This window comes from Mytilus trossulus, chromosome 3, assembly GCF_036588685.1.
Source record: "Mytilus trossulus isolate FHL-02 chromosome 3, PNRI_Mtr1.1.1.hap1, whole genome shotgun sequence".
NCBI classification, from domain to species: domain Eukaryota; kingdom Metazoa; phylum Mollusca; class Bivalvia; order Mytilida; family Mytilidae; genus Mytilus; species Mytilus trossulus.
In genome coordinates, this window is record NC_086375.1 from 20,544,578 (window position 1) to 20,688,756 (window position 144,179).

The 144,179-nt window shown below is 33.4% G+C and overlaps 1 protein-coding gene across 3 annotated transcripts; it reads left to right on the forward strand.

Moving 5' to 3' along the window:
- Positions 1-27,496: 27,496 nt before the first annotated feature.
- Positions 27,497-95,448, forward strand: LOC134710344 (TNF receptor-associated factor 3-like). 3 transcript variants are annotated; one of them, XM_063570686.1, is made up of 12 exons: positions 27,497-27,565; positions 43,541-43,752; positions 55,997-56,087; positions 64,756-65,047; positions 68,384-68,488; positions 69,531-69,692; positions 70,337-70,417; positions 73,398-73,472; positions 78,450-78,569; positions 81,721-81,834; positions 82,416-82,626; positions 86,438-95,448. In XM_063570686.1, exons 4-12 carry the CDS (start codon positions 64,781-64,783, stop codon positions 87,010-87,012), a joined length of 1,710 nt encoding a protein of 569 aa, XP_063426756.1. In that variant the 5' UTR covers positions 27,497-27,565; positions 43,541-43,752; positions 55,997-56,087; positions 64,756-64,780; the 3' UTR covers positions 87,013-95,448. The 3 variants fall into 3 exon arrangements, with proteins under 3 accessions (XP_063426756.1, XP_063426758.1, XP_063426757.1); XM_063570688.1 differs by lacking the exon at positions 81,721-81,834; XM_063570687.1 differs by lacking the exon at positions 43,541-43,752 and having other exon boundaries at positions 27,507-27,565.
- The last annotated feature ends 48,731 nt before the right edge of the window (positions 95,449-144,179 follow it).

The following is a 144,179-nucleotide window of genomic DNA, read 5'->3' on the forward strand; positions in this document are numbered from 1 at the left end:
AAATGCTAAAAGTATCATTGATACCTGTATCTAACGTTCATTTCAAGTATTTTGTTGAAGAAATAACGTGGAAAGAGCTTCTTCGCTCAGTAGTTCTATGTTAACGTACACGGATTTTACGTATCCGTTTATGGTCCATGTTTTACCATTGTCAAGTCAACATCCGGTTTTGAAAAATGTGATTTTCAACACGAAAATAAAGTTCTAGACAACTTCATTTTGCACAAATAAAGAGTCTAATGCAGATATGAGCACGCTGATGTGCACACTTTGAATGATGCAATGCCAATTTTAACAGTTTATGTCAGAACATCAAATTCATATCAAAGTAAAGTTTAATATCGATTTTAATTTAATGTCAATCATTGGGATGGCCATCTGATTACCATAATTGCCTTTTGTGATCTTGTCTTAGGCATTAAAATTTCGGATCAGATATAAAATGTCCGGCTGGCTCAGAAAAATTTTGGAAGCCCTGCTATAAGCAATAGGCCTAGTATATTCGGTGTATGGAAGGACTGTTAGGTGTACATGACCAACTGGCAGGTGTCATCTGACCTTGACCTCATTTCATGGTTCAGTGGTTATAGTTAAGTTTTTGTGTTTTGGTCTAATTTTCTTATACTATATGCAATAGGTCTACTATAATTGGTGTATGGAATGATTGTAAGGTGTACATGTCTAGCTGACAGGTGTCATCTGACCTTGACCTCATTTTCATGGTTCAGTGGTCAAAGTTAAGTTTTTTAGTTTTGGTCTATTTTTCTAATACTTTATGCATTAGGTCAACTATATTTGGTGTAAGGAAATATTTTATGATCTATATGTTAGTTACGCAGGTTTTATTTGACCTTGACCTCATTTTCACGGTCCATTGCTAAGTTTTTAGTGTTTGTGTTTTGGTCTGTTTTTCTTTATTTATAAGCAATAAGTCAACTATATTTGTTATTTGTTGTATTGAAGAATTGTTAGCTGTACATGTCTGCCTGGCATGGTTCATCTGACCCTGACCTCACTTTCATGGTTCATTGATCAATTTTTCATTTTCTTGGTTAATGTTGAGTTTATGTGACAGTTGTAATAAAGCTTTGTATTTAGGTCTATCAAGATACTATCAAGGATTAGTAAAGAAGGCGAGACATTTCAGTGTGTGCACTCTTGAATACAAATGCAAACATTTTTATGGGTTCGTATAATGCTATGATGTCAGCGTCTTCTGCATCTGACGACACATTTGGTTACAGGACAATAACTTTAGTCTAAGTGAATGGATCTCTATGAAATTTTTTAAGAAAGATTAATGCCACAAAAAATAAGGTTGATGTTAGGGATGATGGCCGCAACAGTTTGGGAATTGGGGGTCTGAGTAAGGTCTACATGTCTGTCAGGTGGAGTTCACCTGACGGTGACGTCATTTCATGGATCAGTGATCAAGGTGAAAATTATGTAGTCAAGTCAGTTTCTCGGATACTAAAAGCAGTAGGCCAACTATACTTGGTGTATGGAATGAGTGTTATATGTTAATGTCCAATTGGTAGATGTAATCTGAACTTTGCCTCAATTTTATGGTTCATTGGGCAAAGTTTAATTTTTTTCGAGCCTGCGACTTTTGTCGCAGAAAGCTCAACATAGGGATAGTGATCCGGCGGCTATGGGGGCGGTGTTAGCTAACTTCTTAAAAGCTTTATGTTTTAGAAGGTGGGAGACCTGGATGCTTCATTCTTTGTATATGGATGCCTCATGATACGAAATTTCCGTCAGTCACATGTCCAATGTCCTTGACCTCATTTTCAAGGTTCAGTGACTACTTGAAAAAAAGTTAAGATTTTTTGTAATGTTAAATTCTCTGTTATTTTAAGTAATAGGATAACTATATTTGGTATGTGCCTACCTTGCAAGGTCCTAATGCCTGTCAGACAGTTTTCGCTTGACCTCAACCTCATTTCATGGATCAGTGAACAAGGTTAAGTTTTGGTGGTCAAGTCCATATCTCAGATACTATAAGCAATAGATCTATTATATTTGATGTATGGAAGGACTGTAAGGTGTACATGTCCAACTGGCAGGTGTCATTTGACCTTGACCTCATTTTCATGGTTCAGTGGTTATAGTTATGTTTTGGTCTGTTTTTCTTATACTGTATGCAATAGGTCAACTATATTTGGTGTATGGAATGATTGTAAGGTGTACATGTCTGTCTGGCAGGTGTCATTTATCCTTGACCTCATTTTCATGGTTCATTGGTCGATGTTAAGTTTTTGTGTTTTGGTCTGTTTTCTAATACTATAAGCAATAAGGTCAACTATATTTGGTGTATGGAATGATTGTAAGGTGAACATGTCTGTCATGGCAGGTGTCATTTATCCTTGACCTCATTTTTATGGTTCATTGGTCAATTAGTACTGCAACTGACATCGAAAAAGACGCTTAGTTAACGAGTTTAATAGTCCGGAATAACACACGGCTGCAAATTGTTTTAAATGATAGAATACTATCTTTATTTTAATTTCGATCGGGTCGTAAAAGGTTTCTATGGTCACATTTTTGTATTTTATCCCTTTAATGGGGTACCCCTCAATTTACGGTTTTGGGTTGTAATCTTAAAATCCAAAAATATATTTTTTTGGTAACGGTTCCCGCTTTTTTCGTAAATATTTTCTATGCACATATCATCAAGGATCATCGGAATGATGAAGACATAAATATAATACCATCTCCAAGTAAAACTTTCAAACTTAGATAGAAATTTAACGCGTTTTTCTTTGAAAACGAGAAAACATATGATTCAAAAACAGTGTGACGAAAGGCTATGGGACGACTATGCATTAAAAAGGGCGAAGTCAGTAGTTACTGTCACCTTTCTTATTTGAACCCTAAACAACGAAACATTGGAATTAAAAGGTACAGTTACAATTTCTTTATCTGTTTTAATACTTACCTTAAACTTCATTATATTAATAAGTTACATTTTATTAAAGTTACAGTGAGGTTAATCATTTGATAACATGCATTATTTCAGACTACATTCTACTTTCCAATTCAAGTAGTTATGCATATCGCGGACTATTTCATAAACTGACAAATGAGTTAACTTGTATGAAGAATCTTCAGCGTGAGATGTAATAACAATATAAATGGTATTTGTATGGTCATCGAGTTCGGGTACCGTAATATCTTCCTTGAGATAAGATATTACCGTTTCATTACTTGACATCCCTTGTTACTATGATATGCTCAACATGACACAGTCCAATAAAGGTAGACTCATCCAGGGTTGATACACCCTCGTTACTAGACAACATTGGATAATGGTATTGTCCAAAAGTAGTATATCCCAATCATCCAGGGGTATATAAACAGCCGTCGGCAGTCAGTCAGGGTCGGCCGAGCCGACCGTGCGAGGGCTGAAAAGCCGGCATTCAAGGTCGTTAAACACTTCCATATATATAGTCAGGGTCGGTATTACGATCAGATCACAAGTATAAGTGATTAGATAAATACCTGCTTATAGTTTCAAACATTGGATGCACTGCTCTAGTCTTTCCAATAACTGAAACTTAGCAGAAGTATTACCTTAAGCTATAAGTGAGCCGTATCGAGAGAAACGAAAGAGCTAGAGAGCTAAGAGAGCTTCGTTGGTTAAGATATAGCGGAAAGAGCAACAGTATTGTGAGCCAGTTGAGCTACAGCGCTAGTGAGTATGTTGAGCTAAGAGCTACAGAGCTAGTGAGCAAGTAGATATTGCTATATAATTGAGTCAGTGATATATATATATTGAGTCAGTTGCTATATAATTGAGACATATAGGGTCAGTAAGCCAGTTGGGCTGAAAAGTAATTGAGCTGGAGGAGCCTAATGAGCAGAGAGAGTTAGACAGATATTATAAATAAGAAGAATATATATATACAAGTCTCAGATCTCGAGAATCAACTCGGGTACGGAACACAGACACGTTACAACAGTATTTGACATTTGAAAGGACAAAATATCTTATTCCGATACTGCATGCAAGTTCCTAACTATTTTGTAAAAATAAAAACATCATTTGTAACTTTTTTAAATACGGAAATTTCCTATCCGTCAATCAGCTCCACCATTTATATTTTCCTTCACAATCAATTTGATAGTTTCGATGTGATTATGTAGATTGAGTAGGAAAAGTAATTTATTTTTGAGTGATTTGAATATATATGGTAGTTCTTTTGTGTATTTTCTGTAAATAAGTTATATTTTTGTTAATAAAATTTTGACTTTTTATAAAAGTTAACCAAATCCTTCGGATAAGAGGTTTTCCGGATAATGACTAGTTGATTTTGTGTGAAAATACATTGTATGTCAATGTTTAACCTCAGAGCAATTAACGTGCATGCAAGTGGTCGGGGGAAAAGTACTATTGAAGTTTCGCAGAGATTTGGAGTGTGGCAAGGTGATGCTAAAACCAACTTCTCTTGATATTCTGCTTTCCTTGGGCGAATCATCAGTGATGTTATGAGACTTGCACCAGAAGGCAAAATTGGTGCGTCTTTAAATAAGATTGATTGATTGATTGTTAGTTGCTTAACATCTAGTGTCAAATATGTCATGCATGTTCAGGACGAGAACAAGTTAACAATAAAAACAATAGGTAGGTTTTGTCATAATAGAGGCCATTCGGGATGATGGTCGGGAAAATTTAGACTGCTGCCACTAGAAAATGATGGTATATTGGATTGGGACAGAAATTTTCGATTGCAACAGGCCACCTACGGACCCCTCAAAGAGTTGTTACAAGGGTTTTTAACGTGCAAAGAACGTGGCACTCCCTTAACACGAGGTATCGAATGTAACGTCTCCATTCAGACCGGACGTGACTGCGAACTTGATACAAACAGGTTGTCGTTTGTTTATGTGTTACATATCTGTTTTTTGTTCATTTTTTTACATAAATAAGGCCGTTAGTTTTTCGTTTGAATTGTTTTACATTGTCTTTTTGGGACCTTTTATAGCTGACTATGCGGTATGGGATTTGCTCATTGTTGGAGGCCGTACGGAGACCTATAGTTGTTAATGTTTGTGTCATTTTGGTCTTTTGTGGATAGTTGTCTCATTGGCAATCATACCACATCCTCTTTTTTATATTGATACATCTCGCACAGCCAAACGGACGCCCCACTTCGTTTTACTGCCGGTCGGGAGAAGACCAAGTGACCATATTTCGTTTCCCAAGTCACCCTTTGGGAACTTTAAATTAGAAACAACAGAAATCTATATATGTGATCAAAATGGTCGACATGTATTCTCACAACCTGACACTTTTATACGATCTCGGGCTCAGTTTCTTCCATGTAGTTTTGATATGAAAAGTTGTTTTTTGTGTAATAGAAAAACCTTTAAAAAAACCCAAAAAAACTACAAACAACTGAGTCCTCTAAACGTGTTGACAGTCTTTTTAAGTTGTGCTTATTAATGTGAGTAATCATTTATCCAGACACAGTGGGGCCAAGGGATATGAAATATCGAGTTTAGCTCTGAACTCAATATAGGGGATGTCATATCTGCTGCAGGAAAATTGAAGTCTATGTTGACTTTTAGAATTACAACAAGGTGTGTCTTAAATATAAAGGATGTTAAATTCTCTCTTATTTTAAGTAATAGGATAACTATATTTGGTATGTGCCTACCTTGCAAGGTCCTAATGCCCGTCAATGTCAGACAGTTTTCACTTGACCTCAACCTCATTTCATGGATCAGTGAACAAGGTTAAGATTTGGTGGTCAAGTCTATATCTCAGATACTATAAGCAATAGGTATAGTATATTTGATGTATGGAAGGACTGTAAGGTGAACATGTCCAACTGGCAGGTGTCTTGACCTTGACCTCATTTTAATGGTTCAGTGGTTATAGTTAAGTTTTGGTGTTTTGGTCTGTTTTTCTTATACTGTATGTAATAGGTCAACTATATTTGGTGTATGGAATGATTGTAAGGTGTACATGTCTGTCTGGCAGGTGTCATTTATCCTTGATCTCATTTTCATGGTTCATTGGTCGATGTTAAGTTTTTGTGTTTTGGTCTGTTTTCTAATACTATAAACAATAAGGTCAACTATATTTGGTGTATGGAATGATTGTAAGGTGAACATGTCTGTCATGGCAGGTGTCATTTATCCTTGACCTCATTTTTATGGTTCATTGGTCAATTAGTACTGCAACTGACATCGAAAAAGACGCTTAGTTAACGAGTTTAATAGTCCGGAATAACACACGGCTGCAAATTGTTTTAAATGATAGAATACTATCTTTATTTTAATTTCGATCGGGTCGTAAAAGGTTTCTATGGTCACATTTTTGTATTTTATCCCTTTAATGGGGTACCCCTCAATTTACGGTTTTGGGTTGTAATCTTAAAATCCAAAAATATATTTTTTTGGTAACGGTTCCCGCTTTTTTCGTAAATATTTTCTATGCACATATCATCAAGGATCATCGGAATGATGAAGACATAAATATAATACCATCTCCAAGTAAAACTTTCAAACTTAGATAGAAATTTAACGCGTTTTTCTTTGAAAACGAGAAAACATATGATTCAAAAACAGTGTGACGAAAGGCTATGGGACGACTATGCATTAAAAAGGGCGAAGTCAGTAGTTACTGTCACCTTTCTTATTTGAACCCTAAACAACGAAACATTGGAATTAAAAGGTACAGTTACAATTTCTTTATCTGTTTTAATACTTACCTTAAACTTCATTATATTAATAAGTTACATTTTATTAAAGTTACAGTGAGGTTAATCATTTGATAACATGCATTATTTCAGACTACATTCTACTTTCCAATTCAAGTAGTTATGCATATCGCGGACTATTTCATAAACTGACAAATGAGTTAACTTGTATGAAGAATCTTCAGCGTGAGATGTAATAACAATATAAATGGTATTTGTATGGTCATCGAGTTCGGGTACCGTAATATCTTCCTTGAGATAAGATATTACCGTTTCATTACTTGACATCCCTTGTTACTATGATATGCTCAACATGACACAGTCCAATAAAGGTAGACTCATCCAGGGTTGATACACCCTCGTTACTAGACAACATTGGATAATGGTATTGTCCAAAAGTAGTATATCCCAATCATCCAGGGGTATATAAACAGCCGTCGGCAGTCAGTCAGGGTCGGCCGAGCCGACCGTGCGAGGGCTGAAAAGCCGGCATTCAAGGTCGTTAAACACTTCCATATATATAGTCAGGGTCGGTATTACGATCAGATCACAAGTATAAGTGATTAGATAAATACCTGCTTATAGTTTCAAACATTGGATGCACTGCTCTAGTCTTTCCAATAACTGAAACTTAGCAGAAGTATTACCTTAAGCTATAAGTGAGCTGTATCGAGAGAAACGAAAGAGCTCGAGAGCTAAGAGAGCTTCGTTGGTTAAGATATAGCGGAAAGAGCAACAGTATTGTGAGCCAGTTGAGCTACAGCGCTAGTGAGTATGTTGAGCTAAGAGCTACAGAGCTAGTGAGCAAGTAGATCTTGCTATATAATTGAGTCAGTGATATATATATATATATTGAGTCAGTTGCTTGGTAAAATTGGCATTGCATTGTATAATTTTTTATCCTTCCCTTAACCCTTTAACATTCAAGGATTTTTACCTTTTCTTCCCGAATAAAGGATATCTGTTTTCAATCAATTGCACATTTCGATAAAAAGCTCACTCAAAGGACAAGTTAGGGGAAGACCATTTGATATTCTGGGGGGGGGGGGGGGGCAGGAGGATTTGTTTTTGATCGGTTATTTATTTTTGTAACCTGAGAGGACATATTATTCATTTTCTGCACTATTGAAGCAAGATTTTTCATTTTCATTAAAGCAAGGGACTGATTATACATTTTCACAACAATATTTATGATATTCGAAAACATACAATTTTTTAGATATTTGTTAGTTATGAATAATACATGTATAGTCAAGTCATAATTGTACCATTTAATCAGAAAAGATCATTATCCCCTGCAGAAATTTTAAGATTCAAGACTTCATTCATAACCATGATAACCTCAGACACATACTTGCATGTGTACAAGAGGACATTCGACAATATAATATACAAACATTTTAAGATAATACAAAGCGATACAGGACGAACGAAACACCAATACATAGTAATAATAATATTATAAAAGACAATTTTATAATTAGATTATATATATAAGTATTTTATAATTTTCTTCACCAAATAATGAATCATAATATGTTCCCATACATACATAATATTAAAGTTGAACAAGTTTGACCTAGCCTCATTGAAAAGAATTGTCAAACATACTTTGCCGAGCTGAGTGAGGCAAAAAATTTTTTGAAGGGTTTTGGAACCGCTGAAGGCACAAGAAGCTTTAGACCTGCTGAGTTATTCATTTTCAATACATTGCAAGTCAGGTTATTTATTTTCAAACTACCACAGAACAAACCATTTATTTTTGTGATTATCAAGGCTGAGTTATTTATTTTCAAAATCAATTTATTTTTGTGATTATCAAGGCTGAGTTATTTATTTCCAAAATCCTCCTGTCCCCCCCCCCCCCCCCAGAATATCAAATGGTCGTCCCCTTAGACTCATCTGATAGATAATTGACCAAGGTTTAAGGAAAATAATTCTTACGTTGGTCACGTGATATCTCTCAAAAGTCACGTGACATGCTGAATCAAAGTGACAAAAATGTACAATTCAAGCGGAAAAGCGGTTTTACAGACATTTAGTGACAAAAACAGAACATAGTTTTAGTGTTAAATTAATGCATGAAGACTTTCGGAAACGTTATCGGTGAAAACTTTATACAGAAAGATGCAAAACCTGTCTGATTGGTAGAAATATCAAGACTCGAAACACCGAAAAATAGTGGATTTTTTGAGAATTTTTGTCATAGTCAAATAAATGGCCCAAGTTTATGTTAAAGATGTACTATTCATAACTGCTTACACAATGAGCCTTTAGGAAAAAAAAAACTTTGGAAAATTTATGAAATTTAAGCATATAAGTCACCTTCTCTGTAAGACTAGAAATTAATTTTTGGAGAACATAATCCAACTTTCTTTTTCTTAAGAAGCTAGTTTTTGAAAATTATTATTTTTTCAAGCAAATTTGTAAGAAAGTTATTCAGAAATGTTCGTTTTTTGTCGAGCCTTCGACTTTAGTCGAAAAAGCGAGACTAAGCGATCCAACATTCCGTCGGCGTCGTCGGCGGCGTCAACAAATATTCACTCTGTGGTTAAAGTTTTTGAAAATTTAATAACTTTCTTAAACTATACTGGATTTCTACCAAACTTGGACAGAAGCTTGTTTGTGATCATAAGATAGTATCCAGAAGTAAATTTTGTAAAAATAAAATTCCATTTTTTCTGTATTTTATTTATAAATGGACTTAGTTTTTCTGCGGGGAAACATTACATTTACTCTGTGGTTAAAGTTTTTAAAATTTAAATATCTTTCTTAAACTATACTGGAGTTCTACCAAACTTGGACAGAAGCTTGTTTATGATCATAAGATAGTATCCAGAAGTAAAGTTCGCAAAAATAAAATTCCATGTTTTCTGTTTTTTACTTATAAATGGACTTACTTTTTCTGCGGGGAAACATTACATTTACGCTGTGGTTAAAGTTTTTAAAATTTTAATAACTTTCTTTAACTATCCTGGGTTTGTACCAAACTTGGACAGAAGCTTGTTTATGATCATAAGATAGTATCCAGAAGTAAATTTTGTAAAAAAATTAATTCATTTTTTCCATATTATACTTTTAAATGGACTTAGTTTTTCTGCCAGGAAACAACAACTATTTTAAATTTGTACCAAACTTGGACAGAAGCTTGTTTATGATCAAAAGCTAGTATCTAGAAAGGAAATTTTGTTAATATTTGGTACCTGTGTATCTATTTTACTTATAAATGGACTTAGTTTTTCTTCCAGTTAACATTACATACAGTCTGCAGTTAAAGTTTTTAAACATTTATTCGATTCATAAACTATCCTGAAATTTTTACCAAACTTAGACAGAAGCTTCTTACAATCAAAAGATAGTATCAAGAGGAATATTTTTATTGATTGTTTTCCTCATTTTTGTTGAGCCTGGGAGTTACAGCAAAAGTAGGCGAGACACTGGGTTCCGCGGAACCCTTACAAATTTTTTCGTCTATATGTCACTATTTCTATCCCTTAGCGATACGATATCCAACACCCTCATAACCAGACACTAAAGAAACAAAGATGTGTTATTGATATTCCGACTTGGCTAACAATTTTTTACACATTTTAGATGTTCTCATCTCTTTTGCTATAAAAACTGACAAAACAAAACATGAAAATTCCTTGTAATTTGAGTTTTGTTTCAGTGTTGATACTCTATGAATCAGTTTTTTTGTATGTGTATGGGTTTTACTTACAGTTTTGATAGTATTCTTGTAAATGATCACGATACAGTTATCAAAATTGTCATTTTAAAACAAAAAACAGCAACAATTTGTCTTGTGACATTTTGTGAAAATATTCTATTTCAAAATAAAAATAAAACAGTTTTCCCCAAAAAAAATCTTGTCAATATAGGGCTAATTGACATAATGCATTGCATTTTGTTGATTTCAGACACCAAAAATCAAGTTGATGGTATACTGATCTTCAATTTGAGCCCACAACCACATATGTACGTCAAAAATTGTCAACGATACCAAACTTCATGCAAACTACTCCGCCACAAATTTAGCTTATCGGTCAGATTGACCGATAGGAACGTTAAAGGGTTAAAAGATGAATGAGATAACTTTTTTACCAGGATTATCCCACTAAAAAAAATTTCATGAACCAAACTGACTATGTTTTAAACTCAATTGTTTTCAAACTTCGCATTCGCCTCGGTGGCTATAGTATATTTTGTGTTATAACTGCTCTGTCCAGACTTTGCAAATACACGATATGTATTTATCTATAACTAATTACTAATTTCCACAAAATACACAACCTTTAAGATGCAAAATTAAAAACACTGTTTCAGCGCTTGAATTTAGTTTTTTTCAAAGATAGAAAAAATATTGAAATAATTTGATAAACTGGTGTTTTATAGTTTAGAAAATAATTATGTAATATACTATAGTGAAACACTATACACAATATGAAAGTTTATGGATGTGAAAAGGTCAAGGCCACTTCTTCTTTTGCTATGTCTTAAATGGTAAAAAATCAGAAGGTTCCAAATCAACCGCATTTCGTAATGGCAGCTCTTCATACAAATAGTCAAATTTGTCGTTTTAACATCGTTTTTTGCATATGCTTATAATAGAATCGTTTTTGTAGCATTCTATTGAATAAATTTTCAAAATATTTCACCTTTTTGTCCTTGTGGTTGAAAAAATGATATTTTTAGGTCTGACCTTTGACCTCAATTTCACAAAATTGTGACCACTCTCGATTTTTACGATACGATACGATATCCAACACCCTCATAACCTCATTGTACACACGTTTTCCTCTTTCCATCGATATATAAATTAGGTGTGTGTTCTTCTGGACCATTTTTAAAAAGTTTAAAAAAATGATCTCTGGTTGCAGTACTAAATGTTAAGTTTTTGTGTTTTGGTCTGTTCTTCTAATACTATAAGCAATAGGTCAAATATATTTGGTGTATGAAATGATTGTAAGGTGTACATGTCTGTCTGGAAAATGTCATTTGTCATTGACCTCATTTTCATGGTTCATTGGTCAATGTTAAGTGTTTGTGTTTTGGTCTGTTCTTCTAATACTAAAAGCAATAAGGTCAACTATATTTGGTGTATGGAATGATTGTAAGGTGTACACGTTTGCTGGCTTGGTTTATCTGACCAGGACCTCATTTTCATGGATCATTGATAATTTTAAGTTTATGTGATACTTGTAGTAAAACTTTTATCTTTAGGACTATCAACATAAAATCAATCATGGTTAGTAAAACAGGCGAGACATTTCAGCGTGTGCACTCTTGTTGTAGTTTGGTCTATTTCTCTGATTCTATTACAATAAGGCCACTATGTGTATGGAATGATAGTTAGGTGTTCATGTCCGACTTTCAGGTTTCATCCGACATTGACCTCATTTTCATTGTTCATTAGTAAATGAAAATATTTTTTGGTTTGATTGGTTTCTCGTATACTACAAGTGATAGGACTACTATATTTGATGAATACAATGCTAGTTAGGTAAACATAACTGTCTGGTATGTTTCATCTGACCGTGACTTGATTGATTTAGTTTATCCTATGTAGTACTATAAAACCTACATAATACATACTTTCAACATGAATTCAATCATGTAAAACATGCAGGACATTTCAGCGTATTCACTCTTGTTTGTTTCTAATCTGTTCACAATGTTTGAGCTCTCCACCTGTTTTTGCTTTAATCTGTCTCATTACTGATTTCACCTAATCGATTGATGTATGGCTGGCATCAGTCACCCAACCTCTTTGTAGAACATGACATGCGTTGTTGCTTCCTTCGGTCTTATAGAGGTTTCAGATTTGATAGATGTACCCTGCTCCTCGAGATCTGTATTCTTGTCTTAAATCTAGCAGCACGTTTTTTGAATTCCTTATATAATTTCAATATCTTTAGAAGTGTGTGGATCCTAAGATATATAATAATATAATATGCTATTTTTGTTTTACTATTTAGACATTCTTCTGATAAAACATAGGGACTACACCTTGCTTTACTGGTTATTTCATTGACATGGCTGCTCCATTTTCGGTATTCGGAGAAGTATTATTATATATTCGTTACAAAAATACGCCAGTGTTTGTGATGTCCTATGCAGTCGTTAACATAAGATGTATATATGTTGTAAAGATTTAGTTATTCGTGCGTTTTTCTGTGCTGAGTGTTCTTGCGTTTGTTTATGCTGTATAATTCCTGTCATGTATGCGATATTTATCAACATTGTCATATTAGCGGATGGATTAGCTAGCTATAAAACCAGGTCCAACCCACCATTGTTTTCTTAAAATGTTCTGTATCAAGTCATTATAGGCAGAATATGGCAATTGTTCGTTTCTATATGAATGTTGCATTGGCGATTGTTTCTGTTGCACTTTAGTGTTTCTGTTGTTCCGTTGCATGTTTTCCTCTAAAAATTGAAGTGATTTCGTCGGTTTTAGTTTGTAACCAAAATTTGTTTTCTCTCAATCGATATATGACTTTTGAACAGCGGTATACTACTGTGGCTCTTATGTTAAGTCCAAAGTATCATATGGTTAACACTTGTTCCAAAACATGATTGTTGTTGATAAAAAGCTCACTTGGTCCGTTTAAATTTGACCAGGTGAGATTAAATTGACAACACGACTTGACTTCAATTTCAGCAGACTGGTTGAATTGAAAGATAAAATAAGAAAAAAACTGAAAAACTCAATATACAAGATCAACTGTGATAAATATTCTTCCTTAAAGCCTCGGTCACACTTACTGGATAGCTCGAACGGACGCCTATTACGGATATTTTTTTTCAATCCATGCATGTCCGTTAGACGTCCGTTCTTATCCATTAGACGTCCGTCCATATCCGTTACATGTCCGTTAAGGGCATACGATACAGTTACAGGGGAGGTAATGACGTTGCTAACGTAATTTGTTATTTTCGCGACGTCAAACTGTGACATACCGGGAAAAGATGCATTTTCGACTGATTTTTATCATTCAAACTGATTTAATTTGAAAATGAGTTCATGGACCCCTATTTTTTAAAACAGCAATTTGTTTCAATTTGTTTCATTTTGAAGGGAGATTATGTGACCTAAATTTTATAAAACTGTAAATAGAGGATTTTTTTTAATTTTGATAAACATGCAGCAAAAAATGACGTTTTTTCCTCAATTCATGAACATTTAATAAATAAGAACTATTTCTGAATAAAAAATGCATGATTTTTAGGATACATATAAAATAATAAAATAAACAAATTACCGATTATTTAACAAAAAACAATTTGTGTTTATCTTTTGTAACAAAAAAGTTATGTCTTTCTTTCGAAAAAGAAATTACGGCCACAAATCTGAATTTTGAGCAAATATACAAAATTTCGACCTCATTTTACTCAAAAAGTAGAAGGTATATTTTTTATTACATATTTGATTTAATCAGGTAAAAAATAGCCTACATGCAAATTTTCACGACTTGTAAATACAGGATCAAAACTGTATCAGTGTTGGTATTGGTGTTTGAAAAATCGTATGCCATTAAGCGTACGTTTGATCCGTCGACGTCCGTTCTGTCCGGTGTTGAGGATGTTGAAAAATTTGAACGGACGATCAACGGATAAAATGTCCGTTGGACATCCGTTAGGCGTCCGTTTTGTACACACGGTACTCGTCCGCTTCGTTTCCGTTTTGTATCCGTTACGTGTCCGTTATGCATCCGTTGGAGGTCTGGCAGATAAATTCACCAACGGACTTCTAACGGACGTCTAACGGATAAAACGGATGTTGAACAAATGTAAAACGGACTTCTACCGAACGTATAACGGATAAAACGGATCTGAAACGGATAAATACCAATTGAAAATTTCTCGTCAGAAATGCCAATTAGATTTCTTAATGTTCATGAATTCTTATTATTCATAATCGATCTTAGAATAAGGGCAAATCTTCACAATCAAGCAGCTGTTATCCAAGTCAGACACAGCCCTTTAGCAGCATTTTGAAGAACAAACCAAAACCAGTTACACAGAACATTTTCAATATTAATGCAATTTACATGTATTATTATTGTAGCCTTTAATTTTTTCGTATATCTTGTTTATCCGTTTTATTCGGTATGCGTCCGTTAGGTGTCCGTTGTATGCGGTACTCGTCCGTTGGATGTACGTTCGACATCCGTTCTGTCCGGTACGTATCCGTTTCTCGTCCGTTGCATATCCGTTGTATGATGCATTCGTTAGGCGTCTGTTTTAGATGGTCGGTACATCAACGGACTCCAAACGGATAACAATTATGTCAACGGACAACTTTTGTTTTCATCCGTTAGGCGTCCGTTCGTCTTATCCGGTAAGGTGTGACCGAGGCTTTATGTTCTCACATTCCAAACTCAGCTATTCGAGATACCCGAGTACGGATCATGATAACATGTATTGGAATCTTTTTGACAAAACTTCGTTCCGCGATGTCTATTAAATAAGATATTACCAACCATGTTTAATATAAGCAAAGATGATCAGGAAAGCTATTATATATCATCCGCAAGAGATGCAGTCAAGTAGTACTTTATATAAAACAAAATATATAGGTATCCCGAGAAAATGTTATACAAAACCACACTCGTCAATTGCATGAATTGGCACAAACGACAACTGCTACACTCGTAATTGATGATGCCAATATTTTTAACACAATTTTCAGAAATAACTTGGAGGAAAATAAGGAATGGTTGGAACAAAACAATTTAGTGGTGGTTATTGATCGGTAATTCCGATATGGTATCGATCTCATAAAAAGAATTTTGTTTCAAATTAAAATGTCATGCTTTCTTAAACATAACGAGAAGCAAATTTCGGTTGAAGACGGTACTACAACACGTCTGGTAACAAAGGTCCGCTGGGTAAGAGAGACCGTCAATGGCAGAATCAAGCAAGCAGTGGCGACTGCTTGATAAAGTATTACCCAATTCCCTAATAAACCGTATGCTGACTAATATTCAAAATTTGTCAGTGCAATTTGTAATAAATTTAGACCACCACTGAATGCTGGTAATGAGACTGAAGATCTTCTCTTTTGTACAAAGATGGTTACCATGTCAAAGAAGAAAAATGAACTCATGAAACTGATATCAAACAAAAACTTACATTCCAGAAGTGGTAGGTGACAAAAATAGATGGGAACTATGCAGTTGAAGATTTCCCGAAACTATCAGATATCAGGGATATAACGCTCCGAGAATACATACTGAGGAACATTTAGATAATAACACATACTATGAAGTCATGTATCATGGATATCAACTCATGAGTGTTACAATTGCTAGCCGACATACAAGCAACAAATAGCAAAATCTATGGATTACATATGATGATTGCTGTATAATGCTTAATTGGTACTGTACTTGCAAGGCCGGTGCTCGAATTGTTGGTACTTGTAGACATATTTCCTCAGTGATATGTTTTTTCACGACATAAAAGTTGGAGGAAATCAAGCAAATCAATGAAGTGATGCTAATCAGCCGGAAGTAATGGGTGCCGATAGCGACAAAGAACCAGAGGATTAAAAATTGAACATTTGTATTTCACTGAACAATTACTTAAAATAAACTCATCATAGATACCAGGATTACATTTTGTATTTACCCAAGACGCGCGTTTCGTCTAGAAAAGTCCTACCAGTGACGCTCGAATCCAAAAAAGTAAAAAGGCCAATTAAAGTACGTAATTGAATAGCAGTGTAATCTATTCCTAATAATAATCTTTATTCTCATAAACCATAAGGTACAACGGTACAGAGATATACATACATTTATCACATACTTTGTACTGATATGTACGTTTTTGCATGGATAATAATAGCCGGAAGTCAAGGATGGTTATCAACCCTCGGGGCCGATATCGATATCAGCCCTCGAAATCCATATCAAGCCCCCCTGTTTAACTTCCGGTAAACTGTCAATATAAGGCTACTTTTAAACAAGTTGAACATAATGAAAAGAAATTTAGAAAGTTACAAATGTGCTGTAGAAGAATTTGTAATGTAACACTTAAAAGTCGTTTAATATTTGCAATTCTTAGAATTAATTATTGTTAATTTATTTCTGAAACTTTTCACAAAACGTTGTTAACCTACTGTGATAAAAAAAATATTTTTTTTTAACTCAACAGCACAGTGATACATTTATTTTTTGTTTTCGTTAAATATCTTTTTGATTTTTTATAAACATAATTTGGTGTAAGCTATTGGTTTTCTCCTGCTTGAAAATATGTGATAAATAGATTATAACATGTCATTTTCCATATGGTCCATGGTATCAGCCCACGACCCATATCAAGCCCTCGGGCTAAAGCCCTCTGGCTTGATATGGGAGTCTAGGGCTGATACCAGGGCCATATGGAAAATGCCATGTAATAATCTATAAATAGCAATGAATGTATTCCTGAGGAAAGCCTTAGTTTTTGAAAAAATCAAAAGTTTGGTAATCAGTTAATTTATAATTAGTTATCAAAGGTACCAGGATTATAATTTAGTACGCCAGACGCGCGTTTTACAGGGTGCCAAATAGAACTCTTGTGGTTTTGCACTCGAAATTGAATTTTGTCGGACAAAAGTGACTTTTGATCAACAAAAATGAGTTCAGTTTAACAAAATTTGTAGCACACTGCAAATTTAAGATTTTGTCATACAAAATTATCTTCCAGTGGACAAAAGTCACTTGTCATGACAAAATTCATTTTGTTATACAGACTTGACTTTTATTACTTATTTGAAAATTGGGCGACAAAAGTCAATTTTGAATGCAAATTAGTTTAGTTTGGATTCTGTGAAATAATGTGCATACATAATTGACTTTTGTGATTTTTGTCTCACAAAAGTCAATTTTGTCTCACAAAAGTCGTCACAATATTGACTTTTAGGAGATAAATTTGAATTTTGTCTCACATAATTGATTTTTGTCTCACATAATTAATTTTTGTCTCTCAAAAGTCAATTTTGTCTCACAAAAGTCAATTTTGTCTTACAAAAGTCAATATTGTCTCAGTCACAAAAGTCAATTTAGTCTCACAAAGTTGAATCTTGTCTCACAAAATTGACTTTTGTGTTTTAATTTTCATATAAGTTAACAAAAGTCAATTGTGTATGCAAATAAGTTTATATTTGCATAATTTTTGACAAAATTGACTTTTGATATGACAAAAATGAATTTTATCTACAAAAATGAATTTTATCTACAAAAATAAATTTTATCTACAAAAATGATTTTTTTCGTCACAAAATTGAGGTTCTCATAAAACAAGTCTGTATCACATAGTTTTGTAAGACAAAAATGATTTTGTAATGACAGAATTGAATTTTGTACAAAACAACAAGAGTCCCATTCAGCGCCCCGTACGTTTCGTCTACATAAGACTCATCAGTGACGCACATATAAAACCATTTATAAAGCAAAACAATTACAAAGTTGAAGAGCATCGAGGATCCAAAATTCCAAAACGTAGTGCCAAATACGGCTAAAGTAATCTATGCCTGGGATAAGAAAATCCTTAGTTTTTCGAAAAATTCAAAGTTTTTAAAATGCCCACATTATTGATATTCACGTCAACATCGAAATGTTGACTACTGGGCTTGTGATCCCCTAGGGGACGAAACGTCGGAAGGATAGTTCGTGTCAACACAGAAGTGCTGGCTACGGTGCTGATGATACCCTCAGTGAATTAAAACTCCACCAGCAGTGGCATCGACCCAGTGGTTGTAAATAAACTCATCAAAGATACCAGGATTTATTTTTTTACAAACGCCAGACGCGCGTTTCGTCTACAAAAGGCTCATCGGTGACGCTCGAATCCAAAAAATGTAAAAGGCCAAATAAAGAACGAAGTTGAAGAGCATTGAGTACCAAAAATTCAATATGTATATAGGTCATATGGTATCATTAAGAAATGATTCATGGCAGCCGTAGATTTGTTTTCATTTAAGAATTGAATGCTTCTTTTTGAAACTTCAATGGGGTGAAAAAGCGTTGACCGAAGTACATTTCAAAATATGCACACGGTCAACGCTTTTACAACCCTATGAATTTGCAAAAAAGGAGCATTCCATTCTTATGATTACATGTTCTAATCTTCATTTTTTAGAGCATTATTCTTTAATCGTTTAACCCCATCCAAACCCTAACTGTAAATCTAAGTGTTTAAATAAATAGAACACTGCTTGAACGCTTTTTTGCTTTTTTTGTAACTTTTTGAACGTATACTGCAAGTATACATAAATAACAACAGACTACTAGCAGTAAACTCACATGCCAGCTCCGGCATAATCCTTACCGTTAAGGGTTTAGTATCATACCATCGTAACATATATGAGAACGTAACCCGTGTCACTGTTGTTCACTCTTAACTTCTCATAGCTCTATCATTGACGAGTTAATATTCTCAAAAACTAATAAAAAATAAATATTAAATTTTATAAGACTTTTACAAATTGCTTATAATTATACATGTAAAAGATTCATAAAAAGAAAAACGGGGGTCCATCGGCACATTTTTTTAAGGCATTCATTTGGTTAAAACCAGACGGGATTTCGAAAATCTGACAAAAATTCAAAACATGACAAGCAAACATCCTTACGTTCGATTTCTCGGCTAGGCGGATTTAACAGCAAATAGACGCTCTACTAATAAGGAATAATTTTAAGGTATTTTTCCATCTCTAATTGTTTTCATTATGTTATAAATTTCAAGCGTCCAAAGCGAGTATCTTGGTTAAAGAGGATCGTAGACAAGGAAGACAGAATATTTGAAAGGCTTAGGTGTATGAGGGCCTGGACAGCGTATTGGGAGCATGGGAGAGAGGGGCAGGAATAAGGAGAGAGGGGAGAGAAGGGGCGGGAGGAAGGAGAAAAAGGGCAGGAGAAAGGATATAAAAGGAGACAAAAAAGTGTATTAAAATTATTAAAATTTAGCAGGAAAACAATTATTTCATAAATGAATGAATCAATAGATTCAAGAAAGTGGTTGTAAAAAGTAAAACAACACTGACAAAAAACATAAACAACTCCGACGAAATCCTAAAACAGAAAATCCTTAATCTAACTATAAAATCAAACAAATGGATAACAACTGTTATATTCTGAATTGGTTCAGGTAGGCATTTTCTTATGCAGAAAATGGTGGAATGGACCTGGTTTTATGGTTAGCTAAACCTCTCACTTGTATGACAGTCGCCGAAAATTGCGCGTAGTAACGAAAAAATATTCCGAACCTTTTCACTAATTCATTACGATCTCTTATATATGGAGAAAGAATAAAAAAAACTAACAATTTCCAGGCTTTTATTGTGAGCCCGTGCATGTATAGCGACACATGACGTCACCATCCTTTTTTTTTAGATAAATTGCTTCAAAGTTGACCGATTTGCATAGAATTTGGCAGAAAAAGGATGACATTACTTAATATAGAGTAACGTTGTTTTTTTTATTTCCCCTGTCTAGTTTCGTAAATTTTCTATTATTTCTAACTGATTTAGTTTTATTTCAAACTAACAAGATGGAGTCTGAGATTCAGCTTTTAAAATTTCATTGGGGGAACAGTGATTTTCAAGTACAATTTGAATTGATTGATTTGAGGTTGCAAAACGTCCGGTGGCAAATATTTCAGGCATGTTCAGGAGCAGGATTTTTGTGTCTAAAAAAACCCACACGTTTCTAGATCTAATGCAGCCATAAAAAAAGGTTACAAAAAACATCCCATCAGTTGTAAAAGTGAACGATAAAATAATACATGTTTTTAATGTAGTATATTCTCTATATGATGTATAAACGTTTGGGTAGTGTGCATAGTTGCAGACAAACCTTGCAAACTGTATTAAATGGAAGTTCAATTTACATTCTGTCTTTCGTGAAAAGGATAATAAAAAAAATCTGAGAACATACATGCATCATCTATAGGTAAAACACCTTTCCACCTTGAAATTGTACCGTACCAATTATAGTTTTCGTTGGTTTGGCATGCAGTACCTAAATTTTATATAATTTATTGGAAAAAACAGATTTTTGCACGGGATTAAAGAAAACAAAGGTTTTTACAGGAAAAAACAAAGACAGAAAATCCTATTTATGAGTCATAGGCAGTATACATGTTTTAATACTGGTTCAATAGAAATAAAGGGATATGGTAGACAAGTAGCCAACAGTGGCGGATCCAGAAATTTTCATAAGTGGGGGCCCATTGACTGCCTCAGAAGGGCCCCGCTCCAGTCACACTTCAGTGATTCACCATATAAGCAACAATATAAGCGGTCCCCCTGCCCCCCCCCCCCTAAATCCGCCTCTGGTCAATTAATGAGACGAGTTGAACTCTTAATCCAGGTTTCACAATGTGTTAAAAGTAAACAATTATTGTAGGTCAAACTGAGTACGGCATTCACAAGTGGGACCCGAAATGAAAAAATAAATTATCGAATCTTTTTTTGAATACTTTTTTTGTGTCTATATGATGCAACCTTAGCCTACCAATTACGCTATTTTTGTGAAGCTGAACTTTTTGTGAAAGATTTTTAAAACTTATCACGATTTTTTTTAAAAGGATGGTGAATTAGGGATGTCCCTGTCAGAATCGGCTGAAAATGTTCTATTTTCCTTTGTTCAGACATTGTCTGTATTCACCTCAAAAGCTAAAAAAAACTTTAAACATACTTATAAAGAAAAGTTAGTTACGATACTGTTGTCAGTTCACTAAAGATTGCTTATTTTGGCTTTAATATTGATTCACTTGGACAGGGTTCTTCTCATATATTTTATGATGGTATACTACTAAACCCCTAACGGTAGGGATTGTGCTTAATATTCATATGATGAAGACGACATCATTAATTAGTTTAATTCAAGTCTCGAGCTCGCATGTCAGTACGTAACTGCTAGAAGTCTGTATTAATTCATGCATCATTGTCAATTTGTTTATTTTCTTTTGTGACCTATTCTGACATCAGACTCGAACTTCTCTTTAACTCAGTTTTACTGTGCGTAGTGTTGTGCGTTTGTTTTTTCTACATTGATCAGGGATATAGGTGTAGATTAAGATCTCAAAAACATGTTTAACTAGCCGCATTTTTGCGCATATCTCAAGTCAGGAGCATCTGCATGGCCTTTGTTAGTCTTGTATGATTTTTAATTTTACTCTTTTTCTTGGGAGATATTGAGGTCCCCGTAATAAAATCATCATAAGGACCATAACTTATATATAACATAAACTTCGACAATTGGACCATATGTCTTTGATGACGAAAGATGTGAACAGCAGTCATCACTAGAAACCTCTCAATAAATGTCAATAAAAATTCTAGCTTTGGATCCATCCAATCAATTTATAATAGAAATTTAATGGGGCAGAAAACGGCTTCAAAAATGTTCAACACTTACTCTTTATTTATATACAAGCCTCACATCAAGAACTATTAAATAAGTGCATTTTACACTTATCTTATGTTTAAAGCAAAAAAAGGTCATAAAAAAGAATTCAGTCCGTACGCTCGGCAACGAAATTTATTATACGTACCACTATAAATAATCCCCTGTATGCCAAAACATAAAGAATGGCATCGGATACAAAATTCGAAGCATAAATTTAAGCCAAACAATTCCACTTTCTGTATGCATTTGGATTGTGGACTCTTTGACACATTTCATGTTTCAAATTCTTTTCTTTTTTTCTATATTTTGAATTTGACTTTCAAATTGTTACTTAAAACATGATGTTTTCATAAGAGAAATTCAAGTGTCAGGAGCCGCATATCCAACTATAGCAGTCATCACGTGACTTTGGTGACGTCACACATCACTTGTATCAAGCCCAAGTAAAATGTATAGAAATGCATAGGGGCTTTCTTCAATCGATGAAATACATAGACAATAATAGTGCATTGACTTGACATATCAACGATATAAGGGTTTGAGGCTTAGAAACGGGAAAATGCGAGGCTGTGCTGTCCTCGGCGAGGACTTTAAAATTTATAATTTAACTATCGAGATTGGATAAATCCGATAATTCACGTGTAACTATGTAAGAATCTGTTTCTCTAATGATAAAAAATACATTTTCTTTTTTTGTGAACCGAAAATCCGCTTCGAGCACCTTTCACATTGCACGAAGTTGTCAATTTCATTAACACCTGTTATAGCATATTTTGATTCATTCATGTTAGCTTAACAGGTCACAACCCTTAAAATCATCCAATGATCTTCTAAGATCACCGGCAACCACACGTTGATTAAATTTTTTTATACAATGGGTTCGGAAAGGGATAAATTTCCATAGAATTAGAGAAATATAGATTCTTACATTGATACCAGTGGATTATCGGATTTATCCAATCGAGATAGTTAAATTATCAATTTTAAAGTTCGACGAGTACTTTAAAATTGATAATTTAAGTATCGAGATTGGATAAATCCGATAATCCACGAGTAACTATGTAAGAATCTGTTTCTCTAATGATTAAAAAGACATTTTCTTTTTTTGTTTACCGAAAATCCCCTTCGAGTGCCTTTCACATTGCACGAAGTTGTCAATTTCATTAACACCTGTTATCATATTTTGGTTCATCCAGTCAGCCAAAAAGGTCATGACCCTTAAAATCATCCAATGATCTTCTGAGATCACCAGCAACCACACGTTGATTAAATTTTTTTATACAATGGGTTCGAAAAGGGATAAATTTCCATAGAATTAGAGAAAAAGTAATTCCTCATATATTTAGAAATATAAATATGCCTTTTGTTAAAGTTTAAATTTTGATCTTCTCCCTTCCAAATGCTTTTGAAAATTTGTCTTGTTGCCTAGATAGTTCACACTGTTAAATCATACAACTACGATAAATATTGGATTTTCTGTCGTGTTTAACATTTAAATTGCGATTTAAACAAAACAGATGGAATAATTGTGGGTCTGTGTGCTTTTTATTATATTCATAAATAATTGAAATATCGTATATGGAATAGTTTAATTTTCTATTATGTCCCTTCCAAATTGATTTGAAAATAAGCTATTTTCAGAAAATCTGGTATTATTTTCCAAAATGGCGACCACTTTGACAGCGTGGGGCGACATGGTAAAAATATAATTTGCAAGATTTTTACAATGAAAATCAAATCACTGTTGGATGCTCGCGTTTTTAATCATTGTCTTACCTTAAAACAGCATATAATCGAACATCGGTTCCTATTTGATAAAGCTAAAACATGCTGTTATAAGTAAGTAAATTATTTATTATAGTGACATCAGAGACATATAATACAAGAGATTGTATTATATGTCTCTGGTGACATGTGTAAATTATGTACAGATTATAAACATATAATATATGATAAATAGTAATACACCCGGCCCAATGGACCTATAAGTCACCTCAAATAAAGTAAAACAATTATTAAACAATTATATCACGTTATATTTAGAAAATTTTGAAAAAATGGCGACCAAAAAATTTTCAAACGTAGAGGATGTTCGACACTTATTTTGTCCATGCACATAATTCTAATTCTAATTTCACTGTTTATATTGCAATTAAATATGACACTTTATTGTCACGATGATAATAGCCGTGTACATATCTAGATTAAGGAGATACTAATTAAGTCATAACATTAACGTGATCAAAGAAAACAAACATGGCACCTATAATCACGATGTAAGTTTTGACAATACCTATGCAGGTTAGTGTTGTCCTATTATAAAATCAATTCATTGCGATATTATTTTATATTTACAAAAGAAGACCTCGACTGGATATAAACCAAGGTGAAATAAATATATTTTTCAATTTTCTGTAAATCATTCATCAGGTAACCAGTAAATTTTACATAATCCCTGAGACTACTATAACACAGTAGTAGTGTTATAGTAGTCTCAGATAATCCTAATTGGACCAGTAACATTCAGAGTTATCGAACGTTATTATGACCGTAATAGTTGCATATTGAGTGATCAGAATGCAGGAGTGTGCACCATTTATCCCAAAATTTCTTGGGCCCTTTAGCGGCCCAGAACCCCTGCCAAATATCCGTCTAAACGAGGCGGGATGAGTCGCTTCGTGACCCGTAATATTTCTTGCCGTAGCATTATAAATTTGAGTGCTACGCCTTTAAATTTTATACTTAAATTAATCGGGAAACGGCGTGCATCAGAGCCTCGCCGGATATTAAAGCTTGGGGCACACATTCACGATTTTTACTGCCGTCCTTAACAGGACTATTTCCGATTAAAATTTGTCAAATATCGAAAATATGGGAGGTTGCATTGGAATGTCCCTCCTAAATGGGAATTTGTAGGCGTCTGATCACGTTGCAGGCATATTGCACCCTATCTGTCTATTAATGTATCTCTTTTAAGCTCATCTTCTCCTGAACAACTTGGTGGATATTGAAGAAATATTTACACGAGAAAGTTCTAAATGATAGAGGGGAGATACTCGTTACTTTAATAGTATGGCATTACTAATCTTCTGAGCGAAACTATTCCTGAATATTTATTGATTTTAATGAAATGCATGTCGAAAAAGATATTAAGGGAGAGAGAAAAGAAGGGAAGGAGCAGGGAGAAGCAGGGCGGGAGAAGGGAGAAGAGGGGCGGGAACAGGGAGAAACCGGCTACCCCCGTGTCCAGCCCTTCATGTAAAGAAACCGTAGAGCTACATACGTTTTTTTGTCATTGAAGAGACAAATCAAGTGGGAACATTTATGAGATTAATTCAGGGCACAAAGTAATTTAGTAAAAGTTTTAAAAAAAATTTGAGACAATAAGTTGATGCAACGTTTTAAATGAGCTTCCTCCCTTGTGATTTTTTTCGGGTTCGAATAGATAGTTAACCAGGCAAATTGAAACATACTTATGTGGTTTCAACGCAGATTTATCATCATTTTTATCAAATACATATATGTATTATATGCTCGATTATAGATCTCATGGTCTCTGTAAATGATGTTTCACCGTCGTCAAGTGTCGTGTTTCTTCATTCCCTTTCCCACTTCAAGGCCGTAACTAGGCATCTTATTTTAGTGAGCCAAAATAATTGAGCCGAGCGAAGCGAGGCGAAATTTTTTTTTTGAGAGTATGAAATGAATGGTGCAAAATCCTGCATTCTAGGCATTTTAAGAGAGTTTGATAATGTTTTGAATTTGGACACTTTTTATATAAGTTTTTCATATTTTAAGACTTTTACTGACACCAAATTTTTAACAACTTTATTAAAATTTACAAGTAAGATAAACATCCAAATATCACTGATTTGAGTCTTCTGCCAGAACATATAACAAACATCGATTCAGAAGAGTTTGCCAAATTTTTCAATGGCCGGTTCAGTCAAATCGTTTCATAATTTGTTCTGCTGGTATCCTTATCGCGATCATCAGAACATGGAGCATGGTAAGACCGCACAATCCTCGCCACTCATGCATGCTCTTTTCCAAGTTATCTGCCGTTTCAGGGCAGTCTGTGTTTCTAAAGGTAGCACGTTAGTATCATCAACACATTATGTCTTCTTACAATTCCTTCTCCATCAGTAATTCGGTAGCAGCATCGGAAGTAACAGTTTTGTTTGCAAAAGGGAATTAAGCTTTTCTGTAAGCACCATCATACAGTCGCAGTTACAAAATATTAAACTCGCTTTTATGCTGACAAAGGGTAAACAAACTAGGGATAGAATGAGATAAGATACATGTAAATGATTTTATCAATAGAGTAAGTATATATGATACAGGGGAATTGGAATGGATTATTGAAGTTTACATGTAGGCCCGTAATTTCAAATTATTCTGGAAATAGTTGGTGGTATTTTAGTTCCAGAATCTATAAATTTAGGGGTTAGGGTGTCCGATTCCGAAACTCCGAATATAAAGAAACGAAATTCTGTAGTCCCGAATAAGTAAAGACAAAATTCTGTGTTAAAGGTTCTACCATTTCTCAATAATATCAATTGGAATGTGGGATATTTATTTAATTTCTAAGTTTAAAATAATATGGATGAAAATTAATCCATGCATGTTTCATATTATTTATATTTTATTGATCTGTAAAGAGAAGGATTAAAGTTTGTGAAATGAATACGGCAGACAGAACTGCCCACTTGCGATGCCCAGTACTTGATTTGTCAAAAGTTGGTGAAACAGAGAAATGAATACGCAGACAGGACTGCTACTTTCCGAAAATCAGTACTTGATTTGTCAGTCTACTTATCGTTTTGAATCGTTCCAGTGAAGTTATATGCAGTACTCAGACTCTGTTAAAAAAATAGTTTACTAGAATTATTCCTTCTTTACCTTCAATGTCGCTTTTCCTTTTTCTGCATGAGCCTGTTTTAAACTAGAGATCCATGATGATTATCGTTACTAGGCTAATGATATCGAGAAACATCACCCGTTGAGATGCCGAGTTACATCCAAGAAGAAGAGTTTAAAAGGAATGATTACAAGTTATAGAAAATCAAATAAATGTTGAGACAACAACAATTGATTATTATATTTATATATATTATGCATAAAAAAATTATCAGTGTCGAAATTTTAGTGAGGCAATTGCCTCACTTGCCTCAAGGGTAGTTACGGCCTTGCACTTTTTTCAGTAATATTCATGGTGTTTACTAGTATATAATATAATGCATGCTGACATTGTCCGTTTTGCTTTCATCAAATAAAATAAGAGTAAACTAATTCTATTATTAAGCTACGCGTGATGATTACACAGATCTATAAATACAACAAATACGAAAATTCCCGTCGGCTATTTATAGATTTTTAGAATTGGCTGAGATTTTTACAGGAAACGAAAGTGCTGAAGAATTTATTCACAATTCACAATTTCCATTTACGGTATAGGTTAGTACTTTCCCGTTATGTTTCGGGTAGAAGATAAAATAGAAGGGTGTATTTTATTGTATATGTGCATGATTTTTCAACTTTACTTGTTTATAGTTTTTAAATAAAGTCCACAAATTATACATGATCAAACATGACAGCTGGTCTATATATATACGATCCGCTTAATACAGGTGACTCTGTATTGCAAAAATTACATCCATGATGGTCAAGCAATACAATCAAACAATGAAATACAATGTAATACAATGAAATACAATGTAATACAATGAAATACAATGTAATACAATGAAATACAAAATAATATATAAAATACAATACTATATATATATAGTATATAGAATAATAGAACATTGGAGAAGCCAAAAAAACAGACGTCGATTAGATAGGCGCAAAATTGGCCGTGGATTTGGAAGGATAAATAATTTAACTGTGACGTCAGATTTGGACGTCGATTTGAGGAATGGACGTCGATTAGAGACCGGACGTCGATCTGAGTCTTACATATATGTTGTGTTTTATTATCAAATACAACTTACATTTTGATATCAAGGATGAACACGAATGCGTCCACTTTTGTTTTACACGAAAACCGTCTAAAACTTAAAGTCATAAGAAACGATCGAGTGACCGGTGAAAAATAATGTTCTTCCAATTCTTAAACCAATGCATACAAACATCATAAACTTAGTCTTCTGTGCTCGAATTTATCATTTTTTTCGTGTAAATTTCGTATTATCGTCAATTTTTTATTCAATCGGTCAGTGTTGTGAAAATATGGCAGGTAATTACAGTTCGTGTTTTGAAGCCGAAGTTTAACGATTGTCACCTGTTTGTCAACAATTGACGAAAAATAAACAAAAAAACATGGAAATTGAGCACGTGTTTAACATGTAAATTCAGATAATAGTTTATTTTAAGGACATCCATGCGTATTGTGGTCACCGGATTTTTACGAGATGGGTCACACTGAGGTCACCTTGCATACGGAAAATATATCGGGGGAATTGCTTGCTGGAAGGAAGCAATTCAAATTAAGTAAACTTCTTCTAAATATGAATAAATTAAAGAATTTTCTTCAGAAAAAAGTATATGTACATAAGTTTTACAATGAAAACTATCCATTGAGTTATAAAAAACATATGCATTATTTTTTTTTGATTTGAGGTTTCTTATGACTTTAACTAAAACGATCCTCAAAGTATTTATCGTTACCGTCATTTTTTGGGAAAATTTAACGTGATTCGTTAACACCTGTCGAATTTTTAAGGGTCTAAGGGGAAGTGTACATATATATAGGAAGATGTGGTGTGAGTGCCAATGAGACAACTCTCCATCCAAATAACAATTTAAAAAAGTAAACCATTTAAATGACGAAATTAGTATGGCGTTCATTATCACTGAACTAGTATATATTTGTTTAGGGGCCAGCTGAAGGACGCCTCCGGGTGCGGGAATTTCTCGCTGCATTGAAGACCTGTTGGTGACCTTCTGCTGTTGTTTTTTATTTGGTCGGGTTGTTGTCTCTTTGACACATTCCCCATTTCCATTCTCAATTTCATTATAGGTCAATTTTAAATACTTAATGATGTTTTCCGGTACAAGATCCTCACGGTTCCTCTTCACCAGACTCATATGATTGATTATTAAGGTCTTTCCTTTTTCAAAAGGGAAAGACCTTACTGTATTTCTTCTGTTTATTATTATTCTTCCGTTAAACTTTGACAAATTTAGCCGCGTTAACCGTAAAATGTGTCGCTTTCATATTCACACTTTGTATCGGTGTCATGAATACCTATCCAGAACTCACCCTGTGAGTCGAAATATTTTGTCGGTTCGGGGTAATCCCTCCGAAACCCAAAAACCTTGTTATCGTTCCAACACCGTAACCGTAATACGTAGAAAAAAATCGAAGGGTGAAATTTGTTCAGGACCAGACCCTGGTTCTTCGTTACATTTGGATCGGAAAGATTCAACGACTCATTGGTAGGGTTATGCCCCTATGAAAATTAACCGGTGTCGGTTGGCCCCCAAAACTCAGAAACCGTAAGTCGTAGAAACCTGGGATCTTCACCAATCATAATCAATTCATGTATCTTTGAAAAATACCTCAAGGTCAAATTTGTATGTTGACCTTGACCTTTGAACTAACACCTTGTTATGGGATAATTTCGGAAACCATTATACTTACAGAAGTTTTAAATAGTGGAAAATGTTTGGGTCATTATGGCGCAACTTTGTTACATTTTGACCAAAGAGATTTGACCTTTCTATAAGGGGCATAACCCCTGTTTTAGGTTTCTGAAAAGACAAAATCAGCTTTTACTGTATAACCAAAGGTCCTAGACCCTTGGGGTCTTCAGTAATGGCATTGGGGACTAATGACCTTGACAAAGGTCAAAAGGTCACAGGTCAAGGTCATGTCCCAGATAGCGAATTTAGTGTTTTTAACCTTATATAAAGGATTTTTAGTGTGTTTTCGAGCTTTTTAAGGTTGACCTTGACCCATTCAATACATTCTACGTCTGTTAGAACATGTATTTTACATTACAAAAGGAAAGACCTCTCAATTGTTCAAGAACAATTGACAGTTTAATTTTCTCTATTATTTCTGTTGCTGCTTACATGTTATCGTAATGTACCAAAAATTACCTTTAAGGGGGCTGGCTCCTGGGTATAAATGATTTTTTTTCCTAATATAGGATTTCGCTATATTTTTTCATAAATGAACTTTATCAAATACTTAAAAGAAAAATGAAATAAAAAAATGGGATCACCGTTCATTTAAGCTAAAATGGCTATTGGTACTTTACGGAACGGAACGGAACGGAACGGAACGGAACAGAATTTCATTTAAGGTATCCAAAGGGGGCATTTATCAAAATTTCGAAAAATCTTTAAAACAAAACAAACTTTAAAATTTCTGTGTTTTACGGTTTTCCATATACAAATAACACAAATGTATACTTAATCTCATCTTCACAGGTGAAATGTGTAATAATGTATAACATCGGGAACTATTCTGTAGATGAATATGTCGGATTGTCCTGATAAATTATCATGAAATTAACGCATTTGCAAGTCATGCATTATGATATCTAGACTGACCTCACGTCGTCCTTTCCGACGATGATTAGAAACATTGGTTCTGATTTAAACTTTTTAAATTTATTATTCCGTTCCGTTCCGTTCCGCAAAGTACCAATTGCTCTGAGGAATTGGTATTTAACGGAATCGAACGGAAACAGACATCTTTAATGTAATTAAAGCAGTATGATAAAAAAAATTGTCTGACACCTCTTTTTGCATGAGTGGTATGTGTTTTAGATAGCATTTTCGACTTGATCAATAATAAAATATTTAACACAAAGGCAGGTTACACAAAAAGTCTTTCTCCTTCCATCGGTAATTATATTTTTTAAAAGAGGCCTTCCACCTCTCGTTCCGACGATGATTAGAAACAGTAATCAAGTTGAATCTGATTTAAACTTTTTAATTTATTATTCCGTTCCGTTCCGTTCCGTAAAGTACCAATTGCTCTGAGGAATTGGTATTTAACGGAATCGAACGGAACCAGACATTTATAATGTAATAAAAGCAGTATGATAAAAAAAATGTGTCTGAAACCCCTTTTTGCAGAAGAAATAAGTATTTTAGATAGCATTCCCGACCAGATAAATAATTAAGAATTTAACACAAAGGCCGGATAGACAAAAAGTCTTACTTCTTCCATTGGTAATTATATTTTTTAAAAGAGGCCTTCCACCTCTCGTTCCGACGAGGATTAGAAACAGTGATCAAGTTGAATCTGATTTAAACTTTTTAATTTATTATTCCGTTCCGTTCCGTTCCGTAAAGTACCAATTGCTCTGAGGAATTGGTATTTAACGGAATCGAACGGAACCAGACATTTATAATGTAATAAAAGCAGTATGATAAAAAAAATGTGTCTGAAACCCCTTTTTGGAGAAGAAATAAGTGTTTTAGATAGCATTCCCGACCAGATAAATAATTAAGAATTTAACACAAAGGCTGGATAGACAAAAAGTCTTACTTCTTCCATTGGTAATTATATTTTTTAAAAGAGGCCTTCCACCTCTCGTTCCGACGAGGATTAGAAACAGTGATCAAGTTGAATCTGATTTAAACTTTTTAATTTATTATTCCGTTCCGTTCCGTTCCGTAAAGTACCAATTGCTCTGAGGAATTGGTATTTAACGGAATCGAACGGAAACAGACATCTACAAATGTAATAAAATCAGTATGATAAAAAAAGGCTGACACTTCTTTTTTTGAATGAGTGGTTATTGTTTTAGATAGCATTCTCGACCTGATCATTAATAAATAATTTAAAACAAATGCAGGTTACCCAAAATCCATCCATTCCTTATTATATTTTAAAATTTTCGGGAAAAAAATGATGAAATGGGCAAAAAAAAGTTGTCGATAATTATTAAAGTTCGGAATGAGTTGCTACATTTGTATGTCTAAAGTAATGTTGATCCTCTTGGAATTCATTTGAATGTAAGTTTTAAATTGTGCTAATGAATATCATGCATGTGTATTTAAGTTAAAAAAAAATGAAAAAAAATGTCTTGAATAAAAACAAAGCTCTCGTCAATTATACCCGGCGTCATTACAGTGGTTACAAATGAAAATATCAAAATCAACCTTTTATTAAATTAGAAGTCCTCAACTTTGACAATATACAGTGCGAATGACATAAGCTTTTGATGTAGAAATACAAGTGTACTTAAACTATGACAGTGTCAATTTTTTAATTACTGTAACGGTTATTGGGTTCGGGATTGTGTACTTGTTTTTATGTTGTTCGTTCTATAAATAAAGTTTGAGTACTGCAGACGTCTTTTTGTCACAGCCAAGCTTTTTGTAGATCTCTGCTATTTGTGGTGCCAAATAGGACCCACGTTGCTTGAGAAATGTTTCAGGCATCACACTGGTGTCAAAAGTGTCGACTATTGTGAATTTATTCGACTGAGAAGTTTGGAAATTCATCGGAAAGTTGCCAGTTTGGGAAACCACGTGAGTCGACGATTGGGCGATCCAGAAGCGGATCCCCGTCAATCACAACCCAAACATAATTATTCCGGTGAGATCGTATGATTTTTATACTTTAAATACTGAAAATTGTTTTAATTTTACAAAAAATTTAGCTGACGAAAATTTGCTTTTGAAAAAAAATAATTCCGGTGGCTCCGACCTAGTCACCAAATTACCGGACATACAAAAATATTTTTATTTTTATTTTTTTTTTTTTTTAGTCAAGATTTGCATTTTGTATCATAATAATTTGCATATTTTTAGACTTTCATGTTATACGTGGTTTTTAAGTATTACAGATCGAATTTAGAAAATAAAGGACTTATGAGTGAAACTGTTCTACACAACTATCTCAGGTCTATTCCACTCGTCATCACACAACAGACAAAATATTAATTTTCACCTGCTAAAAGAATATGGGCACAAAAGTGGTTTAGAAGATTACCACTTGACATATGCCAAGAGTATTGGTAAGATAGGGAATCATTTTCAGTACACGTCGATCCACAGGATTGAAAATTACAATCTTTTATAAATTGCAATTTAATAATAAACATGAATGACGATACAGTAGTAGAGACGGGTTCTGATCGAAAAGTCGGCGAAGATTCCCCGCCAAATGGTGATCAGTTGGGCATAAAAATGCTTAACGTGTTAGAAAGAATGGGGAACGACATGGGAACCTTGGCTGACACCATGACATATGTTTAGAAAACAGGATGAGGTTTCTGCCAATACAATGTAGCTACTCTACCAACAAAGTAGAAGTATAGAAGAATTGAACAATACGTTTTTGCAGAACCGGGAGACATCGTTATCCGACATTAAGAGCACAGGAACTAATACTTCCGGTTACACAGTTGACGATTTTTCTGGGTCTTCTATTTGTCCAAAGTATGGATTATATGATGGAAATAATGAACACCTAGACCCTAAGTTATGCGAAAACAAACAAGTTGACAGTTTTCAGGTTGGCCAAGAGAACAGTCACAGACAATCTCTGTTCGGTCAAGATAGCAAGCCGAAATCGGATTTACAGTTCGGTCGTGGGAACAGTCCCAGACCACCTTCATTTAGTTTAGATAATCAACCAATATGATATTTGCAGTTCGTCGAGGAACAGTCCCAGGCCATCGTCCCAGAATACAGATGATGACAAGGAAGTTTGCAGTTTGGTCGCGGGAACAGTCCCAGACCAAATGCAAATTCACACACACCATTGTCATCAACACAAAGGGATACAACAACACAGAATTTAGATGATGACAGACAGAACGGGAGTTTGCAGTTTGGTCGCGGGTACAGTCCCAGACCAAATGCTAATTCACACACACCATTTTCATCAACACCAAGGGATACCACAACACTCCCCCCTTTTAAACCGTTGTTAAGCACTATAGAAAGATGGGAGTCTAGGTCGAGTTCTATGAACACAAATAATAGACAAGATTTGATAAGAAACATACAACCTTCGTTTTCTAGTGATATTGAAGCTATGCACAGTAGTAACAATACACAACAGACAAGACAAAAAGTACCAAAGAGTGACGTTCCCCACTAAAAACTTCCAACATTCGACGGGAAGGATGATTATGAGGGGTTAATTATCCCATTCAACAGGGCAGCTAGGAGAAACGAATGGACAGAGGAGGAAAAGTTAGATAGGTACATTGAAGTCCTGCGAGGACAGGCGAGTAAATTTATGACCGCAATTCCTCGACAGGAAAGAGATAGTTTTGAATCCATTTCGCGTCACATGGAAAACAGGTTCAACCGAAAAGAGCCCCCATCCACTACACGAAAAAAACTATCTGATTTAAGACAACACAATGAAAAGAATGAAGAGTTTGCTGAAGAAGTAAGACGATTAGTCTCAAGAGCATACCCAACAAGTATTACCAATGTTATTTCAACTGATCGGGCGGAGCTTACATTATAATTTGCATAAGGATAGTCTACTTTAAGATGTGTGTGATAAGGATGATTGCCGTTATAATTATAACTGATTTTCAATCACCTATCAGTGTCATCAAAGGAATTTACAAAACAATGACTGGACACTTGAGTGATGAGTTTATCCTAAAACACCCAACTATAGATGGACTGGTTTAGTGTGAGCTAATCGGTTAAACTCTGCCCAGTCAAGTGAAATGAATCGAGTAATAGTATCGAGTTACAAGAGGAACTTGCAGCGGAACACTTTTTGAAGGGCCACAAGAACGCCAAAATAGCATATGAAGCTTTAAACCACCAACCTAAGACTGTATCTTCAGCACTAGATATTGTTGTACAACTACAACACAATTATCATGCTACGTTGGGCAGGGATGTTGATTATAATACAAAACAAAGGACCAGACGCGTTACGTGGAAAGATGAAGAGGAAAACAGTACTGACCAATATGAAGGGATGGACAGCGTTAGGCAGTTGGTAAATTCATTTCGGAAACCAGATAATCAAACATTACAGAATGAAATCAAAGCACTAAGAGATCTTTTAGAAAGGGCCATGCTGCATGATTCAAAACCAGCTACATTGACAGCACAGTCAACGGGATGTTATTTTTGTGGCGATAAAAGCCATTTCAAACGTGATTGTCCAAAAAGATCACGATCCCCCAGCCCTATGAGAAGACAAGATACTGGTGCTGATTGTGAAAGGAGATATATTATCAAATTGGCAGAGGACAAGATTTACTCATTCCAATTCAAGTCAATGGCAATAAGGTCGATGCTATTGTTGATACAGGAGCAGATGTAACGGTACTTTCAAGATCCTTTGCAAATTGTATTGGTTTGAGCGTTACTACCGGTATAAAAGCTTGCTTATTGAATGCAGAAAATGGGAAAGAAATGGAGGCTGACATGAATATTGTTGCAAAGCTTCAACTGGGTAAAAAGGAGATAATTTGGAAAGTATGTATTGCCCCCATAAGAGATGATATTTTAATTGGAATAGACTTACTGAAAGAAGTAGATGGTATCATAATGGCCAAACAAGGTGATCTGCTGATAAATAATGAGCTGATACCAGGACGGTATCGAAAAGAAAATGATTGCCAAATATCAAGAGTGACGGCTGAAATGGAACCCACTTTAGATACTTTAAAGCCCATTAACGAGACAGATGTATATGGAGGAGTTGAAAGTCTAAAAGAAAGTATTGTTGATGTTTTAGACCCAGCTTCCTTACAAGACAATAACAACATTGGGTCGGTTTTAGTGGAAACTCGCCTACAGGATAATCTTGAAAAAGATAATGTTTCAGACATGGACGAGGTAAGTGCGATTGGTTCAAATGTGCCACATGAGCCGAGGACACAGGCTCCAGACTCAGGTGGGTTTGAGAACCAGAATATTAAGCTATCGCAAGAATTTGTTGTCGAAATTTCAGATGCTTATGATGCGGCTAACGACGATAAATCTGATAGTTCAAAGAAAGAGAATTCACTATTTGAAGACTATATCATATGTTCATTAGAACAGACGATACAAAGTTTAGATTCGGGCAAGAATTCAACCAAACAAGATGATGAATCAGAACAGAAGGAGATTATATCACGTGATTCGGGGACACTGAGTCCAGTCTCAAGTGGTAGTAAGACCCATGCAAACGTAACCAAGAAGATAGGGTCTCTCAATGATGCCTTAAATCCAAAGATTTCAACCAAGATGGATGACAGTTCAGATTCCAGTGAGTCGAGGACACAGGCTCCAGACTTACCTGGGAATCATCAGATGACAAAAGAAAAGCACCCACCTAAAAGCAGTCGATATGGACGCAAAATAAACCAACCCTTACGTTTCAAAGATTGACAAAAACATTTGTGCAAAAAAATAAGAGATATTCTTATTGAGAACTGTCTGTTTATAAAGAAAAGGGGGAATAGAGTAACGGTTATTGGGTTCGGGATTGTGTACTTGTTTTTATGTTGTTCGTTCTATAAATAAAGTTTGAGTACTGCAGACGTCTCTTTGTCACAGCCAAGCTTTTTGTAGATCTCTGCTATTTGTGGTGCCAAATAGGACCAACGTTGCTTGAGAAGTGTTTCAGGCATCACATTACATCGTGTTAAACTCGCACGTCAATGTGTTCGTAGATAGTAGATGTTGTTGTGTCCTGTTAAATTGTTATACGATGATGACTGATGTTCCAATATTTTGACTATTTTATTGATTGTGACTGTTTATTTAACGCATCATGTAAATGTAACGGAATTTGATGAGACTGTTATTAAAGTGAGAGGGTTAGCGCTATAGAACCAGGTTTAATCCACCATTTTCTACATTTGAAAATGCCTGTACCAAGTCAGGAATATGACAGTTCTTGTCCATTCGTTTTTGATGCGTTTTGTTTTTTGATTTTGCCATGTGATTATGGACTTTCCAAATTGATTTTCCTCTGAGTTCAGTATTTTTGTGATTTTACTTTTTGTTTGTCAAGTTTTGATCACTGTTTCTAATCATCTTCGGAAGGCCCCTTTTTTAATTTATAATTACCAATGGAAGTAGAAAGACCTTTTGTCTAACCTGTCTTTGTGTTATTTTTTATACGTCCGTCAATTTTGACGGGACGTATTATGGTATTCAAATGTCCACCGTCCGTCCGTCCGTCCGTCCGCCCGTCTGTCCGTCTGTCCGGTGTAAACATGTCGCACCGTAACTTGAGAACGACTTATCCAAATTTCATGAAACTTAACATAGTTGTTTCTTATGATGGTCAAATGATCTGTATACTTTTTTGTGAAAATAAGATTACAACTTTTTGAGTTACGGCACTTTGTAACTAAAACAGGGGTGTGTTTTTTTCACATGTCGCACCGTATCTCAAAAACGATTCTTGATAATGGCTTAAAACTTTAAATACTTCTTAGTTATATTAATCTTAATATCTGTATACTTTTTGGTGATGATTCAAAATTTAATTTTTGAGTTATTGAGTATTTTGTAAAAAAAGGGGGAGTTTTTTTTTACATGTCGCACCATATCTCAAAAACGATTTATGATTATTACTTAAAACTTTACACATGTCTTTGTTATATTAATCTTAAGATCTGTATACGTTTTGGTGATGATTCAAAATTTCATTTTTGAGTTATTGAGTATTTTGTAAAAAAAAAAAAAAAGTGGGTTTACATGTCGCACCATATCTCAAAAACGATTTATGATTATTGCTTAAAACTTTACACACTTCTTTGTTATATTAATCTAAAGATCTGTATACTTTTTGGTGATGATTCATTTTTATATGTTCGAGTTATTGAGTTTTTTGAAGAAAAAAAAAGTTTTTTTTCACATGTTGCGCTGTATCTCTATTGCTTAAAACTTAACAGGCTAATGTTGCGTCGGGTTTCCAAATACATCTTGTACAATCTTCCTATTGAGCGGGAATATGGAAGGAGTCAGGATACACTAAGCATGACATCCTGTACAACCCTGTGTTATTCAAAAAAGATTTATGTTTTTTTCACAAGACGACGGGCGTATCATGCGCTCATGGCGCAGCTGTTTATTTAAATATTGATCAAGTCGAAATGCTATCTAAAACACTTACCACTCATTCAAAAAAGAAGGGTCTGACTTGTTTTTATCATACTGCTTTTATTACATTATAGATGTCTGTTTCCGTTCGATTCCGTTAAATACCAATTCCTCAGAGCAATTGGTACTTTGCGGAACGGAACGGAACGGAATAATAAATTAAAAAGTTTAAATCAGATTCAACTTGATCACTGTTTCTAATCCTCGTCGGAACGAGAGGTGGGAGGCCTCTTTTAAAAAAATATAATTACCAATGTAAGAAGTAAGACTTTTTGTCTATCCGGCCTTTGTGTTAAATTCTTAATTATTTATCAGGTCGAGAATGCTATCTAAAACACTTATTTCTTCTGCAAAAAGGGGTGTCAGACACATTTTTTTTTATCATACTGCTTTTATTACATTATAAATGTCTGGTTCCGTTCGATTCCGTTAAATACCAATTCCTCAGAGCAATTGGTACTTTACGGAACGAAAGGAACGGAATAATAAATTAAAAAGTTTAAATCAGATTCAACTTGATCACTGTTTCTAATCCTCGTCGGAACGAGAGGTAGAAGGCCTCTTTTAAAAAATATAATTACCAATGGAAGAAGTAAGACTTTTTGTCTATCCAGCCTTTGTGTTAAATTCTTAATTATTTATCTGGTCGGGAATGCTATCTAAAACACTTATTTCTTCTGCAAAAAGGGGTGTCAGACACATTTTTTTTTATCATACTCCTTTTATTACATTATAAATAAAATGTCTGGTTCCGTTCGATTCCGTTAAATACCAATTCCTCAGAGCAATTGGTACTTTACGGAACGGAACGGAACGGAACGGAATAATAAATTAAAAAGTTTAAATCAGATTCAACTTGATCACTGTTTCTAATCCTCGTCGGAACGAGAGGTGGAAGGCCTCTTTTAAAAAATATAATTACCAATGGAAGAAGTAAGACTTTTTGTCTATCCAGCCTTTGTGTTAAATTCTTAATTATTTATCTGGTCGGGAATGCTATCTAAAACACTTATTTCTTCTGCAAAAAGGGGTTTCAGACACATTTTTTTTTATCATACTGCTTTTATTACATTATAAATGTCTGGTTCCGTTCGATTCCGTTAAATACCAATTCCTCAGAGCAATTGGTACTTTACGGAACGGAACGGAACGGAATAATAAATTAAAAAGTTTAAATCAGATTCAACTTGATCACTGTTTCTAATCCTCGTCGGAACGAGAGGTGGAAGGCCTCTTTTAAAAAATATAATTACCAATGGAAGAAATAAGACTTTTTGTCTATCCGGCCTTTGTGTTAAATTCTTAATTATTTATCTGGTCAGGAATGCTATCTAAAACACTTATTTCTTCTGCAAAAAGGGGTGGTAGACACATTTTTTTTTATCATACTGCTTTTATTACATTATAAATGTCTGGTTCCGTTCGATTCCGTTAAATACCAATTCCTCAGAGCAATTGGTACTTTACGGAACGGAACGGAACGGAATAATAAATTAAAAAGTTTAAATCAGATTCAACTTGATCACTGTTTCTAATACTCGTCGGAACGAGAGGTAGAAGGCCTCTTTTAAAAAATATAATTACCAATGGAAGAAGTAAGACTTTTTGTCTATCCAGCCTTTGTGTTAAATTCTTAATTATTTATCTGGTCGGGAATGCTATCTAAAACACTTATTTCTTCTGCAAAAAGGGGTGTCAGACACATTTTTTTTATCATACTCCTTTTATTACATTATAAATAAAATGTCTGGTTCCGTTCGATTCCGTTAAATACCAATTCCTCAGAGCAATTGGTACTTTACGGAACGGAGCGGAACGGAATAATAAATTAAAAAGTTTAAATCAGATTCAACTTGATCACTGTTTCTAATCCTCGTCGGAACGAGAGGTGGAAGGCCTCTTTTAAAAAATATAATTACCAATGGAAGAAGTAAGACTTTTTGTCTATCCAGCCTTTGTGTTAAATTCTTAATTATTTATCTGGTCGGGAATGCTATCTAAAACACTTATTTCTTCTGCAAAAAGGGGTTTCAGACACATTTTTTTTTATCATACTGCTTTTATTACATTATAAATGTCTGGTTCCGTTCGATTCCGTTAAATACCAATTCCTCAGAGCAATTGGTACTTTACGGAACGGAACGGAATGGAATAATAAATTAAAAAGTTTAAATCAGATTCAACTTGATCACTGTTTCTAATCCTCGTCGGAACGAGAGGTGGAAGGCCTCTTTTAAAAAATATAATTACCAATGGAAGAAGTAAGACTTTTTGTCTATCCAGCCTTTGTGTTAAATTCTTAATTATTTATCTGGTCGGGAATGCTATCTAAAACACTTATTTCTTCTGCAAAAAGGGGTTTCAGACACATTTTTTTTATCATACTGCTTTTATTACATTATAAATGTCTGGTTCCGTTCGATTCCGTTAAATACCAATTCCTCAGAGCAATTGGTACTTTACGGAACGGAACGGAACGGAATAATAAATTAAAAAGTTTAAATCAGATTCAACTTGATCACTGTTTCTAATCCTCGTCGGAACGAGAGGTGGAAGGCCTCTTTTAAAAAATATAATTACCAATGGAAGGAGTAAGACTTTTTGTCTAAGCTGCCTTTGTTTTAAATTCTTAATTATTTATCTGGTCGGGAATGCTATCTAAAACACTTATTTCTTCTGCAAAAAGGGGTTTTAGACACATTTTTTTTATCATACTGCTTTTATTACATTATAAATGTCTGGTTCCGTTCGATTCCGTTAAATACCAATTCCTCAGAGCAATTGGTACTTTACGGAACGGAACGGAACGGAATAATAAATTAAAAAGTTTAAATCAGATTCAACTTGATCACTGTTTCTAATCCTCGTCGGAACGAGAGGTGGAAGGCCTCTTTTAAAAAATATAATTACCAATGGAAGAAGTAAGACTTTTTGTCTATCCGGCCTTTGTGTTAAATTCTTAATTATTTATCTGGTCGGGAATGCTATCTAAAACACTTATTTCTTCTGCAAAAAGGGGTGTCAGACACATTTTTTTTTATCATACTGCTTTTATTACATTATAAATGTCTGGTTCCGTTCGATTCCGTTAAATACCAATTCCTCAGAGCAATTGGTACTTTGCGGAACGGAACGGAACGGAACGGAATAATAAATTAAAAAGTTTTAAATCAGATTCAACTTGATCACTGTTTCTAATCCTCTTCGGAACGAGAGGTGGGAGGCCTCTTTTAAAAAATATAATTACCAATGGAAGAAGTAAGACTTTTTGTCTATCCAGCCTTTGTGTTAAATTCTTAATTATTTATCTGGTCGGGAATGCTATCTAAAACACTTATTTCTTCTGCAAAAAGGGGTGTCAGACACATTTTTTTTTATCATACTGCTTTTATTACATTATAAATGTCTGGTTCCGTTCGATTCCGTTAAATACCAATTCCTCAGAGCAATTGGTACTTTGCGGAACGGAACGGAACGGAACGGAATAATAAATTAAAAAGTTTTAAATCAGATTCAACTTGATCACTGTTTCTAATCCTCTTCGGAACGAGAGGTGGGAGGCCTCTTTTAAAAAATATAATTACCAATGGAAGAAGTAAGACTTTTTGTCTATCCGGCCTTTGTGTTAAATTCTTAATTATTTATCTGGTCGGGAATGCTATCTAAAACACTTATTTCTTCTGCAAAAAGGGGTGTCAGACACATTTTTTTTTTATCATACTGCTTTTATTACATTATAAATGTCTGGTTCCGTTCGATTCCGTTAAATACCAATTCCTCAGAGCAATTGGTACTTTACGGAACGGAACGGAACGGAATAATAAATTAAAAAGTTTAAATCAGATTCAACTTGATTACTGTTTCTAATCATCGTCGGAACGAGAGGTGGAAGGCCTCTTTTAAAAAATATAATTACCGATGGAAGGAGAAAGACTTTTTGTGTAACCTGCCTTTGTGTTAAATATTTTATTATTGATCAAGTCGAAAATGCTATCTAAAACACATACCACTCATGCAAAAAGAGGTGTCAGACAATTTTTTTTATCATACTGCTTTAATTACATTAAAGATGTCTGTTTCCGTTCGATTCCGTTATATACCAATTCCTCAGAGCAATTGGTACTTTGCGGAACGGAACGGAACGGAATAATAAATTTAAAAAGTTTAAATCAGAACCAATGTTTCTAATCATCGTCGGAAAGGACGACGTGAGGTCAGTCTAGATATCATAATGCATGACTTGCAAATGCGTTAATTTCATGATAATTTATCAGGACAATCCGACATATTCATCTACAGAATAGTTCCCGATGTTATACATTATTACACATTTCACCTGTGAAGATGAGATTAAGTATACATTTGTGTTATTTGTATATGGAAAACCGTATAACACAGAAATTTTAAAGTTTGTTTTGTTTTAAAGATTTTTCGAAATTTTGATAAATGCCCCCTTTGGATACCTTAAATGAAATTCTGTTCCGTTCCGTTCCGTTCCGTTCCGTTCCGTAAAGTACCAATAGCCGCTAAAATCTGCCTCTGGAAGAAGCATACATTTTTGTTAATGTCCTTTTTTTTCTGTTGAACCTGAGACTACTATAACACGTACACTGTGTTATAGTAGTCTCAGGTTGAACTAATAGGAGAAAAAGAGGAAATATCGAAATAAAAAAATAACTTATTTAAGAAATGGCTTAAATTTTACAATTATTTAGTTTATGTACAGCTTATTTGAAAACAATAATAAAAATATAGGTCACCGATGAGTTAAAAAAGATATTTCAAATTTAAGGCCAAAAAATGGCATTTTTGCACTAAAGGGAGATAATTTGGAGCTTTTTAATTTTTAAAGTCATCTGGGGCCAAACCAAATCAATTTTTTGAGTTGTATTTTGTACCATATCATAAAGTAACAACTAATAGTGTAATAAATGAAATTTGTAATGAAAAAATAAAGGTTCAATTTTTTGCTAAAATTTTTGTACCCACGAGCCACCTTAACGTCATTTTGTAAGAACTTTTACCGTTATTCGTCATGAAGGTACCACCCTCAAAAGCCAACTATCTTTAAAATCCGTTTGGTTGTGCTCAACAAATGGAAGTTTTTAAAGACCTTGCATTGGCTATACAGCCCTTGCACGGTCGGTAAAGGTTGTGCTCCTCAATAGCAGGAGGAAGATATAGAAAAGAAGAAGAAGTCTGACTACCAAAAAAATAAGCTAAAAACCTAGCAGACTTCGTCCGTTTTACAGCAATGAAACGTCTCTTAAAAAGTGATCCATTCCATCGGCACTATTGTTCATGTACATTCATGATGAAAGACACCCATTTCATTTTGTTACAATCACATTTTCTTTCCACATATTTTTTTAGGTATTACGACAACTCGAGGCAAAACAACTTATCGGACGAACGACATTCGGGACGAATGCACCTACTACAATGAATGAGGATGGTTAAATACAAAAAAACCTTATAATATCTCGTGTTCCTGTTTAACTGTGTTTTAGCGCTGAATGTTGTTAAGCTGGAAGGGACTAGAGCTTACTCACACACGCTGGTTACTGTTTACACTTTTAAATAATGTAAGAATGACTTATAATTTATAAATAAGTAGTTGCACCCATACGTTTCACCCGTCTGACTTCAAGTTTAGTGTCAAGAAAACCAGACGATATACAGATCCTTAAGGGCATACGATACAGTTTTGAACCTGTATTTACAAGTTGATGAAAATTTGCATATAGGCTATTTTTTACCTGATTAAATCAAATATGTAATAAAAAATATACCTTCATGTGCTACTTTTTGAGTAAAATGAGGTCGAAATTTTGTATATTTGCTCAAAATTCAGATTTGTGTCTATATTTTCTTTTCGAAAGAAAGACATAACTTTTTTGTTTTAAAAGAACTTTTGAAAATTCCCATGGGGGTTTTAGAGCGCGACAACAATTTCAATGGTTACAATTCTTTGCGACGACTATTTTGCGCGTGCTGTTTTGTAGTCTAGAAAAAGTGTCATATTTGTAAGATGAGCTTACATGCCTTTTTCTTAAGTTTATCTGCATGATTCTATTTATTATATCAGCAGAAAATATGAACATGTAACGTAAGGGTACCCAAATTGCACCGAGTACCCAAATTGCACCTATTTAGTAAAAAATAGCAATATAAATCTTACAAGATTTCCTAGAGACTAAACAAGTTGTATTTTTATGATTTGATACTATGCCCGTCTTTCAATATAGGTAAACATATTTAGTTATACACAAAACGTTCACAGTATTTATCAACAGATGGACTGTTTACTGAAAAAAACAAAATGTACGAAAACGTCACCATGCGACGTCATCAAAACGTCATCTTTTTAAAATTGGCAAATACAATATATTATAAGTATCCATTTCGTAAAATATGAATAGTAAGCATGGACAAATATCCAATTGTTCAAAATATTTGAAGAAATAAAACAAAAGCTCGGTTATTAGACTTTTTTTAAATTTAAGCATGGATGCAATTTGGGTACTCCTCATAACAGAATCATGGATAGTTTGGAGGTTGATTCAAACCCATTTTTTAATGACTCAATATGGACTAAACGCCCAATCTCATATAAGTCGTGCAAACATGGTTCATGAGTTTAAATGGGTCCAATATTGAAAAGATAATACTTTTTGATAAGCCTCTGGGTCGATAATAAATCTCATGATATGTAAATTTACTTTTAAAAACATTTCAACTATAATAAACTTCAATTAAAGTAAAAATATCGAACTTAAATTCTCTAAAATTGAAAAAAAAGCCATGTCGCCAATTTCAAATAAGGAATATGCAGCCGAAAAAAACTATCCTGTGCACCAATTTCATGCTATTTCTTTATTAAATCCAAATGATCCTGATATGAACTATTGAATATGAAAGTAAAAATAATATCAAAACTACAAAAAAAAATGTTTATCAATAATTTAGATGTGTCGTCAGTTTCACGATTCTTCCATAACGGTAATTTGAGTATATTTCAAAGTGAGCAACTGACAGGTTCAGTGCTTTTAACATTTGTTAATGGGTTAAATAGTGTCGAATTTTGAATTACTATCTCAACCTGTCCATTAAAACAAGCTATCCCTGAGAATTTCTCTTTAATTTTCCATTTAACCAATTATGCTCATCAAATGATTCCTCCGTAACCGTAGGCTAAACCATTGGTACAGTATGCAAACAAGAATTTCTCTTTTTATTCCAACCAATCATACTATTTCGACATAAAACAAGCTTTGATGTTATTTGATTAAGCAGCATTCTTGAAAAAAGACACTAAAACTGCTAGGAAATTCCTCCGAAACGATTCTTCCGTAACGGGACAATTTTATACAGGGCACATTTTCATCCGTACACCGGTTAATCATGTATCACCAGGTTTCAAAAGTTTTACAAGCGGGATTGTTTAAATGAAAAAAAGTGCTTGACCACATAAAGCGATAAAATTTGAAGAAAAGGGAACTATTTTGGAAATTCTGAGAAGCTAAATATATTATTTCATAGAAAGGAAATATTAAAGAGAGTAAATTTGTATTTCAAAGTTTTTTTTACCTTAAAAACATAATAACTATACTGTATAAACAACTACCAAAACGTACATAATCAACTTTCGGGCTGTTGGCAACTACTCTGCTATAGATAAAGGAAGATGTGGTATGATTGCAAATGAAAAAAAATCTGTTGAAGTAACACTTTATAAAAGTAAACTATTATAGGTCCAGCTACAGTCTTCAACATTGAATTTTAATAAAATGTACTTGAAACAAACATATATAACAGCAGAATATCTGAACAAACATGCAAAAAGCAAAAATAAATCCATAAACGACAAATACAAGAGCTCGCTCACCTACGAAATCATGGCAATATATGAGACGATCCTAGTATTCCTGACTGGCTACAGGCATTTTCAAGCAATTATTATGGTTTTAAAATGGTTTTACAAATGCCAAACCCATTGTGTCTTGGATAGAGATTTGTTTCAAAAGTATACCAAAAGGACTGGTATATTGGGCAAGTAATTGATATTGACATTGAAGAAGGAGATAACAACATATCCTTCATGACAAAAACTTATCTTCGGGGAGCATAATTATAGTTTCAAGCATCCATCAAAAGCAGACACTATGTGGTTTTTTTCTAGTCATATTCCTATTACAGTAGAAGAACCATCACCTGTAGGAAAAAGTGGAGGTGCTTTCTCTCTTTCACTGGACAAAGTTATCGAAATTGAAAGACTTTTTCTTGCTAATTCCTCCGTAACAGAACATTGAACTTAAATACCTGCTTTTTCTGACAAATTGTTATCAATTATTACATTTCTTTGTTTGTCCATGTTTATTTGTATGAAAACTTATAACCTTGCTATTTTATACTAGCAACTATATATGACTGACATGAATTATTTGTTCTAAAAGTAATATGAGATTCCTTCGTAACAGAAATTGATGTGTGAATAAATGAGTAGATACTATCAAACATGAAACATAAAATAGATTTATGAACTTCATCATGTTTAATGTTCAATAATACATGCATATAACAACAAGGACGTCATATTATTTCACTCCCAAAAATGTTGATTTAACTGAATTCCTCCGTAACAGTATCATTGATTACTTCTTGATCATCATTTAAGTATAATATGTTTAAAATATGCGTACATTATATCTTTATCAGATAAAGGTTTATAACCGAACTTAAAAATGTTAATAATCTTATATTGTGCTGTAAAACCAGTTGTGTACCGATAATGACATATAAGGTTTGTTTTATAATCTAAAAATACAAATTTAATCAAATATTTATCCATTCAGCTCATAAATTTTACTTTTATAAACATCATAGCTTACTGTTTTCATCAATTTAGATCAGTTCTGTACATATACAAGTTTAAAAATCAGAAATTGCCTTAGCATTTTTTGATTGTTTAAAAAGAAAAAAAATGCATCCTAAAGGGTCATTTCGTTGTTATGGAGGAATCTGATGATAAAAGTTTAGTAGAAAGCGCTTGTCTTTGGATATTCGTAGCTTTAAAAGTAGTTGAGATTTGATCAAGATATTTTACAATTTTAAAATTTAATATATTTCAAAAATGAAAACGAATACAGTTTGTAACTATTGAGATTTTACTTCTTATGCATTTAATATATCCCATTGCATGACTTATAAATATGAGATTGGGCGTAAAAATTAAATTGGTGTACCTATATGACAAAGAAGGATAGGACTACAAAATAAAAACAGTATGGACATTTTTTTCCTGATCATAAAAAAACGTAGGTGAAAAAACTGTCAAAATAGGTGCAATTTGGGTACCGTCACGTTAGCTGTAAGACCAGGAATTATTTTCATGTGTAAGGATACTAAATAGTTGTTGACTTTTCCAATTTAAAATAATACACAAAGAAGGACCTTTATCAGGTTAGGAACAACACCTAGGGATCACCCCTCAATGTTAGGACATTAAAAACCACCTTTTAAGTACAAATGAGCACATATTCATATTATTTGAAGAAACTTTTCCCAAAGAACTATACATCTTATGATCTATCTGGTATTATATGGTCAACACATGTCCAAGAATTTTGATATGTTCTTGGCCTTATATCTTCTTTATTATTCAATCTTAATTTAGAAAAGCTGTTCCAAATATAATGTCAGAATTTCCCCTTTTTAAGTTAATAAATCTACATTTTTCTATTTTATTTTTTACAAGAGTTATCCCTTGACTAAGGGTAGTCCCTCATTTAAGGGATTCCTCATGTTGATGGGGGGGGGGGGGGATCCATGTGAAAAATAATGAATAGTACATTATACTTTAAATGATTGAATGCATAAATAAAATTATGTAACAGCAAGTGTACATGTAATGTCAATAAATTAGTGAATAAACTACTATTTATTATCTTCATGGTAGTACTGCATCATTGAAGTTTGTCAATCAGCCATGCTTTTATTCTTATTCTGTGTAAGAACCTCCTTGCAGTTGAAAAATCATTTGCCATGTTCACGTTTTTACACATGAGTTATTTCTGAATAAAAATTGCATAATTTTTAATGATACTTATAAAAGGAGTAGGTCCGGTAAGACCCCTTTTTGGCCCCAAAATTTAACAGTTTTTATACGACCGCAAAATTGATTTCAAATTTTTCGTCGTATATTGCTATCACGTTGGCGTTGTTGTCGTCGTCGTCCGAATACTTTTAGTTTTCGCACTCTAACTTTAGTAAAAGTGAATAGAAATCTATGAAAATTTAACACAAGGTTTATGACCACAAAAGGAAGGTTGGTATTGATTTTGGGAGTTTTGGTCCCATCATTTTAGGAATTAGGGGCCAAAAAGGGCCCAAATAAGCATTTTCTTGGTTTTCACACTATAACTTTAGTTTAAGTTAATAGAAATCTATGAAATTTTGACACAAGGTTTATGACCACAAATGAAAGGTTGGATTGATTTTGGGAGTTTTGGTTTCAACAGTTTAGGAATTGGGGGCCAAAAAAGGGCCCAAATAAGCATTATTCTTGGTTTTCGCACAATAGCTTTCGTTTAAGTAAATAGAAATCAATGAAATTTAAACACAATGTTTATGACCACAAAAGGAAGGTTGGTATTGATTTTGGGAGTTTTAGTTTCAACAGTTTAGGAATTAGGGGCCAAAAAGGGACCCAAATAAGCATTTTTCTTGGTTTTTGCACCATAACTTTAGTATAAGTAAATAGAAATCTATGAAATTTAAACACAAGGTTTATGACCATAAAATGAAGGTTGGTATTGATTTTGGGAGTTTTGGTTCCAACAGTTTAGGAATAAGGGTCCAAAATAAGACTTTGTTTGATTTCATCAAAATTAAATAAATGGGGTTCTTTGATATGCCAAATCTAACTGTGTATGTAGATTCTTAATTTTTGGTCCTGTTTTCAAATTGGTCTACATTAAAGTCCAAAGGGTCCAAAATTAAACTTAGTTTGATTTTAACAAAAAATGAAATCTTGGGGTTCTTTGATATGCTGAATCCAAACATGTACTTAGATTTTTGATTATGGGCCCAGTTTTCAAGTTGGTCCAAATCAGGATCTAAAATTATTATATTAAGTATTGTGCAATAGCAAGTCTTTTCAATTGCACAGTATTGCGCATTGGCAAGAAATATCTAATTGCACAATATTGTGAAATAGCAAATTTTTGTTTAATTAGAGTTATCTTTCTTTGTCCAGAATAGTAAGCAAGAAATATCTAATTGCACAATATTGTGCAATAGCAAGAATTTTTTATACGACCGCAAATTTTGAAAAAATTTTCGTCGTATATTGCTATCACGTTGGCGTCGTCGTCGTCGTCGTCGTCGTCGTCGTCCGAATACTTTTAGTTTTCGCACTCTAACTTTAGTAAAAGTGAATAGAAATCTATGAAATTTTAACACAAGGTTTATGACCATAAAAGGAAGGCTGGTATTGATTTTGGGAGTTTTGGTCCCAACATTTTAGGAATAAGGGGCCAAAAAGGGCCCAAATAAGCATTTTCTTGGTTTTCGCACTATAACTTTAGTTTAAGTTAATAGAAATCTATGAAATTTTGACACAAAGTTTATGACCACAAAAAGAAAGGTTGGGATTGATTTTGGGAGTTTTGGTTTCAACAGTTTAGGAATTAGGGGCCAAAAAAGGGCCCAAATAAGCATTATTCTTGGTTTTCGCACAATAACTTTAGTTAAAGTGAATAGAAATCAATGAAATTTTAACACAAGGTTTATGACCACAAAAGGAAGGTTGGTATTGATTTTGGGAGTTTCGGTCCCAACAGTTTAGGAATAAGGGGCCAAAAAGGGACCCAAATAAGCATTTTTCTTGGTTTTCGCACCATAGCGTTAGTATAAGTAAATAGAAATCTATGAAATTTAAACACAAGGTTTTTGACTATGAAAGGAAGGTTGGTATTAATTTTGGGAGTTTTGGTCCCAACAGTTAAGGAAAAAGGGGCCCAAAGGGTCCAAAATTAAACTTTGTTTGATTTCATCAAAATTGAATAATTGGGGTTCTTTAATATGCCGAATCTAACTGTGAAAGTAGATTCTTAATTTTTGGTCTCGTTTTCAAATTGGTCTACATTAAGGTCCAAAGGGTCCAAAATTAAACTTAGTTTGATTTTAACAAAAATTGAAACCTAGGGGTTCTTTGATATGCTGAATCTAAAAATGTACTTAGATTTTTGATTATTGGCCCAGTTTTCAAGTTGGCCCAAATCGAGGTCCAAAATTAAACATTGTTTGATTTCATCAAAAATTGAATAATTGGGGTTCTTTGATATGCCAAATCTAACTGTGTATGTAGATTCTTAATTTTTGGTCCAGTTTTAAAATTGGTCTAAATTAAAGTGCAAAGGGTCCAAAATTAAACTAAGTCTGATTTTAACAAAAATTAAATTCTTGGGCCTCTTTGATATGCTGAATCTAAACATGTACTTAGATTTTTGATTATGGGCCCAGTTTTCAAGTTGGTCCAAATCAGGATCTAAAATTATTATATTAAGTATTGTGCAATAGCAAGTCTTTTCAATTGCACAGTATTGTGCAATGGCAAGAAATATCTAATTTCACAATATTGTGAAATAGCAATTTTGTTTTTAATTAGAGTTATCTTTCTTTGTGCAGTATAGTAAGCAAGAAATATCTGCAAGAATTTTTTTTAATTGGAGTTATCTTTCTTTGTCCAGAATCAACTTAAATCTTTGTTATATACAATATACAATGTATATTCACTTTTTACTACCAACTGATAAATTTAAATAATCTTTACCATTCAGTGATAACAAGCAGTTTTTTTACATCTTAATATTTTATGATGTATTTAAATGAGTAGTAATTGTTGCAAACTCCATTAGAATATTTTAATTGAAATTAGTTTTGGAATAAGGGAAAGGGGGATGTGATTAAAAAATTGGGTTCAATTTTTCTCATTTGAAATTTCATGAATAAAAAGAAAATTTCTTCAAACATTTTTTTGAGAGGATTAATATTCAACAGCATAGTGAATTGCTCTAAGAGAAAACAAAAATTTTAAGTTCATTTGAATACATTCATTCTGTGTCAGAAACCTATGCTGTGTCAACTATTTAATCACAATCCAAATTTAGAGCTGAATCCAGCTTGAATGTTGTGTCCAAATTTGCCCCAACCGTTCAGGGTTCAACCTCTGCGGTCGTATAAAGCTACGCCCTGCGGAGCATCTGGTTTTAATTTGAGTTATCTTTCTTTGTCCAGAATCAACTTAAATCTTTGTTATATACAATATACAATGTATATTCACTTTTTACTACCAACTGATAAGTTAAAATAATCTTTGCCATTCAGTGATAACAAGCAGTTTTTTTTACATCTTAAATGTATTTAAATGAGTAGTTATTGTTGCAAACTCCATTAGAAATTTTAATTGAGATTAGTTTTGGAATAAGGGAAAGGGGGATGTGATTAAAAAAATTGGGTTCAATTTTTCTCATTTGAAATTTCATAAATAAAAAGAAAATTTCTTCAAACATTTTTTTGAGAGGATTAATATTCAACAGCATAGTGAATTGCTCTAAGAGAAAACAAAAATTTTAAGTTCATTAGAACACATTCATTCTGTGTCAGAAACCTATGCTGTGTCAACTATTTAATCACAATCCAAATTTAGAGCTGAATCCAGCTTGAATGTTGTGTCCATACTTGCCCCAACCGTTCAGGGTTCAACCTCTGCGGTCGTATAAAGCTGCGCCCTGCGGAGCATCTGGTTATTATATATTATATTTTTATTATATATAATATTTCATCCCTGCAACAACAAAACTATGGAAGTCTCTAAACTTAAATATAAGAAATTGTGAATCTCTATCATTATTCAAAAAACAAATTAGTACCCAAAATAGTATAAAGATCCCATCATATTATTATATAGGACATCGTTTTGGTTAAATTCTTCATGCTCGCTTAAGAATGGATTCCAGCTCATTGAATTCTCACCTTTTCCTCGAACTTAGTAGACTCTCCAAATTGTCGTTGTGGTGATGTAGAAACCAATTCTCACTTCCTGTTATCTTGTCCTGTATATACTAATTTAAGACAAGAACTTCTAGATTCTGCTTCAGTTCTTCCTGTCCAAGTTAACACAAAAACTTAGCTTTTTGGATCAACGGTACTCTCAGATGAGCAAAATAGTCTTTTATTTAGTGTGGTGCAGAAATATATTATTTTAAGTAAATGTTTTAACCCTTGAAAGATAATTTAATTATATAGGACCCCTAAAGTTAATGGAACAAAGACAGGTTACATTAAGTAGAAAATTTGAAATTACTTAAACTTGAAAATAAGCAAGGAATACATAATAAAGGAGATATTAAAATATGAGAATCTAGAAAACATATGTCATACCTGTCAACTGACTGATTCTGCAGGTGTGATGTGAGATTTTTTTTTCAGCCAGTAAACATGGTAAACAAAACATTTACTCTGAGTTTAAAGTTTTTAAAATTTCAATAACTTTCTTATATATATGCTACATGTATTTTGGATTAGTACCAAACTTGGACAGAAGCTTGTTGATGATCAAAAGCTACAAATGTCTTATCTGGAAGGAATTTTTTTTGAAGTTTTGTACCTGTTCATCCATATTTTATTTATAAATGGACTTTACAAATTTTATAATAAACATATTAGACAAATATAATAATATGTATCCCAGAAGTATTTTCAACTAAGTTCACTAAAAAGAATCATTCACTGTGAAAACATACTTGGTAAATTGAAGTTATAAACTTTTACCATACCTAACTCTAAAAATGGGGACATCACTATATCGTAATCACCTTTTTAGCTTCGGGCCAGGTGAGCTTTTCCCATCACTTGGCGTCTGTCATCGTCCGACGTCCGTCGGTGTTAACTTTGACAAAAATCTTCTCCTCTGAAACTGCATGGTCAAATTTAACCAAACATGGCCATAATCATTATTAGGGTATCTAGTTTAAAAATTGTGTCTGATGACCTGGCCAACCAACCAAGATGGCCGCCATGGCAAAAAATAGAACATAGGGGTAAAATGTAGATTTTGGCTTATAACTCAAAAATCAAAGCATTTAGAGCAAATCTGACTAAGTTAAACTGTTTATCAGGTGAAGATTTATCTGCCCTGAAATTTTCAGATAAGTCGACAATCAGTTGTTGGGTTGCTGCCCCTGAATTGTAATTTTAAGGAAATTTTGCTGTTTCTGGTTATTATCTTGAATCTTATTATAGATAGAGATAATCTTTAAACAGCAATAATGTTCAGCGAAGTAAGATTGACAAATAAGTCGATATGACCGAAATGGTCAATTGACCCCCTAAGGAGTTATTGTCCTTTAGAGTCAATTTTTAACAATTTTCATAAAATTTGTAAATTTTTGTTATCATTTTCCACTGAAACTACTGGGCCAAGTTCAGTTAGATAGAGATACTTGTAAGCAGCAAGACTGTTTAGTAAAGTAAGATGTACAAACACATCACCATTACCAAAACACAATTTTGTCATGAATTCATCTGCTTCCTTTGTTTAATATACCTGTCCTAAGTCAGGAATCTGATGTACAGTAGTTGTTGTTTGTTTATGTAATATATATGTGTTTCTTGTTTCTTGTTTTGTTTATATAGATTAGACCGTTGGTTTTCCCGTTTTATTGTTTTTTACACTAGTAATTTTGGGGCCCTTTATAGCTTGTTGTTCGGTGTGAGACAAGGCTCCGTGTTGAAGGCCGTGCTTTAACCTATAATGGTTTACTTTTTTAATTGTTATTTGGATGGAGAGTTGTCTCATTGGCACTCACACCACATCTTCCTATATCTACATAGACCAAGGTGAGCGACACAGGCTCTTTAGGGCATCTAGTTGGTCTGGGTGGTCCTTTATAGTTTTGTCCATCTGTTAGTCCAACACATAGAATATTATATTTTTATCACTTTTTAACCGGATTTTTGTGACAAAAATGTCTGTTATTAAATTGGGGATGCTCGGCGGGCAGCAGGCCGGGCGGCAGGGCGGGCGGCAGGGCGGGCGGCAGGGCGGTCGGTCGGGCGGCAATCAAATGTTGTCCGTGCATTAACTCAAGAACCGTTCAACCAAACCTTTTAAAATTTTTATATGTTGTTACTGACAACTAAATGAAGGTCAAGTTCAATAATGGCCATTTTGACTTTTACCGTTCAGGAGTTATGGTTCTTGAAAGATTGAAAAATGGCGTTATCAGTCGTGTCCGTGCATTAACGCATGAACAGTTCTACCAAAGCTTACCAAATTTTAATATGTTGTTACTGGTGACAAAATGGAGGTCAAGTTCAATAATGACGATTTTGACTTTTACCGTTCAGGAGTTATGGTTCTTGAAAGATTGAAAAATGGCGTTTCCAGTCATGTCCGTGCATTTACGCATGAACTGTTCTACCAAAGCTTCCCAAATTTTAATATGTTGTTACTGGTGACAAAATGGAGGTCAAGTTCAATAATGACAATTTTGACTTTTACCGTTCAGGAGTTATGGTTCTTGAAAGATTGAAAAATGGTGTTTCCAGTCATGTCCGTGCATTTTCTCATGAACCATTCAACCAAAGCTTTTCAAATTTTAATATGTTGTTACTGATGACAAAATAGAGGTCAAGTTCAATTATGACGATTTTGACTTTTACCGTTCAGGAGTTATGGTTCTTGAAAGATCATAAAATGGTGTTTCCATTCACGTTGTTGCATTTACTCACAAACCATTCAATCTAAGCTTTTCAAATTTTAATATGTTGATACTGATGACAAAATAGAGGTCAAATTTGATATTGACAATTTTCACTTTCACCAATCATCAGTAATGGTTCTTGTGATATTGCCAGGACACAAATAAATGCTAATACATCCGGTTTGCTGTCGTTGTGACAGCCTCTTGTTTTCAGAATCTAATGCTCAAACAGAATGACTTCACCTGCAGTAATGAGTTATAAAGTGTGTGTACTTTATGGAGCTGTCAGATACCTAATTCTTGTTCGCATGATTGTTAATTTGCTGAATGAACTTGAAATTTTTTCATCACAACGAGTTGAATAAATTATAAAAATTTGTGCCAAACATTTCTTCAAAACTATCATGACTGTTATACAGAATTACTTCAAATTTGATAAGCAGCTTGACTGACATTAGTTCAGTTTAGTGTGAGCATTTTTTCAGGACATATGGTATAACTTCTTCCTATTTGCAGAAACTTTGAAATTTTCAAACTGTTAAATGAACTAAGAAAAATGTCACACATAATGACATCTCTCAGAAACTCCTCAGCAGAATGCATTTACATTTGATCAGCAGTTATAAATGAGCTGTAAAGTGTGTCAATTTTGGATCTATCAGACACTTCTTGATTTCAAACAATTTGAAATAGGAGTGGGGTAATACTCCATTATTTTTGTTCAATCTGCTTGACGCTTTTGGTTATTTGGTTTAGTCTTCTACAGAGGAAGTCGGAAGGGGATTAAGGTTTATACTCTGTCTGTCTCTATAGTCTGATAATTTTGTGCAGAGTGTGGCTGCTTGAACTTAAAAGAAATCACTCAAATAATTAGTTTTCTACACTTTTTCTGTCATTCTTGAAGATATTGGCTTGATAATTGTTATATTCAGTTTACACCATGACAAGTTCAAGTATTTTGTTTCGGTACAATTAATGTTTAACTAGAAAGGCAATATGTATTGCCATGCAATACCCAAAGAATGCTTGTTTGTTTTATTTTTTACATTTACTATTTCAGTTTAAAAATGACTTCTATATTAATCTGAGATTCAATGGGATGGATGCTTTCTGCATATCGATAGAACGGATCTGGATGGAAATGAAAGAAGGTAAATGTCTTATTTTAGTAGTAACACTTCCATCAATTTTATTGTCTGTTGCTAATATGTATGCTTTTGCTTATACTTTTATACCTACCTATAAAAAAATGTTTCATTAAAATAATATATAAGATAAAGTTGCTTTAATTCTGATTATCACACCCTTGCTGGAGTCAATAATTTTTTCTCATAGTAAATTGCTGTTTAAAGAAAATTAAATAACAAGAAGTATATCTTCAAGTAATATGTAGCTGTTCATGGTGAAAATAAATAAAAAAATCTTTAGTTGATTGTGCAATCTAACTTGATTTAATCATTTACACAGATCAGTAAAAGACATTTCAGAAACAGCCTGATCAAACCTGTATTACAATTGTTGTTGTTTAAATATACATTAAGGTACAGTATTCGACAATCGATTGATTTGACAAGAGTTGATTTTTCTTTTGGGTTTTAATTCAATTCAATTAAAAAGAATGAATTGAATAGACACATTAACGATCGATCTCTTCAACCAATCTTTAAAGATTGATACGATCCATAATGATTGAACATTGTTTGTCAATTCAATCATCTCAATGCATATGTGTTATGACGAAGACTCGATCGTTACGATCAATAACGATTGAACATCATATGTCGAATCAAATGTGTTTTGATGAAGGCTCATCGTAACGATCGATACGATCAATAACGATTGAATTTCTAATGTCTAATCAATTAACTCAATGTATTTTGATGAAGACTCGATCGTAACGATCAAAACGATCCATAACGATTGAACGTCATAGGTCGAATCAATCAACACAATGTGTTTTTAGCTCACCTGGCCCAAAGGACCAAGTGAGCTTTTCTCACCACTTGGCTTCCGTTGTCCGTCGTCGTTAACATTTTACATTTTGAACTTCTTTTAGGGAACCACTAAATGGAATGAAACCAAACATGGCATGAATGTTCCTTATGAGGTGCTGACCAAGTGTTGTTACTTTGTAGCCGATCCATCATCCAAGATGGCCACCAGTGTTGGACTTAGTTTAACATAGGACCCTATGGGAAATGCATACAAATGACTTCTTCTAGAGAACCACAGAATGGAATGAAACCAAACATAGCATGACTGTTCCTTATGGGGTGCTGACCAAGTGTTGTTACTTTTGTAGCCGATCCATCATCCAAGATGGCTGCTGCCAGCGTTGGACTTGGTTTAACATAGGACCTTATGGGAAATGCATACAAATTACTTCTTCTAGAGAACCACTAAATGGAATGTAACCAAACATGGCATGAATGTTCCTTATGAGGTGATAACCAAGTATTGTTACTTTTGTAGCTGATCTATTATCCAAGATGGCCGCCAGTGGGGGACTTAGTTTAACATAGGACCCTATGGTAAATGCATACAATGACTTCTTCTAGAGAAGAACTGAATGGAATGAAACCATACATGGCGTGAATGTTCCTTATGGGGTGCTGACTAAGTGTTGTTACTTTGTAGCTGATCCATCATCAAAGATGGCCGCCAGCAGGGGACTTAGTTAAACATAGGACCCTATGGGAAATGCATACTAATGACTTCTAGAGAACCACAGAATGGAATGAAACCAAACATAGCATGAATGTTCCTTATGGGGTGCTGACCAAGTGTTGTTACTTTTGTAGCCGATCCATCATCCAAGATGGCCGCCAGCGTTGGACTTAGTTTAACATAGGACCCTTAGGGAAATGCATACAAATTACTTCTTCTAGAGAACCACTGAATGGATTGAAACCAAGCATAGCATGAATTTTCCTTTCCTAATGAGATTCTGGCCAAGTGTTGTTACTTTGTAGCCAAATTTTATGGTTTTTTTTCATATGAATGCAAAAACCCAGGTTTTTTTCAGGTGAGCGATACAGGGCCTTGAGAGCCTCTAGTTAGGAAGACTTGATCGTAACGATCGATATGATGGATAGCAATTAGACCTCATATATGGAATCATTCAACTCAATTTGTTAATGGTATCTACTTAATAAATTTTATTAATAAAGATAAAGATTAAACAAAATAAGTTGTATTACTGTATTTCCCACTTCAGCACTGATGGAGATAAACTCTATGAAAATAACATATGTCAAATTGGGTACGGAGATTTTAGGATAGTGAACATAAAATGTACACACAATTGAAAAATATACAAAAGTGGAAGCATAGGAATTTGCTGTTTCAAAGACTTTTACCACTGATAAAATATTTTTGTTGAGCCTTCGACTTTAGTCAATAAAGCGAGACTAAGTGATCCTACATTCCGTCGTCGTCGTCGGCAGCGTCCACAAATATTCACTCTGTGGTTAAAGTTTTTGAAATTTTGATAACTTTCTTAAACCGTACTGGATTTCTACTAAACTTGGACAGAAGCTTGTTTATGATCATAAGATAGTACCCAGAAATAAATTCTGTGAAAATAAAATTCCATTTTTTCAGTATTTTACTTATAAATGGACTTAGTTTTTCTGCGGGAAAACATTACATTCACTCTGTGGTTAAAGTTTTTAAAATTTTGATAACTTTCTTAAACTATCCTGGATTTCTACCAAACTTGGAAAGAAGCTTGTTTATGATCATAAGAGGTAAATTTTGTAAAAATAAAATTCCATTTTTTCCATATTGTCGAGCCTGCAACTTTTGTTGCAGAAAGCTCGACACAGGGATAGTGATCAGGCTACGGTGGCGGCGGTGTTTGCTCACTTCTTAAAAGCTTTATATTTTAGAAGGTAGAAGACCTGGATGCTTCATACTTTGTATACAGATGCCTCATGTTACAAAGTTTCTGTCAGTCACATGTCCAATCTCCTTGACCTCATTTTCATGGTTCAGTGACTACTTGAAAAAAAAGTTAAGATTTTTTGTAATGTTAAATTCTCTCTTATTATAAGTAATTGGATAACTATATTTGGTATGTGCGTACCTTGCAAAGTCCTCATGCCTGTCAGACAGTTTTAACTTGACCTTGACCTCATTTCATGGATCAGTGAACAAGGTTAAGTTTTTGTGGTCAAGTCCATATCTCAGATACTATAAGCAACAGGTCTAGTATATTCGGTGTATGGAAGGACTGTAAGGTGTACATGTCCAACTGGCATATGTCATCTGACCTTGACCTCATTTTCATGGTTCAGTGGTTATAGTTAAGTTTTTGTGTTTTGGTCTGTTTTTCTTATACTATATGCAATAGGTCTACTATAACTGGTGTATGGAATGATTGTAAGGTGGACATGTCTAGCTGACAGGTGTCATCTGACCATGACCTCATTTTCATGGTTCAGTGGTTATGGTTAAGTTTTTGTGTTTTGGTCTGTTTTTCTTTTACTATATGCAATAGGTCTACTATAATTGGTGTATGGAATGATTGTAAGGTGTACATGTCTAGCTGACAGGTGTCATCTGACCTTGACCTCATTTTTTATGGTTCAGTGGTCAAATTTAAGTTCTTTAGTTTTGGTCTATTTTTCTAATACTTTATGCATTAGGTCAACTATATTTGGTGTATGGACATATTTTATGATCTTTATGTCGGTTACGCTGGTTTTATTTGACTTTGACCTCATTTTCACGGTCCATTGCTAAGTTTTAAGTGTTTGTGTGTTTTGGTCTGACTGTTTTTCTTTATTTATAAGCAATAAGTCAACTATATTTGTTGTATTGAAAAATTGTTAGCTGTACATGTCTGCCTGGCATGGTTCATCTGACCTTGACCTCATTTACATGGTTGATTGATCAATGTTTCCTTTTCTTGGTTAATGTTGAGTTTATGTGACAGTTGTAATAAAGCTTTATATTTAGGTCTATCAAGATAGTATCAAGGATTAGTAAAGAAGGCGAGACATTTCAGTGTGTGCACTCTTGTTTTACTTATAAATGGACTTACTTTTTCTGCGGGAAGACATTACATTCACTCTGTGGTTAAAGTTTTAAAAATTTTAATAACTTTCTTAAAATATCCTTGGCTTGTACCAAACTTGGACAGAAGTTTGTTTGATAGTATCCAGAAGTAAATTTTTTAAAACGATAATTCCATTTTTCTGTATTCTACTTTAAATGGACTTAGATTTTATGCTAGCAACACATTCACTCTGTGGTTAAATTTAAAAAAAATTTGATCACTTTCTTATACTATTTTTAATTTGAACCAAACTTGGCCAGAAGCTTGTTTATGATCAAAAGCTAGTATCTAGAAGGAAATTTTGTTAATATTTTGTACCTGTGTATCTGTATTTTACTTATAAATGGACTTAGTTTTTCTTCCAGTTAACATTACATCCAGTCTGCAGTTTAAGGTTTTAAAACACTTATTAGATTCATAAACTGTCCTGGATTTTTACCAAACTTGGACAGAAGCTTCTTACAATCAAAAGATAGTATCAAGCTGAATATTCTTATTTTTTCCCTCAATTTTTTTTGAACCTGCAATTTACAGCAAAAGTAGGCAAGACACTGGGTTCCGTGGAACCCTTACAAATTTTTAACATAATAATTCAAGTTTGAAGAAGGTTCATAGCAACAGTTTCAGGAGAGAAGAATATGTATGTGACAACAATGTGTATTGTAGAAGCCAGTTTATGACAGTCATGACAGTAGTATATCGCACATTAAAATGAAGAAACTGAAATGAGTAAACCAACATGAAAATTATTTCAAAAATTATTATCAAATGAATATTAGAGGAAAGAGAGTTCAATGTGCCTGCATGTGCTGTAGTATGTAAATATATGCTGGCTTAATTACGCCTATACAACTTTTTTATAGCTGTATAAAATATACAGCCATCCGTACTCTGTGTTGATGTGCCTTCTAGCGCTGTAGGCTGTGACAATTTATTGCCTAGCAATGAAGTCTATGTTGTTGTGCAGATTAAGGTTAGGGTTGGAGCAGGAACATAAATATTACTGTATACTTTTCCCAGGTTTGAGTTAGGGTGACAGTAAGATTGTAATTCATACGACTACTAGCGCCGTAGGCTGTGTCAATGTGCCTCCTAGCGCCGTAGGCTATGGATCAGAAGTAGGTTAGGGTTAAAGTTAGAGTAAAAGTAAGACTGTATCAAATATGCCTTCTAGCGCCGTAGGCTGTGTCTATATGTCACCGAGCGGCACCGTAGGCTATGCTATTGTGTAAGATATAGGTTAAAGTAAGACTATAATAAATATGCCTTCTAGCGCTGTAGGCTGTGTAAATATGCCACTTAGGGGTGTAGACTATTTTATTGTGTCATACTTAGGTAAGGGTTAGAGTTAGGGTAATAGTAAGACTCAGTCACTGTATTAAATATAAGCCATCTAGCATCGAAGACTGTGTTGATATGCCTTCTAGCACCGTAGAATTTGTCAATTTATCCCCTAGCAACTGAAGTCTTATGTTATTGTGTCAGACTAAATCTTAGGGTCAGAGTTAGGGTGACAGTTAGACTGTAATACATGCCGTACGTTGTGTCAATATGCCATCTAGTGCCGTAGACTATTTTATAGGCACTAGGGTTATATGCCTTCTAGCTCTGTAGGCTAAGTCAATATGCCTTATAGTGCCTAAGGCTGTGGCAATACGCAGCCTAGTGCCGTATGCATATGGTATTGTATTTGACAAAGGTTATAAGAATATCTATTAAAATACAGAGTTGTCTGAGTTGACCATATTTATCAACCGTGGCATAATTGTATTGTATGAAAACAATTAATGCGTTTGTGTTTAATTTATAATAATAATGAAGAGTTGAATGAGTTGATTAAATTGATCAACTGTGACACAATTATAACGATTGAATACGATTGATTCAATAGTGCAACGTTAAAAATATGAAAATAGAGTTGACTGAGTTGATAAAAATGATCAACTGTGGCACAATTGTAACGATTGAATACGATTGATACGATTGTGAAATGTTTAAGATGCAAAAAAATAGAGTTGACTGAGTTGATTTTATTGATCAACTCTTGCACAATCGTCACTATTGAATACGATTGTGCAACGTTCAAAACGTTAATAAAAATAGAGTTGACTGAGTTGATTTAATTGATCAACTGTGGCACAATTGTAACGATTGAATACGATTGATACAATAGTGCAACGTTTAAAATATGAAAATAGAGTTGACTGAGTTGATTAAAATACTCAACTGTGGCACAATCGTTACAATTGAATACGATCGATAGGGTTGTGAAACGTTTAAGATGCAAAAAAATAGAGTTGACTGAGTTGATTTTATTGATCAACTCTTGCACAATCGTCTCTATTGAATACGATCGTGCAACGTTTAAAACGTTAATAAAAATAGAGTTGAGTGAGTTGATTAAATTGTTGCACAATGGTAAGGATTGAATACAATCGATACGATCGTGCACATTTAAAATATGAAAATAGGGTTGACTGATTTGATTAAATTGATCAACTGTGGCACAATTGTAACGATTGTATTCGATCGATACAATCATGCAACCTTTGAAATGTAAAACAAATAGAGTTGACTGAGTTGATTATATTGATCAACTGTGGCACAATAGAAATGATTGAATACGATCGATATGATTGTGCAACGTTTAAAATATGAAAAAAGAGTTGACTGAGTTGATTAAATCGCTCAACTGTGGCACAATCCTAACGATTGAATACGATCGATACGATCGTGCAATGTTTAAAATTTAAAAAAAAATAGAGTTGACTGAGTTGATTAATTGATCAACTATTGCACAATTGTTTTTAAACGATTGAATACGGTTGATAATATTTTGCAGGGTTTGAAAAAAATAATAGAATTTATTACAATAATAGCACAGTTGTCTGAATTGATATATCCTGACATGAATGAAGTATGTTAATTTGGTACATATTACAATTGATTGAATCGACTAACTGAAATGATCGAGTACAGTTGACAAGATAATTATACTACAAAATAAAATATGTGGAATCAATCGATTGTAGAATACTGGTATCACGAGGTTGTAGTCAGCGTCGTCTGAAGATGGATGATTTCTGGATAATAACTTAAGTATAAGTAAATAGAAATCAACACAAGGTTTATAACTACTAAGGGAAGGTTGGGATTGATTTAGGGAGTTTTGGTAATAACAGTTTAGGAATTAGGGGCCAAAAGGGTCCAACATGAACTTTGTTTGATTTTATCAAAGATTTAATTATTGGAGTTCTTTGATATGCTGAATCTACACATGTTCTTAGATTTTTGATTATGGGCCCAGTTTTCAAGTTGGTCCAATTTGTGGTCCAAAATTAAACTTTGTTTGATTTCAACAAAAATTAAATATATGGGGTTCTTTGATATGCTGAATTTAAACATGTACGGTATTTAGATTTTTGATATTTGGGCCCTTTTATCAAATTTGTCCACATTGAGTTCTAAAGGGTCCAAAATTTAACTTTGTTTGATTTCATCTAAATTTTAAATCTTGGGGTTCTTTGATATGTTGAATATATTTAGATTTTGGATATTGAACCATAATAGGTAAATGTCAAATTTAATTTTTTAAAGTTCTTAGACCACATTCATTCTGTGTAGGAAACCTATTCTGTGTCAACTATTTAATCACAATCCAATTCAGAGCTGTATCAAGCTGTTCAAGGTTCAATCTCTGCGGTCATATCAAGCTGCGCCCTGTGGAGCATCTGGTCTATGTAATTTTGACATGACGCTCAAGTTCATCTCATAATTATTTACTAAAACTAAAAGTTTTATTTTGAACATCAGGATGATAAAAATGGTTATTATCCTCTTTTAAGATTTCTTTTAATGTCATGATTTAATGCCCTACCTACATGGTAGAGGGGCATTATGATTTCAATTCTTAAAATTGAGAAAGGAAATGGGGAATGTGTCAAAGCGACAACAACCCGACCATAGAGCATGCAGACAACAGCCGAAGACCAACAATGGGTCTTCAATGTAGGGAAAATACCTGTAGGCGTCCTTCAGCTGGCTCCTTAAAAAATATGTATACTAGTACAGTGATAATGGATGTCATACTTAACGCTGAATTATACACGAGAATCTAAAATGAAAAATCATACAAGACTAACAAAGGCCAGAGGTTCCTTACTTAGAACAGGCACAAAATTGTGGCAGGGTTAAACATGTTCCCTCTATATCTTGAATATTGCACACCTTTATCTAGGAATGATTTGAATATTAAATCTTAGTATAGCCATTGGTGTTTTATATGGATGTGTCCGGTGCCTAAACACAATGCAAAAAAAAATTTGCAGTACAATTTATATAAAGAAAATTGAATCTGATTGAATTTTTATTTATCATGTCATTTGTCATTTGGTCATTTATGTTAAATCATGCATTTAAACTGAATTACAACATGTATATTCAATATTTTGCAATTTATCATTGTGTCTATGTGTCCAGACACAAAATGCATGTCAACAATATTTTGCACTGAAACCTTGCAACTAATTGACTTACATGTATGTTGGAACACCATTTGTTTCCCGGCCTTATATGTTAAAAGAATGTTTATCAAAGGCAAAGTGGACCAGAAAAAGTAAAATATATCTTTTCATTACTGTTCACAGCTTGATGATTATTAATGTAAGCTTACAGCATAGATCATCACTTTCCATGTAGAAATAAATTTTAAAAGTATATTTAGAAGTGATTTTCAATTAAACTATCTTTTTATTTAGGTGATAGGATAGCAACAAACTCGGTATGGATAGATCTTTGAATTTACTATCTCTAACATCCAATGTTCCTGCATCCTTACAAACTCCTCTTGGTGATCCTGAATTTGTAAAACTTCTAGCAAAGCATCGTTGTTTGATATGTCACAATGTAATGAGAGATGCTGTGATGACACTTTGCGGACATCGTATGTGTGAGGGTTGTGTTACTCAGTTGTTATTTGATCCCCAGAATAAAGAACCTGTACACTGTCCTGGAAAAGAAGATGTCTGTGTTCAACTTAAACCTGATGAGGTATTTCTGTTTATTGCAATTGATATAGGAAAACAGTAGGACACAATGAGTATTTTAGTAGAGAATATGATAAAATCAAAATACTAACTGTTAGTAATTAGTGTTCCCACCTGCCTGAAATAGGATGGCACCCTGCCCTTGGTGCCCTTACCCATGCCCTTCTGCCCTCCAAAGCAAAACAATAGCCCCCTCTGCCTTTTCAAAAGATACATTTACCAAAGGAGTAGGTTCAGTAAGACCCCTTTTTGGCTTCAAAATATAGCAGTTTTAGAAAATGGTGAAAATGTAATTTTTTAACTATATTTTGGAAAGTAAAATGCTTCTCAAATATCGCGTTCTAGCATCATTAGGTCATGCTTAATTACTGAAATCTTCAAAATTTTAGCATTTTGGTTAATTTTTAGACGGTTCCCGTCTTTAAATGGAAGTGGCCGCATTCGTGTTCATTCATAATATTGAAATGTAAGTTGTATTTGGTGATACTACAAAACATATATAAAGGTTGAGGATGAACACGGATGCGGCCACTTTCATTTTGACAAAAACCATCTGAAAAGTGATGTTTTTTTGCATATTGAAGCTTTAATCAGAGCATTTTTTATGACTCAATCAGTTAAAAACTTTGAATCAATTGAAATAAACACTTAAGTGTATAAAAAGTGTCCAAAAAATGTCGCTAGATGATCCTGAAATTTGAGGCCAAAATTGGCCCTTTCCGACCTACTCCCTTCATGCCTTCTGGCGTTTCAGGTAAAATTGTAACCTTATTGGGTAACACTAATAGACCACTTTCTATTAGTGTTACCCAATCAGGTTACAATTTTATCTGAAACGTCTTTCGAGTTCATCCGTCACTGGAAAAAACTTGTCATTCAGGCGCGCTTTTGTGACGTCATTTACCAGATAGAGGGGATCGCCTGTACCCCTGCGCTATAAACGTTCATCAAGCGTCTTAGTGATTGTCATTGTGCAGGATAAACTAGAAATCAATGACAATCATTTTTGTTTTGTAAGTACTTAATCACAATTCCATAATGATAGCAGTGCTGATTGTCAATTATGGGAATTTAATTTGCCAAATAAATTGTGCAATATAGTATTATAATTTTCCAACCACTCGCTCAACATTGAAACAGAAGTGGAGATGCACCTACACACATGAATGATGTTCACTAAAACCAGAGTTTTTGACCGAAATGCATCAAACTCAAAAGTTGTCTATTAACTGACAATAGGATTAAGTTTAATACCTAATGCCTTTGGCAGTTTTATCACCTCTGTTAATAATTGTTTACTGCTAATTAGTGGATTGAAGATAATTGAACAAAATACTAGATATTTAATACATTTTCCACATGTTAGCCATTTGTAATGTTTTCGTATCATAGCATATATATGTCAAATGTATGTACATGTATGTGTACATAAAAAAAAATTTTTTTAAAATAAAATCTAAAATAATTTAAAAGGCATACATACTTTGCATAGTTTTGACTAAATTGGTAAATTCATGAAATAAGGTAAAAACGTTTTGTTTCGTACCATGAGTATGGAATTTAAAGAAGAACCAAAGAATTTAGTATTTATAGTATAACTAATCGCCGTATTTGAATATGAAAAATAAGACAACGCGTGACTGAACGACGCATGGATTAAACGAGTGCGCAGCATGAGTTTAATCCATAGCGGTGTTCGGTCACAAGTTGTCTTATTTTTCATATTCAAATACGGCGATTAGATATACTTTTTATTACATTGGCTACAAATGGCTTTTTTTTTATGAAATTAATGCAGAAAATGTAAGGAACTATATTATTTTCCTACGCATTCACAATTTGTTTTGATCCGACGTTATCGACGTCTTGACAACGCCTATTGTTGTATGACTTCAGAGAGTGAAATAACCACATTTATTTCACATGTGAAATTATCGTTTTTATTCAACTGGGAAATCAATGTAATTCATTGCAACCAATGTAATAATTGAACATAACAAGATTGCACCAACTCCTGTTTTATTTCTTGTATTGATAATCCTCCTTACATAGGAGCACTTAACAAATGCTTTTATTTTTTAATCATAATGGAGAAAAAATTAATGTAGACAATTAACAATGATTCAAAATAGATTAATTTTGGCATGCAATATTTCAGATTGTAATTATTCTTTAGTATTATACAGATGGCTTTTTGTTAGTCAAACCTTTTCAAGATTTTGAACGGAAAGTTAACAAACTTGTGTAAACTAATTTTCTTGAAGATGGTTTTCTCTTTTTTTTTTCTATCCCAAATTCATGTATTTGGTTTTCATGTTATATTTGTTATTCTCGTGGTGTTTTGTCTGATGCTTGGTCCGTTTCTGTGTTGTGTCATTGTTCATCTCTTATATTTAATGCGTTTCACTCGGTTTTAGTTTGTTACCCCGATTTTGTTTTTTGTCCATGGATTTATGAGTTTTGAACAGCGGTATACTACTGTTGCCTTTATTTACTATTATTATTGGTTTTCATAGCTGTCATTTCCAAAATTTGATGTGTGAAAACTAAATTACTGTGGTGAAAGTGTCGTCTTCAGATAGCTGTTCATCCATAACAAAATTGATTTTAATACCTGAAAAAGATTTTAATACATTTTACCTGAAAAATGTTTAAAAGGCATAAGAAGTTACCTCTTGAGTTTCATGCCTCTCATACATGTACCAATATCATCAGACTTCTGAAGAAACAAATAGACCTACATACAAAGACATAATATGGTTCAGATAGCTTGACTTGGTAACACACATAACATGGTGAGGTTAAGCCAGTTTAACATGTACACAAACCTCCTCATTAACTATCTGGACCATAGGTCATAAAGTAAAACAAAATTAAAAAAAAACCTGCATGATGCAGCTACCAACAGGTGAAAACTTACTAATACAAGGAAATAAAAGAAGGAAAAAATGTTCTGGTTAGTACAGGAAGCAATCCTGTTATGGAGATCAACAACAATCCGCTGTTGGTTTTAAAATACTTCTGCTAAAAAAAATTCCAAAAACAACACATTAAACAGGTTTCATAAAATTTTTAAAAAAAAAATTTCATTGCATGTTCTGTTTCATTTTGACATCCAATATTTATCTAAATTTTAAGTACCAGCATGACCAGCATTAAATTTTCTTTTTGAATTTAGCTTCTTATAAATGTCGAACTCAATGAATGTTACGCTATGTGCCTAGTAAACTTAATAGTGATCAGTTAACAACATATCTCAGTGTTTAAGGTGTTTTCATTGATTTCATTGTTAATTGTATTTTACCGAGCTACAGTGTCAAATATTTTTAATGTCTTACAGATCAGGGGAGATAATGGAACAAGAAGAGAAATAAAAAACTTACCTGTCTATTGCACATTTAAAGCTCATGGATGCCCAGAAAAGTTACCATGGAAAGATTTAATGGTAAGGTTTTCTTGTTACTAAAAATAGGATAGGAATAAAATAGGAAAGCTATTAGACTTGCTAAATTCAATGATAGAAAATTTTACCATGGACTAACTTTCTCAAGGACACAACTGACCACTTTCAATTTTATTTTATTTATTTTTTTTGGGGGGGGGGGGGGGTCGTATAATGGTATCATGTTGTCGTCTGTGTTGTTTTTGTCCGGAACACACTAATTCCAGGACTATAACTTGAGTATAAGTAAATGGATTATATGAAATTTTACCAGAAGTTTCAATACCACAAAGGAATGTTGGGATTGATTTTAGGAGGTTATGGTACCAATAGTTTAAGGGCAAAAAAAAATTGAAAGTCATCTATAAATATTTGTAGGTGGCAACTGTTTAAATTGAAAAGATATTGCAAATTCTTCAGGGATAGACAATGCATCTTTTGATTCTGGGATACTAGACATGCTAGATATGATTTTTGATTATTTGAATAATGTAAGATATCTCCAAATTTTCAACTGGTAGTTCAACTTAAAAATATTCTTATATCTAGTTATCATGCTTGTAAAAGTGAATTAATTTGACCTATAATTGTTGTACTCTTATGCCCCTGTCGTAAACAAGTTTAGTTTGCCTCAACCTGAAATGTTATGAAACTTGTACACAATGCTTATAATCTCAAAAGGGTCTTAACTAAGTGAATCCTGCATCTGTATGTGGAGGTTGATTCATGTATTATATTTACAAGCGGGGGCATATTTGGCCCATAGAAACATTCACCATTTATTTATAAGATACTTTAGTTTAAACATATTTATTTATAGTGGATTGGGAAAGAAGTTTTGCAACTTATATTAATTCCTTTCCACTTTGCGGGTGCGAGTGCTGATAAGATAGTTTATATGTTTATAATTTAGATTGAAGTTATTTTATGAGTATTATTTGTGTACTAGTATATATTATTTCATTGGGAGACTGAAATAACTAGACTCTTGCTATGTTGTTGTAGACTTCATGAATCTTTTAAATTGTTTATGATATATTTGTAGACACATGAATCCCAATGTAAATATAAACCTATACCATGTCCACACACTGGATGTGAAGCACAGTGTAGTGAAGATAAAATGGAAGCCCATGTAAAAAATTGTGACTACAGACCTGTCAGATGTAGCTACTGTGAAGAAACTATCCCATTCTGTCTACAAGCAGTAAGTTTTTGTTTAAATATCTCTTTTTAATACTATGAGTAAAAGACTGTCTGCACCCAGACCATTTAATTGAATACAACAACTTATTTTTGAAAAGATTGTGTGGAAGTGTAGTGTAGAGAGTCAAAAAAACATAGCAAATGAACAATTAAAAGCACTTTATATATCCTAAACATCCAATGCGTATGCTGTATTACCAAAATTGATATCGAGTTCATTGATCGAAGTAAAGGAACTAGTTATACAAGTTACAGACCTTCCTATGGGCACCAATTGCACCCTTTGTAATCACAGACTTGTAACTGTATTGTTATGAATCACAATTCATGGCCAAACTCATTAAAGACCGATCTCAATAACATTTAATTGATAAATTTAAAAATGCTTACTGTTACCTCGATGATATTATTGCTTTAGATAATCCTGAAATTTTGCAAAGAAACTTGCTATAAATCAATCTACAAACAGTAATACAAGTCAATTGACCTTTCAGTGTCTCTAGTCATTTGTGACATACTTGTTTTAAGGAACTAATAAATCTCTACCTAACAATATAAAAGTGTGAATAGTTGATATGTGTGGGAGCAAGATGAAAATATGCACATCATTTTCAGTTTTCACAATGGACAATTTTTTAATTTCAGAATCACCAAAATAACACTTGCAGAAAAGCAATTATTTCTTGTCCATATAAATGTGACCATGGACCAGGGGCAAGGGAAGAGGTTTGTTTTAATGAAAATGCTTATTGATATTAAAGTTAAAATATATAATAACCCAATACAGGGCTTCCAAAAATTTTTTGAGCCAGCCAGACATTTTATATCTAATCCCGATTTTAATACCTAAGACTAAGTCACAAAAGGCAAGGATGGTAATTTGATGGCCATCCCAATGATTGGCATTAGCTTAAAAAAAAGATATTAAACTTTACTTTGATATGAATTTGATGTTCTAACGTAAACTGTTAAAATTGACAGTGCATCATTCAAAGTGTGCACATCAGCATGCTCATATCTGCCTTAGACTCTTTATTTGTGCAAAAGGAAAAAAGTTGTCAAATGCTTTACTTTCGTTTTTAAGTCACATTTTCCAAAAATGAGCAAAATGAAAAAAATTGTCAAATGAATTACTTTCGTTTTTTAAAAGTCACATTTTCCAAAACTGGATGTTGACTTGACGTTAGCTACAATGATAATTTTATCATTTTTGAAGAAATGTAGGATGCATAATTAAATTTCCCACCTGTGCACATGCGTACACGTGCTCCTGTTCATACAACGCTGTTCTGATGATTTTTCATTTAAAAGGTTTGATAATGTTTCATCAAATCGTGTTTATAAATGTATTTATTATAATTTTAATCCTTTGGACTAAATTAATTAGATACAAACGGCTGAAATGTACGAAAATAATTGTGAATAGACTGATTAGTTTATACGAAGTCTGGTACTGAAAATAGTTTACCTGTCACCTGAGCAGGTAGTTTTCAGCTGTCCAACAACTAATTAGCCTTGATTAAAATTAGAAAGTATTGAAGTAGGGGTTGTTTTGATTTTAATTATTCATCATGTCACTTTTATGACCGGAAATATGTGGCTGTTTAAGACAAAAGGTTGGGTCAAAAAGATCGTGAATTATGTTAAAATGATCGAAAAAGCCTTGAAAACTAAAAAAGTAGATGACTGTTTCATGCTTTGCTCAGCTGAACTTTTACTGGACATTATACATTTCTCCGGAATATATGACTGTTTTGGAAGCCTTGACCCAATATGGTATTTCGTTTATGTAATAATTATAATCCTAATCTATTTTATATCTGATTGTGCATTTTGAAATGAAGATATTTATGCTTGTGCTTTATATTTTCTTTGTATCTTCTTTATGTAAACTCATCATTAAAATTTAAATTTTATATTTATGCCAGATGAGCATTTAGACTACAAAAGACTCATCAGTGACCCTCGAATCAAAAAATGTTTAAAAGGCCAAATAAAGTATGAAGTTGAAGAGCATTGAGGACCAAAAATTCCTAAAAGTTTTGCCAAATACAGCTAAGGTTATCTATTCTTGAGGTAGAAAAGCCTTAGTATTTCAATAATTCAAAGTTTTGTTAACAGTTTATTTAGTATTATGAACATATCAATGATAACTCAAGTCAACACAGAAGTGCTGACTACTGGGATGATGATGATGTGTGGGTGTTTAGAGTCCGACTATCCTGTCTGGATATCGTGGACTGTAGAAACCTATTCTATAGACTGGAGTTTGTCTGTCTTTTAGCCTTCATTTTACTCCGACTGCGTTGATGTTGCTGGTACGAAGTTTCAGGTCGTGCTGCTTGTATGTGATGTGTGTGGTGGTGTGCGCAGTAGGTCTGGGTGGTCGATGTCGAACCTATCTTCAAAGTCGATCCTACTGGGCTTGCCTCTGTCATTGGTGGATGTGTAAAATACCAGGCAGTGGCAGTCCTTGTTGGGGTTGTAGGGACTGGTGACAATATCCCTATTGACTACAACCTCAACTGGTTCCCCTTTGTACTTAGTTGGTGTTAGTACATGTCCAACTACACTGTCTCTTGCCTCTGTTTGTGTGATGGTGGTTTGTTGGACTTGGTCAGCAGGTACCACAGCTGTATTTGTTGCCATCAAATGGTCAAAACACTTTGCGTCTCTTCTCCTGGTAGAGGGTGGCTTACTCTTCATGGCCGGCTTGGATTTCCTAGAGGATGCCTCTTGTTCCTTAGCCTTTGTCTTGGTCCACGTCAGCTGTACTGCTGCCTGGTCAGAACTTGCTGAGAACTTCCAGGCAGGTTCTTTTCCAGTCAACTTCATGGGTGCTAGCAATGTGTTCAATTCATCTGGAATTTCCATTATGATTGTCCAAAAAGTGAGTGAGTTGTGTTCAGCTGTGATCAGTACGAATATTTCAAATGTGCTGACTACTGGGCTTGTGAGAAAGGCATCTTATAGATGATTTAAGTTTATGTGATTGAAGTTTTGTTTAACTCATATTCAGAATAAGTTCTTACAATAGACAATAAATATTCTGTTTAGTAATGCCTTATTGTACATGTTTCTCATGTGCAAAGTACTATATTGATGATGTCTTACTTTTTTTCTCATGATCTAGGACCTTGCATTGTAGTAAGTTAAGTTTCTGACTACTGACTGATGTGATTATGCATACGGTTGGAAATGTAATGCTGTTACATTAGAAGTGATAAGGTTAAAAATATCTTCATGAAGATTTTGAGGTCTTACTATAAAGACATGTACAATATATTTGTATCAAGAAATTTGCAGTGCTGGTTCTTTGTTCAATTATATGTCTTCTAATACTTTGTAAGGATTATTCACACAAGCTAAGTCCATTTGATCGTTGATCTATACATAAGGAGTCAAACATGTATTGCTGAGTGAAAATACCCCTGCTTTAAAAAAAAAAGAGGGGGGGTATTAACCTCTGTCTGTCCCATGAATATTTTGTCACATTTTTCTCAGGAACTACAATACAAAGATTTCCGAAATTTCATTTCTGGGTTTATATAAGTCAACTATACTGTGTGGTACGTTTTCAGATTCATCACTCAATGAAAAATTACATGAATAAAATATTACAATACAATGTTACGTTAAGTTCCAACATGGGATTCAGAAACAAGTTTGGAAAAACTTATATAAATCAGTCTCATTTTATTTATAGATAGAAATTCATATGCAGACATGCCAGTTAAGACCACAAGAGTGTAAATTCAAGTCTATGGGGTGTCAATTTGTGGTATGTATGAACCTTTGTTAGAAATGAGTAAAAATGTTCTAGAAAATGGCATTGTCCTTATTAAAAAAGATTTGTTTGTTGTATGAATCTGAAAATCCATTGGATGGCCTTGGGTTATTGCCCCTAAATTGATAGTTTTAATGAAATTTTGCTGTTTTGGTTATTATCTTGAATATTGTTATAGATAAAGATATTATTAACAATAAACATGTCCAGCAATGTAAGATCTACAAGTAAGTCAGAATGTTCAAAATTGATAATTGACCCTTTAATATAAAAAAAGAAGATGTGTATGAATGCCAATGAGACACAGAAATTAACAACTATAGGTCACCATACCACCTTCAACAATGAGCAAAACCCTTACTGCATAGTCAGCTATAAAAGGCCCCAAAATGACAACAAATGAAAACGATTCAAATTAGAAAACTAACAGCCTAATTTATGCAAAAATTGAACAAAAACAAATATGCAACACATAAACAAACAACAACCACTTAATAAAAGGCTACTGACTTGAGACAGGCACATACATACAGAATGTGGTGGGTTAAACATGTTAGCGGGATCCCAACCCTCCCCCTAACCTGGGACAGTGGTATAACAGTTCAACATAAGAAGGAACTATAAAAATCAGTTGAAAAAGGCTTAACTCATCAGATGGACAAAAAAACAAGTGGATGTGGACAGGAACTTGTACATCCCAACAACAAAAAGACACTAGGTACAGATCTGAGAATGACAACTAGTTCAAAGCCTCTAACAACTAACAGTGCTCTAGCTAGAATTCAAAAGGGGCAGGGTGCTAGTGAAGGGCGGGGCATTTTTTTATGATAGGAGAAGGCACTGCTCCTTTATTTTGTCTATGTCCCTGAATGTATCACGGGGTTCATATATTTTTTTACTGTATATATTGTTAATAAAGATGCATAAGTTGTTGTTTTGATTATTTATTCTATAAAATTTGCATAAGAAAAGTCATTCATACTACATGTTCATAAAACATGGAAATACACATTCATACTATTAACCAAAAGAGGCTAAATAAACTTACTTTTCTCCCCAACCCTCTCTCTTTCCAAATAAAAAAACATAAACTAAACATCTCATAGTTTACCATACATGTACATGACAGAGTAGTTGTATTTCAAGCTTGAGACCTTGGCCCCTGAATCTTTTTCCATTGTTTGTGTTTAGGCATATATTATTTAGTGTAGATTACTTGACATCTTTAGTCACATTGATAGGTCATATTTCTTTCTTGAAAATGTATAAAACATGGATTGCCAAAGGTATGATTATCAAAAATAAATTGCAACATATTTTGTTTGTATGTTCAAAGACAGTTAATATCGTTAAGGTCACATTCTTATATAATTTTGTGTTCATTTGGTTATTTTTTCCTATTTCTAGTGCTAGATAATAATTTAGGAGCACAATTTTTTAATAAGCTTTTTCAGGGGAAGTCACTCCAAAATTAATTTCCAATATATTTTCGTTTGCTTGTCGCTCACAAGTTGAGATGGACCATGTTTCTGTGAAGGCATAGTTTTATTTTGATTACTTTAATTCAATTCTAAATTCATGAAAGTCTTCATTATTACACTCTGATATTGTGACTTGGAGATCGATAAGAAAATGCTGACACATTCATCATATTTATGACAAAAAGGTGCATTGTCTCAGAGACATATAATACAATGTCTCTGATTGTCTTAATTAAATTACCTAGTAATTAACACCTTTGAAGTCTTATCCACAATAATTGATTGTAATGACATGATTAACCTCGTTACCTGGGGGCAATCACCAGGTGTCATATATTTAACTTCTGATAAGAAATCGATGAACCAAAGGCAATTTTACCAAAACAGCAAAAGGGTTTTTCGGAAATGGCGTCAGGGCAGAAGGGCACGACTGAGGGCACACAGGGCGCGGCGCCGTTCTATTTTGGGCTAACGAGACCACTGACTAATAAAAAAATTTGATGTATCTATAAAACTAAATGATCAATCCGTACACATTCATCATCCAATGGATTTTGTGTAAAGACATCATAAACAGTCATAGAAAAACATTACCTTGTGCAATGCCAAGTTATAGGTATCGACAGCTTGTAGATCTATGAATGTGTATATGTATATAACAAAGTTTTTGTAAATATGAGGATGTGCTATCCTGTTAGAAATAAGTTTTCTAAACTTCAAAACCAAATCTTTATATTTATGGAAAAATTTAGTAAAGGTTTTAAGTAATTTATGGTAACAAAATCTCTGGCTTTATAAATAATCAGTAATATATAGATTACGTTTGTTAAAATAAAAAATGTCACAACAGACACAGGCATAGGGAAGGAGCTGTGAAAAATAAACACGGTAAGAAGGTGCCAAAGGTTCATTGATACACTGAATCTAAACATGTATTTATATTTTTTTATTATGGGCCCAGTTTTCAAATTGGTCCAAATTGGGGTCCAAAATTAAAATGTGTTTGATTTCAACAAAAAATGAATATATGGTGTTTTTTGATATGCTATATCTAACCATGTATTTTGATTTTTGATTTTTGGGCCTTGTTATTAAATTGGTACACATGGAGGTCAAAAAGGGTCCAAAATAAAACTTTTGTTTGATTTCATCAAAAATCGAATGATTGGACTTCTTTACTACATGATTCTGTGTTTTTAGAATTTTTAATTTTTGGTCCTATTTTCAAATTGGTCTATATTTATAAGGATGAAAGAGTCCAAATTTTTACTTTGTTTGATGTAAACAAAAATTGAATTCTTCGGTTTTTTGATATGCTGAATCTAAACATCATTTACAGGGGAGGATCCAGGAATTGAAAAGGGGGGGTGAAGTTTTTAAATATCACCGAGCAGAACGAAGTGAAAACTTTTTGGGACTTTTTTTGGGGCTTGAAAACATAAAATTAGTGTAAAATACACTCTTTAAACGGTTCCTGGCTTGGGGCATGCATATTTTATAGTTGCTGTAAAGCCGTTGTATTCTCCCTATTGATTGTCTATCATAAAATGATAGTATGGATCCAAAGCTATGTACTGATATATTTGATGTGGGACTTGTCAGTAAAAAATAGGCATTGAAAATTCTGTACTTGTATGTTAAGTTAGCATAAATTCACAGATTTAAGTTGTAAACAAGAAATATGCTGGGCTATAATATTCGATGAAATTTACAATACGACAGACACGAGTTAAAAAAGTCAAACAAGCAAATTTTTATCCAAATGTTTGGTTGATATGTTGCACCCAACAAAATAAAGGGAGGTGAGGGGTTCCAAATCAACCAAAGGCTAGGAATGAGTCTGACATGACAACAAATTTATGAACGACAGTTGTCAAGTGGAGACATAAAGGCCACACTCAGCAGTCAGGTTGCAGTCTGGTCTTGAAAAAAGTATTCAATATATCAGTCCTGCAAAACAGACAATCTGGTCAGACATGCAAACCCGGGCCTCAAAAAAATACCCCTGTTTTTTTATCCATCATGTTTATTCAATGCTAAATAATTCTGTTGCAAATTTTCGTTTCTAATAGCAAAGAAGGGGACAAGATTATTGTTTTCAATCCAGATACAGCCAGAATTTTCATTTAATGCAAAAAATTAAATCAGATTTTTTTTTCTCAAAAACCTTAGACTGCCTCCTCAAATCAAATGGTTCATACCTTAGACTTTAAATCTATCTAGAGCTTATACTGACTGGGTATCATTATTCAGCTGTCCTGTTATTTTAAAATAGGCTGGGGTGTTTGGGGTTAAACATGTTTTTGTAGGTAAATGATATTGCTGTATATTTTTTGTTCATGAGAGGGTAATATAGTATTAGTTTCTGTTTGGTTACATTGTGAAATAGAAGTCACTACGTTCTTTCTCAATCCTGTGTCACTTTGAAGGTATCATGGTTGTCATCCTCAGACTAGTATAGTTTAAACATATTTATTTATAGTGGATTGGGAAACAAGTTTTACAACTTATATTAATCCCTTTCCACTTTGCGGGTGCGAGTGCTGCCTTGTAGCGGCATTAGCCTACTCTTTTTCGAAATATACAAGGGTGTCTTTAACGTGCAAGAGATATGGCTCTCTCTTAACACGGGTCACCCATTTATCGTCCCCGTCCGACGGACTATCATCGTTTCCTCAAGACCATACTCGCAAATGGTGTCAAGGGAGAGCCGAAAATTGAGTTCCTGAAATTTTCATCCCAAACGGGAATCGAACCAGGAACCTTTGTGTTAGTAGTCCGATGCGCTAACCACTACACCACGGCTCCCTCAGACTAAGCAATGTGTTAATGTAATTTCAATTTCAAAATGACTGAGTGATGCTTTTTTGATGCACTGGTCAACTCCATCATAGCGAATCACATGAATTTAACATAATCAGTAATAACGAGCAAAAAATATCTTTATACATAAAGAATTGTCGCATAAAAATTAACTACATGAAATGGCAAAGTTCACGAAGTCTAGTCTGATTAATCATATAACTAAAAAAGGTTTAAGTTTTTGGTCAAGGCAGTTTTTGATGAAGTTGCAGTTCAATCAACTTGAAACTTAGTACACATGTTCCTTATGACATGATCTTTCTAATTTTACTGCCAAATAAGAGTTTTTACCCCAATTTCACGGTCCACTGAACATAGAAAATGATATTGCGAGTGGGGCATCTTTGTACTGGGGACACATTCTTGTTTTAATTTCTGTTCATACTTTAGTGTGATGTCCATTTTCTATGAAACTGCATATATTTTCTATAGGGGCAAGCTGAAACCCCCATCCAGGTGCAAGATTTTCTTACTGTGTTGGTGGCTTTTGGAGTGTTTTCTGCTCTTTTGTCAAGTTGTTGTCTCTTTGACACATTCCCTGTTTTTTATTCTTAATTTTATCTTATTTTGGAACATTTAAAGAAATTTGTAAATGAAAATTTGAACCTGTTTACTTTATATACTTCAGGGATCAGAATGGGACATGCAAAAACACAATAAGGATGCTGCAGATGAACATCTACAGATGATAACAATGTATACAGCTAGCATGGATCTACAGAGTATGGAGATGAGGCGAGAACTTCAGGTACGTCTCAGTTTTGGCAATATGAAATACAAAAAGAAAGGGAAAGGGAATTTTCTGTCATATTACTGGTGTCATTTATTTTTCTTAATTTTTCAGGCAGTTTGATCATTAAATTGTGTGCACTACTTTATAATTCCAAAAAGAAAATTTCCATCTTAAAATTTTTTAACGTATCATTATTTTTTAAAAGATTTTTTTCAGGAAAATCCATAATTAACGGGTTGTTACTTCATAATTATAATGTGATTTGCCAAAAAGAAATTGCTTAATATTAGTAGTTATACTACATCATTGCTAAAATTCCTATCATTTTAGCCTGAATAAAAAAAAAACACCTTAGATTTAAGCCTATAATCGCCGTCAGCTGAAATTCGTAGAGGTTATCGGTTTAAATAATCTAAACTATCAATCATGTTTACTGGAGATATAGTTTTTCTCATTCCATTCATAAATCGCGAAAAGAATAAACCACTTTTGACCTACCTTTTAACCCTTAGACTGCTACGCGCGACTTTTGTCGTTCCGATAAGACAGTCCGCTACTGCTACTCGCGACTATAGTCGTTTTCCGTACTCGTTTGTTTACACAGTTACCATGGAATGGGCGGAGTCAATATTCATGAGATTGCGGCAGTTTCGACTTGTATGGATTCTGATTGGCTTAAAATCTGCGTTCTTTCGAGTGTCTCTTGACTTTTAATCAGGTATAAGTGATAAACCGAAAGTGAAAATTTTTGATGAAAAAAGTGACAAAATGGCGGACATTGTTTGGAGAAATGGCCAACACGTTCAGAAGTATTTCAATGATAACGATTTAACAGCGGCGGACGATTAAAAGGATTTGGACGAGAACCGAAGATATAATAGACAGAAATGGAAGTATTCTATCAAAACTGCAAACAGAAGACTTTTAAAGCGAGAATTACGGGGAATCCCAGACATTGTTCAAAATGGATGACATGAAACAGGATTTGCGATGTTTATCATTTCGCCTTTCAAATGTGAATCAATATTGACTAACATCGATAGACCCGAACTTTAAGTTTGTCAAGATTATATATTGATTAAAGCTTTAAAAATGAACTTGTCGTGTAAATATATTTGTACATGGAAGTAAAAGTCGGCGTAGTGAAAGTTGGAGGAAAATACCGGAAAATATTTGCATAAAAAAGGCCGTTGGTCTGAGAAGAAACTTTTATTTTTTGATAATCACAATGGAACTTAGTTCTTAAAAGAGATTTTAAACTATATTGGTTCAATTCTGAAGTCATGGATACTTTTACATTGATGGATCGTTTAATAAAACATGAAAAAATAAGTTTACCTTTGTTTACCTATTTTCGCACCTGTACAGGTAAAACATGACCAGAGACTCACACAAAAATAAAATAAATTAAAAATACAGAATCTAACAATACTTTTTTATATAACTTTTATTGATGAATATTCAATATTTACAAAGATACAGCAATTGTAAGTGAACATGTTTATTTCATCAGTGATTAAAATTTTACTCAGCATTACACAAAAGTACAATAGAAATCAATGCAGCAGTCTAAGGGTTAAGTGATCGCACTGTAATAATCCTGACCTTCACATTTTCCAGAATGTTTTCCATTGTAATTCCACCATCTTCTTTTCTATGAGGATCATTTGTTTACATGTGACATTCGTCATTTATGCAGTTTCCTGTTCTTTTCATTGATGTGATACGGTTTCTTGCGCTTTATGCAAATATTATGAAATTGAACTCCATGGAAACACTTCCGGAAAAAACAATGGCAGATTCCACCATTCAAAATAGTCCTGGAAAATATGAAGGTCAGGATTATCACAGTGCAATCACTTAAAAGGTAGGTCAGTAGTGGTTTTTCTTTACGCGATTTATGAATGGAATGTGAAAAACTATTACTTGAGTGACCGTGGTTGATAGTTTAGATTATTTTTACTGATAACTGCTACAAATTTCAACTGACTGCGACTATAGTCCTTTGTGGTCTGTTCCTTTTCCCTTTTGGCTTCTTCAATTTCATGAAAAGTGTATTTGTCAAGTCATTTTTTGTAATACACATTTTATTCAGACTGATTGAGTTTTCATTTCCTTCCAGTCATTTCCAGTTGACTGGATTTTTGATAAAAGCACTGTTTCCCATTTCAAAAGTATAAAGCGATGATGATTTTCTCGAAGTCCATGTTTTGCCAAAAATCATTGGTATAAAAAAGAAGATTTATTAATTAATTATTTAATTTATAATTAATTTATAATGTAAAGTTTGTCAAAGATCAGTGCAATTTAGTGAGAGTTTTTGAATGGAAGTGTTGAAACTCCATTGCAATTATATGTATGCCTATTTTTTTCTTAATCACACCCAAGAATTTTTCAGATAAGAAATGAAAAATTAGCTGCATCTTAAAGGTTGCATTTCTGTTAAAATCAACAATGCAATTTCCCATAGGAACTCCTTTTACTGCCACTATTACTAAGAAATTTTGAAAAAAAATGTATCCTAGATTGGAAAGTTCATATGCACTACTATTTTTTTCAAAGGTCAAAATATAGGGCCATGCAGCATATGTTCAATGTTTATATGCCTGAATTTCTCAGAGTTTAAACTTACCCTTAAATTCTCTACGAGATGAAACATAAAGATCATATCTGGGAACCAGTACACAAACAGAATAATTATCTATGAATATTATATATCTCCCCAAAAGAGTCCTGGTTTGAGAAACAGCTGTACTCACAAAGTGCATCCTAAAGGCATTATGAAAGTCAGATTCAGTTAAATGTATAAAGTATGGCCAAAACAGTTATCAATGTCACCTCTACAAAGCAAATACTTATCTTGTGACTTTTGCCAAATAAATCACTTCTTTGCTCATTGTAGAATCATGATGTATTTTGAAACTCAATTTACAAAAGTATTCTTCGCTTCCAAGTGGGATTTTATATACCAGTGGTGAATCTAGAAATTTTCATAAGTGGGAGCCCACTGACTGCCTAAGAGGGGGCACACTCAGGTCATGCTTCAGTCATTCCATATATAATCAACCAAATTTTTCCAAGAAAAGAGGGGCTGGGCCCCCTTCTAAATCCATCTCTGCATACAGGTCAAGGAATGATTATCAGTAATTTTTATCCGATTTCATAGGACATATCAGCTGAAAGAGATACTTTTCAGCATATTATGGAAAGTATACAAAGAGACAGCGTAATGTTGAAAGATCTGGTGGAGAGTATCAAACTTGGACAGAAAGAATTAAAGGTGCTGATTACTGGAACTTATCAAGTTAATTATAAATAGAGAGAAAAAGCAAAATGAATGTTAAAGTTTGTAAAAGTTCTGTCCAAGCTTTTACTGTTATTAGTCTGCTATTCTCTTCACACATTCTGACTTAAACCATTGGTTTTATTAATTTAGTAATTTTTTTACAAAGATTTAAAAGATATTAGAATTATCCATAAAGAAACAGGTATGTACAGAGCATTTATATAAGGAGAACCTCTTGTTTGGAATTTACTGGTATTTTGATAAAGATTCAAAAGGCATACATACAAAAAAAAAACATAAAAAAGATTGAAAGCAAGCATGTAACAGTACAAGGAATGATTGGGTTATATAGTTTCTAGTTATACCTGTACAGTTGCTACATAAGAGGACATCATGTACAGAAATATGAATACAATTTAAAGAAAAGGGTCTTGTGTTAAAGTATGTAAATGTTGAACCAGCAAAAAACAGGATTGATGTATAATCATCTTTTGATACCATTTGAAACACATAAAACAAAGGATTTCATACAAATATGCAATACCTGTCATTTATTTGTACATATATGTGAACAGTTAAAAATTGTTGAAAAGACGGAAAGAATAATTCACCTAGAAAAAAAAGTAGATGACTCAGCAAAGAAGGAAGTAGTAGATAAACTTGAAAGAGATGTACAGTCCGTGAAGGATAGACAAATATCATTGTCAGAAAGAGTTAATCAGATAGAAAGAAGTGGATTTACTGGTGGAGGGACTGGTAGTCAACAAAACCTACAGGAGACTACAGGTAAGACATTAAGTTACTATGTAAAAAGTGGTAAATATGAGCTGCTGGATTAGGACAGTCTTTTAAGATTAGTAATAAATGAGAAATTAAGATAAAATTTATCACAAGGTTGCTAAATAAACGCTTAGAAACCTAAACTATTTTTTTTGTAGTTTTCACAAATGTGATTTAAATGGCTGTCATCGTGAAATGCATTAGGGAATATGTCTACTCTATTTATTTATCACTCAATGAAAAAGCTTAATTATGAAAGCTACAACTGTATTTTTATTGTCAAAGAAATTTAGATATGGTATATATATTTGTTATTTATTCAATATACATGAAATGGGTAGGGTACTGTATGTATCAGCTGCGCACTCTTACCACAAAATAGATGGATGTGACCCATCTCCCCAAAATTTTGTCATGAAGCAAGATATATGGAACCTACATTTTTAAAATGGTTGTCCTCATCAACATTTAGACTCAGTCTTTGGTTACATTTTTTCAAACATCAATCTTTGTTAAACCTGCATAGAGTTTTAAAAAAAAATGAGAATAGTTTTCTCGTGATCAAAGAATAGTACAGGAACACAATTGTGATAAAAACTTACTTTCAGTTATCCATATTTTACTAATAAATGGAGTTAATGTTTTAGGTTAACATCAAGATACAGTCTAATGTTACAGTTTTAAAGACCTCAATTTTTCATTTGCCTTGAATTGTAAAAAAAATTAACTGAATCTTTTCAAAGCTCATAAAGACAGTATTCAGAGAATAAAATCATTTACAATATTTTTTGGTAGTTAACATTATGATACAGACTGGGGTTAGTTTTCTACACATCAATGACTTTTTAAAGGAAATGTGAGCTTTTCTCATCACTTGGCCTCCGTCGTCGTTAACAATTTTTTAAACATCTTCTCCCCTGAAACTACTGAACGGATTTGGATGAAACTTAGCATGATTGTTCCTTAGATTATCCTGCACAAAGTGTTTGCTTCGATTTTTGATCCGTCAAAAAACATGGCCGCAGTTACTTAAAATAGAACATAGGGGTCAAATGCAGTTTTTGGCTTATATCTCAAAAACGAAAGCATTTAGAGCAAATTTGACAAGGGGTAAAAATGTTCATTAGGGTAAGATCTATCAGCCCTGAAATTTTCAGATGAATCAAACAACCCATTGTTGGGTTGCTGCCACTTAATTGGTAATTTTAAGGAAATTTTGCAGTTTTTGGTCATTATCTTGAATATTATTATAGATAAAGATAAACTGCAAAAAGATTAGCAAAGTAAGATCTACAAATAAGTTAACATGACCAAAATTGTCAATTGACCCCTTAAGGGGTTATTGATTGTCCTTTAATGACAGTTTTTCATAATTTGTTCATCATATTTGCTAACTTTAAAAAATCTTCTCCTCTAAAACCACTCAACCAAATTCAACCAAACTTCAATTGAATGATCAGTAGGGTGTATAAAATAAAGTTTGTGTTTTATTTTCTATTTCGTCAAAAAACATGGCCGTCATGGCTAAAAATAGAACACAGGGTAAAATGCAGTTTTTGGCTTATTTCTCTCAACAAATCCAGCATTTAGAGCAAATAAGACAAGAAGTTAAAGTATTTATTAGGTCAAGATCTACCTGTCCTGAAATTTTCAGCCGAATTGGGTAACTGGTTTTTCAGGTATAATGCCCCTGAATTGATGATTTTAAAGAAATTTTGCAATTTTTGGTTATTATCTTGAATATTATTATAGATACAGATAAACTGTTTATAGCTAAAATGTTAAGCAAAGTAAGATCTACAAATAAGTTAATAAGACCAAAATTGTCAATTGGCCCCTTAAGGAGTTATTGCCCTTTAAAGACTTTTTTCACAATTTGTTCATCATGTTGACTTACTTTAAAAAATCGTCTCCTTTGAAACTGCTGTATCAATTTCAGTCAAACTTAGGCTAAATGAGTTTCAGAGTATCTAGTATAAATTTTATATTTTATTTCCTTGTATGTCAAGAAACATAGCTCCTATGGCTAAAATAGAACATAGGAGAAAATGATTTCTTTTTTGCTGTTGAAGAAAATAGGACGATTCAAAGATCATTTAAATAAATTGAAAAGCCAAAATAATCATTGAGATGAGAGATTTAACCAAAAAAATTAAGGTGAGCGATTCAGGCTCTTGAGAGCCTCTTGTTTAGTTCTTCATAGAATTTTCTGAAACTTTGACAGAAATCTTATTTTATGATTAAGAGACGATATTTGAAGAAAAAGGTTAATAGCATATTTTTTAGCTCACCTGGTCTAAAAGGCCAAGTGAGCTTTTCTCATCACTTAGCGTCCGTCGTCTGTCGTCCGTCGTCCGGCGTTAACTTTTACAAAAATCTTCTCCTCTGAAACTACTGGGCCAAATTAACCAAACTTTGCCACAATCATCATTTATGTATCTAGTTTAAAAATTGTGTTTTTTGACCCAGCCAACCAAACAAGATGGCCACCACAGCTAAAAGTAAAACATGGAGGTTAAATGCAGTTTTTGGTTATTACTCAAAAACCAAAGCATTTAGAGCAAATCTGACAATGGGTAAAATTGTTTATCTGGTCAAGATCTATCTGCCCTGTAATTTTAAGATGAATGGGACAACCCGTTGTCGGGTTGCTGCCCCTGAATTGGTAATTTCAAGGAAACTTTGCTGTTTTTGGATATTATTATGGATAGAGATAAATTGTAAACAACAAAAATGTTCAGCAAAGTAAGATTTACAAATAAGTCAACAGGACCAAAATGGTCAGTTGACCCCTTTAGGAGTTATTGCCCTTTATAATCAATTTTTAACCATTTTTCGTAAATCTTAGTTAACTTTTACAAAAAGCTTCTCCTATGAAACTACTGGGCCAAATTTTACTAAACATAGCCAGAATCATTATAAGGCTATCTAGTTTAACAATTGTGTTTTGTGACCAGGCAAACCAACCAAGATGGCTGCTACTGTTAAAAATAGAACATAGGGGAAAAATGCAGTTTTTGGCTTTTAAGTCAAAAACCAAAGCATTTAGAGCAAATCTGACAAGGGATAAAATTGTATTCTGGTCAAGATCTATCTGCCCTTTTTAGATGAATCGGACAACTCGTTGTTAGGTTGCTGCCCCTAAATTGGTAATTTGAAGGAAATTTTGCCGTTTTGGGTTATAATCTTGAATATTATTATAGATAGAGATAAACTGTAAACAGCAATAATGTACAGCAATTTAAGACTAAAAAATAAGTCAAAATGACCAAAATGGTCAATTGACCCCCTAAGAAGTTATTGTCCTTTATAATCAATTTTCATAAAATTTGTAAATTTTTACTAACAATTTCCACTGAAACTACACAAACAAGTTCATTATAGATAGAGATAATTGTAAGCAGCAAGAATGTTCAGTAAAGTAAGATGTACAAACACATCACAATCACCTAAACACAATTTTGTCATGAACTGTCTGCTTCCTTTGTTTAATTCACATATACCAAGGTGAGCGACACAGGCTCTTTATAGCCTCTAGTTTTTCTTTTCTGTATATTTCTGATAAATAGACTTTTTTAGGGCTAGTGTACATTCAAACAGTATGTCTGGGATAAAAAAAAAAATACATAATAGCTTTGTTGAATCTTCATGGCATGTTATGAAGCTTCTACAAAAACTTCTTCAAGATCAAGAAAGGGATTTAAAGAAAAAACATAATGAAAGTTGAACTGATAATTGGGTTCCTCTTTACAGTCAGCATTTCACTTTTACACAGACAGCATTAATTGCAGGTTGAACCCTTCATACTTTTTTGTAGGTCCACTGGTTACTCAGATTCAACAACATGATAGACAACTTGGCTTACAAGACATCAGACTAGCAGAACTTGATCTCAGATTCCAGGTTTTAGAAACTGCCAGTTACAGTGGAATACTGATGTGGAAAATAAGGGATTACTCTAGACGTAAACAGGAAGCTATTTCTGGTCGCACTGTATCTCTGTACAGTCAACCATTTTACACCAGTAGGTTTGGCTACAAAATGTGTGCCAGGTTATATCTGAATGGAGATGGAATGGGAAAGGGAACACACTTGTCCCTTTTCTTTGTAGTGATGAGAGGTGAATACGATGCATTGTTACCATGGCCCTTCCAACAAAAAGTTACCTTATTGTTACTGGATCAGGATGCTGGAGCTCGTCATGTCTCTGATACCTTCAGACCAGATCCTACCAGTACCAGTTTCAAACGACCTACATCAGACATGAATATAGCATCTGGTTGTCCATTATTTGTCTCTCATGCTGTCTTAGAAACAAGAACATACCTGAAGGATGATACCATCTTAATTATAGTTATTGTGGATAATGATGGAATCAATGCTCAAGGTTGAATGTAAAATGATTTACAAATCCACCTCTTCTGGACCTGGTAATGATACTTGAAAAATATTTTTTGTTTTTAAGTAACAGAAAATTCTGTAAAAGATTCTGAGCATATCCTTAAAAAATAAAAAAAGTAGGTAACTTGAATTGTAAAAGGTTCTTTTGCATCTTCTGGACATTATTTATAGTATGATTTATATTTTTTATATATACATGAAAATGTGTTCTGATGTTTTTATATATTATTACTCATTTGTTTTTACATTTACAGTATTATATATCTACAATCTACCTCATTTAATCTTTACAACAGTTTGTTATTTATTTTTTATTATTTACAGTTTTATATTTTTAATTTTTACAAATCTTTTTGAATGGTATTTTGCATTTATCATATATATATAAGTATGTATGAGAACTTACTATTTATATATAAACAAGTCAGTTATTCAGTATGCTATACTTTTAAGTAGAATACAGTTAAAGATCACTCCCTAGTCATATCTTAAATTAAGACGTAATGCTTATTAGGGCTTTATATAATTAGTAAATGAGCAAAATTGAAAGACTTTTTCAGTATCCAGTGTATGGAAAAAAAAACTTTTCCAATGAATTTGTTCTTAAGTCTAGATGTTTGTTACTTCATATGGGCTAAATATATATCTACCAAACAAAGCTCTTTCTGATTTATGGAAGATCCAGAGTATTGTGTTACATGTTTGATACATAATTGTTATAAACTGACTTTCTCTTTCATATACATGAGATGTTTGCAATATTGATAACTTGATAGTGATGGTTTATGTCTTTCGTTGCTTTTGAATGAAGAACACAAAGGCAAAAACTACAGTACTTTCAGCAGTTAAAGTAAAGTGATGAACTTTTTTTTTTACCAGATTTTCAAAAGAAAAGTAGTTTATTGATTTAGGGATGTAGGACAGATGGTCAGCTCTCAAACAGTGTCCTCTCAGTGATATGAAAATGCTTTTCATATTAAGATATGTTGTTTTCTGGTCAAGTTCAATTTTTAAGATTTTATCTTTTCTTGTTGTTAAATTGTTGACCTTTCAGTTATTATACCCCACGCAACGAGTTGCGGAGGGTATAATGTTTTTGACCCGTCTGTCCGTCCGTCAGTCCGTCCGTCAGTCCTTCCGTCCGCCCGTCAGTCCTGGTTTTTTGTCATCGCAACTCCTCTTAAACCACACAACAGAATTTCACGAAACCTTTTCAGATAATAAGGCCAAACTATGTAGTTGTGCATATCAACAGGAAATTGCGATTCAATTTTTTTTCTAGGAGTTACGCCCCTTTGAACTTATTTACTTTAATGTACAACCGCAACAGTTTGTCATTGCAACTCCTCTCAAACCACACAACAGAATTTCACGAACCTTTTCAGATAATAAGGACATACTATGTAGTTGTGCATATCGACGGGAAATTGCGATTCAATTTTTTTTCTAGGAGTTACGCCCCTTTGAACTTATTTACTTTAATGTACTACCGCAACAGTTTGTCATCGCAACTCCTCTCAAACCACACAACAGAATTTCACGAAACCTTTGCAGATAATAAGGACATACTATGTAGTTGTGCATATCGACGGGAAATTGTGATTCAATTTTTTTTCTAGGAGTTACGCCCCATTGATCTTATTAGCTTCAATGTACTTCTGCAACAGTTTGTCATCTCAACTCCTCTGAAACCACACAACAGAATTTCATGAAATTTTGTAGATAATAAGGACATACTATTTAGATGTGCATATTGGCAGGAAATTTATTTTTCTTATACAATTTTTTTTTCTTACACTTATTTAATTTCTCCAATGACAATGTGGGGACGTGGGGTATGTGAGCGTGCTCACTAAGGTTCTTTATTTTTATCTATTTTCATATTGAGTTATTTATCTTTGAACATTAAAATGGTGTAATTAATAAGTAAATTAAAATATCTTTTGATTTCTTCCAAAAATTAATTCTTGGGGTTCTTTGAAATGCTGATTCTAACAATGTTCTTATATTTTGGAAAAATGGACCATAATAGGTAAATGTCCAATTTCAAAATTTTCCATTCTTTCATCACATTACTTTTGTGTCACAAACCTATGCTATATAACATATTCAATAGCAATCATAATTCATAGCTGTTTAAAGCTTAATTGTTGTGTCTAAACTTTGTCAACTCTTCAGGATTTGACCTCTGCAGGAAAATCCAGTTTGCTATCACTCTGACAGCCTCTTGTTCATTTTAATTTCCTTTTAAATCCTATTGTCAGAATTACATATTTGATATAGATTTTCTATATTCCTTTATATTTAATATAGTACTGTTTCATCAAATATATTCCATAATTGTTTATTCCGTGATATTTCATCACTAGAGGAGAGAAAACTCTGATCTCATAGGTGGATGAATTTTTTGGAGTCTGCAACGTTTGTCCCAGAAAGCTCGACATAGGGATAGTGAACTGGCTGTGTTAACTAATTTTTTAAAAGCTTTAGAAGGTGGAAGACCTGGATGCCTCATGCTAGGAAGTTTCTGTTACTCGCATGTCCAATGTCCTTGACCTCATTTCCGTGGTTCAGTGACTACTTGAATAAATAGTAAGGAATTTTTGTAATGTTAATTTGTCTCTTATTATAAGTAATATGATAACTAAATTTGGTATGTTTGTACCTTGCAATGTCCTCATACCCGTCAGACAGTTTTCACTTGACCTCGACCTCATTTCATGGATCAATAATCAAGGTTGAGTTTTGGTTGTCCTGTACATATCTCAGATAATATAAGTAATAGGTCTTGTATATTCCTTGTATGGAAGGACTGTAAGGTGTACATGTCCAACTGGCAGGTGTCATCTGACCTTGATCCCATTTTCAAGGTTCAGTGATTATAGTAAAGTTTTTGTATTTTTGTCTGTTTTTCTTATACTGTATGCAAAATGTCTCCTATATTGGGTGTATGAAATGATTGTAAGGTGTACATGTCTAGCTGGCAGTTATCATCTGACCTTGACTTAATTTTGACAATTCAGTGGTCAAAGTTAAGTTTTTGAGTTTTGGTCTTTTTTTTCTAATAAGATATGCAATAGATCAACTTTGTTTAGTATATGGGAATATTTTATGATCTATATGTCAGTTGCGCTGGTTTTATTTGATCTTGACCTCATTTTTACGTTCATTGCTCAGTGTTAAGTTTTTGGTCTGTTTTTTCAAAAACTATAAGCAATAGGTCAACTAAATAAGTTGTATGGAAGAATTGTTAGCTGTACATGCCTGCCTTGCATGGTTCATCTGACCTTGGCCTCATTTTCATGGTTCTTTGGTCAATGTATAGTTTTCTTGGTTTATGTGACAGATGTAATAAAGCTTTATATTGAAGACTATCAACATAATATCAATGATGAGTAAAGAAGGCAAAACATTTCAGCGTGTGCAGTCTTGTTTTTATCATGGTAAGCTAAAACCACTCATGAACATATATATGTCTGTAAATAACACCTGATGTGATTGTTAATTTAAAGACTCCAATTTTAATTCCATTATTTCCCCTCTTTAAGTTAACCCTTTCCTCCATAATGACGCCTTTTGACGCAACTCCCTTTACTCCATAATGACGCCTTTTGACGCAACTCACTTTACTCCATAATGACGCCTTTTGACACCTGTATAGTAGTACCTCAGTTAAAACTTTTTGACCTCAAAATGTTTGCATCAGACTTAACAAAATTTGTATCCAATATGAAAAGGATATTCATGAGAATATCTTGACTGGAATTTCATTGATGAAATATTCGTTTTCCCAATGCATTGATACTTTAAACCTGATGATTTTTTTAATGAAAAAATCCTATGCAAATCTTGAGGAAAGGGTTAAAACTTGAAAAAAATCAGCTTTTGATAAGGCATACAGGTAATTAGGCGTATGTTGTTGAAAAGGGCATTTTTGTATCACCAAATTCTACGACAGCGGGAGTAAAAAAAGGCATGCCCTTGTGCATTTACCATGGAGACTTTATAATACAAGCAATATGCATCAAATCAAATAAAATTCATGAAAAAACTAGTAATTAAAACTAATTAAATATCAGAATACTTATTGAAGGTGTTATTATGATAAAAACATTTATTCATTCAGTTCAATCTATGAAAAAAAAAGATTAATTTGTTTTTCAATTACCTAAATGTTGACACTATTGTTTTCTGTAGATAAGTTCCATCGTTTATAATCACAAGCACCCTGAAACAGTAATTAAATCAGATAGATGAGAAGTTAAAGTGTAGTGCTATACTTAAAATTTAAATTGCTGGCATAATTGAAAAAATAAAGACGTCTTCCTGCTGACAAAAAGTATGCTATCACATCTTTGACAAATAGGCAACTTATTTCATTAGTAACTGTAATACCATCTGATTATATTGAATAAACAAAATTCTGATCATATTAATACCATCTGGTCAAAATGACTAAAATTCTTATGTCTGGCCAACAAAAAAATACCATCAGAATATAATTTTTGTGAAATATTGGATTTGCTCATGAAATAGTTATATATTTAAAAAATTGGTAACCAGTAACTACTAAACAGCATAAAAAAACTTAACATTGAAAAACAAACATCATTCAATGTGTATAAATAAAATAAAAATATATAACATAAACAAGAAAAGCCATTGTCATTTAAAGGTAGTGTATAATCATCAGATATTTTATATGGAAGATAGAATGATGATGGAATTGTCATAGTTAATTGAAACATCGATGTAAATCAGAATAATAACAAAGTTTTGATCATAAATAGTGGAAACTGAAGTTGATTTGTGGATTTTAAAAACAAACTATGGATTGGACATCTATATGAAAAAACAATTCAAAATTTTATCTCTTGAATTATGACCAAGAAAGAGTTTTTTATACAGTTTTCGAGGATAACAATAAATGAATTCAATATGTTTATCATAAGATAACAAGTTGTACTACTAGAAAGAAAAAAATGTGTGTTATTGATTTGGCCAAGCTAGTTGGATTGTTTTATGGTATTTTTTTTGTGAAAGACCTCTTTTTAGCATCAGTGGTAACTTCCATAAAATAGGATTTGATTTTTATTCTTTTTTATGGGTGTTGTCATTGATTTCATATTCGATATTGCTCCAGTTGCAAAGCTGTTAATCATAGATAATTTTTTGTTCCGGCTGACACACACAAAAAAAAACAGAATGGGAGACTTGGACAATGTGGTCAGCAATTGTAGAAGATTTGTAACTTGGTATGTAAGACTGTATTAGTGTATACATTTTAATTTTCCATATCTGTTTTTGACATACAAGGGTATGTATATTCTTCCATTATGTATTTACCAGGAGATGCTTGATTCATATATTCTTGTATCGCCTTCTGATTTCGATTTTTGATACCATATAAATCATAGAAGGACTGGTACCTATTTATTCGGATATGCTAGATATGCTGCAGATGTTGTTGTTTTTGTGTGTTGTCCTTCAATTTCAATTTTCAATTCCCCTTTAAATACAAAGGGTTGGGATCTTCTTCCAATGTGTATATACATTAAGATGTCTATAGAAGATACAGATACAACTTTATATTTTGATATAATGCACATGAATGCAGTTTTCTTTAAAAAAAATTAAAATATAGATAATATTTTGGAATGTGGAATTGCTGTCAAAAAAGGATTTTAAGAAGTTAAGCCGAAAGATTATGGGACATGAATAAAGATTTAAAATGCTTGGTAGATTGTAGATATATAATTCTTTGATAAAGTTGGACAACAAATATATTTTTGTATTCCTGTTTTGATTTGAATTTTTCTCTGTTCCGTTCAAGAAGAATATATAAAGGTTCACTTTTTGGCCCCAGAATATAACAGCTTTAGGAAATTGTGAAAACGTAATCTTTAAGACATATTTTTGAAAGTAAAATGCTTCTGCTACATAAATATGCGCTGTTTTTGACGATACAATGCACAAATATCGCGTTCTAGCATCATAAAGTCATGCTAAATTACTGAAATCTTCAAAATTTTAGCATTTTGGTCAATTTTTAGACGGTTTCCGTCTAAAATGAAAGTGGCCGCATTCGTGTTCATTCATAATATTGAAATGCAAGTTGTATCTAGTGATAATACAAAACATATATAAAGGTTGAGAATGAACACGGATGCATTCACATTTATTTTTGACAAAAACCATCTGTAAAGTGACGTTTTTTGGCATATTTGATAGATTTTTCATATTTCAGCTTGAATCAGAGCGTTTAAAATGACTAAATCAGTTAAAATCTTTCCCTTAAACTAATCGAATCAAACGAAATAGACACTAAAGTGTTTAAAAAGTGTCCACAAACTTTCGTTAGATGAACCTGAAATTTGAGGCCAAAATCGGCCCTTACCGGACCTACTCCTTTTGAAAATCGAACTATTTATGTTAGACTTATCTTATTTATTATGCTGCAAATATTATATATATGTTTAATGTTTTGAAAAAGTTCAAGATAGGAATATTCTGTTTTGCTAATTTGTCATAAATGAATATAGCTGCTAGGGATTTTATCATATTTCATGTAATGTCTTGCTTTAAACATAATTTAAGCTTATTGTTTCTACATAAATTTATTGTAATGTAGCTAATCAGTCTTCAATACCATGTAAGTTTATCATGATTATATTATTATTGTATCTTTAAACTTGAATTATACATGTAATCAACTGATAAATTAATATTCAAACACAATGTAATATTTTATAGCAAAATTGTGGTAAAGAAGTTGATATTCTTTAATATAATAAATCATTTAGAAACTTAAGATGTTTGAATTAACCAGGTAAAGTTTATTTGTCAGTAAAAAAAGGATTATTTATGTTTGAGCTGTTACATTTCTTCTATGAATTTATAAATCATTATTAACTTAACATCCCTTTACATATGAGTATTTGTTCTAAAATGTTTTGAAATTGCAAAACTCAAGTAAACCGACCTTAAATTAGCAAATCAAATTAAATTATACTTTTGGAACATATAAAAAGATGAATATGCACTTAACATACGCAGATTGAAGTTAGTAATATGAAAACACTTATTTTTATTTGATACCCAGGTTAGGGTTGGGTCCTGGCACCTATTGTTGAATTTCAACATCATTTAGTCTCTGATTAAGAACTCTAATTGGCAATTATAGTATATTTTCACATATTGTTATATGTATTGAAAAAACATTAGTCCAATAGAAACAGAACTATTTACTTTCTTTTTATGCCCCACCTACAATAGTAGTGGAGCATCATGTTTTCTGGTCCATTTGTCCATCTGTCTCGCTCCAGGTTAAAGTTATTGGTCAAGGCAGTTTTTGATGAAGTTGAAGTCCAATCAACTTGAAACTTTCATTTTTTACCCCAACTTTCACGGTCAAAATAATGAAAGAAAATGATAGTGCGAGTGGGGCATCCATGACCTATGGATACATTATTGTTCAAATTATTTTGCACATGTGGTTTACATATAGATAAAATATGGTTTAATGTTGAGATTTAATTATGTTTACATATAGCTTTTCTTTGCTGTTAAAGCTATTTGAATTTATTTGCGGATTATGTTAATTCTAATGATTATAACAATGAGATGTTGAATATCATCTCCCCAACAGTCAATGATGTATGTAAAGGATCCCTAATTATAGAACTATGTGAATATTAACTAATCATCAGTAAAATAAGTGATAATTTCATGTAAATAATTTCAATCAAAACTTTATATATATATATATATGATTTGAATTTAATATAAATTGTATATTATTCAGGACTAACAGATGGACTTGTTAGTTTTAGGCTGGAGTAAGAGTACTGGTAACTTACGATACATATGTACGTCATATTAAAATTTGACCTTAGCATGTTGATATAGTCATATCATGTCATGATTCTGAATGAGATGGAAAGAAACATTAATCATTTCTACTGGACTCTGTGGTTTGTTAATGATACAAGATATCAAGTCTTATTGGGATGATTAAACAGGCAGTTTGTGTTTTGTTCCTTATAAGCATATGGTAAAATTAATGCCTACAGAAAACTACAGCATGTGCTATATGTTATTTATTTGATAGTTCACAACAACAATATTGTATTGTGTTAGAGGCTTTGGAAAAATTGATAAACTCACAAATGACTATGGGTCATTAGGAGTATTGGATGCAGAGGTCTATTAGTTTATTGGACGTAAAGGATCATTTGGGAGTATTGGATGCAGAGGATTATTGGGAGTATTGGATGCAGACAAAGATGTACAATTAACATTTAATAAATAACAAAAAAGTTAGAAGAATATTAGTGTATTTGTTGCCCTTGAGTTAGAAAACCTAAACAGTATTGGGTTGAAAAGATTTATTATGTCATTTATGTAAAAATAAAGTTTGTGTTATAAGGATGCCTTGTAATTTGAAATAGATATGTTTTATGAAAAATTAAGAGACATATTGCTTTGGTGGTTTATGTGGTTGTATGTGTGACGGAACCAAATCCATTGATAAACTACAATGAGTAAATAATTTAACCATTAAGAAAACTAATGAGAACTAGTATCTCAATTGTTTGTAAAACAATTGAAAGGTCTTTCCTGTAAAAGTGATGTTTTCGTTATGTACTTTGTACGACCTTTCGTTTGATATACGACAAGCATACCTTTTCAAACTTTTCGCTTTTAACACTTAATGACCTCATCCGCCTACAGTTTTGAGATCGGAAGTATGATATATGTAATACAGAGTAGATGAGCTTTCATTTGATATGCGACAACGCCATTTTCTAGAAAGTTTGATTTTTGCACTTAATAACCCTATCCAACTAATTTTTTGAGGTCGGGAATTTGATATTTTAAATGTACACATCATGACCTTTCATTTGATATACAACAACCCTATCTTTAAAGAAAATTTATATTTTGCACTCAATGACCCCATCCAACCCATTTTTGGGAGACGTCAATTTGAAATTTGAAATGTACGCTTTATGTTCTTTCATTTGATATGCGACAACCTTACCATCTGAGAAATTTGAATGTTTGCACTATATGAACCCACCCTGCCCACTGGGATGAAAAGGGGGTTTAAAATTTCCATTTTTAGGTAGAGTTTATTTAGACCTTCAATTTGATATATCAGATGACCCCATTTGACAAAGTGCCAAAAATGATGCAATATCAACTATATAAATAGAAGTTATGAAACTCACAAAGTCAATGCAAAACATGAAAATTTCAAATTTATTTTTGGGTGGTTTTTTTCCATGGAATGTTTTTGGTATTTGGTTAAACATATAACTATGTCAATCTCTTCAATTTCTTAAACATTTTAAGTGGTTAGCTGTTGTTGTTTCAGAAATACTTGCCGCCGCTCGAAAAATTTCAAACTGCATTATCTCTAAAACGACAATAGATATCTAAAATCTGTTAAATGGTAAATGATCTGCAGTTAAAGGACAACACTATAGAAAAAGAAATGGGACAATTTCAAAGTTCACCAAGGTCACAATTAATCATCAAATATATGATGCAATACCAAACTTAAGAACCGGAAGCCGTGGAGACATGGGACTACCACCATTCAACTCAGGACCACTTGACCTTTCAAATATCACAAGGTCAAGGTCATAGTATACTGTGAAGGTCAAGGTGAAATTTCATCATGACCTGACATTGACCTCAAATTGAAGGTCTTGAAATACTGATCATCTTTGCAGTTGATAGTAGGTTGATATATGTTACCTTTTAACAGATATACACAAAATACTATACTTTTAAGAATCATCCCGTTGTAACTTTTGAACAGACGGTCGGACATTATTGGGCTTATTGTATAAAATGTAGAGCTCGTCGAGAGGAACAATTTACATGCTATATGTATGCAGCAAAGTCTTATCGTTTTACTAATATGTAAGCTTGAATTTGCAGCGTAATTTTTTTTTGCACTCAGTGACCTTTGACCTTGATTGTATATTAAAGGTCACATGAATTAAAGATTATTGGTGAAGGTCCCCAGTCTCTACGACTTCTGGTTCTCGAAATACAGTTTTTCTAAAATTATGTACATTTTTTCAAGTGGAATAACTCCTTATAAGGATTAATAACAAAATGATTGTACATGTTCATTAACATTGCCATCTGTTCTTGTACATGTTGCTTGCATAGGTCAACTAAATAAGTTGTATGGAAGAATTGTTAGCTGTACATGCCTGCCTTGCATGGTTCATCTGACCTTGGCCTCATTTTCATGGTTCTTTGGTCAATGTATAGTTTTCTTGGTTTATGTGACAGATGTAATAAAGCTTTATATTGAAGACTATCAACATAATATCAATGATGAGTAAAGAAGGCAAAACATTTCAGCGTGTGCAGTCTTGTTTTTATCATGGTAAGCTAAAACCACTCATGAACATATATATGTCTGTAAATAACACCTGATGTGATTGTTAATTTAAAGACTCCAATTTTAATTCCATTATTTCCCCTCTTTAAGTTAACCCTTTCCTCCATAATGACGCCTTTTGACGCAACTCCCTTTACTCCATAATGACGCCTTTTGACGCAACTCACTTTACTCCATAATGACGCCTTTTGACACCTGTATAGTAGTACCTCAGTTAAAACTTTTTGACCTCAAAATGTTTGCATCAGACTTAACAAAATTTGTATCCAATATGAAAAGGATATTCATGAGAATATCTTGACTGGAATTTCATTGATGAAATATTCGTTTTCCCAATGCATTGATACTTTAAACCTGATGATTTTTTTAATGAAAAAATCCTATGCAAATCTTGAGGAAAGGGTTAAAACTTGAAAAAAATCAGCTTTTGATAAGGCATACAGGTAATTAGGCGTATGTTGTTGAAAAGGGCATTTTTGTATCACCAAATTCTACGACAGCGGGAGTAAAAAAAGGCATGCCCTTGTGCATTTACCATGGAGACTTTATAATACAAGCAATATGCATCAAATCAAATAAAATTCATGAAAAAACTAGTAATTAAAACTAATTAAATATCAGAATACTTATTGAAGGTGTTATTATGATAAAAACATTTATTCATTCAGTTCAATCTATGAAAAAAAAAGATTAATTTGTTTTTCAATTACCTAAATGTTGACACTATTGTTTTCTGTAGATAAGTTCCATCGTTTATAATCACAAGCACCCTGAAACAGTAATTAAATCAGATAGATGAGAAGTTAAAGTGTAGTGCTATACTTAAAATTTAAATTGCTGGCATAATTGAAAAAATAAAGACGTCTTCCTGCTGACAAAAAGTATGCTATCACATCTTTGACAAATAGGCAACTTATTTCATTAGTAACTGTAATACCATCTGATTATATTGAATAAACAAAATTCTGATCATATTAATACCATCTGGTCAAAATGACTAAAATTCTTATGTCTGGCCAACAAAAAAATACCATCAGAATATAATTTTTGTGAAATATTGGATTTGCTCATGAAATAGTTATATATTTAAAAAATTGGTAACCAGTAACTACTAAACAGCATAAAAAAACTTAACATTGAAAAACAAACATCATTCAATGTGTATAAATAAAATAAAAATATATAACATAAACAAGAAAAGCCATTGTCATTTAAAGGTAGTGTATAATCATCAGATATTTTATATGGAAGATAGAATGATGATGGAATTGTCATAGTTAATTGAAACATCGATGTAAATCAGAATAATAACAAAGTTTTGATCATAAATAGTGGAAACTGAAGTTGATTTGTGGATTTTAAAAACAAACTATGGATTGGACATCTATATGAAAAAACAATTCAAAATTTTATCTCTTGAATTATGACCAAGAAAGAGTTTTTTATACAGTTTTCGAGGATAACAATAAATGAATTCAATATGTTTATCATAAGATAACAAGTTGTACTACTAGAAAGAAAAAAATGTGTGTTATTGATTTGGCCAAGCTAGTTGGATTGTTTTATGGTATTTTTTTTGTGAAAGACCTCTTTTTAGCATCAGTGGTAACTTCCATAAAATAGGATTTGATTTTTATTCTTTTTTATGGGTGTTGTCATTGATTTCATATTCGATATTGCTCCAGTTGCAAAGCTGTTAATCATAGATAATTTTTTGTTCCGGCTGACACACACAAAAAAAAACAGAATGGGAGACTTGGACAATGTGGTCAGCAATTGTAGAAGATTTGTAACTTGGTATGTAAGACTGTATTAGTGTATACATTTTAATTTTCCATATCTGTTTTTGACATACAAGGGTATGTATATTCTTCCATTATGTATTTACCAGGAGATGCTTGATTCATATATTCTTGTATCGCCTTCTGATTTCGATTTTTGATACCATATAAATCATAGAAGGACTGGTACCTATTTATTCGGATATGCTAGATATGCTGCAGATGTTGTTGTTTTTGTGTGTTGTCCTTCAATTTCAATTTTCAATTCCCCTTTAAATACAAAGGGTTGGGATCTTCTTCCAATGTGTATATACATTAAGATGTCTATAGAAGATACAGATACAACTTTATATTTTGATATAATGCACATGAATGCAGTTTTCTTTAAAAAAAATTAAAATATAGATAATATTTTGGAATGTGGAATTGCTGTCAAAAAAGGATTTTAAGAAGTTAAGCCGAAAGATTATGGGACATGAATAAAGATTTAAAATGCTTGGTAGATTGTAGATATATAATTCTTTGATAAAGTTGGACAACAAATATATTTTTGTATTCCTGTTTTGATTTGAATTTTTCTCTGTTCCGTTCAAGAAGAATATATAAAGGTTCACTTTTTGGCCCCAGAATATAACAGCTTTAGGAAATTGTGAAAACGTAATCTTTAAGACATATTTTTGAAAGTAAAATGCTTCTGCTACATAAATATGCGCTGTTTTTGACGATACAATGCACAAATATCGCGTTCTAGCATCATAAAGTCATGCTAAATTACTGAAATCTTCAAAATTTTAGCATTTTGGTCAATTTTTAGACGGTTTCCGTCTAAAATGAAAGTGGCCGCATTCGTGTTCATTCATAATATTGAAATGCAAGTTGTATCTAGTGATAATACAAAACATATATAAAGGTTGAGAATGAACACGGATGCATTCACATTTATTTTTGACAAAAACCATCTGTAAAGTGACGTTTTTTGGCATATTTGATAGATTTTTCATATTTCAGCTTGAATCAGAGCGTTTAAAATGACTAAATCAGTTAAAATCTTTCCCTTAAACTAATCGAATCAAACGAAATAGACACTAAAGTGTTTAAAAAGTGTCCACAAACTTTCGTTAGATGAACCTGAAATTTGAGGCCAAAATCGGCCCTTACCGGACCTACTCCTTTTGAAAATCGAACTATTTATGTTAGACTTATCTTATTTATTATGCTGCAAATATTATATATATGTTTAATGTTTTGAAAAAGTTCAAGATAGGAATATTCTGTTTTGCTAATTTGTCATAAATGAATATAGCTGCTAGGGATTTTATCATATTTCATGTAATGTCTTGCTTTAAACATAATTTAAGCTTATTGTTTCTACATAAATTTATTGTAATGTAGCTAATCAGTCTTCAATACCATGTAAGTTTATCATGATTATATTATTATTGTATCTTTAAACTTGAATTATACATGTAATCAACTGATAAATTAATATTCAAACACAATGTAATATTTTATAGCAAAATTGTGGTAAAGAAGTTGATATTCTTTAATATAATAAATCATTTAGAAACTTAAGATGTTTGAATTAACCAGGTAAAGTTTATTTGTCAGTAAAAAAAGGATTATTTATGTTTGAGCTGTTACATTTCTTCTATGAATTTATAAATCATTATTAACTTAACATCCCTTTACATATGAGTATTTGTTCTAAAATGTTTTGAAATTGCAAAACTCAAGTAAACCGACCTTAAATTAGCAAATCAAATTAAATTATACTTTTGGAACATATAAAAAGATGAATATGCACTTAACATACGCAGATTGAAGTTAGTAATATGAAAACACTTATTTTTATTTGATACCCAGGTTAGGGTTGGGTCCTGGCACCTATTGTTGAATTTCAACATCATTTAGTCTCTGATTAAGAACTCTAATTGGCAATTATAGTATATTTTCACATATTGTTATATGTATTGAAAAAACATTAGTCCAATAGAAACAGAACTATTTACTTTCTTTTTATGCCCCACCTACAATAGTAGTGGAGCATCATGTTTTCTGGTCCATTTGTCCATCTGTCTCGCTCCAGGTTAAAGTTATTGGTCAAGGCAGTTTTTGATGAAGTTGAAGTCCAATCAACTTGAAACTTTCATTTTTTACCCCAACTTTCACGGTCAAAATAATGAAAGAAAATGATAGTGCGAGTGGGGCATCCATGACCTATGGATACATTATTGTTCAAATTATTTTGCACATGTGGTTTACATATAGATAAAATATGGTTTAATGTTGAGATTTAATTATGTTTACATATAGCTTTTCTTTGCTGTTAAAGCTATTTGAATTTATTTGCGGATTATGTTAATTCTAATGATTATAACAATGAGATGTTGAATATCATCTCCCCAACAGTCAATGATGTATGTAAAGGATCCCTAATTATAGAACTATGTGAATATTAACTAATCATCAGTAAAATAAGTGATAATTTCATGTAAATAATTTCAATCAAAACTTTATATATATATATATATGATTTGAATTTAATATAAATTGTATATTATTCAGGACTAACAGATGGACTTGTTAGTTTTAGGCTGGAGTAAGAGTACTGGTAACTTACGATACATATGTACGTCATATTAAAATTTGACCTTAGCATGTTGATATAGTCATATCATGTCATGATTCTGAATGAGATGGAAAGAAACATTAATCATTTCTACTGGACTCTGTGGTTTGTTAATGATACAAGATATCAAGTCTTATTGGGATGATTAAACAGGCAGTTTGTGTTTTGTTCCTTATAAGCATATGGTAAAATTAATGCCTACAGAAAACTACAGCATGTGCTATATGTTATTTATTTGATAGTTCACAACAACAATATTGTATTGTGTTAGAGGCTTTGGAAAAATTGATAAACTCACAAATGACTATGGGTCATTAGGAGTATTGGATGCAGAGGTCTATTAGTTTATTGGACGTAAAGGATCATTTGGGAGTATTGGATGCAGAGGATTATTGGGAGTATTGGATGCAGACAAAGATGTACAATTAACATTTAATAAATAACAAAAAAGTTAGAAGAATATTAGTGTATTTGTTGCCCTTGAGTTAGAAAACCTAAACAGTATTTGGTTGAAAAGATTTATTATGTCATTTATGTAAAAATAAAGTTTGTGTTATAAGGATGCCTTGTAATTTGAAATAGATATGTTTTATGAAAAATTAAGAGACATATTGCTTTGGTGGTTTATGTGGTTGTATGTGTGACGGAACCAAATCCATTGATAAACTACAATGAGTAAATAATTTAACCATTAAGAAAACTAATGAGAACTAGTATCTCAATTGTTTGTAAAACAATTGAAAGGTCTTTCCTGTAAAAGTGATGTTTTCGTTATGTACTTTGTACGACCTTTCGTTTGATATACGACAAGCATACCTTTTCAAACTTTTCGCTTTTAACACTTAATGACCTCATCCGCCTACAGTTTTGAGATCGGAAGTATGATATATGTAATACAGAGTAGATGAGCTTTCATTTGATATGCGACAACGCCATTTTCTAGAAAGTTTGATTTTTGCACTTAATAACCCTATCCAACTAATTTTTTGAGGTCGGGAATTTGATATTTTAAATGTACACATCATGACCTTTCATTTGATATACAACAACCCTATCTTTAAAGAAAATTTATATTTTGCACTCAATGACCCCATCCAACCCATTTTTGGGAGACGTCAATTTGAAATTTGAAATGTACGCTTTATGTTCTTTCATTTGATATGCGACAACCTTACCATCTGAGAAATTTGAATGTTTGCACTATATGAACCCACCCTGCCCACTGGGATGAAAAGGGGGTTTAAAATTTCCATTTTTAGGTAGAGTTTATTTAGACCTTCAATTTGATATATCAGATGACCCCATTTGACAAAGTGCCAAAAATGATGCAATATCAACTATATAAATAGAAGTTATGAAACTCACAAAGTCAATGCAAAACATGAAAATTTCAAATTTATTTTTGGGTGGTTTTTTTCCATGGAATGTTTTTGGTATTTGGTTAAACATATAACTATGTCAATCTCTTCAATTTCTTAAACATTTTAAGTGGTTAGCTGTTGTTGTTTCAGAAATACTTGCCGCCGCTCGAAAAATTTCAAACTGCATTATCTCTAAAACGACAATAGATATCTAAAATCTGTTAAATGGTAAATGATCTGCAGTTAAAGGACAACACTATAGAAAAAGAAATGGGACAATTTCAAAGTTCACCAAGGTCACAATTAATCATCAAATATATGATGCAATACCAAACTTAAGAACCGGAAGCCGTGGAGACATGGGACTACCACCATTCAACTCAGGACCACTTGACCTTTCAAATATCACAAGGTCAAGGTCATAGTATACTGTGAAGGTCAAGGTGAAATTTCATCATGACCTGACATTGACCTCAAATTGAAGGTCTTGAAATACTGATCATCTTTGCAGTTGATAGTAGGTTGATATATGTTACCTTTTAACAGATATACACAAAATACTATACTTTTAAGAATCATCCCGTTGTAACTTTTGAACAGACGGTCGGACATTATTGGGCTTATTGTATAAAATGTAGAGCTCGTCGAGAGGAACAATTTACATGCTATATGTATGCAGCAAAGTCTTATCGTTTTACTAATATGTAAGCTTGAATTTGCAGCGTAATTTTTTTTTGCACTCAGTGACCTTTGACCTTGATTGTATATTAAAGGTCACATGAATTAAAGATTATTGGTGAAGGTCCCCAGTCTCTACGACTTCTGGTTCTCGAAATACAGTTTTTCTAAAATTATGTACATTTTTTCAAGTGGAATAACTCCTTATAAGGATTAATAACAAAATGATTGTACATGTTCATTAACATTGCCATCTGTTCTTGTACATGTTGCTGTTTTCAAATCGATTCTAGCTTGAATACTTTTTGAGAAAAATGTAAAAGAAACAAATTGATTCAAGGGGACATTACTCTCATAAGGGATGATGAAATCCTTAGCAGCCTCATATGGTAACACATCATGATAAGATCTAGCTATTGTCCAAATAAGGTCTTGATATCTTTTAAAACATTTAAGGGGGGCCATGTTGAAAAAAATCAATAAAAGGGAGATAACTTCTAAAGGGGATGATGAAATCCTACAAAAGTTCATCTTGTAAAAGTTCATGATGAGGTCTATCGATGGTCCATATTTGGTCTTGATAACTTCAATAGAAAGGGGAGGAGGCCATGTCAAACAAATGTTGGAAGAAAAAAAAGAAAAAGAAAAAGAAACTAGTATCTCAATTGTTTGTAAAACAATTGAAAGGTCTTTCCTGTAAAAGTGATGTTTTCGTATTGTAATTTGTACGACCTTTCGTTTGATATAAGACAGCATACCTTTTCAAACTTTTCGCTTTTTACACTTAAAGACCTCATCCGCCTACATTTTTGAGATCGGAATTATGATACATGGAACAGAGTAGATGAGCTTTCTTTTGATATGCGACAACACCATGTTCTAAAAAGTTTGATTTTTGCACTTAATAACCCTATCCAACTAATTTTTGGAGGTCGGGAATTTGATATATCAAATGTACACATCATGACCTTTCATTTGATATACAACAACCCTACCTTAAAAGAAAATTTATTTTTTGCACTCAATGACCCCATCCAACCAATTTTTTGGAGACGTCAATTTGAAATTTGAAATGTACGCTTTATGTTCTTTCATTTGATATGCAACAACCTTACCATCTGAGAAATTTGAATGTTTGCACTAAATGACCCCACCCGTCCCCCTGGGATGAAAAGGAGGTTTAAAATTTTCATTTTTAAGTAGAGTTTATTGAGACCTTCAATTTGATATATCAGATGACCCCATTTGACAAAGTGCAAATAATGATGCAATATCAACTATATAAATAGAAGTTATGAAACTTACAAAGTCAATGCAAAACTTGAAAATTTCAAATTGATTTTTTGGTGTTTTTTTCCATGGAATGTTTTTGGTATTTGGTCAAACATATAACTATGTCAACCTCTTCAATTTCTAAGACATTTTAAGTGGTAAACTCTTGATGATTCAGAAATACATGCCTCCGCTCGCAAAACTTCAAACTGCATTATCTCTAAAAGGACTATAGATATTTCAAATATGTTAAATGATAAACGATATACAGTTGAACAACAACATTATAGAAAAAGAATTGGGACAATTTCAAAGTTCATAAAGGTCACAATTTATCATCAAATATATGATGCAATACTAAACTTAAGAACCGGAAGTCGTAGAAACATGGGACTAGCACCATTCAACTCAGGACCACTTAACCTTTCAACTATCACAAGGTCAAGGTCATAGTATACTGTGAAGGTCAAGGTGAAATTTCATCATGACCTGACATTGACCTCAAATTGAAGGTCTCGAACTACTGATCATCTTTGCAGTTTATAGTAGGTTGATATCTGTTACCTTTAAAAAGATATTCACACAATACTATACTTTTAAGAATCATCCCGTTGTAACTTTTGAACAGACGGTCGGACATTTTTGGGCTTATTGTATAAAATGTAGAGCTTGTCGAGAAGAACATTTCATACGCTGTATGTATGCAGCAAAGTCTTATCGTTTTCCTAATATGTAAGCTTGAAATTGCAGCGTAATTTTTGTTTGCACTCGGTGACCTTTGACCTTGGGTGCATATTAAAGGTCATATGAATTTAAGATTATTGGTGAAGGTTACAAGTCTCTATGACTTCCGGTTCTCGAATATAAATTTTTGAAAATATATTTTTAATTTCTAAAGGGAAATAACTCCTTATAAGGGTTAATAACAAATAAATTGTTTATGTTTATAAACATTGCCATCTGTTCTAATACATGCTGTCATTTTCAATTAAATTCTATCTCTAATACTTTTTGAAAAAAATGCAAATAAAAGAAATTGATTCAAGGGGATATAACTCTCAAAGTAGATGATGAAATCCTATGCAGCCTCATATGGTAATACATTATGATGAGATCTACCTTTTGTCCAAATAAAGTCGTGATATCTTTTAACACATTTTGGGGGGACCATGTTGAAAAAAATCAACAAAAGGGAGATAACTTCTTAAGGGGAAGGTGAAATCCTACAAAAGTTCATCTGGTAAAAGTTCATGTTGAGGTCTATTGATGGTTTAATTTTGGTATTGATAACTCCAATAGAAGCGGTAGGAGGGCGAGCCAAACAAATGCTGGAAGAAAAAAAAGAAAAAAAGACCTTAAAAACATTAGAAAAACAATAAGGTCTTTCCTCACGGAGAGGAAAGACCTTAAAAACTAGTATCTCAATTGTTTGTAAAACAATTGAAAGGTCTTTCCTGTAAAAGTGATGTTTTCGTTATGTTCTTTGTACGACCTTTCGTTTGATATACGACAAGCATACCTTCTGAAACTTTTCGCTTTTTACACTTAATGACCTCATCCGCCTCCATTTTTGAGATCGGAAGTATGATATATGTAACACATGGTAGATGAGCTTTCATTTGATATGCGACAACGCCATGTTCTAAAAAGTTTAAATTTTGCACTTAATAACCCCATCCAACCAATTTTTGGAGGTTGGGAATTTGATATTTCAAATGTACACATCATGACCTTTCATTTGATATACAACAACCCTATTGTAAAATATTATTTTTTTTTGCACTCAATGACCCCATCCAACCAATTTTTGGGGGACGTCAATTTGAAATTTGAAATGTACGCTTTATGTTCTTTCATTTGATATGCGACAACCTTACCATCTGAGAAATTTGAATTTTTGCACTAAATGACCCCACCCTTCCACCTGGGATGAAAAAGAGGTTTAAAATTTTCATTTTTAAGTAGAGTTTATTGTTACCTTCAATTTGATATATCAGATGACCCCATTTGACAAAGTGCAAAAAATGATGCAATATCAACTATATAAATAGAAGTTATGAAACTCACAAAGTCAATGCAAAACATGAAAATTTCAAATTTATTTTTGGGTGGTTTTTTTCCATGGAATGTTTTTGGTATTTGGTTAAACATATAACTATGTCAATCTCTTCAATTTCTTAAACATTTTAAGTGGTTAGCTGTTGTTGTTTCAGAAATACTTGCCGCCGCTCGAAAAATTTCCAACTGCATTACCTCTAAAACGACAATAGATATCTCAAATCTGTTAAATGATAAATGATCTACAGTTGAAGGACAACATTATAGAAAAAGAAATGGGACAATTTCAATGTTCACCAAGGTCACAATTAATCATCAAATATATGATGCAATACCAAACTTGAGAACCGGAAGTCGTAGATACATGGGACTATCACCATTCAACTCAAGATCACTTGACCTTTCAAATATCACAAGGTCAAGGTCATAGTATAATGTGAAGGTCAAGGTGAAATTTCATCATGACCTGACATTGACCTCAAATTGAAGGTCTTGAATTACTGATCATCTTTTCAGTTTTTAGTAGGTTGATATCTGTTACCTTTAAAAAGATATACACAAAATACTATATTTTTAAGAATCATCCCGTTGTAACTTTTGAACAGACGGTCGGACATTTTTGGGCTTATTATATAAAATGTAGAGTTCGTCGAGAGGAACATTTTATACGCTGTATGTAGGCAGCAAAGTCTTATCGTTTTCCTAATATGTAAGCTTGAAATTGCAGCGTAATTTTTTTTTGCACTCTGTGACCTTTGACTTTGGGTGCATATTGAAGGTCACATGAATTAAAGATTATTGGTGAAGGTCCCAAGTCTCTATGACTTCCTGTTCTCGAAATAGATTTTTTCTAAAATTGTATACAATTTTTCAAGGGTAATAACTCCTTATAAGGGTTAATAACAAAATGATTGTATATGTTCATTAACATTGCCATCTGTTCCTGTACATGTTGCCGTTTTCAAATCGATTCTATCTCTAACATTTTTTGAGAAATGAGCAAAGGAAAGAAATTGTTTCAAGGGGAAATAACTCTCAAAGGGGATGATGAAATTCTATGCAGCCTCATATGGTAATACATCATGATGAGATGTACCTATTGTCCAAATAAGATCATGATATCTTCAAAAACAACGAGGGGGGGCCATGTTGAAAAAAATCAATAAAAGGGAGATAACTTCTAAAGGGGATGATGAAATCCTACACAGCCTCATCTGGTAATACTTCATAATGAGGTCTACCGATGGTCCATATTTGGGTTTTATATATCCAATAGAAACGAGGGGAGGCCATGTCAAACAAATGCTGGATGAAAAAAAAAAAAAAAAAAAAAAAAAAAAAAAAACATGCGAAAAACAAGAAGGTCTTTCCTCGCGGAGAGGAAAGACCTTAACTATTTAACAATTACATGTATATATATAAAAAAAAAATCATAAGAAGATTCACTTAAACGAAGATATAATATAATATAATTCACAATATAAAATGCTAAGTAGATTTAATTTTAATAAATGCAGAACGCTCTTAATCCTTCTGCTTGAATACTTATGTCACATATGGAATGGTTTGGGATATTTAATAACGTACATAGGCACTCAAATAATAATGGTTATGGTCGAAATAGTCCTTTTACACAATATTTAGTGGCGGATCCAGGAATTTTCATAAGTGGGGGCCCACTGACTGACGTAAGAGGGGGCCCGCTCCAGTCACGCTTCAGTGATTCCGTATATAAGCAACCAAATTTTTTCACAATAAGTGGCCCTGCCCCCCTCTAAATCCGCCTCTGATTTACGAAAGACATCAGTTTTGATGTGTATTACTATTTGGAAAATAATCAAGAAACGATCTAATTGAATTTAATATGAACAAATTCATAATTCAGGTGTTTCTGGCAAGACAGGGATGTTAGTCTTGAGGTGACAACATCATAAACTATATATATAAAGCTTTTTAAAGTTTCAAAATGTGGATGGTTCATAAATTGTATACAGTTGCCCTAAATTAGAAAATTTCTGTCTGTCATATGTTTATTTACCTTGACAAAATTTCATGATTAAGGGACTGCCTAACATGTGAAGGTTTTTAATTTGCATGCACAAAATTCTGTTAATATATAAATGAGGAATACTCATACTACCTTGACCCGTTTCGGTCATTTGACCTTTTGCCACCAGTTGGTATCTATCACAATCGTCGTTGTATTTATTTTTTATTTTTTAAAACATTCTGAATATTATCTGTCTATTTTCTAACAAACTTTAAAGGATCTTATGGGTATCCTGTTTAAAGTTTGTGTTTTTGTTTCTGTCCATCAACAAACGTGAACGTCATGGCTTGATTTAGAAGGTTATGGGCAAATTACATTTATTGTGTAGTAGCTTGAATATCTTACATACTTTATCAACATAAAAAATCTGACGTCAGAAAATGATCACTTACCAACTATCTATTTTCAGCAAAATTATCATTAGAGTTCTTATTGGATTCATTGCTCTTAAACTGGGACTATAATATTTACGTCAATATATTATGTCCAAGCCTCAATTAATTTATTTTCGACTAATTTTCGTGTTTTTTTACTATTATATTGAAAACAATAATACACGGGTATAAATGGTAAAAGGCAACACAAAATTTAAAAAAAATGACAATATGACCATAACCGTGGGATTATTCATTATGGATAATTCATTATAGAAAGTTGCGTCGCTGAAGACAGATGGACATCTACACATTACAGTTAGTCTATTGATCAACATTATCAAGCTGAAGTCCAAATACTTTATCTTTCCGTTTAAAGGAAGACGAGAAAACTTTGACGAAAATTTCCATTGTACAATGAATGTGGCAACATGGCAGATGTAAAAATTTCGAAACTTAGCTAGCTGCAGAACAAATAATAAATCATTCCACTTATGTAAGCAAAGAAAACGGTTTACGAAAGTTCTTTTAGACTGACGAAGTGTATCGGTTAGACCTGCTTCTTTCCTTTGTGACGTATTTTCACAACAATGTTTTATAAATATTGTCTTCATGTTGTAAATTATCATTAATGACAGACGGAATATGTGAAATTTTAAAACCTATTGCAGTATTTCTGTTTTGTCTGGATTAAAAGATGTATTCAGCTACATCACACAGTCTATAAACGTTTGAACATTGCCCTTTCCAGCGCATGATCGGTTAAATTGTGAAAGTTGACCATAGAGGGAAATGTTAAAGTTTAGTGCTTATATACTAAGCAGTAGCTGCGGTTGGAAAGAGCGTCATAAAATAATACTGGTTAATACAAGTTGCAAAGAAAACGAGATCGGCTTATAAGATGACGACTTCCGTCCGTATGCCCGGTTAATGAGACGTCAGCATTCTGGAACCCTAACACTTTGTTGGCCATGAACAATATCTTTATTAGATACGGGGTTTGATGATACCATGTTGGATATGGAAGAACTATTAATTGATTTTCGGGTAAATAGGTCAGAATATTTAGGGTCACAATAGTTATTGGCCAAATTTGGTAGAACATTTATTGTTCGGATGTTATATTTTGTACCGTAATTCAACAACTTTTACAATATTTAGTTAATCATGGCCCATTAGATTAGAAAAAATGCAATTGATTCGGGAGGTAATATACCAAGGCAGCTATAGGTAGCAATAAAGATGTTTACATTTGTGCATGCTATATTCCTCCTGTTAGCTCCAATTATTATGATGATGATTTCTTGAATCTAGAAAATGAAATATCTAATATTCCAAAGACATCTAATATTTTAATTCTTGGTGATTTAAATGCTCGAATTGGAGAAAAGATAGATTTTATTGATAATGAAAGTCTGTCTCTTGACTCTCTGCAAAATGTGCTGCCTGATGATTATAGTGAAGATTGTACTATTCTCAGAAATACACGAGATAACATTTTTAATACTCAAGGTCAAGGTCTCATAGACCTCTGCATTGCTTCCCAGCTCCGTGTGTTAAATGGTCGCTTTGTAGGTGATATTTTGGGGAATTTCACTTGCCATAAGTCATATGGATCAAGTGTTGTTGATTATGCTTTGGCGGACATGGACCTCTTAACTTCTATTAATTTTTTTCAAGTTGATAGTGCCACATATTTATCAGATCACTCACAGATTTCTGTTCATATATATTGTAATATTACTCCTGATTTTGAGGAAGATTCTCCTAATTTTATACCTTTACAGTGTACATACAAATGGGAAGCTATTTCTAAAGACAAATTAATCGACACTATTAGTGATTGTGATGTATTACATAAGATAGTCTCTTTTGAAAATAATATTTTTGATGAAAACAGCAATGGCATCAATAAAGCCTCAGAACAACTAACAAATATTTTTGATAATTTGGCAAAAACGTCCTGTAAAATAATAAGACACAAAAAAGTAAAAATAAAAAAGAAGAAATCATGGTCAGACAATGAAGTTAACGATTTGAAAAAAACAGTGGTTGATTTAGGCAATAAAATGCGTTCTAAACCATTTGATTTGCAGCTACGTCATAATTTTTTTTATCAATGTAAGAATCTTAAAAAGATGATAAAAAGGAAGAAATATCTATTTAAGAAAAATATTTATGATAAACTTTTAAATTGGAAAGAAACTGATCCAAAACAGTACTGGCAGCATTTAAATTCACTTAAAAATGATGATAGTAGTTCTTCAAACTTAAGTAAACTTATTAATATGGGAAATGTAAGTCAACATTTTCAGTCCCAGGGGAAACCTGAAAATATAAATGTACCTTTTATGGATAAAATAGATGCATATGTTAAAGATTATAAAAATATTTTAAAGGAAAATGTATTGACAGATGCACCTTTTACTATAACAGAAGTTAAAAAGTGTATAAACAAATTAAAAATGGGGAAAAGTGCAGGACCAGATAGAATTGCAAATGAAGTCATTAAATATAGCAGTTATGTTACATGTAAATCCATAACTAAACTTTTTAATTTAATTTTAGAAACAGGTAAATATCCGATTCAATGGAGAAAGTCATACACTATATTAATTTTTAAATCTGGAGACTGTACTGATCTTAATAATTATAGGGGTATATCTCTCCAAAATTGTATTGCAAAACTCTTTAGCTCTGCATTAAATAATAACATTACATTATGAAAACATTTTTGCAAATCAACAGTTTGGATTTAGAGTCAATCATAGAACCACAGATAGTTTGTTTATATTAAAATCTTTAATTTCAAAATATGTAAATAAAAAGAAAGAAAAGATATTTGCCTGCTTTGTTGATTTACGCAGAGCATTTGACACTTTGTGGCATAATGGGTTACGATACAAACTCATAAAAAATGGGCTAGGGAAAAAATTTTATGAGGTAATTAGTGATATGTATAACTTAACAGAATCTTCTATTAAAATTGATAATAAAATCTCTAAATCCTTCATATTGGAAAGAGGTGTTAAGCAAGGGGATAGTTTAAGCCCTACTATTTTTAATTGTTTTATTAATGATATACATCAGATTTTTGACAATACTTGTAAACCTTTAGTCCTTCAAAAATCTGAATTGTCCAGCTTAAGTTTTGCAGACGATTTGGTTATAATGTCAAGTTCACATATAGGACTCCAGAATGCAATAAATAAACTAGAGAAGTACTGCTATGACTGGCAATTAACAGTTAATACTAAAAAAACTAAAGTTATTACGTTTCAGAATAAATTTTCTCCCACCCCTGTGGTATGCTATAAAAACATCCAATTAAATGAAACTAAAGAATACAATTTTTTAGGAAACATTATTAACTATAAGGGTAATTTTAAAAATGCTATCCAAGAACTATCAAAAAAGGGATTGAAGGTCCTATTTGCTTTAAAAAGTAGATTTTCTAACTTTCAATCCATCCCTGTTAATTTATCATGCAAACTTTTTGATGTCTTAATAAGACCTGTTTTATTATATAATAGTGAGGTATGGTTTATGGAAGATTACTTATCCATGTTTAAATCTTTGAAACGTTCAGAACAACATGGTTCTGTTTGTGATACTTTGTCGTTAGAAGATAAATTTTGCTATGAAATGATTCATAATAAATACTGTAAATCTGTCCTAGGACTTAGGAAAACTGCATGTAATATTTCAGCCAAAACAGAACTGGGCAGATTTTCTATGGCTTCATTTATTAAACCACAAGTTATGCTATATTTCTGTAGATTTCATAACCATGATATTAATCCTCTGTTAAAAGAAGCCTATGAATTAAATAAGTCCCTGCATAATGATGGTTTTCATAGTTGGTATACATTTGCTCTAAATATTTTTAAAGAGACTGGATTAAATGCTAAAGATTTTGAAACTTGTGATAAACCATACAATAAAATTAAATATTCCTTAAAGATGAAGTTTAAACAGGTATCACATGAATTTTATACAAAAAAAGTCTTGAATAAACTTTCTTCTATAACAGACAGTTCTAAATTATTTCTATATGGTCAAATAAAAACTGAGATAAAAATTGAAAATTATTTACTAAAAGAATCAAATTTTAAAACCAGACAATTAATTTCTAAATTAAGGGTTAGTGACCATAACCTAGAAGTTGAAATGGGAAGATATAAAAATGTACCCAGAGATCAAAGGTTATGTAAACTTTGTAATAAAATTGATGATGAATACCATTTTTTACTATACTGCAAATTAAACTCAACTTTAAGAGATTGCTTATTTTTAAAGATTTATAATTTAAATCCTGATTTTACAAATTATCAACCACTTTTAAAGCTAAAACAACTTTTAAATCCTAAATCTGAGCTTTTGACAGAAATTGGTGACTTTATAAAGCAATCATTAGAATTGCGAAAATGAGGTCCATGTCCATCAAAGGCTACATTAATTACCATTTATAACTATGTTTTTTTTATGTTTATATTTGTAATTCTTCACTGTCTGTATTAAATGTTGTATTTGTGTTTGCTTGACCCATATGGGTGTATTTTTGCAAATAAAATTATTATAATAAACAGTTAGGAAAAAATACTAAAATTTGCCCTTATGAATTTTACCATTCCCTTTTCATTGCTTTCTTGCAATATCAAGCTTACTGTTTGTGTCATATATGGGCATATGTATATAATCAGAATCTCCCATAGATTTTATTTCCAGTATATAAAATGGTAAAATATAATTTCTTTTTGGTGTATCCATGACAACAATCTGCATTTATTTGTTATAAAATATTGCAAAAGGGGGGGGGAAAGATGTCACATATTTCCCCAAAATTATGCTAAAAGTAGAATTTCAATCGCTTGAAGTAATACCTTTTCTGAAGCTGTGTATATATATCATTCAGCAAATCCAATGAAAATCATATGTCTTTCGTCTCATTTTTTTGTAAAATTGCGTCAAAAACTTCGTGTAGAAAAAGAGTGTTTGTAAACAGTACATTAATTTCTGGACCGATGGCGGGTCTAGCTATGAAAATACGGACTGTCAAACAGAAAACAGCCATTAAAACATGTAAAAAATAATCTTGATGCTCTAATAAACCATCTTTGAAGGCTAAATTATCACTCATCTGTCTAAAAATGAATTTTATTACACAATAACTTTCCTATTTGAAAAATCCACAGGGGCCATTATGCGAAACTAAACTCCTAACTGTGTATTGCTACCATATACAGACTGAAATTAAGGCAAAAGTCAAGTTGTTTTCCGGAACTTATCGATTATTGACAGCGCAAAGGTCAAGGTCATGGCAGCAATAGATAGACTGAAATTGGGTCACAATTTATGTTCCCGGGTTATGAAACCGATATTATCAAGATGCTTGATTTCTTGATTGACAACATATTTGTTACGTTCGGAGGACGTGTTTTTCAACAGACTGTCGGCATCCCAATGGGAACAAACTGTGCCCCTCTACTTGCTGACTTGTTTCTTTATTATTATGAGGCTGACTTCATGCAGGAACTTCTTAGGAAGAAAGATAAGAAGTTAGCAATATCCTTTAACTCTACTTTCCGCTATATAGATGACGTTCTTTCACTAAACAATTCAAAATTTGGTGACTATGTGGATCGCATCTATCCCATCGAATTGGAGATAAAGGATACTACAGATACAGTTAAGTCGGCTTCATATCTTGACTTACATCTAGAAATTGACAATGAGGGTCGGTTGAAGACAAAACTTTACGACAAAAGAGATGATTTCAGCTTTCCAATTGGGAACTTTCCATTTCTAAGTAGCAACATTCCAGCAGCACCTGCATACGGGGTATATATCTCCCCATTGATACGATATTCCCGTGCTTGCATTTCCTATCATGATTTTCTTGATAGAGGGTAAATTACTGCTCACAAGGAAGCTATTAAACCAAGAGTTCCAAATGGTGAAGTTGAAATCATCCCTTCGTAAATTTAACGGACGCCATCACGAGTTGGTTGACCGTTATGGAATAACCGTTTCACAAATGATATCGGATATGTTCCTTACGTCGTAACTACAATCCCCTTCCCTTTCATGAATTTGACCTACCGAATTAGACTGTTTACCAGATTTGTAATCACATAAGCAACACGACGGGTGCCGCATGTGGAGCAGGATCTGCTTACCCTTCCAAAGCACCAGAGATCACCCCTAGTTTTTGGTGGGGTTCGTGTTGTTTATTCTTTAGTTTTCTATGTTGTGTCATGTGTACTATTGTTTTTCTGTTTGTCTTTTTCATTTTTAGCCATGGCGTTGTCAGTTTGTTTTAGATTTACGAGTTTGACTGTCCCTTTGGTATCTTTGGTCCCTCTTTTATAACGTCTGACCCAAAATGAAATATCCAAAATCAGCAAACTTAATTTTAGAATATCAATTGGAAAGAAACATGTAGAATTTGGACAAGACGGTCAACGTCATGACCACCATGAATATAGGAAGATGTGGTGTGAGTGCTTATGAGACAACTTTCCATCCAAATAACAATTTTAAAAAGTAAACCATTATAGGTCAATGTACGGCCTTCAACACCGAGCCTTGGTTCACACCGAACAACAAGCTATAAAGGGCCCCAAATTTACTAGTGTAAAAATTTTCAAACGGAAATACCAACTGTCTAATCTATATAAAAAAACGAGAAACACGTATAAATTACCAAAAAAAGGACAATTAACTACTGTACATCATACTCCTGACTTAGGACAGGTGCAAACCTTTGCAGCGGGATTAAACGTTTTAATGGTACCAAACCTTCTCACTTTTTCTGAAACAATAGCACAACATAGAAAAACACGATTAAATATCAATTGCCAGCCTTAACTCAATCAAAAACCGTAAATTAATCTATGTTTTCCATCATTTATCGTAAATTGTTAATGTACTCTCAAACTTTCAAACTGACCAACATTCCAACTGAGTTAATTTTCTGAAAATGACACCTGTAACACACATTTACTTTTAGCTACCTCTTTACAATCAGAACCGGATAACATGAAACATGAAGTACTGGCTTCCGAAGCTGCACAAAACATACACATATTTTATTTCATCTTGAAGCCATTGTTCCACTACTAAACTAATAAAAAAAAATTGTTCAATCAATGGTAATACATTGTTCAAATAAGGCAAATTTGTATGCCAGACTGACATAGTTTTTGTCTATAAAAGTCTAATCGGTGATGCTCTATTCAAAAGGTTAACAAGGCTTAGTATAGTGCAAATTTGAAGAGCGTCCAGGACCGCAATTCTCAATTTTTTGTTTAAAATAAAGGTAAGGTAATCCATTGTTGTAACATAAATTGGTTTTTTTCCTTTGATGTTTTTATAAAATAATTTGCTTAAAAAGAGTGGTGAGGGAAAACCATGGTATATTATATGCAAATTAATGTTGTACCATACTTTGCTAATTAAATATGCATCTCAACTAGAATTCAAAGGAAAAAGGGTGGAGCTTCAGCCATGGTATAACATATTCATGTTCATGTTATTCCATGGCAGAAGCTCCACCTTTTTTTTTTTAAATGTATCCGCCTCTTAAATATTTAGAAAACTGTTAAACGCACTAAAAGGTCAAGATCTTCATTTGTTTTCATTTCATAACAAAAAGCAATAAATTATGTGTACCCAAATCTTAAGAAACCTTTTTCAAACTAAATAGGATTGTTACGAATTGCCTTAATTTTGGAATCAATTACTAAATGTTTCTTCTTTAACGGTTGTGAAAAAAATGACGAAATGTGAAACTATCATTTCCTTTCCGAAGATCCAATTAAATTTCTATTTGAAAAAGGAATAAATATCGGCTACAAATATCTGTGAAAAAAACATGATTTTTTTTGGCAATCAATTAGGGGAACGTACACTATCTACGCTCCCTAGATCCGCTACTGTTTACATAGTGTTTTATCATAAGAATTGTGTTTTAATAAATAATCTAATAATCGAATTAATAAAATAACGGAAGAAAGCAGTTTGTACGAAAACTAGAAATGTATAAATATGCGTTTTTCAATGGATGAAAATTTTGTAAAATATGATTAATTTGTATGATACTTGAAAACAAAAACAAAAACAATTCTTAAAGTCATTAGAATAATTATTTAATCCTTGTCCGACGCTGGAATCCGATATTTTTGTTTACCTCAGTCTGATGACATTATGAAATTACTTGCGAAAACAACCATACACAAGGCGCAAAACTAAATAAAAATCGGGAAAATCTGACATTTTCTTTCCTTTTTGCAAATTCAGGGGTTCTATTGCATGAATTACACAGAAGATCATACACGAGGCGCAAAAGTGACTTGCGCGATCTTCCGTTTCATTGGATAAAACTGTAACGTGATCAATTTCCAATATTAGTTGAAGGTCTTGAAGCTGTCAATCATTTTATTTATATTACAAATTTTATATACCATGTGTCTTACTCATTAACATATTTAAATAAACTCATCCTTCGGATTCGTTTGTTTAAATATGTTAACTCGTAAAAACCATGGTATATATAGTACTTGAGGTAGAAAATCATTATGCATACCTAGAGAGAAGGATTGGCGTTGACTAATTCAAAAGAGATCTTCTGTCCTAAATAGTTACAAATGTTTGTAAATTTGTAATTTTGTTGATTACACTACTCCTTTTTGACTTATGCAAACCTCCATGGTGTATCAAGACGGTAGACAATACTAATACCTTATATAGAATGAAGGTCTTTCATTCAGAGAAGGAGGTGTACTATTATAGTAATACAAACTTGTATCCCTGCACAAAAAAGTTGAGAAAACAAGTACTGCAACAAATAAGCCTGATCAATGACTACATGATTGACCTTATCAGACAATTTATCCAATTAATGCTATTAAACTTGCAGACATATTATCATCCCATCCTGACAAGTTTTCATACTCTGAAAGCAACGACAAATTAAACTACAACATAATGTAGGAATAGTGCATCGGATAGATCACAATAAGGAGTGGGTTCTGAGTTGACAGATAAAAAAAATCATAAATTCCTTGTTTCTTGTATGGACTTTTAAAGACCCACCTAAATGGGTAAGCCTCACTCGTATTGCAGATTAAAGGTGTTTTATATTGGACTATATGCACCATATAATGATGACAACCATCGTGACATTAATGGTATAATTTAATTAACACGACAGGTGCCACATGTGGAGAAGGATCTGCATACCCTTTCGGAGCACATGAGATCACCCCTAGTTTTTGGTGGGGTTCGTGTTGTTTATTCTTTAGTTTTCTATGGTGTGTCATGTTTACTATTGTTTGTCGGTTTGTCTTTTTCATTTTTAGTCATGGCGTTGTCAGTTTATTTTCGATTTATGAATTTGACTCCCTTTGGTTTCTTTCGTTTCTCTTTTTACAAACTGGAATAATTCATATCTTGTGTAAGAATACACGACATTAATGTTGTTATTTTTAAGATTGGGAATAAATCATGGCTCTTTAAGTTTGACATATCCGATGCGTTTAATTTTTTTCCTAACACACCAAGTCAGGACAGGCCTCTCTTGAATAAAAAAAAAAGGTGGATGGGAAATGTTTTACTTTATAATCGATTAACGTTGAGAATACCATCATGTTTATGTCCTCCTGTGTTTTTGAAATTGCAGATTTTTCAACTTTTTGAGACGGGCCATTCGTGTCGTTTACACACATCTAGTTGGTTATAGTGGTAGATTTAGAGGTAACCTGTACAGCAATAATGTTCAGTAAAATAAGATCTACTAATATGTCAACAAGACTTTTTTAAATTGTCAATTAACCCTTTAAGAAGTTGTTGCCCTTCAAAGTCTTTTTTTAAATACGATTATTCGTATTTTTATACCCCCGTCAAAATTTTGACGGGACGTATTATGGTAAACAAATGTCCGTCTGTCCGGCGTAAACATGTCGCGCCGTAACTTGAGAACGACTTATCAAAATTTCATGAAACTTAATATAGTTGTTGCTTATGATGGTCAAATGATCTGTATACTTTTTTGTGAAAATAAAATTAAAACTTTTTGAGTTACGGCACTTTGTAACTAAAACAAGGGTGTGTTTTTTCACATGTCGCACCGTATCTCAAAAACGATTCTTGACTATGGCTTAAAACTTTAAATACTTCTTAGTTATATTAATCTTAATATCTGTATACTTTTTGGTGATGATTCAAAATTAAATTTTTGAGTTATTGAGTATTTTGTAAAAAAGGGGGAGGGTTTTTATACACGTCACACCATATCTCAAAAACAATTTATGACTATTGCTTAAAACTTTACACATGTCTTTGTTATATTAATCTAAAGATCTGTACACTTTTTGGTGATGATTCAAAATTTCATTTTTGAGTTATTGAGTATTTTGTAAAAAGGGGGGGAGTTACATGTTGTGCCGTATCTCAAAAACAATTTATGATCATTGCTTAAAACTTTACGCACTTCTTTGTTATATTAATCTAAAGATCTGTATACTTTTTGGTGATGATTTAAAACTTTATTTTGGAGTTATTGAGTATTTTGTTAAACAGGGGAGTTTTTTTTACATGTCGCGCCGTATCTCAAAAATAATTTATGATTATTCCTTAACACTTTACACACTTTTTTGTTATATTAATCTAAAGATCTGTTTACTTTTTGGTTTTGATTCAAAATTTTATTTTAGTGATATTTAGTTTTTTTGTAAAAAAAAAAAAACAGGGTTGGGGGTTTCACATGTCCCGGCGTGTCTCAAAAACAATATATGGTTATTGCTTAAAACTTTCTCAGAAACTATTTATGATTATTGCATAAAACTTCCACAGAAGACGTCGGGCGTATCATGCGCTCTTGGCGCAGCTGTTTATTTTGTAATCTTTTACAAAAACTTTTCCTCTGAAACTACTGAGACAAATTTAACTAAACTTCATAAGGGTATTATTTATTAAGGTGTCCGATAAGCCCACCTGCCAACCAAGATCGCCGCCATAGTTAAATAATAGAACATAGAGGTAAAATGCAATTTTTGTCTTATATCTCTGAAACTAAGATATTTAGATTAATTTGGCTATTATCTTTAAAAATATTATAGATAGAGATAAACAGCAATCATGTTCAGCAAAGTAAGATCTTAAAATAATTCAACATGACAAAAAATCGTCAATTGACCCCTTAAGAAGTTGTTGTCCTTTAAATTAATTTTCAATTTGTTACAAAAATTTTCTCCTCTGAAACTGATCAGACAATATTAACCAAACTTATTCACAATCATCATTAGGGTATTCTAATCAGTTTTGAAAAAAGCGTCCGATGAGACCCCTTCTACCATCCAATATGACTGTCATGGCTGAAAAGAGAACAGGGGTAAAATGAAGTTTTTTGCTTATATTTTTGAAACTGAAACAAAAGTATAACATTTGCATTATTTCATACATCAATTGAAACAAAAATATATGGTGAACCACACAGGCTCCTTGAAGCCTCTAGTGTTGTCATGGCTTTATTGAATGTATCCCTCACGCTATTTCACAAATTCTTGGTGGCATTCAGCTGTAACCATCTGTGTTATGCCATTTTATCACTGGTTGTTTCAAAACTTTCACTCATGATTCGAGAACTTCTTCATGGGGATAAACTGTCAAATTTCATACAAATTCATTCCAAAATAAATTCAATATCAACACTACTTTGCTTACTCATAGCCACATACTAGGTTTCGTCAATGCCTCATCATAGGCTTCCTCGTAGGTTATAGACTTCACGAGAGCCTTATGCATTTATCTGTAACCATCGTTCTTTTTGGTTTGGTGTGCTGTCAAGCCAGGGGTCTAGACAGCTTCTTTTGCATAGATATGATTTATGTAGTTCTTATTATTTTTATACGACCGCAAAAATTAAAAAAATTTGGTCGTATATTGGTATTTCGTCTGCGTCGTCGTCGTCGTCCGAATACTTTTAGTTTTCGCACTCTAACTTTAGTAAAAGTGAATAGAAATCTATGAAATTACAACACAAGGTTACTGACCACAAAGGGAAGGTTGGGACTGATTTTGGGAGTTTTGGTCCCAACAGTGTAGGAATTAGAGGCCAAAAAGGTCCCAAATAAGCATTTTCTTGGTTTTCGCATTATAACTTTAGTTTAAGGAAATAGAAATCAATGAAATTTTGACACAAGGTTTATGACCACAAAAGTAAGATTCGGATTGATTTTTGGAGTTGAGGTCCGAACAGTTTAGGAATAAGGGCCAAAAAGGGCCCAAATAAGCATTTTTCTTGGTTTTGGCACCATAACTTAAGTATATGTGAATAGAAATCAATGAAATTTTGACACAAGGTTTATGACCACAAAAGGAAGATTCGGATTGATTTTGGGAGTTGAGGTCCGAACAGTTTAGGAATTAGGGCCAAAAAGGGCCCAAATAAGCATTTTTCTTGGTTTTGGCACCATAACTTTAGTATATGTCAATAGAAATCTATGAAATTTTAACACAAGGTTTATAACCAAAAAAGGAAGGTTTTAGGAGTTTTGGTCCCAACAGTTTAGGAATAAGGGGCCCAAACATTAAACTTTGTTTGATTTCATCAAAAATTGAGGTTCTTTGATATGCCGAATCTAACTGTGTATGTAGATTCTTAATTATTAAGGTCCAAACGGTCCAAAATTAAACTAAGTTTGATTTTAACAAAAATTGATTCCTTAGGGTTCTTTGTTATGCATAATCTACAAATGTACTTAGATTTTTTATTTTTGGCCCAGTTTTCAAGTTCCAAAATTAAAATTTGTTTGATTTCATAAAAAATTGAATAATTGGGGTTCTTTGATATACCAAATCTAAATGTGTATGTAGATTCTCAATTTTTTGGTCCCGTTTTCAATTTGGTCTACATTAAAGTCCAAAGGGTCCAAAATTAAACTTAGTTTGACTTAAACAAAAATTGAATTCTTGGGCTTCTTTGATATGCTGAATCTAAACATGTACTTAGATTTTAAACCGGATTTTTGTGACAAAAATGTCGGTTATTGATTTGGTGATGTATGGCGGGTGGTCGGCCGGGCAGTCGGTCGGGCGGGCGGGCGGCAGTCAACTCATGAACCGTTCAACCAAAGCTTCGCAAATTTTGATATATTGTTATTGACAACAAAATGAAGGTCAAGTTCAATAATGGCGATTTTGACTTTTACCGTTCAGGAGTTATGGTTCTTTAAAGATTGAAAAATGGAGTTTCCAGTCGTGTCCGTGCATTTTTATGCATGAACTGTTATACCAAAGCTTCCCAAATTTTAATATGTTGTTACTGATGACAAAATGGAGGTCAAGTTCAATAATGACGATTTTGACTTTTACCGTTCAGGAGTTATGGTTCTTGAAAGATTGAAAAATGGTGTTTCCAGTCGTGTCCGTGCATTTTCTCATGAACCAATCAACCAAAGCTTTTGAAATTTTTATATGTTGTTACTGATGACAAAATAGAGGTCAAGTTCAATAATGACGATTTTGACGTTTACCGTTCAGAAGTAATAGTTCTTAAAGATCGTAAAATGGCGTTTCCATTCACGTTGTTGCATTTACACATGAACCATTCAATCTAAGCTTGTCAAATTTTAATATGTTGTTACTGATGACAAAATGGAGGTCAAGTTCAATAATGACGATTTTGACTTTTACCGTTCAGGAGTTATGGTTCTTGAAAGATTGAAAAATGGTGTTTCCAGTCGTGTCCGTGCATTTTCTCATGAACCAATCAACCAAAGCTTTTGAAATTTTTATATGTTGTTACTGATGACAAAATAGAGGTCAAGTTCAATAATGACGATTTTGACGTTTACCGTTCAGAAGTAATAGTTCTTAAAGATCGTAAAATGGCGTTTCCATTCACGTTGTTGCATTTACACATGAACCATTCAATCTAAGCTTGTCAAATTTTAATATGTTGATACTGATGACAAAATGGAGGTCAAATTTGATATTGACGATTTTCACTTTCACCATTCATCGATAATGGTTCTTGTGATATTGCCAGGACACAAATAAATGTTAATAAATCCGGTTTGCTGTCGTTGTGACAGCCTCTTGTTGATTATGGGCCCAGTTTTTAAGTTGGTCCAAATCAGGATTTATTATCAAAATTATTATATTAAGTATTCTGCAATAGCAACAAATTTTCAATTGCACAGTATTCAGCAATAGCAAGAAATCTCCAATTGCACAGTATTGTGCAATAGCGAGTCTTTTCAATTGCACAGTATTGCGCAATAGCAAGAAATATCTAATTGCACAATATTGTGCAATAGCAAGAAATTTTTTAATTGAAGTTATCTTTCTTTGTCCAGAATAGTAGTTGAATCAACTTAAATCCTTGTTTTTATACAATATACAATGTATATATTCACTTTTACTACCAACTGATAAATTAAAACAATCTTTACCATTCAGTGATAACAAGCACTTTTTTTACATCTTAATATTTTAATATGTATTTAAATGAGTAGTTATGGTTGCAAACTCCATTAGAAATTTAAATTGAGATCAGTTTTGGAATAAGGTAAAGGGGGATGTGATAAAAAAAATTGGGTGGAAGGGGGGAAGGGTCAATTTTTCTCATTTCAGATTTCATAAATAAAAAGAAAATTTCTTCAAACATTTTTTTGAGAGGATTTATATTCAACAGCATGGTGAATTGCTCAAAGACAAAACAAAAGTTTTAAGTTCATTATAACACATTCATTCTGTGTAACAAGCGGGGTCATTAATTGTGGTCTTGAGCCATTTGCAATGTTTTTGAAGCACCTGCTGTGCAAATTTCTTGGATTTTAACCTATTTGGAATACCTTTTGACATTAATAAAATGTTTTACTGGCTTCCTATGCGAGAGGAAGCAAGAGAGAAAAAATATTATGTCATTTATCAGAAGCCTGTGTCAAAAACAGGGTCGGTTGATAATTATTATTTTTTTATTTTTTTTGAAAGATCCAATAAAAAAGTTAGGGTCGGGGCTAAAAAAACAGGGTCGGTCATCAGGTTACCTGAAACACGGATCTTTTTTTTCTCAGCCCAAGGAGAGTTGTTCAAATAATGTGAATACACTGAACCCGCATCCAATTACGGTTATTTTTGGAAAACAAATAGTGTGATTTGTCAAATTCAGCTGATTTTTTAATCGTCTTGAAAAAAGTGTACATTTTATGAGGGGGGATAATCCCGAGCTTAAAAACACCCGATCCCGGAGTCCCGATAAAGGTCCTATCCCCCCTCTTTTATGTTCATGTCTAAGAATTACTGTTTAATCTTCATTTGGCAAGAATACTTCAATAAGATACCCCCATTTCTACCCTCATACATGTATATGGACAGATCATATGTTATCCTATGTCATTTGAAATTGTGACGCCAGAATGCATCCCCCCCCCCCCCCCCCCTTTCTTCATAACCACCATCTTGACCATCTTAAATGAAAAAGTTGAGACGTAAAACTATGCTTGAAACACGCGTGTCACTCAAACGACTTTAAAGTAGTCTCCCTGATCAATTACTTACATCAAAGTCAAAGGATAATTCAAGTTTTAAATCAGAGATTTTTCTTGCCCTTTAACATTTATTGTCACGACAACAGCTTTCTTTTCTAAACTATCTTTACATGGAGAGGAGACGTCCAAAGAGTTCTTCAAACACGTGAGTCGAAAAGTGGTAAATAACTCCTGTATGTGACATTTAGTGGAAGCCATTCAACCATATCATTTTGTCAAACAATTCAATCAACACCTTTATTAATTAGTCCTTCGTTGTCGATAGCTGTAAATTGCAATCAGCTGATAATTGATTTTCTGTCAAAATCTTAATGAGGTCAAGGTGAATTCCGAGTATTGTCTGATAAGTTAAAGTCAGAGAAACTCGAAAAAAGTAAATAAACAAGAAGGAGGAAAATAAATCTTTCTATATATTTCTTTCGCCAAATTCTTTAGCAAATGACGAATTTTTATCGCCGCAAGTATTTTTTTTTTCGCAAATTGGGAAATGGGGACCGCCAGCTGAAACCCTGTGTGAGGACACCCTATCAAGCTTGTGCTCATGTTGTGTTAAAACATTTTTAGTATGCTGAAAAATACCAACATTAGAAAAATAAACAAATAATCGATATTGTAAAATATCATTGGTTGAAGAGCCAATGATTTACATACATGTATATACATAAATATATCATCCATAAAATACAACTAATTTAATTTACACCACAACTGTTGGAAAAAACCTTTATGTCTATCATGTATATAACTTATCTCATTCTGGTCCATTCAACTGACAGAATCAGTGTAAATTTCATGAATTCTTTAATATCATGTACATGTATAATCAAGGACTATTCTTTTATATAGCAATATCTGTTAGCCATTTAGAGGTCTTTTGCATTTAAAGTTCAGTTTAAGTGGGCTTATTTTGGGAAAACGAAGTCAATTTCCAGATCATAGTTTACATTTTCTTTATATTTTGCTGTGTCAAAATAACCTCAATATCAAGGACAATATAAAGACCCAAAAACCATTTATCACATTCTACACGTGAGATTTTAGCAGGAAAGACTGTGATTAAAGTATTTAACCATTGCAACTTTTTAATTTGATCTCCTCCACTAATTGAATTAGAATATTTAATGAAGGTGTGTCCACAATTTAGAATATGTTAATATATGTATAGAAATGATGTTGAACCTGTTTTATAAATTGAAAAGGTTACATTTTCCGCCTTATTTCAAAATCTTAGCTTGAACCTCTGCGGTCTTACAAAGTTGCCCCCTGCCGGGAATCTGGTTGTAACATGTACACCAATCAAAGATCAACCCACACTTAACTGAATGTAATTGAAAGACATCTAGAGGTTGATATCAGAGGCGGATTTAGGGGGGGGGCTGCTTTTTGAGAAAAAATTTGGTTGCTTATATAGGGAATCACTGAATCATGACTTGAGCGAGCCCCCTCTTAGGTCATTCAGTGGGCCCCCACTTAAGAAAATTTCTGGATCCGCCACTGGATATACAGTATCTAACAGAAGATGAAAAAGGGAACAATATGGTGAATTTTAGAGATTTATATTATTTCATGTACATGCATTTGAAATATATCAGATATATTGTTTGATTTTTTTTAGTTCTAAGTTCCATGGTGACCTAGCTTCCATTTTAGAAATCAGATTTAAATGCTAGTCTATCAGAGGGATTTTTATACGACCGCAAATTTTGAAAAAAATTTCGTCGTATATTGCTATCACGTTGGCGTCGTCGTCGTCGTCCGAATACTTTTAGTTTTCGCACTCTAACTTTAGTAAAAGTGAATAGAAATCTATGAAATTTTAACACAAGGTTTATGACCTTAAAAGAAAGGTTGGTATTGATTTTGGGAGTTTTGGTCCCATCATTTTAGGAATTAGGGGCCAAAAAGGGCCCAAATAAGCATTTTCTTGGTTTTCGCACTATAACTTTAGTTTAAGGTAATAGAAATCTATGAAATTTTGACACAAGGTTTATGACCACAAAAGAAAGGTTGGGATTGATTTTGGGAGTTTTGGTTTCAACAGTTTAGGAATTAGGGGCCAAAAAAGGGCCCAAATAAGCATTATTCTTGGTTTTTGCACAATAACTTTAGTTTAAGTAAATAGAAATCAATGAAATTTAAACACAATGTTTATGACCACAAAAGGAAGATTGGTATTGATTTTGGTGGTTTAGGTCCCAACAGTTTAGGAATAAGGGGCCAAAAAGGGACCCAAATAAGCATTTTTCTTGGTTTTCCCACTATAACGTTAGTATAAGTAAATAGAAATCTATGAAATTTAAACACAAGGTTTATGACCATAAAAGGATGGTTGGTATTGATTTTGGGAGTTTTGGTCCCAACAGTTTAGGAATTAGGGCCCAAAGGGTCCAAAATTAAACTTTGTTTGATTTCATCAAATTGAATAATTGGGGTTCTTTGATATGCCATATCTAACTGTGTATGTAGATTCTTAACTTTTGGTCATGTTTTCAAATTGGTCTACATTAAGGTCCAAAGGGTCCAAAATTAAACTTAGTTTGATTTTGACAAAAAATGAATCGGTTGGGTTCTTTGATATGTTGAATCTTAAAATGTACTTAGATTCTTGATTATTGGCCCAGTCTTCAAGTTGGTCCAAATCTGGGTCCAAAATTAAACTTTATTTGATTTCTTCAAAAATTGAATAAATGGGGTTCTTTGATATGCCAAATCTAACTGTGTATGTAGATTCTTCATTTTTGGTCCCGTTTTCAAATTGGCCTACATTAAGGTCCAAAGGGTCCAAAATTAAACTAATTTTGATTTTAACAAAAATTAAATTCTTGGGCCTCTTTGATATGCTGAATCTAAACATGTACTTAGATTTTTGATTATGGGCCCAGTTTTCAAGTTAGTCCAAATCAGGATCTAAAATTATTATATTAAGTATTGTGCAATAGCAAGTCTTTTCAAATGCACAGTATTGTGCAATGGCAAGAAATATCTAATTTCACAATATTGTGAAATAGCTAATTATTTTTTTTAATTAGAGTTATCTTTCTTTGTCCAGAAAAGTAAGCAAGAAATATCTTATTGCAAGATTTTTTTTTTTAATTGGAGTTATCTTTCTTTGTCCAGAATCAACTTAAATCTTTGTTATATACAATATACAATGTATATGCACTTTTTACTACCAACTGATAAATTTAAATAATCTTTACCATTCAGTGATAACAAGCAGTTTTTTTTACATCTTAATATTTTATGATGTATTTAAATGAGTAGTTATTGTTGCAAACTCCATTAGAATATTTTAATTGAGATTAGTTTTGGAATAAGGGAAAGGGGGATGTGATTAAAAAATTGGGTTCAATTTTTGTCATTTGAAATTTCATAGATAAAAAGAAAATTTCTTCAAACATTTTTTTGAGAGGATTAATATTCAACAGCATAGTGAATTGCTCTAAGAGAAAACAAAAATTTTAAGTTCATTAGAACACATTCATTCTGTGTCAGAAACCTATGCTGTGTCAACTATTTAATCACAATCCAAATTTAGAGCTGAATCCAGCTTGAATGTTGTGTCCATACTTGTTTTCTACATAAAATTTAAATTTTTTCCTCTGTTTTTCTTCCTTGTAAACATGTGTAATACTTTACAAAACATGACTACGTGGATGAGACAACCAAAAAGAAAAGATGTCAATTCTTTCAGGTTCCGTTTTCCGTTTTCGCCGTTTATATCTAATTAGCAACACCCATTCTTGTATGCTGAGAAACTTGACGCTACAAAACGGCCTAAATACATGTATGTGAAGTTAGCAGCCGGTTCGTTATTCGATATTCGATATTCAATATCCAACCGGCTGCTAGCAGTCGGTTGGATATTCAAAATTTTGTTGAAAATCATAAAGAAAAAGAAATACTTGATAACATTAAAAGCATGATTTTCATAGTTAAGATGACTGATAAGATACGTAGGAACTTATCAAAATGACCTCTTCAAGCTGTTGTAAGTTCTCGTTGTCCTCGAATATAAACCCTTTTCTAAGTTGCAAATATGTTTTTATATTATATAAATTGGTGTCAATAAAAAAACCTGCAAAGATGTACTTTTATACATGATAATTCTTAAAACAATAAGAAAAACCGCTTACTCTAGAAAACATTAAAAAATATAAATAGAAATATTTATGGAACGCCCAAAAAGAAATATATAGTGAAAACCTACCTGAGACCGCTTAAATAAGGTTGAGACCCCCCTGGTCTTTCAATGACTAAAAAAGTCAACCAAATCATTGACTCTGTATATATGAAGGTTGTATTAGATGGATTTTTGAGAATAACGTCATCTTCAATATCTACGGAGGGCTAAGATTGTCACTTTTCAGTCAAAAAATGTCAAATTTTTAGGACGAAGGGCACAGGGTTATGGTGAGAGGCCCCTGATCTCTCAATCTTTCTAATATTTTACAGACATTTAGTCAATAGGTAGATACAAACGTGACTACAAGGAATTTGGGTGCACTTCCTGTCTTCTATGTTTACGGTACGCCCAAAGTGCCAGTTGGATATTCAAATTTTATATCAAAAATCGACCCGAGACCGCTTAAATGAGGTTGAGACCCCCCTGGTCTTTCAATGACTATAAAAGTCAACCAAATCATTGACTCTGTATATATGAAGGTTGTATTAGATGGATTTTTGAGAATAACGTCATCTTCAATATCTACGAAGGGCTAAGATTGTCACTTTTCAGTCAAAAAATGTCAAATTTTAAGGACAAAGGGCACAGGGTTATGGTGAGAGGCCCCTGATCTCTCAATCTTTCTAATATTTTACAGACATTTAGTCAATAGGTAGATACAAATGTGATTACAAGGAATTTGGGTGCACTTCCTGTCTTCTATGTTTACAGTACGCCCAAAGTGCCAGTTGGATATTCAAATTTTATATCAAAAATCGACCCGAGACCGCTTAAATGAGGTTGAGACCCCCCTGGTCTTTCAATGACTATAAAAGTCAACCAAATCATTGACTCTGTATATATGAAGGTTGTATTAGATGGATTTTTGAGAATAACGTCATCTTCAATATCTACGAAGGGCTAAGATTGTCACTTTTCAGTCAAAAAATGTCAAATTTTAAGGACAAAGGGCACAGGGTTATGGTGAGAGGCCCTTGATCTCTCAATCTTTCTAATATTTTACAGACATTTAGTCAATAGGTAGATACAAACGTGACTACAAGGAATTTGGGTGCACTTCCTGTCTTCTATGTTTACGGTACGCCCAAAGTGCCAGTTGGATATTCAAATTTTATATCAAAAATCGACCCGAGACCGCTTAAATGAGGTTGAGACCCCCCTGGTCTTTCAATGACTATAAAAGTCAACCAAATCATTGACTCTGTATATATGAAGGTTGTATTAGATGGATTTTTTGAGAATAACGTCATCTTCAATATCTACGGAGGGCTTAGATTGTCACTTTTCAGTCAAAAAATGTCAATTTTTTAGGACGAAGGGCACAGGGTTATGGTGAGAGCCCCTGATCTCTCAATCTTTCTAATATTTTACAGACATTTAGTCAATAGGTAGATACAAACGTGACTACAAGGAATTTGGGTGCACTTCCTGTCTTCTATGTTTACGGTACGCCCAAAGTGCCAGTTGGATATTCAAATTTTATATCAAAAATCGACCCAAGACCGCTTAAATGAGGTTGAGACCCCCCCTGTTTTTTCAATGACTATAAAAGTCAACCAAATCATTGACTCTGTATATATAAAGGTTGTATTAGATGGATTTTTGAGAATAACGTCATCTTCAATATCTACGGAGGGCTAAGATTGTCACTTTTCATTAAAAAAATGTCAAATTTTAAGGACAAAGGGCACAGGGTTATGGTGAGAGGCCCCTGATCTCTCAATCTTTCTAATATTTTACAGACATTTAGTCAATAGGTAGATACAAATGCGATTACAAGGAATTTGGGTGCACTTCCTGTCTTCTATGTTTACGGTACGCCCAAAGTGCCAGTTGGATATTCAAATTTTATATCAAAAATCGACCCGAGACCGCTTAAATGAGGTTGAGACCCCCCTGGTCTTTCAATGACTATAAAAGTCAACCAAATCATTGACTCTGTATATATGAAGGTTGTATTAGATGGATTTTTGAGAATAACGTCATCTTCAATATCTACGGAGGGCTAAGATTGTCACTTTTCAGTCAAAAAATGTCAAATTTTAAGGACAAAGGGCACAGGGTTATGGTGAGAGGCCCCTGATCTCTCAATCTTTCTAATATTTACAGACATTTAGTCAATAGGTAGATACAAACGTGACTACAAGGAATTTGGGTGCACTTCCTGTCTTCTATGTTTACAGTACGCCCAAAGTGCCAGTTGGATATTCAAATTTTATATCAAAAATCGACCCGAGACCGCTTAAATGAGGTTGAGACCCCCCTGGTCTTTCAATGACTATAAAAGTCAACCAAATCATTGACTCTTTATATATGAAGGTTGTATTAGATGGATTTTTGAGAATAACGTCATCTTCAATATCTACGGAGGGCTAAGATTGTCACTTTTCAGTCAAAAAATGTCAAATTTTTAGGACGAAGGGCTCAGGGTTATGGTGAGAGGCCCCTGATCTCTCAATCTTTCTAATATTTTACAGACATTTAGTCAATAGGTAGATACAAACGTGACTACAAGGAATTTGGGTGCACTTCCTGTCTTCTATGTTTACGGTACGCCCAAAGTGCCAGTTGGATATTCAAATTTTATATCAAAAATCGACCCAAGACCGCTTAAATGAGGTTGAGACCCCCCCTGTTTTTTCAATGACTATAAAAGTCAACCAAATCATTGACTCTGTATATATAAAGGTTGTATTAGATGGATTTTTGAGAATAACGTCATCTTCAATATCTACGAAGGGCTAAGATTGTCACTTTTCAGTCAAAAAATGTCAAATTTTAAGGACAAAGGGCACAGGGTTATGGTGAGAGGCCCCTGATCTCTCAATCTTTCTAATATTTTACAGACATTTAGTCAAAAGGTAGATACAAACGTGACTACAAGGAATTTGGGTGCACTTCCTGTCTTCTATGTTTACGGTACGCCCAAAGTGCCAGTTGGATATTCAAATTTTATATCAAAAATCGACCCGAGACCGCTTAAATGAGGTTGAGACCCCCCTGGTCTTTCAATGACTATAAAAGTCAACCAAATCATTGACTCTGTATATATGAAGGTTGTATTAGATGGATTTTTGAGAATAACGTCATCTTCAATATCTACGAAGGGCTAAGATTGTCACTTTTCAGTCAAAAAATGTCAAATTTTAAGGACAAAGGGCACAGGGTTATGGTGAGAGGCCCTTGATCTCTCAATCTTTCTAATATTTTACAGACATTTAGTCAATAGGTAGATACAAACGTGACTACAAGGAATTTGGGTGCACTTCCTGTCTTCTATGTTTACGGTACGCCCAAAGTGCCAGTTGGATATTCAAATTTTATATCAAAAATCGACCCGAGACCGCTTAAATGAGGTTGAGACCCCCCTGGTCTTTCAATGACTATAAAAGTCAACCAAATCATTGACTCTGTATATATGAAGGTTGTATTAGATGGATTTTTGAGAATAACGTCATCTTCAATATCTACGGAGGGCTTAGATTGTCACTTTTCAGTCAAAAAATGTCAAATTTTTAGGACGAAGGGCACAGGGTTATGGTGAGAGCCCCTGATCTCTCAATCTTTCTAATATTTTACAGACATTTAGTCAATAGGTAGATACAAATGCGATTACAAGGAATTTGGGTGCACTTCCTGTCTTCTATGTTTACGGTACGCCCAAAGTGCCAGTTGGATATTCAAATTTTATATCAAAAATCGACCCGAGACCGCTTAAATGAGGTTGAGACCCCCCTGGTCTTTCAATGACTATAAAAGTCAACCAAATCATTGACTCTGTATATATGAAGGTTGTATTAGATGGATTTTTGAGAATAACGTCATCTTCAATATCTACGGAGGGCTAAGATTGTCACTTTTCAGTCAAAAAATGTCAAATTTTAAGGACAAAGGGCACAGGGTTATGGTGAGAGGCCCCTGATCTCTCAATCTTTCTAATATTTACAGACATTTAGTCAATAGGTAGATACAAACGTGACTACAAGGAATTTGGGTGCACTTCCTGTCTTCTATGTTTACAGTACGCCCAAAGTGCCAGTTGGATATTCAAATTTTATATCAAAAATCAACCCGAGACCGCTTAAATGAGGTTGAGACCCCCCTGGTCTTTCAATGACTATAAAAGTCAACCAAATCATTGACTCTGTATATATGAAGGTTGTATTAGATGGATTTTTGAGAATAACGTCATCTTCAATATCTACGGAGGGCTTAGATTGTCACTTTTCAGTCAAAAAATGTCAATTTTTTAGGACGAAGGGCACAGGGTTATGGTGAGAGCCCCTGATCTCTCAATCTTTCTAATATTTTACAGACATTTAGTCAATAGGTAGATACAAACGTGACTACAAGGAATTTGGGTGCACTTCCTGTCTTCTATGTTTACGGTACGCCCAAAGTGCCAGTTGGATATTCAAATTTTATATCAAAAATCGACCCAAGACCGCTTAAATGAGGTTGAGACCCCCCCTGTTTTTTCAATGACTATAAAAGTCAACCAAATCATTGACTATGTATATATAAAGGTTGTATTAGATGGATTTTTGAGAATAACGTCATCTTCAATATCTACGGAGGGCTAAGATTGTCACTTTTCATTAAAAAAATGTCAAATTTTAAGGACAAAGGGCACAGGGTTATGGTGAGAGGCCCCTGATCTCTCAATCTTTCTAATATTTAACAGACATTTAGTCAATAGGTAGATACAAATGCGATTACAAGGAATTTGGGTGCACTTCCTGTCTTCTATGTTTACGGTACGCCCAAAGTGCCAGTTGGATATTCAAATTTTATATCAAAAATCGACCCGAGACCGCTTAAATGAGGTTGAGACCCCCCTGGTCTTTCAATGACTATAAAAGTCAACCAAATCATTGACTCTGTATATATGAAGGTTGTATTAGATGGATTTTTGAGAATAACGTCATCTTCAATATCTACGGAGGGCTAAGATTGTCACTTTTCAGTCAAAAAATGTCAAATTTTAAGGACAAAGGGCACAGGGTTATGGTGAGAGGCCCCTGATCTCTCAATCTTTCTAATATTTACAGACATTTAGTCAATAGGTAGATACAAACGTGACTACAAGGAATTTGGGTGCACTTCCTGTCTTCTATGTTTACAGTACGCCCAAAGTGCCAGTTGGATATTCAAATTTTATATCAAAAATCGACCCGAGACCGCTTAAATGAGGTTGAGACCCCCCTGGTCTTTCAATGACTATAAAAGTCCACCAAATCATTGACTCTTTATATATGAAGGTTGTATTAGATGGATTTTTGAGAATAACGTCATCTTCAATATCTACGGAGGGCTAAGATTGTCACTTTTCAGTCAAAAAATGTCAAATTTTTAGGACGAAGGGCACAGGGTTATGGTGAGAGGCCCCTGATCTCTCAATCTTTCTAATATTTTACAGACATTTAGTCAATAGGTAGATACAAACGTGACTACAAGGAATTTGGGTGCACTTCCTGTCTTCTATGTTTACGGTACGCCCAAAATGCCAGTTGGATATTCAAATTTTATATCAAAAATCGACCCAAGACCGCTTAAATGAGGTTGAGACCCCCCCTGTTTTTTCAATGACTATACAAGTCAACCAAATCATTGACTCTGTATATATGAAGGTTGTATTAGATGGATTTTTGAGAATAACGTCATCTTCAATATCTACGAAGGGCTAAGATTGTCACTTTTCAGTCAAAAAATGTCAAATTTTAAGGACAAAGGGCACAGGGTTATGGTGAGAGGCCCTTGATCTCTCAATCTTTCTAATATTTTACAGACATTTAGTCAATAGGTGGATACAAACGTGACTACAAGGAATTTGGGTGCACTTCCTGTCTTCTATGTTTACGGTACGCCCAAAGTGCCAGTTGGATATTCAAATTTTATATCAAAAATCGACCCGAGACCGCTTAAATGAGGTTGAGACCCCCCTGGTCTTTCAATGACTATAAAAGTCAACCAAATCATTGACTCTGTATATATGAAGGTTGTATTAGATGGATTTTTGAGAATAACGTCATCTTCAATATCTACGAAGGGCTAAGATTGTCACTTTTCAGTCAAAAAATGTCAAATTTTAAGGACAAAGGGCACAGGGTTATGGTGAGAGGCCCTTGATCTCTCAATCTTTCTAATATTTTACAGACATTTAGTCAATAGGTAGATACAAACGTGACTACAAGGAATTTGGGTGCACTTCCTGTCTTCTATGTTTACGGTACGCCCAAAGTGCCAGTTGAATATTCAAATTTTATATCAAAAATCGACCCGAGACCGCTTAAATGAGGTTGAGACCCCCCGGGTCTTTCAATGACTATAAAAGTCAACAAAATCATTGACTCTGTATATATGAAGGTTGTTTTAGATGGATTTTTTAGAATTACGTCATCTTCAATATCTACGGAGGGCTAAGATTGTCACTTTTCAGTAAAAAAATGTCAAAATTTTAGGACAAAGGGCACAGGGTTATGGTGAGAGCCCCCTGATCTCTCAATCTTTCTAATATTTTACAGACATTTAGTCAATAGGTAGATACAAACGTGACTACAAGGAATTTGGGTACACTTCCTGTCTTCTATGTTTACGGAGCGCCCAAACTGCCAGTTGGATATTCAAAATATACAGCGAAAACCTACCCGAGACCGCTTAAATGAGCGTGAGACCCCCTGGTTGTTCAATGTCTATAACATTTAATTAAATCTTAGACGCTGTGTTTATAAAGGTTTTATTAGAAAGAATTCCCAGAATATTGTCATATTCGATATTTATGGAGGCCTTTTATTGTCAATTTTCAGCTACATATTGTCAAACTTTTACATGTAGGACAAAGGACACTTGGCAAAGGTAAGAATCCCCCAATCTCTCAATCTTTCTAATATTATGCAGACATTTAGTTAATAGGTAGACAAAAATTAAAACCTTATTCTGGAAGGGGGCAACTATCCCCACTTGGGGTTTTGAGAGATTAAACAAGCCGCTGACAAACAATTTGGCAAAGAGAGGGACCGAATGAGCTCTTCAAATTGTGAGCTATTGGATGAAAAAAAAACAGGCGTACTGGGTATGATTACCATGAATTTCATATTTTTTTACGATAAGAGCGAAAGATCAAAAACAGGGTCTTAAAACATTGAATTCGGAATAGTGGTTTAGGGTGACCTAAATTGATTTTATCTTGGACTGTTAGGATAAAGACATTGATCCAATAGCTAAAAAAAGATCGATCTTTTCAATTCAATTTTATTAAAAAAACAAGCAGAAATGCATGTGATTTTTTTTTACCTTTTGATAGATGTATGTCTATGGTTTCAGAAAACCAACGCTTAGGGGTGTTCAAACAAACGCTTAGATGTGTTCGAACCTTCGCTTAGGGGGTTCATGACAACGCTATAAATAAGTGACGTTATAAAAATTACAGACACTAAACAGTGTGAGGCGCTCGCCCGGGAGTTGCAAGAGATCAAGCGGAAGATTCAAGCCAGTAACATGCAGCATCGCTTCGAGAAGATTGTACTCAACCGGGACCTTTCAAAGGTGTTAAGCCTGTGGTTGAGGCTCAGCGAGAGGCAGATTCAGCAATACCAAAACGATTGTATACCTTCCTGCAGCAGTGACAGTCCTCCCTCCTCCACCACCAAAGTGTGCCTGCCCACTACCCATTGCACCAGCTTCAGACACCATCCTCGGACCTCGAGCACAGCGGTATTTGCAGCTCAGTAACAATCCTTCCGCCAACCACACCTTTAGATCGCGATCTGAAAACGATGGTATCTTCATCGGAAGCTAACCAGTTACGTCTGACGGTGATGATATTTCTGGAATGCTCTGAGGTACAAAGGAACCCTTGACCTCTTGGAACTCATGGTGAAAAAGAAACAAGAATCGTTTGAGCCCGAAGCTTTTCAAACCTTGTCGACTATGCAGAGATCCTGAACAGTTACGGTGCCATAAATTGACAAGGCAATTGACCCTCTCTAGAACCCGAAGGCGATAAAAAGTTACAAGTGGACGAATATTGTGTCGCACATCTAAAGCAAGATAAGCATTGTAGCGGACTGCAAACCGTTTTTCTACACTCTGACTTTAACTAGCTCCTTCATATATCACCTGGATCTGTGTAACGCTGCCGACCTGCTTGAAATAATGGTATGTGCAACGAGATTGTGACGATCCTCGATGCCATAAAGAAAGGCGAACACATCAGCACCAAGGAATATAAGCATTTCCATCGTAGTATCCTGTAAATAAATGTTTAAGGTTTTGCTCGAAATTATGCATACGGCTGTAGTTTGTTTGACACTATTGCCGCCTCTGCTGTCAAGGCCTTGGAAAGTAAGACTATGAGCGCTTACACCAATGCAGCCATGATAGGAGTTGAAAGGGGGTGGCCAAAGTCGTCGACCATGTCGTTGAAAAAGTGACCCGCCTTCTAAAACCCAGTGTCCAGCGCAGCAAGCCCAATCAACAGCTCAGTATTAAACGCAGTAAGCCCCACAACCAAACACAGTTAAACAATCTCATCTCCCGTGGCATCGCTAGCGTCCATGATTTTGTCCAAAGCTATCACTAAATCCATAATGTCTGACATCCTCACAATCACAGTTTGGTTAACCTACGATGGAATTCTTAAAAAATATTAATACCAGGTTCACGAATTCGTACCTTAAGCCGGCGCCCTACTTAACAACTCTGAAGCGGAGATCCGAATCAACATCGAAACGCAAGACCTGTTCCTTCACCCAATCGAGCGTTATTTCTTAGTAGAAGGAAGACTTCAAAATCACGACAGCACTGCATATGCAGACGTTGATCTCATTCACAATGGTATCATGTATCTCTTAAACTATATGATATCGACTCTCCGGTCAGCAGATTGAACACATTAACGACCCGGCATCGCCACCACTATGCTGGGAATGTAAACCTTCCTCGACGACTTCTTTAAAACGCAGGGTCTCAACCGACTGTGGTATAAGGATTCTTCTACCGATGCCGAGACTGAGTACACTGGATTTACAGCCTGGCATGAATACATTATCACCAAGCCCACCAACAAAGGATCGTACTCGTTTGCCATTCCCCTAAAACATATTATGGGATTATTACTATACAATAGTGTACGGGTTCAGGCAAGAACTTCCACTCATTCGCTATTCAGATGCCAATGTCATTACGAGGGCTGCCGCCGTCAATAACATGGCAAAAATAATCCTGTATAAGATCTCTTGGGTCCTCTCTCACAAAGTGTTCATGTCACCCTCAAAGCTGAACGCGACTCAGCCGTCGACTTTAATGAGTTAATTTTACAAAACAAGGTTGCAAGAGTGTTCAAGGAGGCTGTAGACTTCAGAAAGAAATTCTACGGCATTGAAAACCTTCTCAGTAACGGTGGTATCAACCCCTCTGATTTTATTTACCTATAGCCGCTGTTTGTAATCGAGGTAAGTCATTCGCCCGAGTGGACTTCCAGATTCGAGCGAAATTATAGCGTAATGTTCCCGCCAACACCGAAGCATTTTTACTTCCAATCTCCGAAGGAGTCTTTCAGTTCGAATTGGACGGTTAGAAGATGAACGTCGTTATTTAATGAATACTAGTAAATGGACACCACACTGTTGCAGCAAATCGTCGACCACACAGACTAAAAGCAAGGGTTTTCCATCCTTGTCCCTGGAAACGATAGCCGCATTGTACCCGGCTCACCCCCTATAATTTAAGGAATCGAACACCGTATTGGGATTTAAGCGACAGCTCTACACATTTGATCAGGCAACAAACGGTTACGAAGAGATTGAATACATTGTCAGCATCAGCAGTATCAACAGCATCTTTGTGAACAGTGGCATCATCAATGTAAGATACGTAAACTCCACCCAACAGTCCAATATCTACAGCTTTTCAATCGCATGCAGACATACCTAACCGACCAAGACGGTGATCCTATCAATCTCCGCAGTAAACATATCACCATCCGCTTTCATCTTCGAGAGTAATGAGAAAACAGTCTATCAAAATATGGGTTGAATTTGATAAAAGGTCAAGGTAATAAATTACACGGAGCAGCAAAAAAAGGTTACCCGGTCACCATTCGTTTAAACCACACAAACCTGCAAGGTAAACACAAGATGTGCTTACCCCGCAACAGATTGAAAAGATCACCAAGCTCCTACGAAACGTTTCTAGTGGTACGACTATGGAAATAAGCACTACCCAAATTGAAGAAAAACATTCAAAAAGAAAGTGGATTCCTACCCATGTAAGCGGGAAGGACAATGCAAGTCCTTTCTTTGTTGGCGAACACGATTCTGCCAGCATGAGGTGTTGGAGCACAAAGTTGCCTGGTTGAAATAGCCGTCAGCAATCATGCATTTGGACCTGGAATTTACATCAAAAAGGGTGCTTGAGTGAGCTGTGTGAAGGTGCGTTGTAAAGGTCTGTAAATCTTCCCCGTCACCTATGGTGCCTGTTTGTACTTGAAACAAGGTCCTCGATTCTACTAGGGTTCTGCTTTGGTCCTAGAAGCAAACAGTCCGTTCAACAGCATTCCCCTTTTAATACAATATTTATATATATGGAATCTATGATTTGGTTGAATTGAATGGTTATTGAAAAACTTAAGGCGAAGTGTACGTAATTAAACTACACAATGGATTTTTTTTAATTTCACAAACGAATTCTGCTTGTAAGATTACACCAGAAAATGAAATAAAAAAGGGGGTAACCGTTTTCGTTTTTGAGATACAAGCCGTTGAAATTAACTACATGATACACCAAAATTACAAAGGATATATAGAGAAAATCATAAAAATTAGCAGATATTTTTACATTATCAAGATTTTCTTTTTTGTTGGACTATGGATTTTTTTCTAAAATTGACATACGATTTAAAAATGAAAGACGAATCCATCGGTGCAAAAAAGTCCTTAGCAACCGTATTAGTTTTTACGCTACTCTCTGTTTAGTTTAGTTTTTTGGCCGGAACATTAAAATTATCTGGCGACGTCATTGTCTGCAGTAACGTCGCCAAAAGTTCTACGTCGAAACTCTATTATACCGTACAATGTCGTAGCAATGGCGTGCGTGTGTATAACCCATCTTCCTATGTATAACAAATGATCTAAGGCATTGATAATACATTGATAAGGAAACAAACTACCTAATTTTGAAGAATATTTCTTTCGCAAAAGAAAATGCAAGTTTGTAAATTAATTTACCGCAAATGAAAGACATTTACCGTAGACTCTAATTTCATCTTGTCTGTATTAGAGTGATTTCCGAATTTGTTTCAATGCTGGCATGGATTGTTAAATTCTTTTATGAATCTAATATCGAGTTTGAACTTGTCCCGGTTAACACAGTGTTGTCAGTTTAAATTAATTGATCGGCTTTAATAATAAGATCGGTTATACATGAACACCTCGTTTTCAGTCTTACTTCTGCATGGTTATATTTAAAAAAGTAGACCTATTTTCTGCATATTTTCATGTTCGTCATTTCTGCATGTTGTTAATCTGAGGATTTGCACACAATATAGTCTACATCATAAACCTATTTCATTAGTCATGTTTACACACATGGTCAAGACTCATCTCTGCCAAAACATATCTTATTTTACAAAATTTCCAAGCTCGATCACTTTCCCTTTTCTTAAACTAAATGACAAAGAATGATGTAATGTTTGCTGAAGTTTCAGTAACATAAGAACATAATTGTTTGTTCCATGCATTATTTGTTAAAAATCCATATTTAATGATTTAAATTGATTGATTGATTGTTGGTTGGTTCCTTAACGTCCAGTGGCAAATATGTCATGCATGTTCAGGACGAAAACAAGTTAATAATAAATACAATAGGAAGTTTTGTTCATGACAGAGGCCATCCGGGATGATGGTCTGGGAAATTTGGAGTGCCACTAGAAAATGAGGGTATATTGGATAGGGACAGAAATTTTGCCGCGTGCAACAGTCCACATACTCAACCCTTAAATTATAGTTGTAAATTAGTAAAGTAAAGATAGTTTATCCTCATAAAACCATGCAAGTACAATGTTTTTAACGGGCATAGAGTGTGGCACGGACGGAATAGAAGACACCTGTTTATTTTCTGCACATGTAGAAAAAGTTAAAAACTAGAAGTTGAATGACATAGTTTTTACTTATTCTAAGATAAATGTTTAGAGTGATCACTTTTTAGTTTACTATTCATGAATATTTTTTGGGGGCCTAATTTGTTAATTTTCGTCTTTGTTCTTCCGACTTGTACGTGTTGTCCTAGACTAGAGGTCAAATTATATTCCCATGGTATCGGCTTATTTTCTAAATGGATATAAAACTTGTCCTAAAATTTTAATTTGCACAAAATACGAACATGTCAACGTTCTTTTTATAATTATGACGTCTTGAAAGGCTATTATATTTTTTTTTCTTTGACGCCTTACTTTGATGTAAGGCGTCAAAGAAAAAAATTATGATAGCCTTTCAAGACGCCATAATTATTTGGACTAGAGTACTGTTAGTCCAAATAATTATGACGTCTGGGACGGCTATTTTATTTTTTTTCTGGGACGCCTTCCTACGTAGTTCTTGTAGGAAGGCGTCCCAGAAAATTAATAAAATAGCCTTGCCAGACGTCATAATTATTTGGACTAGAGTACTGTGTGTTATCGTTCAAAACACCGGCTTTTAAAACGATATTGTTGGGTCAATTCCGATTTCATTTTAAGTTAATTTGATATCAATAGAAGAAGAATCGTCACATGTTTGTTTATTCATAATTCTGTTGTGAGGCGTTTTTACAATCTGTTGATATAAGTTTTACACGAAATGCCTTTCATGTCCAATGCGTTTAAAACAAACAAAAAATCAACTGGTATTAAAGTCAGGCTGCACGAAACAATAGAATGCTTTGATTTGTAACTGGAGTAATTCAGATAATTTCTCATGATTAGGTTTTTTAAGACAGCACGGGCGTGCTTGTTAGATTTATGATAGACCGCGCGAAGTATTTTCTCCTTCGTGTGTCTTTTCTTGGAGTAAGGGAGATAACTTGCGTAACTAACGTCGAACGTTAGTAATCCCGTATTCCGCTAGGGGCGTGCAATTACGTACACTTCGCCTTAAGCGGTTTCGGTTAGGTTTTCGTAAATGTCTGTCAAATATTAGAAAGATTGAGAGATCAGGAGGCTCTCACCATTACCCTGTGCCCTTTGTCCTAAAATTTTGACATTTTTCGACTGAAAAGTGACAATCTTAGCCCTCCGTAGATATGGAAGATGACGTTATTCTGGTAAATACATCTAATACAACCTTCATATATACAGAGTCAATGATTTGGTTGAATTTTATGGACATTGAAATACCCGGGGGGTCTCAACCTCATTTAAGCGGTCTCGGGTAGGTTTTCGCTATATATTTTGAATATCCAACTGGCACTTTGGGCGCTCCGTAAACATAGAAGACAGGAAGTGTACCCAAATTCCTTTTAGTCACGTTTGTATCTACCTATTGACTAAATGTCTGTCAAATATTAGAAAGATTGAGAGATCAGGAGGCTCTCACCATTACCCTGTGCCCTTTGTCCTAAAATTTTGACATTTTTCGACTGAAAAGTGACAATCTTAGCCCTCCGTAGATATGGAAGATGACGTTATTCTGGTAAATACATCTAATACAACCTTCATATATACAGAGTCAATGATTTGGTTGAATTTTATGGACATTGAAATACCCGGGGGGTCTCAACCTCATTTAAGCGGTCTCGGGTAGGTTTTCGCTATATATTTTGAATATCCAACTGGCACTTTGGGCGCTCCGTAAACATAGAAGACAGGAAGTGTACCCAAATTCCTTTTAGTCACGTTTGTATCTACCTATTGACTAAATGTCTGTCAAATATTAGAAAGATTGAGAGATCAGGAGGCTCTCACCATTACCCTGTGCCCTTTGTCCTAAAATTTTGACATTTTTCGACTGAAAAGTGACAATCTTAGCCCTCCGTAGATATGGAAGATGACGTTATTCTGGTAAATACATCTAATACAACCTTCATATATACAGAGTCAATGATTTGGTTGAATTTTATGGACATTGAAATACCCGGGGGGTCTCAACCTCATTCAAGCGGTCTCGGGTAGGTTTTCGCTATATATTTTGAATATCCAACTGGCACTTTGGGCGCTCCGTAAACATAGAAGACAGGAAGTGTACCCAAATTCCTTTTAGTCACGTTTGTATCTACCTATTGACTAAATGTCTGTCAAATATTAGAAAGATTGAGAGATCAGGAGGCTCTCACCATTACCCTGTGCCCTTTGTCCTAAAATTTTGACATTTTTCGACTGAAAAGTGACAATCTTAGCCCTCCGTAGATATGGAAGATGACGTTATTCTGGTAAATACATCTAATACAACCTTCATATATACAGAGTCAATGATTTGGTTGAATTTTATGGACATTGAAATACCCGGGGGGTCTCAACCTCATTCAAGCGGTCTCGGGTAGGTTTTCGCTATATATTTTGAATATCCAACTGGCACTTTGGGCGCTCCGTAAACATAGAAGACAGGAAGTGTACCCAAATTCCTTTTAGTCACGTTTGTATCTACCTATTGACTAAATGTCTGTCAAATATTAGAAAGATTGAGAGATCAGGAGGCTCTCACCATTACCCTGTGCCCTTTGTCCTAAAATTTTGACATTTTTCGACTGAAAAGTGACAATCTTAGCCCTCCGTAGATATGGAAGATGACGTTATTCTGGTAAATACATCTAATACAACC

What these genes read in the sequence shown, in the direction of transcription:
- LOC134710344 (XM_063570686.1), top strand. Translation starts at nt 64,781, where the DNA reads ATGGATAGATCTTTGAATTTACTATCTCTAACATCCAATGTTCCTGCA. An exon ending in TTCAACTTAAACCTGATGAG is followed by an intron (nt 65,048 to 68,383) that starts GTATTTCTGTTT and finishes AATGTCTTACAG; the next exon opens with ATCAGGGGAGATAATGGAAC. An exon ending in AGATGAGGCGAGAACTTCAG is followed by an intron (nt 78,570 to 81,720) that starts GTACGTCTCAGT and finishes CCGATTTCATAG; the next exon opens with GACATATCAGCTGAAAGAGA.